A 144179-nucleotide genomic window follows, 5' to 3' on the forward strand; every position below is an offset into this window, starting at 1 on the left:
CGTAAGCAAAATCATCAGTTGGTGAAGTAACAAATATACAACTTTTTGTAACTTTATTTCGGTACCGGTTTTGCTAATTGACTTAAATTTAGCTACGCCCATTTGATCCTTTGATTGAAATAATTAAATTCGAACGCTGTATGCAATATAAAATAAGACGTCAGCAAAAACTAAAAAATAACCTCTTTGACGTATTCATTCAGGTTTTTTGCGACCATAAGTCAACAAGAAAATAAAAAGAGCATTGCAAACAGCATCTTTAAATTCATTTTTAGTCACAGAAGCAAATATTGAGAAAATTTCCATAAAAGTATAATTTGGATACGACTGTTAATAAACATACCCGTCTTTATATCTTCATAAACTTAACTATATTTTCAAACTTTATTATGTTTATATTTAAATAATGCGGTAGTTATTTACCAATTATATAAAATTATATTATATTAATTGTATAAAATATATCTCAGTAAATATATAGTTTTTCGAAAATTTCTATCAGACAATCAGAGATCACCGAGTTCAATCTATTGTATGTATGTTTGAAATATGTTTTACATCAATCAATAAATATATAACTACTTATATTTAGTCGATAATGTAATAACTATATATACTTATACTATAAATGTGAAAATTACTCTGTCTGTTTGTCTATCACGTTTTCACAGCCAAACCGCTGAACAGAATTTGATGAATTATGCTATTAAGCTAGCGATGACCCAAGAAAGGACATAAACAACCCCTAAAACTCGAGCGAAGCCGCGGGCGACAACTAGTCTCTTATATTTAAACATATTTTTGATATAAAAGCCACATGTATCTTATTCTAAAAAAGAGAACTAATATTGTTAACAGCTTCAAGTACTTAATAAATACTATACCTATTAAAACATTCTAAGGAAACAAGTTCAAGACATCTAGGCTAAGTTCGTAATATTATACTTTAGCGATAATTTGATATCCAGAAGCCTATTAAAAGACCTGTAGAATATTATATTCCACGGGTCGATTTGCAATATCTAAATTTAATAAAGATTTTTTTATTATTTGGAACGGGAATGTATAGGAACAAACAACTTCGTGGTAGAGTTTTGTGCAAGCCCGTCTGGGTACCCTGCACTAATCAGATATTCTAACGCTGAACTGCAATACTTAGTATCGTTGTGTTCCGGTTTGTAGGGTGAATGAGTCAGTGTAAAGGGACGGGGATGAGGGACATAACTTCTTAGCTCCCATAGTTGGTATCGTATAGGTGTGAAGTAAGCAATTGTTATTATTTCTTACAGCCCCAATGTCTATGGGCGGTGGTGACCACTTACCATCAGGTTTCCATTTGCCCGTCCATAAATTCGTCCGGGTATTACATTAAAAAAAACTTAGTTTATATAATATAAAAAATTTAAAACACATTTGTAATAGTCAATTTAGTATAACCGAGGACTTATATGACGAGAGTTCTTGTACTTGGCATAATAATTATTTTAGACATCATTGCTATATATTAGGTTCAACATATATACAAAAGTATTTATTTCTACTATTGAGGGTATGGTTTTCTTAATTTGTTTCGTTTATAAAACACGTGATAAATATCATTAAAGACTCCAATCCTTAGTTCGTGATATTCAAATTTATGTTCAAAATCTACATTTATTAATTTATTTCCTGTATGTTCAATTTTTGTTCAGAATCTAATTCAAATAAAAAAAGATACCTACTTAATTACTTAGAGCAAACGAATATTGCTACTTTTTAAACTAAATTTTTTTAAGCCAAATTGCTTAAGTGAATTTTTTTAATAACTTATAAGGACCTTATGGAAAATACTGACAATAGCGTATGATAGAAATACTAGAAACCTTCCTTCTAGTCATTTTAGACTTCCTGTATCTAATTACTTCAACGAAAATATCTGCAACACGAGATAAACAATACAGCCTGCTGGAACAGGTCAGAACCTTGGCATCATGCTACGAGTCAAGTGTCGTATGAATACGTCACACGGAAAAATTATTAAGTTATGACTAAGTTAAGTCTAACTACCTACTTAGTTTTTGTGCGTTCCATATATACTAGTATATAAAGCCGTATGGACGGAGACTGCTAATCAGTAACGAACTTTAAATCGGTGATCACACATCTTACGCAGGTATGCGATACTTTAATCTATTGTAGAATAATATAGTCATGTAATTAATATAAATGGATATTATTGGTATTAGTGTATCATGTGTAAAATATATTATTTATTTTAAAATTATTACACTTGGCGTGGGGGCTGTGAGCATGTTATTGGAATATTTTTGCATCTGGCTTTAAATTTTTGTAATTTGTATATGTTGAATTTTTGTAGATTTTGTTATGAATTTGTTAAATGAAATAATTGCCATATGTCAGATCATTTGTATGTGTCATTTGGTTTGAATCTTCTGATAAATTCAGACCTGTTCTGTTGTTATCTCCCGAACAACATAATAAATCAAATCGGTCTTGGTTTTTTTTTTTCAGAAAATTACAATGAAGGTCATAGTCTGCCTTTTCGCCTTAATCGCGATCGCTCTCGCTCGTCCGGATGAGAAGTACACTAACCGTTACGACAATGTCGATCTGGATGAAATTCTCGGCAACAAACGTATTCTAGGCAACTACTACAAATGTATCATGGACCAAGGAAAGTGCTCTCCCGATGGCACTGAACTCAAATGTAAGTGATGTGATGAATAATTTGTTATTATGTTTTTCACAAACCAACAATTATTCGAAAATAAACAATTATAATAATAAAATAATTATGCAATTACAAATTCAAAGTACGACTATAAGTCCGATTATCTAGTCGAAAGTTCAACCAACCTGTAAAAAGTTGTTACCAACGGATGCTTATCGCGAATAGTCCTTAGTGATCAAATGTATCTCTTTATTACTTTTTCAATAAAATTAAATGCAATACATTTAAATGAAATTAAAAATTAATCAAACTTATATGAATTTAAAAATTGTTTACCTAAATATTGACCTGTGTTTCGAGTCTGTTACAACTTAATTCATTTTATAAACTACGAATTGAAGTATGAATTATATCGCTATCAAAAAAATTATGGCTTGATAAGGGTTATTGATATAAGATCTTTCAGCCTAACCAAAATAGTCCAACATCTATAACTTTTATTTTCGTCAATCAGGATAAAAACATTGAACAGATATATGTCGCTTGTGCCGTTTTAGCACGAACATATCATGTGAATCATTGCAAATTAAAAATTGGGACAATTGTTCTCTTCAATTTCAGCACACATGCAAGAAGCCCTCGAAAACGAATGCGCCAAGTGCACAGACGCGCAGAAGAATGGCACAGAGAAGGTGATCGGTCATCTCATTAACAAAGAGCCGGAACTTTGGGACCAACTCACCGCCAAGTTCGATCCTGAAAACAAGTATAGGGTAAAATACGAGGAGCGTTTGAAAACTTTATCTCACTGATTAAAATAATGAGTCCTTTGAAATATGAACTTATTTTTTTGTTAATCATTGCTATCTTTTACGGATGAATAAAGAAATTATTTAAATTTATGATGTGGTATTATTTGGTTTATATAAGGACATGTTTTAGAAATATAGAAAATAATTTATTTAATTTGGGAAATGAATTCTTAAGACTTTAACATGAAATTTGCTCATATATCAGTAAAATTTTCACTTATAACTAAAAACATAGAAAGAGCAGAATAAATGAATTATGAATATGTTGACATAGTAATAACCAAAAAAACAAAAATCTCTTTTGAACACAAAGAAAAGTACAATACAAATAAACTCCTTCGAGTGGAGTGTACACTCTACTCTCAAATGTATGTTTTACTTTAATATTGAAATATAACCTTTTGTTCAGAAGCGATCCTATACATTTTTTTAAATTTTAAGTTCCTCTTTGTTTCTTGGACTAATGTTTGTAACATTTCACATCACTTTTTGTATCACAGTTTCAGTAAAGAAGTACATCAGCGTTTACATTTTTCACATTTGGTGTGCTCAATTTTCCGAATGTAAAAATCAGAGATAGCGTTGTTTATATTGTCATCTTGTATATCTTTTATTTTAAATAATAATGAGGTACCATCAGCCACCAATACCATATCATGTTTTCTTCCTACAAGAGAGGGTAAGTCATTTTATGAATATGAGGAATGGAAAAGGTCCAAGATTTGATCCTTGAGGGAACCCCATACCAATTAAGACCTCAGGAGAGGTTTTCCCTTAACGATAGCTCTCTGAATTATGTAGTTAAGATAAGAGGAAGAATTATTTGTTGAACTAATTCCGACAATAATAGTTCTATTCATATATCTATAATTGACAGAGAAACATACGAAAGGGGCTATTCATCTATTACGTAAGACGATTTAGGGGGGGCAAACCATGTATTATGTTTTCTTACAAGGGGGTGGGAAGGAGTCTCGATAGTTCTTACGTAAGATAAAAAAATGCGCAAAGTTAAAATTATTTGAAAAAGGTTCGAATGTCGAGGTTCGACAACGGGCGAGCCAAAAAATAAAGATTATCAGTACCTTTGAAATTACGAACAAAATTTCAAAAAAATATTTCTTTGAAACATAAACATTAAAATAAACCAAACGTGTATTCCTTTTTTCCTTTACATTCTTACGTAATAAATATTAAACAAGGGGGAGGGTGTCGGTCTATATTAAAATATAAAAATATATTAAACATATTACTGTGAGGTAGCCATTAATTGTTTAAGATTTCCCTTGGTATATGTTTATCGATCTCATAATAATTGTATAATGTTACCTATTTGATTTTATGTATGTTAATCTTTTTTTTTTAATTTTAATAACTGTGTAATTAGTATAAGTGGAAACTTAGCTGATGTATGTAATATTGTATATTTTTATGCCATAAGTGTCAGTCATATCATTGTTTGTTTCCCTAAAAAATAAAATTAAAAAAAAAATGACGTCCGGACCAATCGACTTTAGCTACGAGGGCCAATTGCAAAGGAAACACTAACTTACTGATAAAATCATAAACTTTTTTTATTTTTTAAATATTTGTTCGTATAAACATTTTGGATTAACATGGACATGTAATTCAATTTAAAAAAAATGTAATTCCTAAATAAATACTAATAATGTGACATTCCTGCCCGAGTAGTTTCTCTTTCCTCCTCAGAAACAAAAGGATTCCTGGAGTATCTCTTCCTGGAGATAGTTTTACACCATAAAAAGATCCTGCTGGGGGTATTATACTGTCCAAATGATAAAATTAACTATTTTGACATATTAGAAGGTGTTCTGGAAAATCTCGTCCCTGTGTATGACCATGTCATATGTATGGGCGACTTAAACACTTGTATATTAAAGAATAATTCTAGAGCACAAAAGTTAAAAACGCTAACGTCATCACTTAATTTAAACATTCTCCCCATGTCCTCTGCGACACACTATTTTCCCGACAGTAGACCAACCCTAATTGATGTAATTGTCGTCTCTAACCCTAATTTTGTTTCCTCCCACGGTCAAATGACTGCTCCATTCTCGTACCACGATTTGATTTTTCTCACTTACAAAGTGCGTCCTACAAAGGTTAGAGGCAAAATTTATCATCTGCGCGATTTTAAGCATATGGACTTGGATCGTTTGAGAGAGGATGTGAAATGTATGGACTGGTCGTCACTATTCTCAGCTAATGATATTAATGCCATGGTTGAATCACTAACTACTGAGCTGATTAGAATATTTGATAAACATGCACCCGCTCGACCAGTACGGATGAAACATGCACCTGCTCCCTGGTTAACGCCAGTGATCAGAAGAACTATGGCTAAACGTGACAGAGCAAAAGCTCGACATAAAAAACTACCATCAAAGGAAAATCTTGACGAATACCAAAAACTTCGTAACATCTGCAACAGAATGTGTAGGGATGCTAAACGCCGCTATATTCATAGTAGACTTCAGAATACTTCCCAAGCGCAAGTTTGGGGATTCTTACGGTCATTAGGTGTGGGCAAAACCAGGGATAGCTTTCAAACTACCGTGGACCTCAATGAACTAAATCAGCACTTCAGCACGCCACCTATAACATTAGATCCTGACACTAAGTCTGCTACTCTTTCGTATCTATCTAATCTTGTTCCACCAGACCTGCCCCCTTTCACTTTTGAACCAGTCTCGGAGGAAACTGTTAAGAGGAATGTCCGATCTATCTCCACAAAAGCCATCAGTAGCGATAATCTAAGCCTGGATATGATACTTCCTGTGCTGGAGGATATTGCACCTGTGATCACTCACATTATTAATTTCTCACTTTCGTGCAATATCTTCCCAACACTTTGGAAGAACGCCTACGTTATTCCGCTACCGAAGACCACCAATCCTTCCTCTTGTTCTCAATACCGTCCCATATCTATACTGCCAATCCTATCAAAAGTCCTAGAATCTATAGTTCACAAACAACTGTACTCCTACTTTACCATCAACAACCTCATGTGTCCTTTCCAATCCGGTTTCCGTCCATCTCACAGCACTGTTGGAGCACTGCTGAATATAACTGAGGACATTCGGTATGCTATGGATAACACCAAGCTTACTGTAATTGTTCTGTTAGACTTCAGCAGTGCTTTTAACTCTGTAGATTTTGACATTCTTCTTGGTACCCTCCGAGCGGTTAATATTTCTTCCTCTACCATTGATTGGTTTCACTCTTATCTTTTCGGGCGCCGGCAGTGCGTGAAAACAGAAAATTCATCGTCTGATTGGTCTAACTTATCTGCCGGTGTTCCTCAAGGCGGCATACTCTCTCCACTTCTCTTTTCTGTTTTCATTAATAACATTTCACGTGTCATCTCTTCTCCCTTTCATCTGTATGCAGATGACTTACAGCTGTATCGTCATTGTCAGTTGAGTGAGTTGTCTGAGACTGTTGACTGCCTAAACGAAGACCTTTTGGCTGTTCAGTTATGGGCCAAATCTTATGGCTTACTGGTTAACCCTGCCAAATCACAAGCAATGATCATTGGTAGCAGTAGGCTAAGAAGTAAAATTGATTGGCCATCTGTGCCCTGTATCAAGTATGCTGGGGTTCCAATAGCCTATCATGAAAACGTAAAAAACTTGGGCCTGATCATTGACTGCAACATGTCTTGGACGTCTCATCTCAACGATATTAGTAAACGTATGCATTTCACGTTTCACTCTCTCAAACGTCTCCAATATTTTCTCCCTTTCAACACCAAAATTATGCTCGCTCAATCTCTTCTTCTCCCTATTCTCGACTACGCTGATGTTTGCTTTCTGGATGTGACAGAGGAACAGCTTAATAAGTTAGAGCGCTTACAAAATCTTGCTTCGCATTCGCTTTATTTTCGGGCTACGTAAGTACGACCATGTGTCTCTTTTCCGCGCTCAACTTAAATGGCTGCCTATCCGATTTCGCCGTGATATGCACATCCTTTCGGTCCTTTTCAATATTCTCACAAACCCTAATATTCCTGAATACCTCAGCTCCCGCCTCAACCTGCTTCCTCCTTCAACCCGCTCCAGGCGTTCTTGCATCACTACGATGCTCGATGTGCCTCGGAGTAACAGCAAATTTCGACTTCAGTCGTTCACAGTACGAGCTCCGCTACTATGGAACAAACTTCCTAAATACATACAGGACAGTACTACTATTGATATATTTAAAAAACGATTAAGACAGCATTTCCTGACACAAGTTTACCCTTCATCATAAACTTTGATATTAATATGTGTGTATCTATGTATATTATATATATATATATATATATATATATGTGTGTATTGGTGTATATATTTATATATATATGTGTATGAATGTGTATTTATATAAATATTTTTTTTTTATAAGCAATGATGCACTACATTGCCCGCTGATTGACTCTTATCACTCACCTCCATAGGTTGACTGGAAGAGATCTCTTTTAGAGATAAGTCCGCCTTTGCTTATGTTTTCTCTATTTTGTTATTTTCTGTAATGTCTTTTTAAGTGCAATAAAGAATATATATATAATCTAAGTACTATTGATAATACATATAATATTGTAGTTTATGTTTGTAATAATTTAACCCTTTTAAGTTAACTTAGTTTGTAAGTCTTGTGTTGCATAAAATTGTTACACAGTATTTTATCCGAAAATGACGATTTGCGTCAGACGGCTGGCAGGAGCTGGATGCGAGTTGCCGAAGAAAGACCACAGTGGCGTGCATTTGAAGATTCCTATGTCCAGCAGTGGACAAATGCGGGCTGATGTGTGTATCCGAAAAAGTGTTTTGTTATGATGACATGACTAACATTAAAATCTATGAGATACATTAAATCAATGTATTAGAACGTCAGAAAAATAACTGGACACTCCGCGACAGCATGTTTTCCTTTAATGTAAAAAATTACATATTTTTTTATTACATATAAGTAAAAAAGATTAGGATGTTTGTGAAGCCATTTTCTCCACTTAATTGATAATCTTTATTCGGGGCGGTTCGGATGTTTTTAAAACATAAATATATTAAAAGCTACAGAAATTACATAAATTAATCTAAGTTTATTTTATGGTATGTATATAAAGACAATTGGTATGTGGAGCCGTCGGGCACTGGTTTGTATTATAAAGATCTCAAAACGATTTATTCCTGTAGATATAGATCCTGTATTATGTAGATATTTGGCAGAGGAGTCAACTCACAGCAGTTTTCGGATACTTATCATTACAAAGGACAAAATAGGGAACAATTTTGGATATCATATGAAGAATCGTGTAGATTTATCTAAAATCGCGTAGAATATCCCTAAATGTATCGTAAATGAAATAATTATAACAAAAAATATTTGCATGTATTTGTACCTTTAAAATTATTCAGGGCACGGTTTTCTTAACTTGTTATGCTTATAAAACTCGTGATAAATAAGGATTATAAATCACTTTAGTCTAGTTAACGCTATTCAAATTTGAATTTCAAACCACATTCAGATAAAGGTTAGTTTTGCTTAGGTGGATGTACTTAGTACATTTATTGATTTACTAAACTATTTTCTGATAATCAAATTTTTGGTTAGAATTAAATTCAAACAAAAAAGTAATTAATAGAATATACAAAAGGTATCGACCTAAGTACAGGACAAACATAATAAACGAATACTCTTATATTAAAAAATATACAAAAAAATATATGTCACATTGCGGTTGGCACATTGCTTAGGTGCTATTTTTAAATACGTAATAACGACCATGGTAAATACGAACGATATCATACGATTAAGAAGTTATATTGCACATTTTAGATCTATCTATCATCTAGAAAATCTAAAAATCTACCTAAAAGACTTCCTGTGTTATTTTTCTTAAACGACAAAATCTGCAACACGAGATAAATAATATAGCCCGCTGGAACAGGCTAGAACCTTGGCGTCATGCTACGAGTCAAGTGTCGTATGAATACGTCACACGGAAAAATTATAAATTATGACTAAGTTAAGTTTAACTATCTTCTAAGTTTTTGTGCGTTCCTTATATACTAGTATATAAAGCCGTATGGACGGAGACTGTTAATCAGTAAGGAACTTTAAATCGGTGATCACACATCTTACGCAGGTATGCGATACTTTAATCTATTGTAGAATAATATAGTCATGTAATTAATATAAATAGATATTATTGGTATTAGTGTATCAAGTGTAAAATATATTATTTATTTTAAAATTATTACACTTGGCATGGGGGCTGTGAGCATGTTATTGGAATATTTTTGCATCTGGCTTTAATTTTTTGTAATTTGTATATGTTGAATTTTTGTATATTTTGTTATGAATTTGTTTAATGAAATAATTGCCATATGTTAGATCATTGTATGTGTCATTTGGTTTGAATCTTCCGATAAATTCAGACCTGTTCTGTTGTTATCTCCCGAACAACATAATAAATCAAATCGGTCTTGGTTTTTTTTTTCAGAAAATTACAATGAAGGTCATAGTCTGCCTGTTCGCCTTAATCGCGATCGCTCTCGCTCGTCCGGATGAGAAGTACACTGACCGTTACGACAATGTCGATCTGGATGAAATTCTCGGCAACAAACGTATTCTAGGCAACTACTTCAAATGTATCATGGACCAAGGAAAGTGCTCTCCCGATGGCACTGAACTCAAATGTAAGTGATGTGAAGTTCAACTAACCTGTAAAAAGTTGTTACCAACGGATGCTTATCGCGAATAGTCCTTAGTGATCAAATGTATCTCTTTATTACTTTTTTAATAAAATTAAATACAATACACTTAAATGTAATTAAAAATTAATCAAACTTATATGAATTTAAAAAATTGTTTACCTAAATATTGACCTGTATTTCGTGTCTGTTATAACTATCATTTTATAAACTACGAATTGAAGAATTAATTATATCGCTATCAAAAAAATTATGGCTTGATAAGGGTTATTGATACAAGATCTTTCAGCCTAACCAAAATAGTCCAACATCGATAACTTTTTTTTTCGTCAATCAGGATAAAAACAGTAAACAGATATATGTCGCTTGTGCCGTTTTAGCACGAACATATCATGTGAATTATTGCAAATTAAAAATTGAGACAATTGCCCTCTTCAATTTCAGCACACATGCAAGAAGCCCTCGAAAACGAATGCGCCAAGTGCACAGACGCGCAGAAGAACGGCACAGAGAAGGTGATCGGTCATCTCATTAACAAAGAGCCGGAACTTTGGGACCAACTCACCGCCAAGTTCGATCCTGAAAACAAGTATAGGGTAAAATACGAGGAGCGTTTGAAAACTTTATCTCACTGATCAAAATAATGAGTCCTTTGAAATATGAAGTTATTTTTTTGTTAATCATTGCTATCTTTTACGGATGAATAAATAAATATTTAAATTTATGATGTGGTATTATTTGTTTAATATAAGGAGACGTTTTCGAAATATAGAAAATAATTTATATAATTTGGTAAATAAACATGTTTTTTTTTAATTATTAAAACTCTAAAATATTAAATTTTTATTTTATATTTAATTTTAAAAACTATAACATAAAATTAGCATATATAGTAAAGTTTCCACTTATAACTAAAAACATAATAAGAGCAGAACAAATGAATTATAAATATCATAACATAGTAATAACCAAATAAAAATCATAATCTCTTTTGAACACAAAGAAAAGTGCAATACAAATAAACTTTTTCGAGTGGAGTGTACACTCTACTCAATTTATATAAGCTTGTTGAAGCCGAAAGAAAAAACAAAAACGATGTTTTACCATAATATTAAAACAACCTTTTGCCCACAAGCGATCCTTTACATTTTTTTAAACTTGGCTACAGAAAAATTTTGAACGCATTTTAGTATTTTGTTCTAAAATCATAAACATTAAGAGTTGCCGACTCTATACAGTCGAGTAGCAGGAGTAATTGTTTCATATTTCAGTATTTCATATTTCAGTATTTGTAACATTTCGCATCATTTTTTCGTAACATCGTTTCTCACAAAATCATTATTATTTTTTCCATTCATACATAACATTACAGAATATATATTGAGAAGCAACACTCCATAATATCTTGATTTTCTTAAATTTATGCCTCAATGATTCTTTATCTCCTGGGTTATAAATTGCGCGAATTAAAGAAATTCGCGAAAAATTGAATCAGCCCTCTTTTCATCAGAGGAGGCAATCTAATATCCTTTTACTGAAGGTTTTTGCACTATTACTCTAAGACACCAGGGACCAAGTGTTTCAACTGCAAATGAGACAGACATCATTAGACATAAGAGTCGAATATTCGGATATTAATTAATTATTATTACTAACAAGGGTAAATTTTGATCGGACTTTTTCTCCCTCTGTTGTATTATGTGCTAGTGACGTCGGCGATACGTAATTGATCAAATCATGCGCGATAAATATTTAAAACGACGGAAGATCACATACAACTCAAGTTGTTTTTCTTGTGAATCATTACAAATGATAAATAGATTTATTTATTTCGAGCTGTCAAAGCAGTACCACAACTCTACTAAGTTTTTTATTATAATCAACTCGTAATGAGCGTTGAAGCAAAACATCGTGAGCCAGCGGTGGTGTAATTGGCTCAAAGCCTTGAGTCTCTCCCTAATCCCAAATACCAGTCAAGCATTTACAGGCTATAATTATTCAGTGTATGATTATTAAAAACAATTAATCACTTTAATTTCAGCATACATCAAGAAGCCCACGGAAATGAATGCGCCAAGTGCACAGACGCTCAGATGAATGGCACAGAGAAGGTGATCGGTCATCTTATTAACAAAGAGCCGGAACTTTGGAACGAGCTCACCGCCAAGTTCGATCCTGATAACAAACTGAGGGTAAAATACGAGGCGCTTGAAAACTTTATCTAATTGATTAAAATAATGAGTCCTTTGAAATAATAACTTACTTTTTATAAATCGTTGCTTACGGATAAATAAAGAAATTATTTAAATTTATTATGTGTTATTATTTGTTTTATAGACAGGTTTTAGAAAATAGAAATAAAGGAAATAATATCTTTTAAAGACAAAAAAATAAATGTACATACAATAAACTTCGTCACGTAGAGTGTAGCCAAGACTTATACTACTATTGTACTTAATATATATACTATTGTAAAATAAGTTAAAAGGTTGACAAACATTATCTAATTCCATTGTGAATAAGTTTCCTGACCAGAATCTCATGTGGAACACAATTAAATGTTTTGGATAAGTGACAGACAATCTCTAAGGTATCCCAGTTACTCTTCGCAGCCTTCATAGATATTCTTAATAAGCTCTTAACCCTCTTACCTGCGTCGGTTGTCTAGCGACCCCTAAGTTGTTTGTAGTAAACCCAAATTAACTTTTATGTAGCGGATTGCGTCAGTGTGTTTATAAATGATTTAAGATTCGTTTTTAAATATTTTGGTGAGGGTTGGAAGTATTGAGATTGACCTTTAGTTGTTCGGGTCTGAGGTATGGTAGTACTACCAGACTTTAAATTCACCCTGTAGCACTCGAAGAATCTGTCAGGATAGTGACTGACAGTTTTATAATTGCTGTGTAGTTTAATGCAGCTTAAAATATTTACGGATCTTCTTCTTGTAAACTGATTAGAGGAAGTATAACGAATAAAATTATTTGAATAAGTTAAAAAAATAGTTTTTTTCACATATTAAATAATTGAAAATAAACATACATCACGAGTATCAGCGAAAGTAATCTAAAAATATATTATTATGAGGTTGTAACCGACTTCAGCTATGGCAGCCGATCTCAAAGGAGACGAGCCAACTACGCAGGATATTTTAGTGCACAATTGTGTGCGCAAACACAGATCTTTTCCCTGGCTCTCATAATACGATGGGACGGCAAATTCTATACGACCTAAAAGAGTTCGGGAGCAGGATCAACGTCTTTACGTGCTTTCCGAATTATGGAATTCCAGGTTCCAGGAATTTATTGAGATTTTTTCGACAGAATAACCTATAATACTTTTTTAACGGCCGATAACTCTGTATCGGCCTGAAACCAGAATCTCGGGACAATCTAACAAGTCAGTCATGTTCATATAAATATAGTTCATGATAACCCATTAACTGAAACAGACAATTATTCAATTTATAATATCGTTAATACAGGTAGTATCCCATTCTAAAATAGAGCACTAATGTTGTTTGCAGCTTCAAGTATTCAACATATTTATACTTATTAAAATATTCTTAGTGAGGAAACAAGTTCAAGAAATCTAGGCTAAGTTCGTAATAGTTTGCTATACCGATAATTTTATATTTAGAGGCCGTTTAAAATATCTCTAGATTTTAGAATATTTGACTAATTTATCAAATATATTTTATTATTTTTTGTAGCAGAAATGTGTAGGATTAAATAGGTTATCTAATAGTTTCTTACATATAAATCTACTATTGACAATTTGAAGAAAGTATATAAATAAACATAAACTGGATTACACTTATCTATCGGTATGTAGGGATTAAGAATCCACCCAATGGTTGGGGTATTTATTTATGAATAATATCAATTATGTTGTAGCCTAGTTGGCGTACATAGTTTTGACGTATCGGAACTTGGAGACATCAACAAATCATCTTTATGAAAATCCTACATCGTTTTCGATATCATCGATATATATATATTTGTATTCCTAACTAGTTTTGCTTATTAAAACTGGTGAAAAATAATGATTACAAATCACTCCAGTCCTTACTATTTAAATTTTAATCTAAAACCATAATTAGATAATAATAATAATAATCTTTATTTTGAAAAATATAAGCATTACAGTAATTACACCAAGTCGCTTATATCTACACTAATTACTTAACAATTTTTTTTCTTTTTTTTAAATATTCATACTAATTTGACTAAAACATACTAAAATTTAGTAAAAATAAAAATATAATTTATAAAAAAAGTAAACAAAAATAAGCTTAAATCTATTTAGGAACTACAAAACATCTTTAAAATTCTGGAATATATAGAATTGTTTGAATATATTAAAAAAGGGATCACAAAATATGTCTACATCTCGACAACAAAGTAGGAAGTTATTTAAAAGTTTAACCGCCCTAGCAGTGGGGCTGTTGCTAGCTTGGGGAGAATGCCACATAGGTGGGTAACAAAATAATCTATGTTGCCGTCTTCCAACACCACGCATATATTGGTCGGGAACATAGTCGGGATAGAGGTGAGGTAGGTAATAGTAAGTTACCTCTACTTAGGTAGACATACTTAGTCCATTTATTTATTTACTAAACTATTTCTGATATTCAAATCGTTGTTCAGAATGTACTTCAAATAAAAAAGTAGTAAAGACAATTTATAAAAAACCGAAGGTATCAACTAAATTACAGGATACACATAATAAACGAATACACTTATGTATATTGTTACTATTAAAATTAAAAAATATATATCTCATTGCCAATTTACCTAAGAAAATACGGACGTTAGCGTACGATAAAGAAGTTTTATTGCACATTTTAGATCTATGCCTAAAATGACTTCCCGTGTTTAAATTCTTAAACGAAGAAATCTGCAATATGAGATAAACAATACAGCGTGCTGGAACAGGTCAGAGCCTTGGCATCATATTACGAGTCCAGTGTCGTATGAATACGTCACACGGAAAAATTATAAGTTATGACTAAGTTAAGTCTAACTACCTACTTAGTTTTTGTGCGTTCCATTTATACTAGTATATAAAGCCGTATGGACGGAGACTGCTAATCAGTAGCGAACTTTAAATCAGTGATCACGCATCTTACGCAGGTATGCGATACTTTAATCTATTGTAGAATAATAAAGTCTCGTAATTAATATAAATGGATACTAGTGATAATTAAATTAAACAGTTACTGAAATTATACTTAGCACGGGGCTATGGGAATGTTACTAATTTATTTTTGTTTCTGGATGTCAATTCCCACATCTCGTATAGTCCATGTTGTCATAAGTTTAGGATAAATTCTCATTCCCGTTCAATAATAATTTTTTGTAAACAGAAATTAAACTACTAAGAAATTTACGAGTGTTTTTGGACAAATTTCTAGAATGATTATCAAAGTTATCGAGTCATATCTTCTTTACCTTCTCAATAACTCTGAAGGTTTTTTCGACAATAAATTTCTGTTTCGTACAATTCCTTATAAATCATAGATAAATATTCATATTCGAAGTGCATTTGTTTTGTCTTTAATTTACAATAAGACAATGAATAACACGATGTTCATATATCGCTGTAGTACTTAAGGAATAAAGGTACTTTTATTGTCTTCATAATCCTTTAATCGTCTATAAATATTTAATAAATTCATAGTATTTTAATTCTTTTATTCCATGAATTGCGTCTCTCGGACTAATTTATAAGTTTATTAGCTAATGATAGACGTCATGATATATTCCTTGTCGATTTACTGTGATCTATTGTTTTCATAAATATATTTAATTACATAGATACTATTTTGTTTTACATCTAATATACCTTGCTTTTGGTATATTTATGTAAGCCATTTGTTTTAAATCTTCCGATATATTCAGACCCGTTCGATTGATTACTTCCGAAATCAGAACAAACTTGTCGGACAACCTAATACAACAAATCTGTCTTCTACTTTTTTTCAGAAAATTACAATGAAGGTCATAGTTTGCCTGTTCGCCTTAATCGCGATAGCTCTCGCTCGTCCGGATGAGAAGTACACTGACCGTTACGACAATGTCGATCTGGATGAAATTCTTGGCAACAAACGTATTCTAGGCAACTACTTCAAATGTATCATGGACCAAGGAAAGTGCTCTCCCGATGGCACTGAACTCAAATGTAAGTGATGTGAATATAAATATTATAATGCATCTCGTAAACCGAAGATTAACTCAAATGAATTATGCAATTACAAATCGTACGACAATAAGTCCGATTCTCTAGTCAAAACATCAACCAAACTATAAAAAGTTGTTACCAACGGATGCTTATCACCAACAGTTCAAATCACGAAGTGTTCAAATGTATATAATAAAACTCAATATAGGTTTAAATGATCTTTAAAATTAATCAAAATGATATTAATTTAAAAAATCGTTCTCCTAAATCATGACCTGCATTTCGTGTCTGTTCGTAATACGCGTAAAAAAAACTAATTTATTTTAATTTAAATATTTTTGTTATAATACCTATATGTATATAATTATATACAATTTATAATTAATAATGACGAAAACCGCATTTTCCTTTTCCGTTATTAAGGTACGGGCAACAATAAAATAAATATTTCATGCTACGGTTGACGTAATAATAACAAAACATTAAAATTTAATTGAAATGAATTATAAAAACTTTAGGAAGAATACTTGTTGGGTTAATTTATAGTTATAATTTTTATTTGGGTAACATTTTGGCGGCAAACATAATGAATCAGGCTCAGTCTTTACTGAGCTATTATATATTTACCTTTTACCTTTGTAAAAGGTAAATATCGAGTAATCTCGAGTTTTTATTTATTTGTTTGTTTGTTAAGGTAAATGTCGTGCGGACTTTTTCTCCCTCTTTTGTTTTATGAGCTAGTGACGTCGGAGATGCTTAGAAAAAATTAATGTAGATGCTAATGATTGAATTATGCGCGATAAATATTTACAACAACGGAAGTACATTTGGTTTCTTGTAAATCATTGCAAATTATAAAAAGATTTATTTTTTACGAGCCGTCAAAGCATTAGCGAAATGCTAAATTCTCATTTCGTATCGTACACTCTATACCAAATATGACATATCGGACTTTTTTATATTTTTTTAATAAAAGCATTGGCAAATTGTTTCTATTATTTTACATACATATGTTTAAATTAATTTAGTATGTTTACAACTCACAATAATAAACCATTTGAGGAAGTATGATGATTACAGGATGTATCAGTAATAATTGGAAGTAGATTCTCAGTGGCAAGGGCTTAACCGTATAGCCCTGACCAATTTATAAAGGTCATTGTTTACCTGCGACTTCCAGCATATTAAATATTAATAATATTAAATGGCTTGCTTTGTTAAACGCTTTGTCTAACACTCATATATTTTCTTTATTTGAGCTGTTCATTATATTTGTCAACTAAAACCATTACGATATATCACGGGCTTAAATATGCACATCTGACCTTTGCTCTATAATTCTGAAGTGGTCAAGGGAAACATCGTAAGCAAACAGCGGTAGGTTAATGAACTCACTCCTTGAGTCTCTGCCCAAAGTCCAGTTCCAGTGAGGCACTAGAAGGCTATAATTTTTCAGTGTATGATTATTAAAAATCAATTATTCTCTTTAATTTCAGCACACATGCAAGAAGCCCTCGAAAACGAATGCGCCAAGTGCACAGACGCGCAGAAGAATGGCACAGAGAAGGTGATCGGTCATCTCATTAACAAAGAGCCGGAACTTTGGAACCAACTCACCGCCAAGTTCGATCCTGAAAACAAGTATAGGGTAAAATACGAGGAGCGTTTGAAAACTTTATCTCACTGATTAAAATAATGAGTCATTTGAAATATGAACTTATTTTTTGTAAATCATTGCTATTTTTGCGGATAAATAAAGAAATTATTTAAATTTATGATGTGGTATTATTTGTTTAATATCTATAAGGATAGGTTTTGTAATTAAAGAAAATAATCTCCTATGAATATAAAAAAAATGTACAATACAAATAAACTTCTTCGAGACTTGTTGTTGGAAGTCGAAATTGAAATAATTTATATTTTACCAAGACATTGACATACAAATACGTATAGCACGTAACAAATATTGTTACAAAATAATTAAATTATTAAAAAAAATTGATCTTTTTACCTGGTTGGCACAACTAAAAATTAAACTATAGACTCAGTTTGCTCGCCGTAATGTAGTACTGGTTTTCTACATAATGTGAACACAGTTAAGGTACTCTGTGTGCATTGAGTGAATAACTCCAGTGTAATCGCCGAAAATATCGATAGGAATGTTAACGCTTCTACCATATTCAGCAAAAACGATCAGATTCACGAAAAACTACCGATCAATTTTGAGACATGTGTCAGGTAATATACTGAAATTCTGATTAAGAATTAAGATTATGACTTCAGAGAGATATTCCGGCTGGTTGCGGTCAGTCTCAATCGAAATGATTAATACTGTAATATGTAGTATTTTTTCTGACGTACTACGGAGCTAAAAGTGTTTTATCATTTATTTAGTTGTAACAATAAATTTTTAAATTAACTCAATTAACAAATAGTTTCACGGAATCATTATATAAAAAGTCTGTTCATAAAAGAGGTCAACATAGGGTTTCCATTATAGGTTCGAAAAAAACATACTGCTAAGATTAATAAAGGAAGGAGAATTTTTTTTTAAAGAAATTCTTTTATTAAATAGTTTGGCGGACGGATAAATAGACTACCCGATCGTTAGTGACCACTAACGACCATAGAAATTAGCACCGAAAGAAATATTTATCATTCCTCACAGGGACCACCGAGACCACCAATCTTGGGCACTACGTTGTTATGTCGCTTGTGGCTATAGTTACACTTGCTAACTCACCCTTCGAACGAATACAACAATACTAACTATTACTGATGAGTAGATGGTACCTGCCAAGAGGGACTTGCACAAATGTATCGCTCGTTGAAATTAGGAATCACAAAGCAACCATGTGCAAGTCGGGCTACAACGATGGTATCGAAAGATTAACTAAATGTCGCTCTTAAATTCAACAACTACATGACTATTTTCTATAAACTCACTTCATTTCTCGCTCGGGAAATCTCTCAGATAATATGTCATTTTATTCACATAATACATAACATACATAAGCAGCCCGTAAATGTCCCACTGCTGGGATAAAGGCCTCCTCTCCCTTTGAGGAGAAGGTTTGGAGCATATTCCACCACGCTGCTCCAATGCGGGTTGGCGGAATACACATGTGGCTGAATTTCGTTGAAATTAGACACATGCAGGTTTCCTCACGATGTTTTCCTTCACCGCCGAGCACGAGATGAATTATAAACACAAATTAAGCACATGAAATTTCAGTGGTGCCTGCCTGGGTTTGAACCCGAAATCATCGGTTAAGATGCACGCGTTCTAACCACTGGGCCATCTCGGCTCTTATCACATAATAAGTCTTAGATAAATCATTGTACACTATCTCTATATTATACAAATCCGTTCAGCCGTATTTGCATTATTGCGTAACTAATATCCAAACATAAACTTTTACAATTATAATATTTTACAAGGATTAATATCCTGAATAAAATGAATTTCATTAGGATATTAATCCTAGTAAAATATTATAAATGTAATGTATACGTAATATTATAATGTAAATAATATAATTATTATTTACTATTCTAAGTCTTTGAAATATCTGTTCAATCAATTTAAATAATAATCGTTTCACTAATATTTGAATTAGAATAGAGTCCATAATCTATGCGTATATGAACGGAAGACGTTTTGGCTGAATGTCATACAGTAAGCTGATTGAACGGAGCCGCTTAGTAAAGCAGAGCATTGTAGGCATCACAAAAAAACATCTATGTAGTTTAAATGCTAGGAGCTTAAGAAAAATTCGTTTGTGGTTCAAAAGCCGTCGCATTTATCCATGATATTCACATTTTTTATAGAATTATGTGAAAACATTTAACGAATTCTGAAATAGTTATTATTTCACATTACTAAATATATATATAATAACAATATTCGCAGTATCACTGCAAAGGGTAGCATACAAATTAATAAATTTACGACACATTTTAAACGACGGAAGTCGAAGAGTACAATGAACTCAAAAAAATACTTTTATTATAATGACAATTTTAACAAATCAAGGAAAAACTGAAACACGTTTTATTTACTTTCAATCACAACTAGGAACTAAGTTATAAATGTGTATAAAAACTTCTACCCTATAAGTAAAATTATCAGTCAATACTCGTGAGTGAGAATAGTCGTATACGATAAATTTTGCTTTTGATAAAATTAAGGATATTTTACAAGTGAATAATCTTAAAGGTAATTTTTTTTTGTTCTATGTTAACATATGCTTGACACTGTGCCAGCTTATCTATTTACCACGCACTTATAACATATTAACAGCAATACGCAGTATTGTTGTGTTCCCGTTTGAAGGGTGAGTGAGCCAGTGTACTGTGTAACTACAGGTGTGAGGGACATAACATCTTAGTTTCTAATGTTGGTGACGCATTGGCAATGTAAATAATACTTAATATTTCTTACACATGCCCAAGTCATCATCATCACCATCATCATATCAACATCACTTCTTCACATTAGGGTCTTAATTTATATACCTGCTCAAAAAAATACATACTGTATAAAATATGATCGGCAAGAATGGTATCAGCATTTTACCGTTCAAACACAATTCCGATCCCCCCAGGTTTAAAATGAACCAGCTATCCTATCACCTGTAGAGTCAATCACATGAAGTGTTATAATTTCAAAAAAGGTTTTGCATTATTGTTCCAAGGTTCAAATTTTTCAACTGTAAATGGAACAATGATACCATTTGTAAATATTTGCATAGTTTGACCACTTCAGATTTCACAGCGGCTCAGTCCAATAAAAATGTTCTCCTGACATGCGACGGTTTCAACGCATGTAGAGTCCCACACTGAAGCCCATTCTCGTTCTCAAGAAACCACTGTATTATTTATGTAATATAATATTTGTAATATTACAAACAATAACATAAGTGAATGTTAAAACAAAACGCAACCTTCATTTTGATGTAAAGTATTGTCGTCCTTATTGTCGTACTCATGTAAGGCGATTCGTATATCGGAAACGGCATGACTATGCAGTTTTATTCGTTTTACTCCAAATATATTTATTGACTTTTTTCAAAAATGTTGATACTTAAATCATAATTATTCTGTTCTCATAAAGTTGAGGAAGCTATAAAGTACTGTATGTACATTACATTAAAATTAAAAGTATACTGTAATAAAATCAACGTCGAAATACGTTTAATTCAAGTAGGTTCTTAAAAATACTTTTGTATTCCCAGGTTACAGGATTAAACTGAATATAAAGCTACATCCTGTTTAAAATGTAGATTCATAAAAACCGAAAAAAACTTATCAAATTAAAAAAATATTAAAATGTTCAAATATTTGTTTTTTTTTTTTCAGAATGAAGACTGTGATCATAGCCTGCGTTTTGTTCTTAGTCACTATGGTTCATTCGAAACCTGCAGACACGTACACAGACAAATTTGATACTATAAATATCAATGAGATCCTTGAAAATCGGCGACTACTGATTCCTTTTATTAAATGTTTGTTGGATCAAAGTAAATGTTCAGCGGAAGGGAAAGAGTTGAAATGTGAGTCTTTGTATATTATTGACTACAGCAGGATATTTTTATAGTAACTGTCTTGTTCGTATTATAAAGCTCATCCGGGTTATAATCTGGGGTAGTATCCATCAAAGTTACATTTTAAGATACTAAATAAATGAATATGAATCTTATTAATATTAATTAAAATAATCCAAACCAACCAACCCACACAAATTTATACTACATCAGCTGTTTGTAGCCGAAACCGTCTTCCATGAACTGGCCCAGGTCGTTCCACGATTTCCTTACAAACACTTAGTAATATAATCCTCTTTAATTACTTATTTTATTTTGTTAATGAAAAATTGTGTTTTGTTTTTATAGCTCACATCCAGGAAGCTTTGGAGAACAACTGTGCTAAATGTACTGATGCACAAAAGAAATGGACCCGTGTGGTGATAAGTCACTTTATCAACAACGAACCCGAACACTGGAAGGAACTCTCTGCCAAATACGACCCGCAGAGCAAGTACGTCAAGAAATATGAGGCGGAGCTAAAATCTATTAAGGCTTAATTTTACTAGCGCCGTAAAATATGATTTCTTCTGTCCTTTGATTATATTTTATTTATACAAATAAAAGCTTGTATTATATTTTTGAATATATTTTATTTGTTCTAAACTTTGATCATTATTAATATTCTATCAAAAATGTTATAAGAAAAATTAAAATTTTAAAGCTGTCTCTATTTTAGTAGTTAGAACTATGCATGTTAATTATTATGCTACTTAAACATTCGAATTAAGAAAACCTTCGTATATTTCCTTGTATTTGTTGTCCGGATCGTATTTTTTCTTCAGTTCTTCCCAAAACGTGTTCTCGTGTTCACGAATATGGGCAACGACTATGCGTGCTTTGGTTTTTTGCGTTGCAGTACATTTCTCGCATCCAGTCTGCATGGCGTCTTTAATGTGCACTGAGAAAAGGAAAGAAAAGCAAAATTATTGAAAAAGACACTTACTCTATTATTAAATTTAAATCAACGGATATAGTTTTTTCTACGTCTAATTGTCCGTAGTTAAAAAAAATCTATTTGAACCACAAGAGGACAAAAGCCGAGTCAAAAACATTTGACATTGAATTAACGCGTTACCATTGGTCGAGAAGTCATTATGGATTTCTGAAAAAATGGCGTTTCGAACGTTCACGAATCTGTTACCGGAAATTTAAATCTAGAATTGTCGGTAGTGCAAAATATAGCTGAACTATAGCGAATGTGCGTAAAAAAATTAAATAAGTTTGTTTATCTTCACTCCTTCTTCGATTAGAATAGGTTCGATGGCTGCGCATAACTTGGATAACATAATTAATTAATTCGAGTATAATAGCCGACAAATCAGATTAATCGAATAAAGGAACACCTGTGTTTAAATAAGCACCAAGACACTTCTCAAAATTTAATAAGTAATTAGTGGGCTTAAATGAGAACGAACGTACTTAGTGTGATGAACGCAATGATCGCTGATCGGGGAGATTTAAATAAGACTTCCTAAATATAATAGGAATAACAATGGCATTTTTTTCAATCACAATCAGTTATAAAGTGATTTTAGAAAGCATATACAGACAAAGTGACTTGACTTTAAAGATATATATATATAAGCATGAAAATAAAATGACAAAATTAATCTATTGCAGTTTTCCGATTCAAACTGTGGATAATTTGTAGATAACAAGAACAAACGGCAAGTAACTTAGGCGTTAATATTTTTTACTCTATCCATTGCATTTACTTGCAAATTTGAAACTTTTGCCATCATAAACAAAAACAAAAAAAAATGTAGTTGTTGCTAAGTATGTATTGGAAGAACTTATATCTAAAATATATGACAGCTAATATACTGACGTTTGCCTAGAGCATTGTTTAGATTACGCAACTAACTTTGGGAGCGAAGATATTATATCCCTAGTGCTTGTAGTTATGTTGGATCAGTCACCTTCCAAACCTGAGCGATAATACTATGTTTTGATGTTTCTCAGTTTTGGTATCACTGCTTTATTTTGATAAATTATTTTTAATCTGTTACATTATAGTAATCTGCGATCTAGTACGTTGCGATTATATACTCAAACCACAAATGTTTGCTCATAAATACATGATCAAATATAGTCTAGATATTGACATAATGGCTGGATGACTTCAGAAACATCACATGCTGTTAGGTGAAATAAAAAAAAGTAAATGTCTAAGAAACTAACTTTACCTATGTGATAATTTTAACTTTAGGTATAATTATAGTTTAGTTTACATTAAACATCCTCACATCCCCGTTACAAAGTAGTTAACCTTGGCTGTAAAATCCATTACTGTGCCACCTGTTTTCTTTATGTATATTAACTACAAGTTTATGAACAATCAAGCTTAAGTTAGGTTTATATGAAATTAAACGATCTACTTACATTTTAGTTCCTTTCCTTCAGGAGTGCAGCGACCCTGATCCAAAACGCATTTTAAGTACGACGACAACAACCTTCTGTTTGATGTAACTTCTTTTATATCAAAATCGTCGTATCTATCCGTGTATTGGTCAGCAAATGACAAACTCAAAAGCATGAAACCGAAGAGAAATATGAGCATCTTCATAATGCTGATCCTGTTCTCTTGCCGATATTAAAACGATTTCTGCAAATGTCAGTTCGTTTGTAATAAAAATCAATCCATTTCCATTTATTAAATAGGTATAAACTTTGCATTGTGGTAAATTACACAATACGCTAGGACTCGGTTTCTATTGTTGTTTATTTATACAATTAACTTTTAATTACATCAGACGCAGAAACAGTCAAGATAGTATCATTTTGAATATAGTGAGTTTTAATAAGATTTATTTTTCCACGATTATAATTAAGATTTCTTATGACATTATACTTTAAGATAATACTAATAAGCAATTATTATTAATAATCATTATTATTATTGTAAAATTTTCGTAAATCTATACTCTTGGAGGTCGTCAGAGAGTTTCTATTAAAATATATTTCGGTATGTATTTTTTTCTTTGTATTAGAAAAGCAGATGGACAAATAGTCCAATAGGCCGACAACGCACCTTCAAGCCCCCTAGTGTTGCACATGTACATGGGTGGTGGTAGTCACTTTCCTTTAGGGAAGCCTCCTCGTTTGCCACTTATTTCATTATAAAGAAAATTATGATAAGAGATGGTAAGAACCCATTGAAATAATTACAAACTATAATATTAAAATTAAATACCCCTTATACCGTCAATACTCCACCAGTCATGCGATATAAGGTTAAAATTCTCTAACCCGATCAGTCCATCAATCTATCTGACTGGAGGGCGCCCTACGTTGTATATGCCTATCCGCACACTCCACTATTAGGAGGATCCTTCGTCATACGTGACCAGCCAAGTGATCCTTCAGCCTGTTATTAATGCATGCTGTATCGGGGCTCAGTTCTTCAAGCCGTTACAAAGTAATACAAAGAAATTCGGTAGAAATACCTCTAAGTATTACCGAGTAAAACTGTGTCAAATTAAGGCGGGCAATATCGCAAGATCAACCGCGCAGGAACACGCGGACAGTTATTATAATCTGTATTAATGCAAAAAAATATTATTAATTTGAATTGGCTGTATGATGTAGGAGTTTGTCTCTCTCAAAGGATGAAATTAGAAAAAAGTTTTACTCGTACATAATACGTATACATAATCTCCGAGTTATGGGAAATTACTCTATCTATATATATTTATTGTAGCGCTGTAATATTATCTAAATTATTGTACGTGAGGTTTTTTTATAGAGCACAAGGATCTTTAATTCAACGTGTAGCGATAATCCTGTAATTAATTACAGCTATTGTCTGATTGTAATTATTGATCCTGGTAGTGTTATTATGTACTATTCATACGTTTGATGTCTCATGGATAACTGTTGTATTTTGTTTACATTTTCTTACTCAAATGCATAATTTAATTATATAAGTAGTATTTTCCGTTTGTGGCATCTGTCCGTATGTAAGGCCGGAGGGGAGGGGCATTGATAGGTTCCGTGTGTTTTTTTTGGACAAATTTTATGATGACGATGATTGTAAAGATACTACGGAACCTTTTTACTTTTTTATAAATATCTAACCTTAATGTTATTCATAGTCGCTAAATACAAAATATTTTTTATTAAAGTCAAAATCTATATTTAATATAGAAGTACACTTACATAGGTATTAGTTGTCAAAAATCAACCGCCATTCTGAGAAAGAAAATGAGGTGATTTTTTTTTAATACACAATTATGCTCGTTCGTTGATTTTATTAAAGTTTAGTAAAGTTTATTAGTATGACACAAATTAATATTGTCTTAGTATGTTTCTTTACGTGATTGCTGTTTATAGGCCATTCTGTTCTTTGGTGAATATTTTGGAGCATATCCCACCAAGCTATTCAAGTGAAACACTTACCATCATGTGGCCATTGTTCTGCCCGCCTAACTGTATCATAAAAAAATCTCAAACATTCAGGTATAATTAGAATTCTTCTTTGTCTAACACGCGATGAAGCACAAAGACCTTAGTATAAATGTTTGCTCAGACATTAAATTGCTCCCTGAGGTTAAGATTCAATCCTTTGCACTGGACCGAACTTATGCGACTCAAACAGGAACGTATTTTTACGAAGAGCGATCCAGGTTCTTCAGACATTTTGTCGATAGCAAATTGGTAATATTTATCGGATATATCAATCAAAAATATTAAGCCTATAAATGAATAAGATCGGACTAAATCGTAATATAAATGTATAATTTTACCGTATATGTACATTCTTAAGTACATAATCCTTAACAAGTTGAGCTTGACATTGAAAAATAGAATTTTTATTTTATATATTTATATAAAATTGTAATGTTTCTAATGTATAAAATAATATATAAATATTTACCTTGAATATCTTTATTATAATAAAAAGCTTTAACAAAAACAATGCCTCGGTTTTTTATAACGATTACTCACGCAAAAGAAGAAGGACGGTCATTAAAATAATACATGCGTTTAAATCTTTATTAAAAATAAATTACAAAATATTGTAAAAAAATCCATAACCTTTGTTACATTTTCCTTAGTGGGGTATGATGATGCCTTTTTCTTTTGCTTGTTCTTCGTATTTCTTCCTCCATACTCCTTCGGGATCGTACTTGGCACATAGTTCATCCCAGAACTCCTTCTCGTGTGAGATGAGCCGTTCAATAATAGTCGTAGCTCCCTCCTTTTGTTTTTCGGTACATTTTTCACAGCCCGTTTCGAGGGCGTCTTGAATATGGTCTGTAAAATGATTACAATTATGAATGAATAACTTCACTTTTAGTTTTTTAATTAACGTGGAAATAACAGTTTATCTTTAAGAAGCATTGTCCGTTGTAAACGATGTCCTTTTTAGCTGTAATTATTATACTCGGGCAGCCAAAATACGTGAAATAGTAACTCTAATTGTTGTTAATTTTCGGATATACCTGCCTCTGATTATTGGGCGGTGGCTAATTTGACTTTGGCTTATAATGGAAAAGTAATTCCAGTATTTTTAAAAGTAAATGTCCTTTTTGGTTGCTGAATGTTCTTTATTATAATGTCAGTTTTTATAATAACACTAATTATTTTTGATTAAACTTATATATTATCGTAAAATTGTAAATACTGTTAGATTATAATATTGCGAGATTGTAAACTGTCGAAACATTGAGAAAATTCGTCATTCAATTGTTTATCGGTTAAGTTAGTGATTTTACAATTTAATTGAAATTAATTTCGATAAATTATAATTATTCTAAGGAAAACAACGATACAATCAAAATAGTACGTTACTAGTGTGTTAACTTCATTTAATTAGACTATACTAATATATATACTAATTTCAAACTTTTTTTCATGGTTTTGTTTGTTCATTGATTCATTAACAACAACAACAACAATTCATTAACAATTTCATCTCAAGACGCATTTATATCTTACCGAGGAGAGCTAGACACCCGAGCCGATATATATGAGCCGAGACGGCCCAGTGTTTAGAACGCGTGCATCTTAACCGATGATTTCGGGTTCAAACCCAGTCAAGCACCTCAAAGGGAGAGGAGGCCTTAGCCTATCAGTGGGAAATCTACAGGCTTAATGTAATGCAATGTAATACACAACAACTATTACTAATAATAATAAAGAGGCAAAATATGTTTGTTTGTATGTAGGTCTAAAATCAAAAACGAATGATCAAATTGTAAAATTTTTTCACTGATGAAAGCTACATTATCCCTAAGTGATGTCAGGTATAAAGTATTTTTATATCATTTTCTTTGTTGATAAATTGCACCACTGTGAAACCGGGAGCGTCGCTAGTCTTAAATATAATGAAAGTAAAATTGTCATTTCGTACAAGTTATTACTCGATATTGTGGAGGATTCAAAGCTGAAGTCAGTCAGTTCAGAGTCTGAATATAGTTCTATAATAAACAAGGAAAGAGAAAACAATATCGAAGTTTCTTCTGTTTTTTTTTGTATGGAAATTTTACTAATGGGCGTAAATAAATTAAAAGTAGGAATAATGTCCGAAACATTATACATACTTCAAAATTTTAGTAACGTTTATGATCGAATTTAAACCGATTTGCGAACACTAGTAATATGAAACAAAATGAATTTACGACTCTCAGAATATCGCTTTAGTTTTTTAGTCTTACAAATAAACTTAAATGAATAAAATGTCTAGCACTTATCAGGGTATGGGGATGAGTGTTTTATTTTTTATATTAGTTTATTTTTTTCTTTTATTAAGCGTTAATTTAACAAGTAGATATAAAAATAGCAGATAATGTCTTGTTTTAAGTTTGTTGTATGTCACAGCCATAGCCATTGCAGGGCTGCTACGTTATTATCTCCTTTACGCTATTGCAAAAGGATTTATTGCACGCGGTAGTTAACCGCAATCAGTCGTGGTTGGGATTAAAGAAATTAGGTCAGGTGAGATAGTGCTGCAACTTTGAACACAAAATTAAGACAAATAACTAAACCAACCAACATACCCAGCCATTAAGATTATTATTAAAAGTATTACTAAGAAAAAAATAACTTTCTAATTGTATTATTATTTAATAATACAATTTTAATAAATAATATAAATGCCTGAATGTAAGAAATTACTAAAATACCTCATTTTACCTGCTATTTTTTACCTTGTGTTATTAATGGGGGCAATAAGAGTGTATTATCATGATCGAATCGAGGTTTTTCAGAAAGATCGAGGGTACTTGTGAAAACAAGACAACCGAAATGAAATAGACAACTTACCCTTCAACTCCTTGCCCTCGGGGCTGCATTTGCCTTTATCCAGCATACAGTTGACATAAGCTGTCAACAATCTCTTATTCTCCAAAATCTCGTGAATGTTGATGTTGTCATATTTGTCAGTGTACTTCTCCTCCGCGAGCACTGCCACTGCCAGGCAGCAGATCACAACGAAAGGTTTGGTAAGCATCTGGAAGTAAAAGGAAAAATTCGCATACATTTTTATATTATTAAATAGAATCCATGTTACTTTATAAATGTTATAAATTGTACGGTTATAATATTAAAACTAACCGTTACAGAATATAACGATTGTGATTCTACAAGGCGATGGTGACTTATGAGCAATCACATACAGCTCATGTATTTATAGTAGATACATTCAAGCTTAAAACGTCTAATTTACTCTTCGTCAGATCATTGTTTCATTTTTCCCGGTGCATAAAAAGACACTATACAGGCTGTTTTGTTTGAACTACATTAGTAAATGCTGAATTGTAAATAAATGACGTTAGTCGTATTTTATTCGGTTTTTCTTCATATTCTTAATTTGAAATTCAATTTTCAAATATTATGCTAACAATTATTTTTTTATTAAACTGAAATAATAAGACTACGTGTTTTTACGAACGAGTTATTGCTGGTAGCACTCTAACTACCATTAAAATATTAACTTTGTAAAATATGTATTAAGTACTTGATTTAAATATTTTTATATGATAATTTAATGATATAATAAAATATATGAAATAACAAAAAAACTGTCATTATGTATAAAAAAAAATATTCTTATTGATTTTCTTTAACACAAAAAGTATCCAATGTAAGGTAATATTCATTTATGAGATTATAATGATTAAAAAGTGCATAAGCGCTAGGAAAAAAATAGTTTAAAAAACTAAAAAACACGCTTTTAACATGCACTAAAAATTATAAAAGCCAACCCTTTCATTTAATATCCATATCATGAGGGTGCACTTTAAATAACCAATCCGCCATCTTGGATGTCCGCCATATTGGATTTAAATCACGTGACTATTTTTTTCGTATTGTTGACAGCAAACCCCAAGCAAACCCTTTCATTTGATACCCATATCATGGGGGTGCTTTACAAATAGCCAGTCCGCCATCTTGGGGAAGCCGCCATATTGGAATTGTAATGAGGTTTCTTAGCTAGTCATGTATTGTCACCAGAACTCAGAGCGTGTGCATCCCTATCGAAGACCGGGAAGTGGATCAAATTAAGATTCCAAGATTTTCTTACATACATAGTTACATGTGAAGCTAATATAAGCGTGTTAAAAAAAGAATTAAAAAAAATGAAAAAGTTTCAACAATAACCTGTCAGATTATATCAGGACGCTATGGAATACGATCTGATTTTGTATATTATTTCTGATGTAGTTAATATTAATAAGATATTATATTCAACACTAACTGCGAAAGGAATTTTAATGACATATTTGACAGTGAGCAATTCTGGCTCTGTAAGTGGATCACTTATGGATCAGTACTTGGTAGAGCTTTGGTTGTTGGTGTTCAAGGTTGCTTAGTGTAGTATTCACGCAAAATCTTATATTCTACTACCAATCAGTAATAATTAGTATCTATTATTATGTTCCAGTTGAAAGGGTGAGTGAGCCAGTTTAAATACAGGCTCTGAAGAGAAGTGAAAGTATTTATACAGCTAGATTATCCAATTATATAAAACAATAAAATATATTCAGCTGCATCTCCTCTGTATGAAATTAATGAGACATGCTTTTACGTTTTGAGTAGGTAATACATTTTTTTTTTTAACTATAAAAATGCTCAATAACATACACATAAGTAAGGCGCTTGCCTTCTTATCTCAGAAGCTGCTGGGCCCAATATTTTGAAAAGAATACGTAATAAATCATAATAAACACGTAGTAGAAAAATAAACCTAACCACAAGGTCTTTATGAGATTTCACACGCAATTAAAAAGAACAGAACCCTTCCACGCGAATCAAAAATTTTAGGATACCGTTCCGGATTTTATTATATGGTCACATTGTATAAGCGGAATTAAAATAATAAAAACTATTATTTTTCTATACAAACTACCATATACCTGAGAGAATAAGATTATATACCGCTACTTGCAGATACACTTGTTTCCTAACCATTTAAACTGGGACACGACAATTACTCAGATAAACTTGCAAAAAGCATTACTACCTAGAATAAATATCTTAAAAAAGCTATAATACATATGGTATATTTGTTATTTGATGTTTTTCAAGTTCACTTGTTTAATTTTTAATGAAAAGTGTACAGTCTGTATAATAGTAACAAATTCAACAATTGAGGGAAAAATGCATACACCCGTTCTCTAAAATTTTTATCTGTCACCTTGAATATTATATATTATTAACACTTGAAAAATATAATATAATGATGTTTATCCTTTGGTCAGTAATTATGTAATCTTTTTAACTTCATGATATGCGTTCAATTGTTTTTAAATTCAAAAGACACACTGGAAAATTACCATAATTAATGCCCCCGTACGCGTTATATATAATTTATAGGACTTGATCACGACTTCTTATATAGAAAATAATGTATTGTGTCTTTTATTGTTCGTAGAAAAAAAATAAACGAGTATTCTATTTATTAATTTCAACAATACATATACCTTGACAATATTTAATAGAGAAAAAACATGCAAATGCATTAGGTTATATGATCTATTTTTAAAACAGACAACTAAAGTTCAATAGAGCTATTCTCTAAGAATTAGAAAAACGGGTAATTAATTCGAAACATATATACAATAATATAATAATATTCGAAATTATACTCTAGTTAAACAAACGCCTTACATATTAACGATATAATATCAATTAATAAGAGCATTCAGCAAAAACCAACAAAACTAAATTCGTAGTAATAAAATCGCTTTACTCGGTTTAATTGACATACGTTCACACCGTTTCCTCTATATGAAATATTTTTTTGTTGCTAGTCGTTAGTTTTTTTTTTTTTGCTTCGACAAAAACGTAAACAAAAGGAGATGTCAAAAGATATAAATAAGCTTTTATTCGATGTGATGCGTCATAAATAGTAATTCTCGTTTCAGTAATGTTCTATTCAAAACTATTTAAAAAAAAAATATATCCTAATAGACTGATCACGCCTCACATTTGTATTCGGGAATATAAAAAAGTTTAAGCACGTTTAAAAAACATAATTCAAATGACAGCCGTGTTTGAGTAATAAATGGCATTTTTTTATCATTTGATTTGACGTTCAAATAGTAAACAAAGAAGAAAAGATGTTGAGTTAATTTATTATTATGATCATTTGTTAGGTATTTATAGGATACTGTAGTATATTCCGTAAAGATAAACAAACCTTACATATTCAATGCGATTTGCTAATAAATCTGCTATTTTATACACTTCAAACAGTTATAGGTAATTCTATTCCACTTAACTACTCATATCCACATAATTTCTTTGACATCGATATAATTTGACAAAGTGTCATTTTTTCATGAAATCATAATGATATAATAATCCAAGGTCAAAGTTGTTTATTTGAAAAGACAAACAGACAAACTCGTCTGTTCCATCGAAATCAGCCAATCCCTGCCTTAAGACGCGCCTTATGCGTCATAATTTTTTTCACTGTAATTTTTAATATGTCCTTTTATAGGTACTATAAGGTTGTATTTTATTTATATTTCATAACAATCGACTTATCAGCTCAGTCGATATACGGCAATACAAAACCTTACAGAGTTACTTTCGAAATAATAATATTAATAGGGATTAACGAATACTATAAAAATATAAACTAATTTTGTTTTTGTAAAACAGCAAGTCTCAAACCTTCTTTATATCCAATGACATTCCAGTTCATTGGATTGCATATAATTAAGTTAAGATCATAAGAAAATTGCTCAGGAAACCGGTCTATATATTAAACTTTATGAACAATTCTATAATGTACAGGCGTCCAAGTTAACTTTTTCAAAACAGTAGAGTTTTTCTTCATATAAAAATTTAAACCAAAAAATATTTTAGCGATTGTCATTTATCAAAAACCATTTATTGGAAGGAGAAGATTTTCAAAGCAAAAAATAAGTTATTGATAAATAACATTAAGTTGAAATAGCCAACAAGCCCTCTAATTTTATGAAAGTAACATAAGGAATCTCCAAGGCGACCTGAAATTTCTACATTTCAAATAGTCACATTTCCAGCTAAAATCAAAAGTCATAACCAAATATTTGACAGGCACGGGAATTTATTTAGTAGAGTTAATGTTACAGCTAAATCTGTTCAAAATTATATATATATATATATATATATATATATATATATAATAAACAATCCCCACTTTAATAAAAAAAGGAAATTATTCATTTTAATCAACACATAGAAAAAGAGCTAAGTAATTAAAACAGAAAATATTTAAACATTAACAACAGATACAAACAAAAAACACTTACACTGAAATTTAACAAAATATTTATAAAAAAAGCTCATGATCAAAAGAAATTATTATGGTATTAAAAAGGACGAAGAATTTAAAGAAATTTAGAATGAGGAAACATTGATTAATGTTCTAAAAATATTTTTAATAAAGATTATAAAAACTATCTTAACGAATTTCAAGCTTCTAAGCTTTGTTCGAGTTTGTTGTAAAAAATATGGTGTCCTTATTATACCGAAATGTTAAAACCATACGATTACATACAAAAATATCTCTTATAGTGTTGCAGAGTTCCCACGGTAATCTGAGCATCTTCAAACTTATACTTATATTACTTATACAAATATATATATATATATATGTATGAATTTCCGGATAAAAAAGTAGAAAATACGTAAGTTTTAATATTTTAAATTTATGATATTGTTAACTGTATATTAATAACAGGAAAAATGAATGCGTATGCAGGAATGAATTATGCGTCAAATTAAACATAATAGAGCATTTATCATATATTTATTTTTTTATAATAAAATCACAATTATGGTTCGATTGAATTTAATATTTTATAAGAAATCGGTAGTACTCCAAATCTCTGGTACACTTCAATGAAACGTTAAAATAAATGGTTGGAAAATCCTAAGTAGGTAACAATTAACTTTGTTACGTATTAAGCTATTATCAATTGAATACTGAATGCTTGACGTTGACACCTATAGACAAGATAATGGATGCACTTAGCCTTCAATTGTGTACTAGATCAAGTACAAAACCTATTGCTCGAGAAGAGATAAAATCTCAATAAAAGACAAAGATTCTCATTAAAAGAAATATTACGGAAGAATAAGTTAAAAACAGCTGAGGGAATATACTTAATGACATGCAATTAAATGTGGCAATAATGAAAATTTATTTGTATTTCGTTTTTAAACTTTCATTTTAAATACAATTCAAAGTATTTAATATTAACATTATGTCACTAGAAATTCAATAAATACAAAATTTTCACGTAAAAACTAAACCCTGTCTGTCAATGCAATTATCGAATGCTCTTGAGCACAACTACTAATACTTATAAGAGAATTTACATATATTCAAGAAACCGGACGAATTGATACTGATTCCCTGGGAACGACGATGGGCCCTAGAGTGGGACGCTACATGCGTTGATACGCTGGCCTCTTCTCATAAAGATGGAACGAATAACAAATTATTCCAAATAATGGCTTTGAGTCATTTGCATTTAAAACATTTGGACCTTAGAGTAGCAGTGCAACACCTTCATGACAAATATAACACCACGCCTTGTTACATACACTGGTTTTTAGCATTGTAAAAAATTAATCAGCCTTACTGGAAGACTTCCTGTAAGGCTGGTTTATATTTCACTCAAAGGATCGGAATTGTATTTTTTAAAAGAAAATAAATTATTAGATATCGTGTTTTAAATTTTAGCCAGGTTGAGTTCAAATGTGTTTATTCTACAAAAAATAATTGATTATTTTAGATACTATATCGGATATTGGATGGTTGGATGATTGGATTTGATTTGTCATTTCAGTTTCACTAACTTTGATTAATTAATAATTGATACTTTATTGTAATTGGCAGCTTTCGATATATCCTCAAAACTGAGTATCTAATGAAATTTTAAAATTGTTTTGAATATAAACACCATTGTTGTTTTGAGTCTTTGAATCTTTACAGTATTTATTAAGTTTCAGGTTTTTTTTTACAACATACTAGTTTTCCGCATTATATATAAACATAAACCTTGCTGGTAATATTTCCAAAGATGTTCCTAAACTCTAAAATCAGATATATCAGAAAGCTGACAAGAAATTGATCGTTCAATATATCAAAAAACTTTAAAGAAATAATACGAAAATTTCAAATTCAGTTTAATATTTTGAAGTGACGATTTCTCTACACTTTTATCTGCAAAGTCCTAATGAAGACAATACAACTGTCGATTTATTCTGTAAAATGCTACTGTCGATTTATTCTGTAAGAACAAAATCGGAATGAAATGCAGAACACCTTCGTGAAATACAAGAAAGTGATATGCGACACTGACTAACGGATATAATTAATAAACAAAAATACATTAAAATGATGAGGATCATATTTTATTAATAATAATAATATAAAAATAACGTAAACATTTCATAAGTGCGGTACGAAGTGATTTCTTATATATCGTTTTAAACGAGCGTATATACATATACGACATTCATTTCTTTTTTTTTGCCATACTTTTCCTTACATAAAGCTGATTGAATTATGTAAAATAATGGGCATAATGAGAGTGCATAGGTTTTTTTCATTATTATTGCTTGGGTATTCAAATATATAAAATCGTGAGTGCAGTCTTATACCGTGGTAAAACGATGCTCTATTTAACACCTGACAAGGCCAACACTCATGCGCACCAGTGCAGTCCTAATACCATTATAAGCAGCCCAAGGTTGCATATTTTACTTGATAGCTGGTTTATTTGGAATTGTTCATTGGTAAATAATCAAATAATATAATATAATGAATACGTGGATGTCAATCGAAGCCTACTTTTTAAACTCGCCTTCTGTGGGAACGGGAAGCGAAAATAGGTCGTCTTCAATGTATTTGGATAAAAAGTTCTTACTTACTTGGTTGGCGCCAGGTTTTAGGACATTCTAAATTTTGTAATGATTTCGTCTATATATATTTCTTGCTTAAGAAATCACTCTCGCAATCACAAAGCCTTGTTAATTGGTTTGCATTTATGTAGGTCCTGTGAGCTGGATGACCATGTTTGGAATTATTATTCACGATTTTAGTGATAACTATCTATCTTTAAAATCCTTAGAAATATTTTATATCATTTCATAATCATCACCATCGTTTTCATTAAAATCATCATCAAAATTGTAACGACAATAACGACATGAAACATCTTTTAAGTAAAGCGCATACTATTTTATTTCGCTTTTTATTTTAACTCTGAGCTGTAAAGATTTATTAGACCACAAGCACCTTTTTGCTTTCTTAAAGTTGATTCGTATATCAATATTAAGCTTATAATTGTTTAAATGCAAATATATAAAAAAAATAAAATAAAATAAATATTTATATAGGTATATTTTGGCAACAAACATTAGTTACCTAAGTTTTAACTAGTTTGTAAATATTTTCAGTGTGTAAATTTAACTCACAAGGTCACAATGAAAACTTGCTTATCAATGACATCTCGCTGGTATTATATTTAATTGGGCAATATTAAATTGTACGTCAAAACAGTGACGCTCGCGTTATTTATAGTTTAAACTATACGGATAGCACCAATTATACGAGTATGATATACAGTTCTGACGAATAAGCGCGGTGATTAAATAAAACCTCGACTTTTTGGACCATTTTGGTGCGGTTGGATCTAAGGCTTTAAATACTTTAGTGTTCCATTTGGAAGACATGACAATATATATTTTAATTCCTATACTAATCCATTTTATAGTCGATGCTATGCGTTCAGCTATCAATTGTTTTTTTCTCATGTTGCAGCTCGGCGCATTATACATATGTATATGTATAATGTATAAAGTATTCCTGTCTTTTCTTCTGGTGTATTTGATTGAACAATACCAAGTTTGTATTATTGCGTTTTTACATTATAGCAAAAACACAAACATGCACTAAAATTATAAACTTATTCAGCAACTCTAATATTATAAGGTTGTCATTGTAATTTAAAAATAGTGGAGATTTTATTCAATCGACGGATTAAATAAGTAGTTACAACAAAATTGAAAATAGACTTTATTAAAAAAAAATCATTTCAAAATTGTTAACTGTATAAATTAAAGGAAATTTGCTCAAAAAGCTAAAAGATATCGTTTATTCAAGTAGGCTTTTACAAGCACTTTTGAATCGTCATTTAACAAACTATATTAAGTGAAGCTACCACCAGTTCGGAATGTAGATTCTACCGAGTAAAACTGGCAAGAAACTCAATAGTTACTCTTTTTCAATATTTAAAAATACAGTCATGTTAGTTAAATACAATTATATATGTATGTAATATATCCTGCCTGGAAGTGAACAAGTATTAACTCCACGCTTTTTGATCATCTGTAAAATCTTGTATTGAATAATATGACTTATTTACCAATGTATTTTTTACTTAGTTATTCTAAGGCTTGAGCCTTATCTTAGAATAAGTCTACAAGTATTCATCTATATTTACAGTTCAGTACAGTGTGAGGTACCGCCCTGATTGGTTAGAAAATAAATTAATGAATTCTTAATTAACTTAATCTATATGTGCAATTATTTAATTCAAGTCATGCTTGATATAATGTTGATACGTTTTTGTATAACGTTTTTAATGTAATTACAGTCATTATTAGTTCTTCTCTGTTGTAAACTATTATTTTTTATCACAGCAAGTTTTAATTTTATTTGTTTAAGCTTTATTTTCAGAAAAAAATATGGTATAAAAAATTTAGTCGTCTCTATCAGACCTAACAGTTATGCATGATGACGATAAAAATTAGATAAAACCGAAGGTAGTCCAGTAGCTGGAACACGTGTATCTTAACCGAAAATTTCGAGTTAAGCCGGGACAGGCACCACGGAGTTTTGATACGATTGTTTTGTGTCCATAGGTAAAGGCAAACATCATGAAGAAAAATAAATGTGTCAGATGAAAATCTGCCATGTGTGTTAGTGAGGAGCAGCGTGGGGGAATAACCTGTTAACCTTCTGTTCAAAAATAGTTAGAGGCCTTAACCTTTGCTAGGACATGAAGGCTTTAACAAAATATTCATAAAATACACTCCATTTACTACCACCAACCGTGTTTATACCACGTAAATAGTTACACTGCCTTTAAACCGGAATGTTTGAATTAAGCCAGTGAAACTACAGACAAGGGACATTTCAGTTCCTAATGTGGGTTACATAATGATAATTCAAGGGGTATTTATTATTTCTTACAGTACCTATAATTAAATATGATTTAGATTATATAATAAATAAACGCTACTAACGAGAACAAAAACAAAAGATCAATCAATATAGTTAATTAAATACATGTATGCACTTATTATACACTAGGTTATTTAAAAATCAACTTTATTAAACAGAATTTTCCATTAACTATCAAATGCAATGAGGAAAATAACAAAGAAAAAATATTCGAATGAAAATAGAATCGACACAGTAGGATTATTGTTCTAGAAATCGTAGACTTATGATATTGCTTTTATAATAATACAGGCGCTTCTAAATTATTGGCTCCTAAATTAAAATAAAAACAATTATACAATAAAGTTTTTATATTAAAAAAATATATATTTAAGTTTATATCAAAATATTTTAAGTTTTAGTAGTTCTTATTAATTATATATACTTATAAATATATAGTCAGTTTATGTACTATAAAAATATATATGATGCTATAATCTTTTGTAAAGTTAAGGCATTTTTGATCAAACAAAACTCAGCCTTCTTAAAGACTCTGACCCTGGCTGTGTAACAAGTTTAAGCCAGTTCTGATAATAGGATCCGATGTTAAATCCCTTTTCTTACAAAATACACTTTCTATTTCAACATTCAAAGTGGAACACAACCATACATAGTACTTTAGAAAATAAGATAAGCAGCGGTACCAAGTGTGCTTGGTCATTATAGGAGCCTTCAAGAAAAGAGCGTATTCATTCCTTAAAGGCCGACAACGCACCTGCAAGCCCCGGTGTTGCAGATATCCATTGGAGGTTGTAATCACTTTCCATCAGGACAGCCTCATGCTCGTTTGCCCCCTATAATATAAAAATTAAAAAAATATATGAGGTAAATATGAACCAATAACAGCAGAATGATGGACTGTCTTGAAATAATAAACTTATATACATGACATAAGGTAGGAAATTATAAGGTGGGTTGTATAGAGTTGCAGAAAACAACAGTGTTAGTAGGCGAACGTCATTTGTATCCTGATGACATTTTTAAATATTCGTCGCTTATTCGAAATTATATTTTTGTTCCATTCACAGTTGAAACACTTGGATCATGCAGTAGTAGAAAATCTTCATCAAAGTATAAGACCTCGCCTTATTACCTCCACTGGTAACTGGGCTGGTTCATTTTTGCGCAGAGTTTTTGAACTGGCAATTCAACAGGAAAATACTGCTAGCATTCTTGCCACTAATCCATTCTTACTTACAAATCGTTAAGATTTTAATGTCAATAATTCGTATGTATTTTGCTAATGACATTTTAAAATATTGTTCTAATGAAATTCGCCAAAAACTTTTCGAAAAAAGCGACGAATCTTGATTATCTTTTCTGTGTCTGTTAATTGTATATCAATTGGTACATATATTGATTAATGTTTACCGTATTTTAATTACAAATATCTCTCAATATACCAATTTATTAAAGTATTTTATATAAGATTATTTGGATCTTAGATTTATTAAAGCTAGGATTTATAGATTTTTATTTAGAAATGTACCGGAGATGTTTCAAGCCTAAATTTTGACTTGATCCATTTGAAACATGCGCCCCTTTACATTATTGGTGCATATTTAGAAATACTAGCGTCCGCACGTGCACTTCTGGTTATCTCTATTCCAAATTTCATCTAAACCACGCATATTTTTTGCTGATTGAGTAACAAACATACAGAGATTTAAATTTTTGCACACACTACAAAATATAATACAGTGAAAAGTAGCTAGCTTAATGCTAAAAAAACATTCTCTACGTCAGAAAATAATGTATCTAAGTGTGCAAAAACATTTATATGCGCACATCACTTTATGTATAAATACATAAAACTGTCTTAGTCATAATAACTATAATTAACTATAGTAACAGCTAAATTAAAAATAAATTATTCATTTGGTATAAGAATCTTCGTTCTCCGCCCGAATTGAGGTAGGTCAACAGTAATGTGTATGTCTGAATCAATGAATTTTAATTTGTAATAAGAGAAATATTATACAAAGATGATTCATAAACGAATGGTCTACAAGTTTCCTAGGTCGCTACCATACCTTCCTATTATTATAATTATCATATTGCAAAACAATCTGCGTGTTTAAAAGGATTAGAATTAATATTCAGAGAATAATAAAGCAATAGATGTTCGTTTTAATTGTATCTGGATATTACAAGGGTTTCAATCTTATACAATGTTTTCAAGAGTAATTATGTTAATCTACCAGTTAGTAAAACATTTTTATGATGTAAATCAAATGAAACCAATTTGATTTCATATTAAGATATAATACCTATAATAAAATAGTATATTTAATTAACATTCGCTTGTAATTAATGGTAAGGCTTTGCCCGTAGGGCCCGTCTAATTTACCGCAGAGCAGAAATACTGACTATTGTTTACTGAAGTTTGCCGGTGTATCAGGCTCAAGGGACATAAAATCTCTGTTGCCACCACCATTGGAGGCGCATTGACGATGTAAATCTTACGGCGCCAATGTCTATGAGCAGGGATGACCTCTTACCCTCAGGTGGTCGTATTATCCGCCTTCCTATGCAATAAATTAATATTGAAATATATATATAAATTAACTTGTTTGAAAATTTTTACTACTGAGTAACTTGTTGGTTTTTATCGGTAGAATCTACATTCCGAACCGATGTTACTAAATTTAAGAACCTACTTGAATAAATATTTTAATTTAATTTACTTTGGGATAAGTCATGGTGCATTGAAAAAAATACTTTAATCTTAAGCATTCTTTTGTATGGAAAACGCATAAGAATTCAATTGGGATTTCGAATTACATACATTTTAAGCATTTATTTCGGTGATCATATTCTAAATTTCTATCAAAAGAGTACGACATCTTCTCGTTTATTTGTAAAGTACGTTTGTTTAGAGATAATCGATTTGATAAATTCGATGATTCTTTATCAATGATTAAGAGGTTAAAATCTTGGCATCACTGAATTTTTGGATGTTTAAATTATGTTTCAATCGATCTTGTAATTGGCAACGAAAACATCTAATTGACCTCGTATTACTAAAAGAAGTTCTGGCAAACCAAAAGGCAGGAGCAGTTTAATTTATCTATTGTTTTTTAGTTTTTACATTACAAACTTTCGCCTTAAGAGAAGAGAAGATATGTTTATTCAAAGTCTTTTTGAATATAATGAACCTTCTAGTACCGAAGTGATATTATTATGACATACCTATATATAATGTCTGCCTGTGGTCTAACATACCACCAAATAATAAAAAAAAAAAAATTAAAAATGTATTTTTTTTTTGGTTAGTAATTTTTATTTTAGGTTTTACACGAATTTTACTTTAATTTTTTTTTTTTTTTGGACTTTGTACGACTAAAAATGAACACGAAGCATTAACTAGCTAGTTGACGAATACTTACAGCATTTTTTACTCGTGATTGATGACCTATAGATTTTCTTCCGCGGGAAACTATTGTCTTATCAATTAATACCCAGTGATTCATAGAACCCTTCAATTGTTATGGTGTCAATAACGCAACGTTTAATAATACTTGAATCTGAATGGTATAAATATCCTTACCCAAGCGTTAAGTCTTCACAGTTGAATAAGATTCGATCAGTGAATCAACAAACAGGATCGAATTAAAGGTAGGAAAGCTTATCGATATTTTTTCTATTACATTTTTCTAAGTCATTAATAATTAGAATAATATGTTCAATAATTGCTTTTGGTTATTTAAGTAATAGTTTTTATCAATGATCTGTGTCATTGTAAGTATATTCTCGTTTGAAATAAGTATATTCTCCTTCAAAAATTTAAAAACTAACTCGGCACCAGCTTGCCGGAATATAGCATCGAACTGTCTGACAGCTTACTTTTATAGTCTGTAAGATGCCTGTATGAATGTAATAAGTGAGTAAGCCAAGTGAAATATTAGTACTCCTTAAATTTTAAAAGTGTCGTTTGCTCTTCGACCCCGGATAACAATAGCGCTATTATTCTTCTAACAATAAAACAATAGGCAATCATAGTAATTAAATTATTAGTACTCAGTTCTTTATAGTTAAAATATCATGAGTCGTTGTATACATTGGTTATATATATGGTGGAAAATTTAAATTCATTCATTAATAATTCAAAGTATTTTATAAAATATTCCACGTTTGTATGTAAACATGGAATAATGTGATATTTTATGCGAACTATTTGATTATATTGCGAAGTGATTGCAATATCCATATATATTTGTTATTTATTTCAGGTTAAATATGAAGGTCATTATTATTTTCGCATTGGCATCTTGCGTGGCAGTAGCTTGGGCTAAGCCACAGGGTACTTACACTGACAAATGGGACCAAATCAACATCGATGAAATTTTAGAATCTCAGCGCCTGTTAAAAGGTTATGTCGACTGCTTAGTTGACAGAGGCCGTTGTACATCTGACGCTAAAGCCCTTAAAGAAACTCTCCCTGATGCACTGGAACATGATTGTAAGAAATGTACCGAAAAGCAAAAGACTGGTGCCGACAAAGTTATTAGACATCTGGTAAACAGACGTCCCGATTTATGGAAAGAACTATCAGCCAAATATGATCCCAAGAACATCTATCAACAAAGATACAAGGACAAAATCGATTCCGTAAAGCAAGCTTAATGCGTTTCGGCTTACTCTGAAAATTCGTAAATGTACAGTTTTAATGTTATGTGTTATTTTGTAAAAATTTAAATATTTGTCAACATATACTTTGTACATTTGTGTAATTTAAATGTAAAATGAAGCTACTGTCATGGTTAATAAATCTCTATCAAAATTAAAAATCTTGGTACATTTATTTGTAATCATGAATTTGCAAATATAGTGAATTTAAACATACGTATAAATTGAATGTGAACATTTATAAAAAAAGTAAATGGCAAATTTACATAATAAATCATTTTAATCATTTCCTTCTATAAATATTTTGAAGTTCTCTCTATATTTCTTATTTTTGTCATACTTTTCAACAAGTTCCTCCCAAGCTTCAGGGTGCTTATCCATTATAGCTCTTATCACTGTTCGAATTAAACTTTTTTGTTTCGGAGTACATTTGCCACATGTCGTTTCAACCGCTTCTGGTATTGCTTCTGTAAAAACAAGTATGATACTGATAGCATATTTAATACCTTTATTAATTATTATATTTTAGTAGGATCGTGAGAAGTCGAGATAAATTATTTTAATAAAAATATGCTTGCAATCTATCCTAATATTTTTGAGTTGAAGGATTTGTTTGTTTGAATGTTCTATTTTGTGCGCTCAGAGCAGTTCATTTTAATACCACTTTGAAAAATCTTTCGATAAGCACTCCTTTTAATAAGGGACCATAATCAATATTATATCAATTCTAATCATTGTAAAATTTCCATTAAGAAAAACCAAGAACATTTTACATAACTATAACTAAGTCAATATTTGTAACCATTTAAATTCAATCGCTTACTTTTAAAGTCTTTTGCCTCCGGGGTGCAAGGTCCTTGATCGAGGAAGCACTTGGTGTAACCTATCAGTACCCTGTCGTTCTCTAATAGTGGCTGAATATCAAAATCATCATATCTCGAACTGTAGAAATCCGCTAAGACCAATGTGAGGATTGCGAAGTAACTAATGAGCTTGGTTAGCATTATTCACTACAATAAGAATATCACATAGTTATTAAAGTCTGAATAAACTAAATTAACCTTTTAATTCTTTTGGATTTGTTATTTTAATTTTTTTTTATTTATAGAGCACAGTTACGAAAAAAGTAGCTCTAAAGAAGGACTCTTACTACTTTAGCTCTTCGAAATATGAATTGACGGAAATGTCATATCCATTTTCACTACGACCTGATACTGAACTGCTCTCTATCCGAATTAAAATCAGTTGTGGAAATTGTAACAATTAAACACCACTACGAATCTTTGTATGGATTTCTGTATATATTACCTGAATTTCACGTATCGGCTTAAAATATTAGAATGACTAAAGAAAACATTGCAATCCGTCAAGTATTTATAAAGATGAAGGGACTATTATTAGATAAGTATACATCACATTCAACCGGCAATCTTTGAAATCATGCAAGCGTTTAGAGGTTGCACAACACACAAAAACAAATTATACGAAGAGCGTATGTAAATAATGTAGTAGATTGTAACTTTTGACTTATAAAGAGAAATGTATAATAACATTTTTGTGTGGATTTTTTGGAGTTATATGTTCCAATATGTAACCTTCTCTTTCTTAAAATCGGCTAAATAGTCTTTTTTTAATATATATATAAATACTTAAATTATTTTTTAAACCTACTGAAAGTTGAATAAATTGACTCTTTTACGAATTTTTAAATCCGTAAAAGAGTTTTAATTAATTTTACTAACAAGAAAAATAAAAAAATATTAAGAAATTTGACAAAATATGTCAAATCAATTTTTGGTAATATATTTGTTATTTATATTTTAGGTTTTTTTTTAGACTTTTTCGCTATGCCAATAGATTGCCGCAAGTCTACTTCTGGGGGAAAGGGTAATGTGGGTATGTACATTGAAAGAGATCGTAATATTTGTGCTGCTGGAATACCAACAGCTCAACCAAATGACTTCGTCGCAGACTGTTTACAACACTATTTATTGAAAGATGAGGCTGACGCTCTTATTAGCGATGCTATTATTCCCCCTAAGAAACCAAGACCAGCACCGCCATTACGATATCCAATACCACTCGATAAACGTTTTGCTGGACCATTTGGACAAGTTGCAGATCTAATAAATCCACCAATAAAAACAAAATTTCAAACTTTAGTAGATGATTTTAAAGATACTCCATATTCTTCTTATTGGAAAAAACCTCTTGGAAAAGTCAGCGATCCAGTGCCAATGTTACCAGAAGGATTTGATACATTAAATACAACGTTTGGTAAGAAAACTGAATTTCACGGCCGTTTGTATGATGTTATAATGCCTAAGGAGCCTATACATAGTGATAATATGCACAAATCAAAGGAATGTGGTGTTCAATCGACCCGTAATTATTGTGTTCCTGCCTATAACCCAGACTTGACATTTGGTCATAGAACCTTTGTCGATAAACGTGGTACATACGCAAGGTGTTGCGTTACTGATGACAGAATCTTACTCGGAAATAGCGGGAAAACGATTGTAAATACATTACAATCTAATTTTCAAGATATGACTCAACCGAGAATCGGCACAGTGTTAGCTCCTAATAATAATATTAGCAATTTGCCAAATGGTCATACGTTTGGAAAATTAAAAGCTCCTGACAACCTTATAGAGTGCTTGACGTTTTGCAAAATAAGTCCGGATGTACATTTCTACCGAAAATGCTTAGGTCATCTTAATTCTCTCCGAAAATACTTATCCAAACGCTTCCTTCCTACATTTTTTCGGGGATTTTATTTAAATCTAAAATACTTTGATACTTTAAAATGTGATTGGCTTGATAAGGAGGTTGTATATAATGCATGCGCTTTCAGATTAATTAGGTTTGATACGTCTTTAATCGAACCTTTGCTTTTTGTGTGGAAAGCATTTGACGGCTCTAAGATAAAATATAAGACATTTGTTCATGTGATTAATTATAAACAACCTTTACCTGACATTCCGAAAATGTCAGACATACCATTAGAATGTCTCGATTTTAACACTACGTATACTGATATGGTTAAACCTGGACAAGAGAAGGATGATAAATTAATGGCGGGTATACCATCAGGTCGTTATTTCGATTTGGATTATCCGATAACACCAGAAAATTGCTGTAGAGCTGATCGAACATGTTTGCCTCATGAATCAGATATGAAAGCTTGTCTAAATCCTAGTATTTTAACTTTATTCCATGTTAATCATAGAGATATGTATGCGAAACGTGAGCCAAATGATATTAGAAAAGTTTTCGAAGCTGCTGGTGAATCTTTACCAGAAGAAAAGTTCAATGCTGTTTGGGAAGACGCTAAAACTTACCACTCGCAGGGATGGGTTTGCTATGAAACGTTTCGACGAGCATTGGAAAACTATTCCATAAGTAATAATAACACGAATAAAAACAAACAAGATTGAGTATGAATAAGAAAATTATATTTATTGAAATATTTATTGGAAGTTAAATATTTTAGAAAATAAATGTTTTTGTATAAAATTATTCATAATTTTTATTGATTTGTCTTTTAAGTTTACGATTTAAGGAATTCTGCGAATGCTTCTTTATATTTCCCTTGTGGATCGTAATGAGCGACAAGCTCCTTCCAGATTTCAGGATGTTTGGTTTTCACTTCGTTAACCAACTGCCTTCCCATTTGCTTCTGCTTATCGGTACATTTTGCACAACGTGTTTCCAAAGCTTCTGGCAGTTTATCTGAGAACAATACATATAACAATCATTATTATGTTTAAAGTATGTACAACGTAAAATAAAAATAAATCTACGTTTTTTTCCCTAATGCATTAAACATAACATCACGCATACATTCCTTATACATTTATATGTATTAATGATTCTCTACAAGGAGATGGCAAGTTGTCAGCTTCGTGCATAGATACTACACCAAATGGAATATACTTTTCACTGTCGATACGTAGCCAATTGCAGAATTTAGATTGTTATATCTTTTTTGCTTGTAATTCCACATGTTTACTTAAAATTCAAACCTACACGCATAAATGTATAAGGAATGTAGTGAAGAGTTGGTAATATTCATCTAGACGGGACTGCATAAAATCTTATCACAAGTTAGACACTTGGTGGTAGGGCTTTGTGCAAGCCCGTCTGGGTAGGTACCACCCACTCATCAGATATTCTACCGCCAAATAACAGTACTCTGTATTGTTGTGTTCCGGTTGGAAGGGTGAGTGGGCCAGTGTAATCACTGGCACAAGGGACATAACGTCTTAATGCCCAAGGTTGGTGGCGCATAGGTGATGTAAGGAATGGTTAATATTTCTTACAGCGCCATTGTATATGGGCGGTGTTGACCACTTAACATCAGGTGGCCCATATGCTCGTCCACCAACCAATGCCATAAAAAAAAAAAAAACCATAAAAAAGTGGTTAGTAAAGATTAATGAAACACTAATAGTACATAAAAATCAAAATGGTTCCATGGTGAGAACACGCGAACATGGTGATTCCATTAACTCTCAATAGAGCTGCGCGGTGGAATAAGCTTCAAACTTTCGCGTCAGAGGGAGATTCTTAGTTGAGCCTTTACTTTACCTAGATGCCCATATGTACTGATTAAGTGTATTGTGTTTGTATTGATTATGTGTGCAACAAAATATTTGCCGTGGCGATATTTAAATTCAACAAGTAAACATATTATACACAGGTTTATACACACAATCACTTGCAAATCAATTAACTTATATTTTTGTCGCGATTCTATTGAAAATTAATGATAGTTATACAATAGTAATTAATAATAGTAATTAATGTAGTTTCTATTTATATCTTAGAAGTTGATCAACAACAATATCATGTTGATGCTGACAGTGCATTTTTGATACATCTTTAATTCTCTCAAAATTGACAATAGTATGAAATGTATTGTGTAATATGTACACAGTATGTATCTACTGAAATATTATCTGAAATTAAAACAGGCCTTAATGATCACGACAGTTTATTTGGGGTTATTTGTCCTATTTTTAAAACAAACGACGACCTTGACGACCTCCGTGGTCGAGTAGTGTGTACACCGGTTTTCGTGGGTACGCTTCCGAGGTCCCGGGTTCGATTCCCGACCGAATCGATGGAAAAAGTTCATTATTTTGCTATGTTGGGTGTTTGTGGTACCGTCGTTACTTCTGATTTCCATAACACAAGTGCTTTAGCTACTAACATTGGGATCAGAGTAATGTATGTGATGTTGTCCAATATTTATTTATATAATATAGTTATGGTATCATTTACATATACATATATTAATTTTAATTTGTGTCTTACAATTATTATTAATACCAGTGATTGATATGACCGGTAATTTTCTTCTGTAGACATAATTGGTTTCCGTCGACAGTATTAAATTATATCTTATACCTAACATATTATGTATTTATATCCTAAAGTATATAGGACGATATTATACCTAAACTAAGGCTGCAATTATATTATTATAGTACGGCCAGAGTGTTGGCCAGTCGTCAGGAGTTATACGTTTGATTTTTTATAAGGGCAAAGGGAAGTCACTTTAGTTATTTTAGATTTTAAAGGTTAACTTATATCGCTTAAGCTATCTGATACTTAACTAGTAATCCAATTTTCGAGATTATACTTTATATTCATAATATATATAATAGATCTCATTTTATTAAACTGTTTAAAAAAACACATAACGTATTAAAAAAACAATACATCAAAAGTAAGTGAAAATAAACCTGACGTTTATAGTTTTTTGTGCTAATTATATTTTGTTAAACACAAAAAAGTGTAAAAACGTTTGCATATTCTTTATACAGCAAAATGGCTTCAGCAATTGCTAGTAAGAGTAGTGGCGGTAAAGGTAATTTAGGAATGTTTATTGAACGCGATACTAAGATTTGTGCCGCAGGTTTGCCAGCGCCATTAGACCAAAGTGTCGAAGATAATTTAAAAAGTTATACTTTACAAGATACGGTTGACGCACTTATAGGAGACGCCATAATACCTTTACCTACATTTGTACATAAGTCACCGACAAGAAAGTGCAAAATACAAGATATGAGAAACGCCGGTATATTTAGCGAAGGAGCAAAACTTATTAATCCACCGGTTAAAACGAAATTTCAAACTTTAGAAGAAGATTTCAAAAATACAGCTTATAATTCCTATTGGAATAAACAAGTTGGTAAGATACGAGACCCCGTACCTTTCCTCCCCAAAGGATTTAAAATATATGAGACAACACTTGGTAAAAAAACTCAGTTTTCACACAATTTATATGAAGTTATTGCGCCAGTGGATGCAGTACCGGATAGTACAACAGTTTCTAAAAAACCTGGTTATCAAACTACTCGTAACTATTGCTCGTTCAACCCTAATGCAACTTTTGGAAAAAAAACTGTTTCAGATATTTCAGTAAAACACTGTCTAGCTTATAATAATTTGATCTTAGGAAATGGTTTAAAAACACCGATCAGCGAAAAACAAGCTTACTTTCAAGATACTACAATTCCTAAACTTGGAGTCGCACTAACACCAAATAAAAATATTGATTGCGTACCAGAAGGATTTGCTTTTGGAAAAGTTGAATCTTATTTAAATGATCTACCTGAATTTTTAAGAACTTGTGAAATGAACTCTTATAAAGAATTATTATTGAAGTGTCTGGGGTACTTAAACAGTTTACGTAATAGTTTATCTAAGCGCTTCGATGGGCCATTTTTTAAAACTTTTTACCTTAATTTAAAATATTTAGACGAATCCAAAAATGGTTGGATGGAAAAACAAGTAATTTACGATCAATGTAAAATTAGATACATAAGATGTAATCCCTCTTTGATTGAGCCACTTTTACAAATTTGGAATGGATTTGATGGAACTCGAATTGAATATAAAATATTCATTCAAGTTATTAACTTTAGGGAACCACTCCCTGGCCTCCCGAAGATACATGATTCATCGGAAAGGCTTATTGATTTTACCACAACTTATAGTGAACTAGGAAAATATGATAAAGCAATGCCCGAAAAACAATACAGGGCTGGAGTTCCATCAGGAAGATACTTTGACAAGGATTATCCGATAACACCAGCTGGTTTTTGTAAAGCCGATAGATTTTATCTTCCAGAAGAATCAGATATGAAGGCTTGTTTAATTCCAAGTATTTTTACATTATTAGGAATTAGTCATCGTGACATGTATGCTAAACGGGATTCTACTTCAGTAAGAAAAATACTAGAAAATGCTGGCGAAAAATTTGATGATGAAAATTTTAATGAAATTTGGAAAATGGCACAAAAACGTCATTCTCAAGGATGGGTTTGTTTGGAAACATTTCGTCAATCGTTAAAGGAATATGAAAAAAAAATCAAGAATATAAAATAAGTTATACTTAAGTTTAATTGGTAAAAATACACGTGTCCTTATATAATTTAGTTATGGTCTATAAATAACTTAAAGATATTTCGTAAATAAAATGTTCTATATATTCTTACCTTTAAGTTTTTTGACTTCCGGAGTACATGGTCCTTTATTTACTAGACACTTAGAATATGAAGTTATAAGTCTGTCATTGCCCAAAACTTCAGTGAGGTCAATTTCATCGTTAGGGTATTTATCTTCCGCTAAGACATAGGCGGTAAAGCATAAAAGCAAAATTATAAACTTCATATTTGCATAAAGGTAACACTGTTCCTTACGCATGCGTTACAATCAATACGATTAGAACTAGATCGATCCTGCTTATATATTACTGTAATTTATAGTAATTCTCGGAAAGGCAAGCAGAATGCATATATGTGTTAATTATTGGTCCTGCCAATATGTCCTTGTCACTACGGCATAGCATTACAACAATAAAATTACTATTCAAGATTATATTGATCAATTATCCTCAAGCTCTAGGAATATTACATTTGTTTTTGCTTTTATACAAGATTATTTTTGGATCGAAACTTAAAAATGAATACAATTATTGAGCATATAATGCAAAAACAGTTAGATGAACATGTATTAGGCTATAGCAAACTGTTCTTTAAAGGCGCTCTCTGGCCTATTTTTGATTTTAAATGCAATTATTTGAAACTTCCAAATACTTTCTTAATATACAATAGTTAAATTATTTATTTCTAATTTCCCGTTACTAAAAAACCATAAAGCGCCTCCCTATTTGCTTGAGTAGGATCATATTTGTCGAGAAGTTCAAGGAATCGGGGTTCACTCTTAGCTCTAATTCCGAGGAGCATCTTGCGAACGACCGCCTTTTGTTGGGGAGAACAACGGCCGCATGCTGTTGTCAATGTTTCTGGTAATACTCCTGAAAATATAAAAAACAAGGAGGATAATTTAATTTGAATAGGTTAAAAATAATATAGAAAGGTGATTGATAAAATTAAAGAATAGATTTAACAAAAAGACGTGTTGCCTTCTTTCAATATCGTACTTCATCTTATCAAACATAGCGGACAGTGTAATTTCTTTGAGCACACATTGACAAAAAATAAGTGAGGAGTTTTTTTTTTTCGTAATGGCCAACTGCAAAAACTACTAGACCAATATACGTGTATACGTAAATATTGGACAACATCACATACATTACTCTGATCCCAATGTAAGTAGCTAAAGCACTTGTGTTATGGAAAATCAGAAGTAACGACGGTACCACAAATACCCAGACCCAAGACAACATAGAAAATTAATGGAATTTTTCTACATCGACTCGGCCGGGAATCGAACCCGGGACCTCAGAGTAGCGTACCCATGAAAACCGGTGTACACACTACTCGACCACGGAGGTCGTCAAAAAATACCACATCACCAATAATACTATTGGTGATGTGGTATTTCGGAGAAAGTTTAAGTAAAACATTTTAGTTTTACCCTTTTTATATCGTGACAAGCGTGAATATCACGTGCTTGTCTCACTTTTAATATTAATTTAGTCGTATTAAATGCAATACTTTTTGGATTTAAGGGTAACTTTCTTATTGAAAATGGAGTATATATATTACGTATTAGGTGTCAAAAGTTTTGACTATGGCTTACAGAAATACTGAAGGCGAATGGCTGATTTCCTACAAAATTTGTTGTAGACAGCTTGAAAATAGACCTTCGTGTACCTAGTTATACAGAACCTACAGGATATCATTTACGTTCCAACATGAACTAACTTTATAACTATAATAATCGCTTGTTTCGTATTAAATTCGCCCACTTTTAGTTCTATTCACATGCTTAAGAATTTGATCAATTAAAGTTTTATTTGTTAGCTTAGATTATTGCCTTTTTTAACAGCGGATTTAAGTTAGTTTTATTGAATATTTAATATTGCCAGTTGAATAAAATGTTCGCACAGATATTTCAACGTCGCTCGGGTATTGTTATATGAAACATACAGTCATTATTTAATTTTATTTACGTCCGGTTAATAATCAATTTACATTTTATTTTGTGCGTAGTAATAAGGGCATAATCGCGACGGATAGATCTATTATCTAAATCTATTATATTTTCTCTTTTGTTTTTGAACAAGTAAAGGCGTATATTTTTTAAATGTCGATCTTAATGTTAGACATAAGAACTTTTTGTAAAACATTTATACAACGCGTCGAAGTTTTTTAAATGTTAGTAAACAGTAATAGCTGTAGTTTATTATATTTAAGTATATATTATACATTGTACAAAATATTTTTATATTTAATATTTTGTACTCAATTAATACAACGTTTGAAACTATAAACTAACTTCATTATATAATCCTATTATACACTTTACGTCTTTTACTTGTTTTTATATATATTATATACTAAAATTACTTTAATAATTAAAATTTATTGATTGTTTTTGGCACTACTCTACTGTCCGTATTGAAAATGGTTTGCTTTCAAAAAACGATTTATTTTTTATTATAACTTAGCCAGTCATCATTAGCATTCCATTTTTAATATTTGTAAATATAAACAGAAAACTTTAAGTTATACGGCTATAAGTAATAAAAACTAAATTATTTATAAATGACAACAATTTACGATGCAAAACGCAGAGATCCAAACCGATAAATAAGGAAAAATGTATACCTACTCCGGATGTATTGATACTAACGTTTGAAGTTCTTGCCATCCTTGGTACAAGGACCTTTTTCCATTACGCACTTGTAATAAGCGAGCAGGATTCTCTCGTTTTGTATGATGGAGTCAGCATTAAAGTTGTCGTAACGATTCACGAACTGTTGGTATTGCTGTGCCATGCAGGATGCCACCACCGTTAGCGCACATAAACAAAGCAGCCAGTACTTCATGTTTCCCTGGTACAAAGAACTGTTATTTAACATTTTTTTTATATTATTTTTACTTTAAGAGTAGAGAGTAGTACCTATCTACTAATCAATAAAAAAAATACCTTTAATGTTTGTAATAATTTTTATATCGATGATTATTAATATAAGCTATATTATTATATAATGATTTGTATTAAATTAATAAGAAATATTAAAAATAGATCAATTAAAACGTTTTAACGATTATAAATTATTAATAAAAAACAAGTTATTATTACAATTATACCAACTAATAATTTTATACAAGATATGTTTAAAAAAAACGATATCTATATTGTAAAACATCCAGGAACAATTAAAATTGTTAAGACATACCAAAGGGTAATAAATACGCAACAATAAAAAAAATCTTGATAGAACTACATCGTTATACATGACACAACAAATTACAATAACATAAGCAACGGTATGTGATTAAAATACAGTTTTAGATGGAACGTTTTAAATACAAAGAACATCACAATAATGACCCGGTTAATGTTCAGCGCTTTCGTATTGGCGAAATACTTTCTAAGTAAAAATAGTCAAATCAAATTGTAGTACTCACTGTTCGATGAAAGTAAGAAAGTTGGTAAGTCCTTCGGTTGCGGCGGCCAGAGTCGGTGTGGCTCGTGACGAGTGGGGTGCTAACATTTCTCCAAACCAGTCCCAGGCCGAGGAAGAGGTCGATGTAACGGAACGCATACAAAATATACATTGCCCGGAATCGAAGAAAGTAACGAGCGGAAGGGCGAAACGTTAAACTGAATCAACAAAAAGTAGTGTTATTCGTTGCGCTCGCGACTACTTTATCCTTGTATTTTGGTGTTTTATTATATATAATTCCAGTCGTTGGTTTGTAAAACGTTGCAATTGTTTTTTGAAGCTAATTCCATCAAACCGACTGTGAAGATGTTTTAACTCTTTTATTACTGGTAACAATAAAATCTCTCGTATACTAAACATATTTTTTTGTTCAAAATAATTATTAAAAAGTAATGTTTAAAGTATAACTCTTTAGGTATTTCTTTTTGGTAGCAATTTTAATTATTCTTCTATGTAGGTTAAGTCTTGTATCTACGAATAGATAAAGAAGAGATGTCCTTGTAACATACATTTTGAAGTTGCTCTGCTATAAGATATATATCCGATGTTAAACTGGTTTTCAATGTCATTACCCCCAAAATAAAATTCAACGTTTTGTAGTTATACCTTTTTTAAAACAAATATCAAGATGGTGGAAGTTTATAACAGTATACGTTTTTTTTTTTGCGTTACTTTGTCTTATTTGATCTTTAGAATTGTCAGTAACAAATGAATCTTATTTTATCTTCGCTTTAACTGAATTAAAAATCTGCATGTTTAATCGTCTCTTTTAATGGATATATCGTTATATTCTTTTCATCGTTTTGTTTTCGCAATCAAACTTTTATTTTAAATATTTTTATATTGGTTTCACGTAAGGTCTGGGTTTGTCACGAGTGTTTGAAGCGTATAAGTAAACAATTTATTTAAATATTTCCTGCGCTTGAGTCAAGCAAGAAGATCTGATCCGTTCTAAGAAAATATGTTAATGGTAAAATTCTTGAAACCTTGCAATTGCTCTGTAAACGTGAAAGGAAGTAAAAAAAAAATTATAACCTTTTTTCGAAAAATAATAACAAACTTCGTACACTTCATAAAGCCTTTGAAAGAAAATGAAACTAGGTTGAATGGAATTGTTTCGAATAATTATAAAGTATAAACAATACAAATAGTTATATAAATTTATTTATTCTCAAAGAAGACATGACAAATTACTTCTATGTAAATAATGCAAGAACGTAAATATACAAAATATATGAATGATTACGATTATGTAATCGTACGCCAGTCAACACAAAATGCAAGTAGCTGTCATTCTAACGCATTAATTTAAATAAATATTTCTGTCTTCAGATTTGAAATAATTTAAAACTTGCTCAGAAGTTTAGTTTGAAATAAGTTAAAAGAGCAAGCGCTTTTATTTTCAAATGGTATTTTTTAAAAAACTGCGCCCTTTCGTTGATGTTCTGCTGCCATAATTTAGTCAACGTAAAAGGATTGTACTTGATTTTCTACAATAGTAGTTCTTTAATACTGCGTTGTTGTCAAGAGGAAAGACAGGTTTGTTTAATAATTTATTTGTTCCCATTATGTATTAACTTTACTTAGCCAATTAGCACAAACTTTCACATAGACTTATAGTTTCTAGATTGCTACTTAGTAGCCGCGAACATTTGTATCTTGTTGCATGTTTGTATTGTCCATGCTTGTTTTATATTTTATATGATACGAGCTGTTGCCGTGGCTTTGCTTTCGTGGGAATTGATTATATTACAGGCAAATCTAAAATGTTACGTTAATTTAAGACCTCTTTGTATACCTCTATTTGTGTACCGCTTAGTGGGTGTCTACTCAATATAACGATCCTACTCACCAAATCTCATAGCCCTAACTTTAGCAGTTTTTGCTCGGCGATGATGAATCAGTCAGTCAGGACATGTTATTTTTTATATATAAATTGTTAAGTTACACACAAACTATGAAAAGACAAAAATAAAACTCTAAAAACTTTCCTTTCCCTTTTAAGCTATGTTACCCAACCGTTTTGAAATGAATCTTCTTTAGAATCGTTTTTATGTAAAATTTGATTAAACGAAAATGCGAGACGATAAAGCGAAAGAGTTATAAGTTTAACTTCTACTATATGTGTGATATAATCTAGTATATTTGCATTTTTTTCAAAAAAAAATTTATCACTATCAATATATGATTTCATGAATATGTCACATAAATGATATACTTTCTTGAGGACTGTAATATGAAAACATATATATAATACGACCAAATATAATTGTGTTTATCTACGGCTTCGTTAGCAAAGCTTTTTGTTTAACGGAGTATTCATTCCAAATTAAGAAGATTTATAAAAGATATTTTACATTATCATCAACCATAACATAAAAAATATTGTTTGGTTATATACCACGAAAACATCAATATTTCCTTATTCTTTGTTATCAATTTTACCCTACAATTCTGCCCTACCACCATGTTAAGCAAATGTATCAACGAATCTCTCTGCAGCGCTATCATACTTTTGCAAAAACTTTTAAGACACTATTTATCTATCTATCCACTAATCCACTATTGCACCCAATTCATCCAAGCCTTACTTAATCCATTCGTCTCCTCTATCAATACCGTCATTCATATTTTACAAAAAAGGTTATGTTAAGAATTATTCATTATTAACACGGCCTTTTGTACATTTTACAAATACAAATACATCTGTTATATCCACCCAACAATTATCTATCCATCTATTCACTCGTTTGTATGAATTTTATACCCAGTGACCCGACCACTTGACAACCCAATTACCTAAAAGTGCTTTGGCATATCTTTAATTGATTATTTTGTAATATTTTGTACAAAATTGCTTAATATATAAACAATTTATCATTGATGTAAATATATATATAAATGTAATAATTAAAGAGACCAAGACAAAGAGATGAGCCACATGTTAATAATGGACTATCCATTACCTTATTTGTAATTGATGTGTTTCATTTGTTTCATGTGATTTTTAGTCAGATTCTAGTATGACTTTGTAAATTATATAAATAGTAATTTAAAAAGCCTTTCAGTATTACGAGAGCAAATCATTCAATGTGTGTAATTTTAAACAAAATACTATAAGTCGACGTAGCTGATTAATATAATATAAATATTTATTATATAAAAAAATATACAAAATAACAAAACATAATATTGGTTAACTTTATTTTTTTTCTAACACTTGGCACTTTCATGAAAACATTGTTACAGGTTCAATCGATTCTAAATTATATATTATAATTATTTTAAACAGAATACAAATCGAATACTTAATATAATATTTTGTACATTAAGGTGAATTTACAATTATTATTTTTCATGACCATCAAGGGAAAATATATTTCTGTTATATGGTATGAACCAACATCAATAACCCTTACTTTGGTAATTAGAATAGAAACAATGAACACATGTTGGTTGTTTTATATAACAAATGCATTATGCCGAATATCTTTGATTTTTATAGTATTTAAATGAATTCCTAAATGATTATCACCTGAAAAGGTGGCAGTATTTTCCGGCCAAATTCAAAAATAGTATTAGTAATCTGAAGACGTTCTAAGACAAGTATATATATTTAATTCATTTTGAAAATGGTAAACTGTGATTTAAGTTTTACATAAAAATGTACTCTTCCCCTTTAACAACCTTTAAGAATTATAGAACCGTTTTAGACTACTCAAATTATTTCGCCGACGACGAATATTTTAACGCTAAAGCGTTGAAGTATTCTGGATGTTTTTCACTGAGAACTTTTGATATGTGATCATACTTCTGCTTCTGTTTTGGAGTACACTGACCACATTTAGTTTTTATCAAGTATGGTATAGTATCTGAAACAATACATAAAATTATAACAATAAAATAATTGGCATCGACGTTCCCGAAATTGATTTTAGCAATTTATTATTATTAAAAATTTATAACTAGTTTCTTATCAGGCGCAAGATAATAAAATCGTAATATGCAAAACAAAATGTAATCGATTTACAGATATTTAAATGATCATATATATAATAATCGAGATAATATATAATCCAGAAACGGTTTAAGACAACGCTGTCACCATAGCTCTTTCGCGTTTTAGGGGTTGGGCGTCAGGATTTAGACATAAAAAGCAAATTTCTTGATTCATACCAAATTTCATCAAATGCGATTCAGTGGTTTGACCGTAGAATATTAACAAACATCATATTAACATGGATCATTTTTATCCCGTATGTAAAAAGGTACCACTAGCAAAAGTCCCACTGCCGGCTAAATGTCTACTCTTTTCCGGCATCAGTCATTTTGCATTGAAATCGATTACAAGATGAATTCTAAATAAAAATAAAGCATATAAAAGATAAACTCTTCCCGATTTGAAATGCAATATTTTCAGTAGTAGATATAAATAGTTTTTTATTAGTACCTCTTAATCCCTGCATCTCTCCACAAGGCTTCTGGTCCATGAGGCATGCGAACGCTGCTTTACTCTTTTCCTCATTGCTCAATAACTTTTCTATATCCAAATCTTCAAAACTGATCTGGTTGCCGAGCGCAACTGCTAGCACCGTAAATAATAAAATAATCACACGCATCATGAACGTCTGTAAAAAACCGATAAAAAATAAATTAACCATCGCGTATAATACAATTTTATGAACATGATATTCAAAAGATAAAATTCAATCGCATTATTGAACGAAAATAATGAGACAATTAATCGTTAAATACTTCTCAAGTTTTAGTGAAAGATAAACTAGTATTTCAATAAACAAAGAACTAGAGACAGAATAAGATTAAAGTTATAAAAATATACATTAAAAGACTTTTAAATTTGCCGAAATTTGATAAAATAATATTAGAATTAGAATTAGTTATCTTGATATTTATATTCCATTGACAAAAATCATAGAACATTAAATAAAGAAATTAAAATGGTCTACTCGCCACGAATAAGAAGAGTGAATAACTTGGAAGGTTCAAGAGATGATCGCTTATAAATAGTAATTATGATATCAAACAGGAGATAATTATGGAAACTTTTAAACACTTCATTGTTTGCAGGCTTTAGTGTTTCCTTAAGTGTCGTAAGTAGTAAATTGAAAAATAATCAACTAATGCATGCAACAGTTGCTCTATCATCTATAATATCTGCAAATAATAAAAAGTAAAATCATTTTCTGTCTGTATTTCCGCTTATTTCTTTTAAACCACTTAACGTATTTTTAAACGATTTTCATGAATAGAGAGAACGCTAAACCAGGGATGTATATATATAATTTATAAGCATTTTATACAAAATGGCTGGACCATGATGGTGTTTTATAAAATAAAAAATGTTTTCTGCGTACCTTTACATGACTAACACTTGCTATGTATGTAGGCTGATATTAGTAAGTTGTGGGTCTTAAAAAAGCCTGCTGAAAGATCTGTACGGGTATGTGTCTGTCTCATAAGGGCTACTCATAATAGTTTTTTTTATTTTTATTACAAATCAGTAAAAAACTATATATATAATTTATTTGCGAGGCGACTTTCTCCAACTACTCATTCATCCTTCAGATAAATATGATGGGCATTTACGTTAGACTAAAATCATTAGAATGAATACTTTAGGAGATATTCGTTTTCAAATTGAGAAACGTATTCACTGTTAAACGGATCAGATAGCTGCCAGTAACGATAAAATTTTGACCTTGCCATTTATAATTATACAAATTATTATAAACCACGGACAAATTTTGCTCTCCATTTTGCAGTAAAATTAATATTCATATTTAGATTCATGACATATTTATATACATTACATAAATGATTTTCCCAGAAATTGTGACGTAAATTCTATTAACACTAGGAACAAGAATAAACTTGTTACTCCAAGTACCCGATTACACAGGGTTAGTAACTCTTTTTTGGGGCAATGTATACGTTTTTACAACAGGATCCCAGAAAATTTTCAAAATTATTCAATTATAAAATTCAAAAGAATCGTTAAAGAGCGTTTGTGTGCTAAAGGATATTACCAAACTAATAACTTTTTAGTTGACTGCACACCTTGGGAATGAAATGATCGCCTCCAGCCTGTTTCAAATAACTAAAATATAATTATTATTGAACATGCAAAATGGTAAAAAAAAATAAAAAATATATCCCGCTGAGCTTCTTTCGCCGGTTCTTCTCAGGTCCGAGGTGCTAAATTCCGAACCAGGGGTAGATTTTTGACTATCAATAAGCAAGTGTAAACACTTCTATATTGAATAAAGATTTTTGACTTTGACATTAATGAATAAATAATCGTTATTATACCTACTTCATATATTCTTGCTTAGCGCATTTGTCACTTCTTTATTAATAAATTGCGCCCCCGAATCCGGGGTGGGTCGCTTGTTAAACCAAAAAATTAGTCATGATTTTATGTATGTACAATAACAAACAAATGTTATCAACATTATCAATGTTATTTTTAAGAATTATTGAATCACCACAAGATAAAGCTTGTCAAGTAGAACTTCAAGTAGAATGATAATTAAAATTACCGTTACGGTTAAATGTAGTTTATATTTTTAATTCACAGTGAACGTCAATAGCCAGTACCTCTAGCTACAGCTACAGTCAGGACCGCTAGCTTTCTGTACGTCGAGTGATTGTAGATTTGCACGCATATCACGTTGCCTGATTTTAATGTCAGGCATTGTGTGGCCACATGAAGGTATTTTTGGTGGCAGCGTACTACAATTTTCGATCACAGAACTGTAGGCAAAGAACTCCGCCATAAGATCGGATATCTCCTGCGATAGGCTACTGATGCATTCGAGTTCCTGAGCGGTGGAAGCGAAGGTTGGCAGAAATTGTTTTGCACAGACTTGGTCAGACGCCAAAATCTACGGGAGCTCGTAGGATGCGATGCTGATGATTTCGAGATGCGTCATAAGAAATAGAAACACTCATCCATTATCTGATTATAACAAAGATAATATATACATACATACATCAATAAATCTCGATTGAGTTACACTATGTGGGCCAATACTGTTAAATAATATAAACTTTAAGTCTCTTATAAAATGAAGTTATTTCAAGAGTATTAGATACGTAAGTAGTCGAAAGTGTATCACATCCATGGTTGCTCAGATTTTAAATGTTAAGTAAACCGTAGCGATCAATCTCCTTCGTATCTCCTCCATCCTATGTGACAATAGCTAAATTATGAGTGCCAAATTAAACGTTAAGCTTGAAACGATTTTTTTTTCAATTCTAGTGATTATCTTTAGGTAATGATTCGTTGTTCATACTGATTACGTTATTCAAAAGTGCCTATAAAGTAAATCCCTTTAGTAAGTTTTGATTCACTAATTATAAGAACTGCGCATTCAATTAACGAAGAAATATAGGCTAGTTTTAACAGGGATAAGATAGTTTTAACTGGATTAAGGCGAGAGCAGCTGGGGTAACTGCCCAGGACAGTTTGGCCTCCATATGAGAGGGGTCCCCACAACAGAAATTTCGACGAGTTAAGAAATATCTAGATATAGTCAAATTATAATGTTACTAATTATTGTTTTTAAAATTACCGACACAAGTAAATAAATAATAACTTACTGACAGTAGTTAAAATATTCAAATGAATAAATAATATAATTTTTAAGTACTCCACGGCTCTGTTACTCCAGGGCCTCCAGACCTTTAAATCCGACTCTGGTTTTAATCATAGCAAGGTACGAAGTTATTATAGAGTGAGTGAGTCAGTTTCTTACTTTCTTTTTATAATATAGGTAGGCAGGCGAGCAAACAGGTCAACTAATGGTGAGAGGTCACCACCGCCCATAGACAATGGCGCTGTAAGAAATATTAACCATTCCTTACATCGCCAATACACAACCCACCTTATAACAACTGTTATTTCAGTTGTGCCAGTTGTTAAACTGACTCACTCAACCTTCCAACCGAAATGTAACAATACTGAGTACTGCTGTTTGGCGGTAGAATATCTGATGAGTGGGTGGTACCCAGACGGGCTTACACAAAGTCTTACCACTAAGTGACGTTCAAGTTTATCTAAAGATAGAATATACTTGCTATATGTAGAACATAGTTATGTATAAGTAAATTTTAATGATAGCATTTAAATGAAATAAAGGTAGGTATACTAAAAGCTGTGGCTGAAGTAATTGATTTGTATTTACATTTTGAGTTAGCTAATTAGATAGTGATGCGTTTGAATAAACATTATGGACTGGCCTAGTGTAAAAGGTGAACAGGCCTATTACTCAAATCGTTAGAGAAATATTATCTTCGGTTTAAAGGTTGAAATCGTATTGGCAATGACAATATCATATATAGATAAAGAATTTTATCTTTGAAGGAATATTAATTAAATGATACTCATGTCGTTATATAGAAAAATATAATTTATTTAAAAATGAAAGCAATATCGTGTAGTTACAACAAAAGGCAGACTTATTTGTCTGAAAACATTCGCCGCCAGTTAAAATTTAGATTTACCTTTAATCATAAATAAAAGGCATACTTCTATAACTATTAAAATAAATTGGATAAGTATAGTAATTGTTAACTATCAGACAAATCATTCAAAAAGGTTATTTGTCTCAAACAGAAACCTCAAATCAAATTCAAATAATGCAAAATCTTTACCAAGATCAAGGCTATGAATAGAAATAATGATGTATGAGAGTAAACAGTCCGCGAGGTGCGCAGCTCAGCGAATGATTATGATCACGATGATTAATGATTTTTGTCCATAATAGAATAGGGGTCAAGTTTATTTTTTATTTTAATAGATAAATAACTATAATGAAAATAATTTAAAATACATTTTGTACTGAACATAATTTAACAAAATTGGTCATATCCGCAAATTTTTGTATATAATGTCTATGCTGTGACATTTTCATATGGACATTTTGTTTGTCAGTGTTCGAATTCCGATTGAAGACTATATAAAAGTAATTTTAGTTCAATCTGTATTATCGCAAATATTTTATATTTTCAATGCACACAACATTAGTCATGTCTATTTAACTTATTTTATTTTATTAAATTAAAGTATAAAGCATTTTGAAAACTTTTTCGTATCGATCATTTTGAATTCATATACATTTATACGTTCCTTTTTGATATATTAGTATGTTCGTTATTTAAATTCCTAGTTAACGATTACAGATACGATTACTTAAAAGTAATTTAAATTTAGAACGCTAGTTCAAATTAACCACATAATTCGATTAATTAGAAACTATATAGACTCTCAATCAACTCAATCTTTTAATAATTATATAGTTACTGTACCTTTTACATTTCTATTATACTATCTTATTTTACAGATGTTGAAATTTGCGACTGTGGCATTATCGTTACTCGTGGTCTGTGTGAAAGGGTACGATGAAAAATTCGATAAAATCGATATCGATAAAGTGTTAAAAGATGACACATTGTTTACCGCTTATTTAAACTGTTTCCTCGATAAAGGACCATGTACTGAGGAGTATTCATCAGAATACAAAGGTTAGTACAATTTTATGTATCTACAAGCAAAAATATCAACAAAAGTTGTTCTGCTTGACCATGTTTTTAGACTAAAATATTGACCAAAACGCGTTGCATCTTCTGGCGCAAGTTTTATGTATATATTTCTAGTATTTTTTTTAATCAAGCGTCTCATTTATTTTAAATCTGATATGGACATATACTTTCGACCATCGTAACAATATTTATATTTTAAGCGAATTACTTGATTCAATATTTTCTCATAAAACCTATCCTAATGTTAGTCCCTATTCATGGCCCAAGCTACCTTTATGTCTTATTTAATTATGATCGACTATAAAATAACCAGACGTAATTGGAATTAACTAAAATTGTCTTTACCACGCTTGATGTCTTTGATACTTAGTTTATATTTTAAAGCAATAAAGGTATGAATATGAGTTTTTCCCACTTCTATGTGTGCGCATATGTTGTTTTCTCGAGAAACCTGTAATACAATAAAAACTAATAGTCCTTCGCGACTCCTTCCGCCTGTAACTTATCTATCTACCTTACCTTACCCCTGTATCCAATATCATTACATTCAATGACGCGGTACAAATATGTACAAAGTAGATAGAGTTATTTTCGGATTTTTAATTTTAATCTAATATTTGAAACACATCATTTGACTTTTGATTTTTTGTGTTGAGATTGTTAGTGTAGTGCATAGTTTAGTTGTGTAGAAGTTGCAGAATTACCATATTTATTTGATTTGTTGTCACAACAAATACAAGAAATACTAGACTGATCAGAAACTCATCCGTGTCTGCCTAGGATGCTATTATTTCTGCATTTTCCTCAACAATTACTTCTACTGAATAAATTATCTATTAGAATTAAGTGTATTACGTATTATCCCCTTTCGACTTCCTATTTAGATTTCAGTGCATACAGTTAAAGGCATTACGATGTGCAGAAAAATAACCGATATAAATCTAAGCTTTGGAAGTTACCTATGTAATTTCTAGATTAATTATATATTTGTATGACATCATAGTGTCAATGGTTTTAAACTGAATTGAGTCGAATACACAAATAAATTACGTAATAAATCATACAAAATAAATCTAGATGTTTTTGTTTTCTTTTTGTTCATTCTGTTTTTATTTTATTCCCAGAAATGTTACCGGAAGTAATGTCGGACGGCTGCGCGAAGTGCACTAAAATACAAAAAGAAAACTTTAAAAAAGTATTGAAAGAGGTATTTGAAAATAAAAAAGATGTATTAATGGAAATCAAGAAGAAATATGACCGTAACGATGAATACGACGATAACATCAGAAAAATATTATCAGAATAAGATCTCGTTATTAAATTCAATTGAAATGTTTTCATTGACTCCGAAATTGTAACGATTTGAAACTAATAAATTGTTAAGCAAACTATACAACTGATTATTTTTATTTTAAATTATAACCCATACATATTATACATAGGTATACATAAATATGTACGTACTCACCAATTACATTTTTATTATTATCATCATAATTCGCTTTCCCTTTATAATATACATAACTGAGGCTCATGAGGTTAATGCTTTTGGTTTGGTCTTGCATTAATATCTAGTGTTTTTAATCTCACAATCAGTTACTTTGTTCTTGCACATTTTAGCCATCATACATTTTAAACAAGTTTTTTATGTCTATCTAAACTACGGATACAAGGGATATAACATCTTAACACCCAGTGTTGGTGACGCATGGTGTGATGTAATAAATGGTTGATATTTCTTACGTAACCAATGACTATGGCTGTTGGTGAATACCATCAGGTAGGCCATTTACCAAACCCCCTTAAGATAATACAAAAAACATTATTATTATACCATTGTCCATAGCATGATATACATGTCCATAGCATGATAATCAGATTCTATACAAACATTTACGTAAGTAAAGGAGATTTATGTTAGTTTTAGAGATTATTTGAGCCGATACAAATGTCGCAAATAAGTATCCAAAACATTCAAAAGTCCTCACGCTGCTTTCCATCGCAGGCGAGCTCAAATTGAACACACGAAAATTCGTGGTGCTTGCAAGCAATCTGGACAAGTATACATTTTAACTATCATAAAAATATTATGACTGGTTTAAAAGATTTGCACTTAATTTCCCAGCAGGGATAAACATAGCCGTTATACAACTACACCGGTTACATCATCACACTGCAGCGCTGCGCAACTGACCCCACAACACACAAACACACATGCAGTTGCTTGCCTTCACTGCCTCTAATATTCTTGCCTAATCATTCAATGTTTGACCGAGTATATATACAAATCTAATCATAATATGTTATGTTTCATCAAACTTGTTAATATGTTTGTGGTTTCATGTATATTTTATTATGTAATAAATGGTCACGACCTCATACCATAAGCATTGGCGCTGTAAAAAAAATAATAACCATTCCTTACATCACACCAATGCACCACCAACCTTGGGAGCTAATATGGTATAAATATTAAACCTATTTAGATTTTAATGCTCTAGTAATTTTCAAAATAAAAAAGAAACAAAACTATATTTTATCTTTTATTACAATCAGTCAACACCAATACGAATAATAAATAAACATTTTCCACCATCTTCAAATGGTTTCCTCAATATGACGTAAACAATATCATATCACATTGAATCTCAACAAACGTTAAGAATCACGCATCTTCATTACCTCTATCACAAATCTCAATACCAATTTGTATTTTATTTGAAATATTGAAATTAAACCTTATTAATATATCACTTAAATGCTATTTTAATTTGGCTAAGCTAATGCTTTGAGCTGTTTAGCTACCCTGGATGAATTTCTCGAAGTTGGTACGGTGTTTTCCGGAAGGATCATTTTTCTTAACGAGTTCTTCCCATTGTTTCGGGAATTTCTGTTGAATAGCCTTAATGACTTTCCTTATGTTAACCTTTTGCTTCTCAGTACATTTACCGCACACTGTTTCGACGGCTTCGGGTAATGTTTCTGAAATAAAGTATTTAATTTTTGAGAAAATGTTCCTTATTTCTTGTATGTGGTTTGACTATACAGAGAAATATAAAACTATTCTTAATGCGCTGCCGTCAATATGCTTTATATCATAATACCATAATCATAAAGTGTTATGTCCGTTGTACCCTTAGTTTCACTGAGTAACTCATCCTTAAAATTGGGACACAGGAATACGAAGTATTGAAGATGGTAGCAGAATGACTGATGAGTGAGTGGTACCCACCCAGACGAAACTAAACAAAGTCCTACCAAAAATAAAGTGATCAAGACAAATACTTTTCTTCATATACTCATCAATTATTTACCTGAATGTGTTCTTTTTTTAATTAAAAAGTTATATTTTAAATTTAAAATGTTGCTTCATGGTATGTTTACTAAAGGCCTTGACCTCGACCTTTTTATGCAAGTAACACGCCATTTATCCTGAGCTCTTTGACATGTTGAATACATATATGTACAACGTACTTAGTAAGCATTACGCATACAACGTTGACCGAGAGTGTGTTCATATTGAAATAATGTTGAAAGGCTCATTGGTGTAGCGGCAAACAAAACATCTATATTTTTTTTTTTTAAATGCAAAGATATAAAGTGTCAAGCATATTAATTCCCTGATTATATTGGATTTGGAGAATTTTTTGATCACTTGATGAGAACTCTTCATCATTACACACTTTTTCTATTCAAGTACTTTGAATGAGATTAAAGTCCATATTAGGTATATCAAATAATTTACATTTATTTATTTTAAATCTCTTAAGTATCGATCAATAGACCATTTTGGTATATTTACCATTTATTTTAATATAATGATAACTGATTCCCAAGCCGACTTAACTTTGATGTACTTTTTAGTCATTTACAAAACTATATACCTATTACTTTTAACAACTCCTTTGATGGTGATATACATAAATAAAGTACACACATGACGCTCTTGCAATTTTACTAAAAAGTTTTTAATTTTTTAGTCTATTATCAATTTTAAGTAATAATATGAGGTCTTGTTTATCTAATCCATTAGATATTTTATTAAGATAAGGTTTATAAGAGTTTAATATAGATTAAATATTTAACTTACTTTTAAAGTCAGATCCTTCAGCTGTGCATCTACCTTTGTCCAGGAAGCAGTTGACGTACGATTTAAGGAGTCTCTCATTTGTAATTAACGTTTCCACGTCGAAGTTATCATATTTTGAGTTATACTTATCAGCAGCCAACACCGATAGAACCAGGCAAGCCAAAACAACTAAAGTCTTCATCGTTATTATTCTGGAAAATAAAGAAATATTCAAGATTTAACTTCACACATGAATTCGAACAACTATGAGTGAGAAAACGAATAGTTTTATGCGATTAAAAAGACAATGAAGCAAATATGCTACGCCAAGAATATTAAGCATCTGGTATATTTGATGACAATGCTTCTACAGGATCAGAATATCAATTAATACCAATGAGAATCACCGCAATAACAAAGGACGATGGTATAAATTAAATTGCGGGATCCATAGTGACTTGCTTAATATCTAAAAATATGTACTGTAACTTGTAATAAAACATTTAGTTAATCACGTAATAAAAGAGATTAGTAGCAAAAAATACGTCAATTCAATGATCCGTAAGTATCACACTGGGTTACGAGAATATTGCGACCATAATTGCGTAACACTATCACAATTCGATTGCCGGTGACACTGATTGCAGTATAATGTAGTTCGTTAACCCACCTTTTACTCTCTATAGGACCCAAAGAACTAGCCGCCGCAGAAAGCGACAGTGCTTTTATATCGACGACCATTAAACCACCTCTTTGCCGCCGCACAGACCAAATACAGCACCAAGCCCATACGCGATTCTAAACCTTTGGGTGACGTTGATAAGAGCTATTGTAAAATATTTTTTAGCATAAATTAAGCACCAACACGGTTGTTGAAATCCTTCATATAAAGATCGGTTGCTGAATATACCAGGAAACCAGATTGAGCAATTCAAAATTCCCAGCCCACGGTAAGTAAGGAAGATAATATATTGATTTCAATATTATGATCGATGGATATGAATCCTTTGAATATCGACATGAAGTTTACAAAATTACATCGAAATAAATGTAAATAACTTAAGACAAAAAAATCGAAAAGTTTGAAGTTTAAATTGTTACAAATTATACATTAACATATAAAAAGTATATTGTTAAGTACACATTCGATCTGTAAGAACTCACATCGTATCTCACTCGTGAAAAAACAACACAGTATACGCTATTTTGATCCGTGTATCCTTTAAATGTTATTATTATTAAAACCAATGTCACATATCAATCTCTGATATTTTCGAGTTTATACTTACAGAATAGCTCTACTGTTGAAGGAAAATGTTCGTGGTAACGTTGTCATCTATTTGATAATCACAATCAATTGCATCGAGGGTTCATGTCGTTTTTTTTTGTAATAGGTAGACGGACGTGCTAATGGGTCAACTGATGGTAATTGGTCACCAACACCCACACCAATGCGCCACCAATGTTGGGAGCTAAGATCTTTAATCATTTGTGCCTGCAGTTACACTGGCTCATTGATACTTCAAACCGGACACAACATTACTGAGTATTGATGTTTGACACTAGAATATCTGATGAGTGGGTACCTAGACGGACTTGTACAGAGGCCTACCACAAAAACAATCATTTGCCTCTCTTAAACATTTACCCAACTCTAATACTTTTAAAATACTACGTGGTTACATATCTTGTAGCTTCTAATTGTACATAATTAACGCAACTGGTAACTTTTTTAATTAAGATAAATAATTACAATATTTCACATTCGTTATTGCGTATTCTTTGTAACTAATTTATAAATAAGATTTTACGTATAAAGTTTAATTAAAAGTAAGTAGAATAAATGTATTCTTTATTTTGTATTTTTTTTATGGCATTGGTTGGCGAACGAGCATATGGGCCACCTGATAGTAAGTGGTCACCACCGCCAATAGACTAAGGCGCTGTAAGAAATATTAACCATTCCTTACATCACCTATGCGCAACCAACCTTGGGAACTAAGATGTTATGTCTCTTGTACCTGTGATGACACTGGCTCACTCACCCTTCTAACCGGAACACAACAATACGGAGTCTGTTGGATTGATTTTGTGAAAAGGAACGGAAGCGTGTAACAGTAAGCCGGGGATTCGCGCACTAATTGATTTGACTAATGAGCGAACGTCAGATGACTTTTTCTTAGAAGATATAACGTTAATGTTACTTGGATTAAAGTAAACTTGATTATTATTTTTTAAATCTATCCCATTTCTGAATAAATTCGAGAAATGGATTCTATATTCATTTATTCATTCGTAAACAAACGATGGCCATTAGTTGCACGTTATTCAATATGTCAAAGTATTCATATTTTATAGGCAGTATGATTTCGCAAGATGTTTTCAGTGTTATAGCACTTATACAATGAATCTTTAGTCTTCCTCGTGTATGCTTCAAAGTAAATGTTTTGACAAATACACAGTCATCCTTTCCTTAATATGATTTATTCTTAAACACATTTCTAACTAATAATCATATTTAATCAGTTGAACTGTGATTCTAAAACCTCATAATCGTTATATTGATAACTAATTGTTCCGCGAAGTTTCACAAGCGTAAAGCATTATTGCTCAGCAATAGTGGATCATAGCCTAATGTTTAGGACCGTATTATCTATTAGGGAGTGTAAACTAGGTAGGTAGGTAGTTACCTAGATGCCCTGAGCAGGAACATCGGCAAAGGGATAGGTTAGAAATTGGAAAATAAGATTATAGAAAATTAATTGTTAATCTTTTTCAATCTCTATTTAATGAATAGGACGATGGGATGTAGTAATTATGTATTCATTGTATATTAAAAAATATCGTAATTAAGAATAAAACTACATTGTTGAAAAAAAATTTTAGGTAGTTAAAATAGCGTAAAGTGGCCCCAAGACATGCATTGCCTAGGGGTAAGGACAGTTAATCCGGCCCTGATGATGTAATAGAACTTCAACCATTCTCAATAGATGGGCTATCTAACGCAAAAAGGTCAAATGAAACAATTAGTTCCTGAGATTAGCGTGTTCAAACAAACTCTTCTGTAATATTTGTTTACGTTTAGATAATGTAATTCAATGTTTTAATTTACTCTAATATTAAATTAAAAAAAAACCCAAACTTTTAGTACCATTTATCACTGAACGAGGATCGACCAAGTAAAGAAAGCCGACATAGTGTCCTATAAATGCATTTTAACGTTGTTAAGCTTGAGCCTATCTATTCTCTCAGGGAGATGTTTTTAGCTTATTCCAACACGCTGCTTTTTTTTTTTTTATTGCCCGGGAGGGCAAATGACTCTGCTCCACCTGATGGTAAGTGGTAGTAGAGTCCAAACGCGACGACGGCTAGTGCAGTTGGGAAAGGTGATCTGCTCTAGCCGCCCCCGCCTTGCCGGCCCGCAAGATGCCTCTTCACGCCTCGCTTGAAGGAACCCAGGTCATAAGAGGAGGGGAATACGTGCGCTGGTAAAGAATTCCATGTTTTGGAAGTGCGACAAAGAAAAGAGTTGCCAAATTTCTTTGTACGCGATGGAATTGATGTCACAGTTAGGCGGTGACATCGAGAACCAGCACGCGTGGACTTGTGAAGGAAAGGGGAAGCAGGAATAAGGGAGAATAGTTCCTCTGAGCATTCGCCGTGACACATTCGATAGAAATGCTTGAATGCGGGTTGATATATCAAAACACGCCAGAATTTCATCCGCCACATGTATGTTACCTCTTCACATTTTTACCGCCGAGCACGAGATGAATTCGTAATAACGTCCTACGTCATATCTTAAAAGATTCATCATAACGTTCTGATGGTTATATTAAGACAGATATAAATTATGGACATGATATAATTGTTGTAACCTGGTTGTAATTAATTTTAGTCTAACATTGGAATACAAAACTTTTTCTAAAATGGAATTTTACCTTACAATATTGGGAATTCAATATTTTAATACGTAACGCCATAGCTCAGCTTAGATATTCTATGTAGCCTAGTTTAGTGACCATTTACGTACACGTTTACCTTTTGATGATAGAAGGAGATTAAGTAGTTATATAGTAGTTTTTCGAAGGTCCATAAGTACTTAAGACCTCAGAGACGACTGATAGATAAGTCTTCCAACTACTTATTGATTTGTTTTTTTTCTTCGTATCTGGCGTGTATCTACACTAGTTACTGCTCAAAATATTCTGCCAATGTCACGTGTAAAAGAGATGATGCTATTTTGTTAATAAGCGATTTATCATTCTTATAAATATTACGTTATATATTACTAGTTTAGAAATTACGTAGTTTTACTTTGTTACGGGTGGACACTGTCATAATGATTTGAACCGAAATAAATTATTTATAAGGTTTCAAGTTGTTTAGCACGTGTAGTGTGTTATGTCAATTCCAATATACCAAATATTCTCAATTTCAATTACTATATCCTGCCTAATATTATAAACTAGAAATTGAGCGTGCATATTACGGTTTCACGTATATATTTAACTGAACTTCGTGAAGTTGAATAGCGTCAGAGGCAAGACGAAGAGATAGCACACAACACCCCCAACCCCACCCAGGAGATACCGCGGGCAAATGTACCGGATAATAAATGTTTATTTTTCGTAATATATCGATGTATATTTATCCATGTCACAAATGTTGTTCTTCCATGACGACATAAACCAATTGCGTTATATATTTAAAGAACGATTCAATTCCTTTTTATTACAAAGTTCATAACCAACAACAAAATCCGATATTATGTCTTCATACCGGTCATATCGTATTTTGTTCGTTACTTACCCTACATTTATGAACTATTACATAACTCAAGATCTTGATACGACCATTTCAAAGGTTGCGAAGTATTTGTTTTGTGGATCAAGTTTCCGTTTAAGCTCGTCGTGTTTTTCGGGTATATATATGTTTTGAAAGCCTCGAATGTTCTGCCAGCGAATCTCTTCTGCGATGACGAACATTTGGAACACGCTGTTCGAACGATTTCTGGTAGAACTGCTGAAATATAAATAACTTATTTTAAGCATGTTTCGCTGAGATGTATTTTTTCTGTGAAATATTGGATCACACACTTGTAACCACAATTTACTTAGTTAATGTGTTTGTTTAACATATGTAGTATATAAGTAAGCCTATAACAAGTATAGCGTAGTATATAACATTTTAGTTCAAGATCAACATTGTAAATAAAAGGCCGTCTAAGAAATGTAAAAAATAAATAGTTACTGTTAAGTCTGTTCATCAATTTATCATAGAACTCTTGATATCTTTTTAATATATTCTGTATATATTTTACATATTTTTTGATATAATATCCTATCGAACTTTAGTCACACCGTCAATCATTACTACTTTAGTTCAAAAGGCGTTAAAGATGATATGGTATAGTAAGAAGACAGAGGAATCGAAAGTGGAAGTCGTTATAATATGTTCATTTGTGAAAACAATTTGTGTAGTACGTAGTGGGTTGCCTAGTAGATATATAATGTTAAGTAATAACCTGCACATATCCCAAGACTGAACTAGGACCTCCTCTGAAGAAAGTCAAATCAACACAAATCAAAATACTCTTTATTGTACACCAGTAAACATAAAGTTGAATTACATTTAAGAAAGATGCACAAGAGACGGCCTTATCGCTAAACAGCGATCTCTTCCAGGCGACCTTAGGGTAGAGGAAAGAAACAGATATAGAAAGAGGTAGGGGTGTACAAGGCAAGGCAAGGCAAGACGCATCCTATGACGCATTAAGATCAGCCTTCGGAGAGACACGAAATCTTTTTAATTGTTCAGACATTATATCACCTAATTGCTTTTGTTAGGGATAAAGACTTGTATTATGTTATTTCTAGGCGATACGAATCAAAATATTCTTTATTCAAATAGACTGAAGCAGTTTTAATATTATTTTTATTTCCGCCAAAAAATGCCCATAAACTCAGTAGTTACACTTGTTCTCAAATAAAATACATTGTCATCGGGTATTGTAACACAAAACCACAACGCTGAGTAATGAGGATAAGCGAGTCAGATTAAATAGTTATATTTCGATTAAATAGCATTTGATTTATTTAATTGCATATATTTTAATCGCATTGAAACAACTAACTCAGAAAAATCAGGATAATGGAAAATATTATTTAGTATTTTTATATAATAAATTTTTATGACAAAAAAACTCATGTTTTTGTTCTCTTTTAAAAAGTATATAATAAAACAATAACTTTAAATATATATTAAAATAATTAAGAAGAAAAAAAAAGGTAAACATCCAAAATACATACCTTTGAATACTCTTCCCACGGGAGTACACGGGCCTTGGTCTAAAAAACACTCCAAATATTTATTCAACAGCCTAAGATTCTGCACAAAATGATCAACATCATAGTGATCATATCGCTTATCGTAGTATATGTCTTCAGCAAATGCGGAACAAGTTAACAAAAACAAAAAAACTATTTTAACCATATTAACCTGAAATTAAAATAAACAAATACAATAAGAATATAAATTATGATAAAAACGTTTTAATGTTGAATGTATTTGAATGAACTAAATAAAATGATGTGGATTTAACGATGCCATCTATTTAAAACATCAGACAATTTGACCATTAGCCTTCAAATAAAAATCAAGAGGCTACACAAAAAGCATTGAGGCAACCCGACATTACTTACGAGTGCATAAATATACATGACTTCAAACATGTAAATCTCATTATATATGGACAAGCTGTCCTTATCAGAGAGTTCAAGTTATTTATACCTAATATACCAAAGATTTATGAGAGCGTAAGTCTTTAAAAACATATTACGCTCGCTATTTTGCAAATAGGAAAGTAAGTTTAATCCCATTTATTTTATATGAAAAACATTTTGGTTAATAAGTTATGTTACGTTAGTTAGATTTTATAAAATTCCTTGCATGACGTTGCTTACATTTAATTTTAATTTAGTCCCATTGAACTTTCAGAGAGAAAGAGTGATCCTGTGCTTGCTCACACTTGAGCACTATAATAACTCCTGCGCTGCTCCGTGACTCTCTTATAAATAGTATAATTTCTCTTCATCTCATTTGAGTACGCCAATTTCAGTGAAATTACTCTAACAGATAGATGCATGAATAAAGATAAATTCACTCAATGGTCTAGAACTAAGTTAACAGATCGAGGAATAATTGTAATATATACCAGATTGAACGAAGGTGTTGTTTGAATTGTGAACAGTTTAAAAAATTAATAGTGTTTGAGAGTATGCTAGCAGCCTACCGAATTCATTTTTTTAATTCTGGTTTATTTCTAAATTAATTTTACCTACAGGCTTTAACTGAAATCAGCGGACAAAATATTTAGCGATTACTTCATGTATAGGGATAGTAAATGATTAAATAAAATCCGAAAATTATTATATATTCATGTATTTAAATCAAAATCAATATAATCGTTCAAAGTATTAAGAATTTCTTAAGCATTTGCAATAGCTGTTTCCAATGTGGTAAAATATTTGTCTTGAGCGTCGTACTTTTGTTTGAATGATTGGTAGCCTTCTGGATTTTTCACCTTGAGTACTTCTAGGAAACGTTTGAAGATATGCTTTTGAGCAGCAGTACATTTGGCACAACCTTCGACAACAGCTTCTGGTATGTCTTCTGCAAATTAATTAAAAAACAAAAATAATTTAATTTTGTAGTATTTATCACGAGCTAGGAACTATGTTATTTTATTACAGTACCGGTATTAGTAATTCATACGATAGATAGATTAATTTGTATTTGAATGCCCTCATAATATATAAAAACTTTTTGGTTACAAAGCAAAAAAGGAAGATAAATTGTGTGTAATTTTGGTGATTATTAAAATGTAACCATGAAGTTTTACGATACACTTAAATATAAATATAAAAAAATTGCTTAAATGCTCGCCCGGCACTTGCGACACGAACGTTGTTTTAAATCGAGGTAAATTGTGGTTTCTGCAATATTCCGTTACCAATTTATTTCCTGGCTACGTTAAAGAATGTTTACTTAAAATAAAGTAACAGCCCATTGATGACCCATTGCTGGGCTAAGTGGTTTGAAACTTAATCCACAACACACCTCCAATGCCTTTTGGAGGCGTATTACAGATTTTCATCGCACAAGGGCAAGTTTCATCACGATGTTTAACTTTACCATGAAGGTGAAATATAAACAAATTGTAATAAGTAATTATTATTGGTTTGCTTGGGTCTTATGCGTGATCTTTGGTGAAAAATTGCGTGTTCTAAGTAGCCTCTCAAGTGGTCTAGTGGCCAACTATCATGTTTACCATATTTTTCAAAGCTATCTTATAAACTAATCGTATAGAATGTCTTTACCACTAAGTAATTACTAAAAGATATGATACCTACATATAACATAACTAGTTTCATTGAAACGCATAAAGTGGTCTTACAAAATGCGCGCTCTTAGACAGGGAATAACGTTTTCCAAAATGGTCTATCACGAACATTGTTTCATAAATCATTCAAGAAAAATCCTGAAATAACCTGTATGAAAACCGCGCTGTGCTGAATTTACATTTTGATTCGTAGGAATATGTTAATAAAGTTTTACAATTCTTATTTTAAATATATAAATATTATTAATTATTTGCCGTACTGGCTGAAATGAATACGTAATAAAATAAATATATAACTATGTCTCATAAACTTTTTATATTATAGTAACAAAAGTTAGCAACAAACGCTATAAATAATAAATGTATTTAAATCTTCTCTACGAAACTATTTCTGGTCTCAACTTGAAATCACGTTTTGTTTTTTGCGGCGATTAATAGTACAGTCAGAATAACGTGAAAAAAATACTAAGCATATATGTAAAAATAATATGAATATATTATAATTATATGTACAGGAATATTAATGAGATGCTATCTTACATTTATCATGTCAGACTGCGACCATTATAACCTTATTTCTCATTTAAATTAATAAGATGCATTAATAAAATACATGTAACTTTTTATTAACTTATATTATATCTAAGAAAAAAATTATAACACCTTGTACAATTACATGAAAACCAGGATAGCCCTGTCTCCTTATCTTTGCTTAGAAAGGGTTTTACACGGCAGTGTGGAAAAAACTTATCTTAAAAAAAAACGACCTTCGTTAGTCGGTTGTAGTATAAATACCATTTCGCCCCAATGTAAACGCAACTTGTGTGATTATCATATAAAGTTGTTGATAATAAAAAATAATATGAACTGTACTCACTCTTAAAGTCGGCTGTTTGTTCGTTACAAGTCCCTTTATCAATGAAGCAATCGAGGAACACTTTCAGGGTATCAGGATCACCAACTACCGCTTCAATATCCAAATCGTCATTTTCACTGCTGTATAATTCAGCAGCAGTGACGAACAACAATGCGGACAGCACAATTAAACACTTCATGTTTCTGCGAATGATATTATAAAAATGAGAATTAATTACTAATTATAAATAAAATATACATTAAACAACGCATCAAAGATAGATACAAATCTTTCGTTGTGTTCTTTCAAGGTTAACAAAAATAATTAGTTTGAAAGACGCCTAAGTATTGTTATTAGTGTTTATATCTCGCATATACTTTGTATGTCTCAACAGATTATGAGTGAGAGAGTTAAACGATTTTGTATTTGCACGTACACCAATCGCCAAAGCAGATTAACCATATTGGGCCCCTAGGCAATGCACATCACGGGGCCTAAAATAACTAACAAAAAACTTCCTAAAATAACACAAAGATATATTTACAGATGCAATCACCTAGTCAGTTGCCAACACTGCCTAGTAGGTAATCCGACCATGATTAAATGTGCCCTATAATAATCCTATTTCTTTTGGGTAAAACTACTGACCGCCATGGTCGTTAACATGAACATCGTCATAAATAGTACGTTTAAATAAATATTATTTTCAGCAAACAACATAATTTATTTTTATTCATCTTTATGATTTTTTTATATGAAAATTGTATATTTCATAGTATATTGTATAAAATATTTTTGGATATTACCACATAATAAATACAATACATTTATCGAGACCAAAACAACAGGCAAAACCTAACGTAAATAAATAGAATATAATATTTAATGAATAATGTAAACGCAGGTATATGAAAATACGAAATAAGAGTGCCGTTTTTTACATGGCTCTTGTATTTTTACTTGAACGCGATAAAAAAATATATTGACAAAAACCGGATTTATGTTTACCAATAAATTACAACAGTTGCCTCTCAAAATTGCATCATAAACGAACCAAATAAAAATAACAACGTTACATAACAAACAAATGTTATCAGTGATATAAATTATAATATCTTACCTTTATGATATTTCGAGTCCTAGTTCACGGGAAATACACAGACGAGTGTTTCTTAAGTTTAAGATCACCCTTTATATACATGTTCCTGTGATCCGACAAGGCTATTTGCATATTAAAGAAAAATGTTGTCGATGAAGATTTTACAAGTGTAATCATGTGTGATTCCGATGTTGCTACGCTTTTTTTTACTATAAAACGTGCATAGAATTTGTTTTAGAAACAATAGCATGAATTTTATAAATAAACACTTCCAACTTGACAAGATATCTCCTGCATAACAGAATTCGATTTACATAATCTCGTGACATTCAAAGAAATACGATATATTTTTATTTATAACGATTCTCTGTGGTTTTATCGCTACTTGAATTATTGTTATTATTTACAAAGGGTAATTAGGAGCACAGTTGCAACAAACGCACACAAGGTTTCGTTAAATAAAGTCGAATCGAACCGAAGTAATGAGGTGAACCGGTTTTGAGTTCAGAATTTTTTTTGACTTAACTCAGTTCAATTTGACTTTATTAAGACTTTATTTCTCAAATTATATCCAATGTATCTATTTAGTCTTATAATAAACAAATATAAAAAAAATGTTTCTTAACTTCTCATTTGGTCATAGTAATGAATCGGTTATAAATTAAAAGTATTTTATTTGAAGTAAGGGGAAGTAGGAAAAAAATTAAATTATCCACTTCAAAAATTACATATAATTAATTGCAATATTTTTTTTAAAATATTACATAACTGTACTAAAGTTGATTGTTAGATATAGTTTCTTATAAGCGAATCAAATCAAATCAAAATATATTATGTATAAATAAATGTATTATTTAATCTAGTAGGCACTTTTATAGTACAATCGGTAGGAAATTTTAACACAGTTTTTTACATTTCCTGTCGGGTCTTCTCAGTAGAATCTATTTTAATCCTATGAATGATGATAATTTAATCCTGTAAAATGACGATAATGCTTATACTCTTATAAAGCAGGTTTTTATTATTTTAATTCAATAGCATTTATGAACAAAAGGTAAAAATCCAACCTGATAACATTTGGCAATATGAGTTATCACCCTTCGGGATTTCTCATACAAAGTGGGTATAATTACAGTATGTTTACTTCAATGTTATTTATCTACACAATGATTTAGATATTTTTGAAAGAAACGGTGACTATCATTGGATAGATACGAGGAGGAAAGCTTATAGTAGGGGGAGGGGAAGAGGGGATTTTTGCTGGAGGCTTTTGAGGCTCGAGCGTGTCAGATAAACATATAGGAAAAATCCTTGCACCCTTTAATATAGTTTTATAAAGTATGAACTCTTAGTATGGGGGTATGTGTTGAGGAGAACCCGTCAGATTAGTAAAAAAAAATCGAGCCTCTGAAAAACGAGATCGCATCAGATTAAGTAACGACAGATTAATTACATTAATAAAAGAGTATACTTCAATAACCTGACGATTTGGGCGTGGCGTTAAGAAATCAGCGAGCTCTGAAGTTGCAAAAAAAAAATGTCAGGCAAAAAACTCAGTAGTTTTTTGCCTGGTGTCGGTAGTACTATATGTTAATAAAATTCAAAAACAATACTTTAAGGACTGAATACATATGTCCCTGACCATATATGTTCAGAAGGTTCATAAGCAATACTTGAGTTACGGTAACGCTATACCTTAATAAAAGTCGATCAACTTCAGCATTAGGTAAAGTTACTCCATTTATAATATTATGCCTAACCGCATAGCATCGGTTTAAGACGTGGAAGTGACAGTTGATGTAATTTACCGCCATTTCGTAAACTTGTTTAGTCTTTATAATAAGAGAATAGAATATACCAAACAAAAGACAGTAATAAATAAATTATCAATACGTCTAAAGTAGAATTTGCTTTAATTATTCATCAGGCGATTACATATTTCATCTTAAATAAGTCATAATAACTAATAAATTATTAATGGTAATTGAATGTGTTAAAATGATACAATTACTACAATACAATTACATTTGTGTTTTTTTGCAATAAATAAAAAGAGATACAGAAAAATAATATGCAATACAAGGATTTATTTATTATTATATTATTTATTTTAGTATTTTCGCTCACCTACTATGAGTCTATATCTATTATAACGACTTCCTCAAACCTTCAAGCCTTAGGGTGTATATTTAAAAATTGAAAAAGTTTAAGTTTCATTAATAAAAGTTTAGTATTTTGATAATTCTTTTTCCAATGCATCAAAATATTTGTTTTCGGGATCATATTTTTGTCTGAACTCATTATACTCCTTAGGCAAAACTTTTTTGACTCCTTCAAGGAATTGTGCAAACATGTGTTTCTGAGATGGATTACATCTCTTGCAAGCCTGCGCGACAGCTTCGGGGATGTTTTCTGGAATAAATTGAAAAATTCATTAATAAAATACTTCTAATTTGGCAATTATGTTGTAAATTTAAAAAGAAACAGATATATTACTAGAGCATGCAAACTGAAAACTCAAAAACGTCCCTATTGAGTGTTAGGACCTCTTGCTATACGTTATTCGTCGCCTTGCGTCAAGTAAAGACAACAAAAAAGGATTGTGTTACTAAAAATATTGCGATAAAATAAATAAAAAAATAAGTCATCTCATTAGGAAATAATAAAGACGCAAAATTATTTGTGTATTTCTATTTAAACGTGGATTTTTTGGTGTACGTATACATACATAATTAGATCTTCAAGTTTAGATGCGACAACAGATAAAAAGAGGGAATGAATACAAACTACATGTATTTAAATCTTAAGCGATGACGAAGATATGGAAATATTATTCTTTGACTAATTCAACAATGAACAAACACACCTACAAAAAAATTGGACCCGATTCACTCGTTGTTCAGGTCACTGTGTATTCCATCGGAAAATAATCATTTATATGTAATTTATAATTTTAGATATTGTGTTATATTGGGATTTGGTAGGCTTAGAAAAGCTTAACTTGAAATTGTCGACCAAGATTTCTTATGAACTGTCTCCGCCATCTTGGAAAATGGTAATAAAAAAAACAGTTATTTACGATAATACATTGCAGTTATTTGCTTCACTAGCTTGATAAGTTTAACTTTTATCTCTAAAATTTATCAAAATAAAGCGTGAAAGGCAATTTTAAGTTTTAAAATTTCATTCAAATACTAGTTTTTCGTGAATTGAAATAAAACCTTTTTAAGATATTTTAACACGAGGTATACATAAGCATATATTTTAAATAAAACATAAGACATACTTTTATAGCTAGCAGTCAGTTCAGTGCACGGGGCTTTGTCTTGAAAGCAATCCATAAATGCTTGCAGCTTAGTTACATTAGCAATCAGTGCATTAATATCGTAATTATCGTTGCCCGTCTTGTAGAACTCGATGTCAGCGGCCACAACAGTCAAAACGACTAGAAATGCAACTGTCTTCATCTTGAGAGTTATTCTAAAAAATAAAGTTAATTTTATTTATTTATTATATATTTAACACTTTTTTGTACACCACAAGCACAATCACAAACGATTACAAAATATACAAACTAATAAACTAATGGTGAAACAAAAGGCGGCCTTATGGCTTATTAGCCATTTCTTCCAGACTACCTTAGGTTAGAGGATTGTGTTTGGAAGACAGTATAGGGTGGTGCAATTTTAAATTTGTAAATATATTTTTTTATTTTATATTCAATACTTTTAAGTGCATTGTGCTCTATTTATTTATTATATTATATTTTCAATGAACAAGTTAAATTAAACTGCAATAGAAAACCTACTGTATTCTTTGTTTTTACTACCGATAATAAATGGTAAAATTATTGTTTTAATTTTATGTTATCAATATTGTTTGTCGTGTTGTGTGTTGTTGTTTGTAGTGAATAGATCACTTGACTTCTAAAACCATATTAAAGTCTGTAAACTATTGAATGGTCCTTCAATAATAAACCCTCTAAACCAAAGTATTTAAATCACTGGACAAAATTTTGTGTAAATTATATTTTTAATTCTAGAAACAATTGATATTTGTTTTAAAACTTTGAGTGTATACGAGACACAATAGCTAAGTTATTAAAATGAAAAAATAAAATAAAAATATATATAGATATACATCTAACTGTCTTCGGACAATTTCACGTTCAATAGTTTTCACGAATTAAATTATTTAAAAAAAAAAAAAAATTAAATTATGAATTATTTTTTTCCATTAATACCTCCTCCTTTTTCATTTCATCAGCGAAACGGTCATTTGGAAATATATAGACAAAATCAAACGTGGCCTTATATATATACGAGGTTTGTTCAAAAGAAAAGGTGAATTTTGAATTTTCTCGGGCAGTGTACACTCGATCATCGTTTTTTTCTTTTTATTATGTTGGTACACATATGTTTCTTATATGTTGACATTATCAGCCATTTTGGATTAGTGGTTTGTTTTTGACAACTGAAAAGTTTAGTAGTGTTTTTGTGTGTTCTTCGATTTCTTAATTTTGAAAAAAAAATGGATCAAAGAATCTGTATTAAATTTTGCGTTAAAAACGGAATAAAGTGCTCCAACGCACTTAAAATGTTGACTGTGGCATTTGGCGAGTCTACTTTGTCACAAAAAAGTGTTTATAAGTGGTACAACCGCTTTACAGAAGGCCGAGAAGATGCTGAAGACGATGAGCGTCCGGGAGTTGCAACCACGTCAATAAATGAAGAAACCATCGAAACAGTGAAGAAAATGGTTTTGGAAACAGGTTGTACGGTTAATAAGGAGTACTACAAGGAAGTTATGCAACGTTTACGTGAAGCAATTCGGCTCAAACGATCGGAATTATGGAAAAAGAAATCATGGATTCTGCATCACGATAATGCACCAGCTCACACTTCATTGCTTGTTCGTGATTATTTGGCCAAAAACAATACCATAATCATGCCTCAACCACCTTATTCACCAGATTTGGCTCCCTGCAACTTTTTTCTATTCCCAAAACTGAAGAGAACAATTAAATGAAAGCGTTTTGCTACTATTGATGAGACAAAGTCGGAATCGAAGAACGACCTAATGGCCATACCGAAAAACGCATTTCAGAAGTGCTTCGAGGATTGGAAGAAGCGCTGGCATAAGTGCTGTATATCTGAGAGGGATTACTTTGAAGGTGACAAAATGGATAATGATGAATAGATAAATACTTTTCAAAAAAAATCAAAATTCACCTTTCCTTTTGAACAAACCTCGTATATATATGATATATTACAACAAACTTCTTACCAGACGGCAGTCAGATAATAATATGTTTTTAAAATAGGAGTTGATATTTATACTGTTCCTAATTGTTATACAATTTAAAATAATCTTCGAACAATTAAGAACTATATTTAATATGACTGACTAGTGTCTACACGCAGCTTGCTTTTTATAATACTACGTTGGTAATGAAAATGCGCTTACCTTGAGAATGAGACGTTTTGAACGTTATGCAAAAAAATATTGGTAAAAATATTGGTAAAAAATATTGTTAATATATGTAATACCAAAAGACTATGTTATCATACTAAAGATTCACACAGATTTTCTATTAAAAACCATAAATTATATGATTTTAATTAATGTAAAAATCCTAAGGCAGCTTAAAGAGAAAATATAAATCACGATATAAGAACTCTGCAAATTTTGTTCTCTATCTTGTGCAGATGTAAAACCAAGTGCCTTTTTGTAGGTATTCTTCAGACAAAAGTCAAAGCGTGGTAGCCACTTACAATTGGCACGATGAGAAACATAAACGATGCCTTACTTCGCCAATACGCCATCAACTTTGGCAACTAAAATGTCACTTTTGACTATAGTTAACATATACTGCAGTAGGTACGTTGAATACATTCATAACATTTGATTGATTAAAAAAATAACATTTATACTATTCTACGTCATGTTAGGTGTATATTTTACATACTGATATACATGTCGCCGCGAATATTATTTAGCTGATAGGTAAGGGTGATTTAATTATACTCTAAATAAAATTATTGTTAATCTTAGAAATGATTGTGTGATTAAAAATGGACAGTACTGATTTATCATATTGTGATGAATCAGTGCCGATACTTAGAAGATTTGTTTAATCGTGTCAATGAATTTTTGTAATTAATTATTTAGACACTAATTAGATAATACTACTGCAATTCAGTTTAAATTATTTTTAATTATTTTTATTCAATTTTAATACAGTGATTTTACCACATCCGTTTGTTTAATCATTAAGTGTTTTTGTGGTTGACGTCCGCCTCTAGAGGGACGGGCGATTTAATAAAAGAGGGTTTATTTGAGCGCAAGATGCTTCGAGGCGGATGCCTCGGATGCGAGGAGTAAAGATTTATTAATTTAATAAGTAAAATCTATGTTAGTTAAATAAAATTACTTCTAACTAACCTAACCTTCTTTATATTTCAACAAATACCGTCAATATCTTAAAGTTGCTTTTAAGTATAAAAATAAAATTATTATAACTATAGCAGAGGCGATGACCAAAACAAGGCCAGCGGTTCTGCGTATTTTCAAAAAATAACTTCCTATCTTAAATTCGATACATATGTATAGAAAAAACTACAACATATGACATTAAAATACACGGACAGCTTATGCACGCAAATAAATATCTTAATATTTTTCTTGAGGAAAAAACATCGCACAACATAAACTATTACTATTTTTTTTTCTTTTAGAGACTACAACAACGTTATTGTTATTATTTATATATGTTTGGATAAGCTAGTTGCCCGGAGCAGTTAGCTGTTAGAGTCAAGAGAACATGAACGTAAGACCGCGGATAAATTTATTAAAATTGTTAACGGTGCAAAGTCAAATGGCGCTCTGGCGCAAATGGGTGTACCACAGGGTTCAATTTTAGTACCTCTCCTGTTCTTAACATATATAAATGATTTACCTTATTTTGTAAATAAGACTTGCGACATTGTACTGTTTGCAGGTGATACATCCCTTATTTTTAAACTCGACAGAAAAATAAACAACTATGACGTTGTAAGCAGTGCTCTGTCGCGGGTTCTTGGTTGGTTTGACATAAATAATTTGGTACTAAATGCTAAAAAGACTAAATATATTTTGTTTTCTCTGCCAAATGTCAAATCAAAATCTTCTGCCGTCATTTTGAACAATGAAAGGCTTAAGTTTATTGTGTCGACGGCTTTTCCTCCAACGACTCCAAACTTCAGTGGGGCACCCATTTGTATGCCCTAGCAGGGAAACTAAGTAGTGCCATTTATGCAATAAAAACAATAAGAAAACTCACGAACATAAGTACTGCTAGACTAGTTTAATTTAGTAATTTTCACAGTCTTATGTCATATGGAATGTTGTTATGGGGTAATGCAGCAGATATTGAAATAGTATTTATTCTGCAGAAAAGAGCTATCCGAACTATTTATAATATTAGCTCTCGGACATCATTACGCGAAAAATTTAAAGAAATAGGTGTATTAACGGCTGCTTCACAATATATTTATGATAATAAAATGTTTATACAGAAGAATATACAAAAGTATTCCATAAATGCTGATATACATACTATTAATACAAGAAATAAGAATAAACTTGTAACCCCTACTTTCCGTTTGCATACAGTACAGAGAACGATTTTAGGCAATGGTATACGCATATATAATAAGATACCGGGAAATGTAACCAATTTACCATTTACGAAATTTAAAAAGATTATTAAGACTAAATTAATAAATAAGTCTTATTATTCATTAAATGAGTACTTTTTAGAAAAAAAACGCCTGGATTTAGGCTCGGGTTCCATCACAGGACACAATTTTTTGTAATAAAACAGCATTGTAAATCTGTTTATTTGAAAAGAGCAAATATGCAAGTTTTTTGCCGTTTCTTCTCGCTGGAGGCTGCGTTCCGAAACGGTGGTAGTTTTTTAATATCGACGATTTAAAAACGCTTCGGTGTGAAGTATACTTGAATAAAATTGATTTGATTTGAAAAACAAGTGCAAGTGACATAACAAATTGACAGACACCAGGAAAAGTTAAGAGATGACAAAAAAAGTATTTAAGCCATTAGGCGTTGTTTAACTTCTTCCAACAGCTTCTGTATTGGACAAATTAATTGACTTTGTTAGTAGGAAGGAACCTTGCTTTGGCTGGCTGGAAACCTATATATATATATAAAAAAAATCAATATTCATTTTATATTAAAATTAAAAAACATTATGACAAGCCATGTAAAAAAAATTCAAAACCAATAAGGATATATTTTATTATTTAATCTATTACTTTTTAAAGAGTTGAAAATTTCATAATATTTGGTAATCTAAACGAATAATTACAATCTAAACAAAACTTTATATCAAAAATATTAGTATAGCATCATGATAATCGTCTTTTAAGGAAAAATCAAAGAAGTGAGTTTTGTAGAAAAAATAATAAACGAATATTTGGTTACGATTTAACTATAATGTTTAGAATACAAATAACAAAATGATTTCATTGTTGTTGCTACCTTAGATTTAGGAAATACATCGAGAATAGTAATGGGTGAATAATACAATTATCAATGTGAGGCGTTATTACCATAAACAGCGTCAGCGACGAATATAAATTACAAGATTATTTGAACTGTGTTTGGCTGTGTACAAGCCCGCCTGTGAAGGTATCACCCATATCCATTTCTAAATGTGATGGGAAGCACATACCTTCAGGTGGCCCATTTGCCCGTCCTACCTATTTTATAATAAAATTAAATATTTTTTATATATATATATATATATATATACTATATAGCCTACTAATATTCAACATCACGTACATTACTCTGATTCCAATATAAGTAGCTAAGCACTTGTTTTATTTACAAACACCCAAAACTAATGAACCTTTTCTACATCGACTCGGCCGGGAATCCAGCCCGGACGAGGTTCCGGGTTGGACTCCCGAGTGGCGTACCCATGAAAACCTGTGTACACACTACTCGACCACGGAGGTCGTCATGTCATATTTTTAATTTAATTGGATTAAAAGATTTTATTTTTAATTCAAGTTAATAATACTTTTTATTTATTTATTTATTTTTATTTATTTAAAAACTTTATTGACCAACAACAAAAGTTGGAACAAAAGGCGGACTTAATGCCTGAAGGCATTCTCTACCAGTCAACCTTTAGGCCAAACAGAAAGTCATGAAGGCGGTAACAATAAATTTTACAATAAATACTATAATAATAATAATAATAATGAAACAGAAACATAGATAAAATATTATATATATGCATGAGAATACACATTTATAATTAACAGAGACATAATAGAAATTTTAAAAACAGAGCGTAGTGAGAGAAAGAAGGAGAAACTTAAGAGAGGTTTTTAATAAGATGATCCTGTAAACGACGCTTGAACAATGCCTTAGTAGAAGCCTTTCTAATTTCTACCGGAAGTTTTTACTTGTCGCATTAGTAATACTAAGCAGTCCTTGCTAATTTTTTGTTCTGTTATATCTATTTTTATTATATTTTATGTATTTATTTATGTAAATATATATTTAAATTATATATATTTATTGTTATCTGTGTATTGTGTACTATTATATTATGTTTTTGTACTATACTGTACCCTTCCCATATATGTAAATATTATGATCCTCTGCCCAAAGGTTGCCTGGAAGAGATCGCTGCTGAGCGATAATGCCGCCTGTTGCACCTCATGCAACTTTGTGTAGTAATATTGTAATTTTTAGTTTTAAGTTTGGGTGCAATAAAGAATTAATAGATAAATAAATAATATTCTATTTTTAAAAACATATTATTCATAGAGAACTTTGGCAAATTTTAAATCAATACTTAAAATAAACCTTTATGCTATAAACCTTAATCAATTACAGCAGACATGACCTATAAAAATACACGGACATATTATTAATTAATATAAAAGGCCATAATTTATACCGGTTAAAGTTGAGGTCAATCTTCGGGATGATTTCGGCCACGGTTGCCCTCAAGGGAGACCAGCCAATTTCGCAGAACATATTTATAGTGTACAATCGTGTGCGTAAACACAGATGTACTCTTATAATCCGATAGGATGGCAAATTCAACACAACTAGACAGCCGTCAAGCGCAGGACCGAGAGATTTACGTTTACAAGGCATGGAAGCGCACGAAGTTCCAGCCACAGGGCGGTTACTGTTTATTTTTCGACAAAAAACTGTTAATTTTATGATATCGGTAGGCGGACGAGCAAATGAGCCACCAGATGTTAAGTGGTCACTACCACCCATAGACAATGGAGCTGTAATATTAACCATTACTTACGTCACGAATGCGCCACCAACCTAGGGAACTAAGATGTTATGCCCCTTGTGCCTCTAGTCTTCACTGGCTCACTCACTAACTAAGCCGGAACACAACAATACTGCTGTTTGGCGGTAGAATATCTCATGAGTGGGTGGTATCTAACAAGATTGGCTTGCTCAAAGCCCTACTACCAAGTAAATCCTATATATAATACATACTGCTGCTGCTTTAAAATGTATAACTTCACCATCTCAGTCATTTACAGCTCACATCGTCCAACTACTGGCCCAATCACAGTCATCTATTATAGTCTGCCAATCAAAAGCAGCTATTATTTTTTCGATGTCTTTAGATCAACAAACGGGTTGTCGGCACACTAGGCAGGTCGCCTCTCTCACTCACTATATTTGTTTAACATACGCCTTGCCCTCAGGACAAGTGTCTCAAACCCATTAACCAACAGCATACAGGTAACAATGGTGATTTATGGCAAAATGAACGCTGTAATGATGAATGATGATGATGTGAAAATAGCTTTCGCGCAGTGGACTAGTCGCATTAACTATGCTAAAGCCAAAATCAATCTGGCGGACCAGATTGCGGAGCCACGGTGATGGTATGTCATAAAATTGGAATAATATTACCATTATGTATGAGGTGAAGTTATCATAAGCCGATAAAAATATTCATATGCAATTTGTTTTATTATGCAATGAAATCCAACAAAAAACCAAGAGTTTATCGCCACTAAAGCTTTAAATTTATTTTAATGTTATTATTCTCTCTTATTAGAAATAATATTATATATTATAAATATTCCAAAAATAAAACAAAAGAATCAAAACCATTTACCAACTTAATCTTTAACAGGGCCTATCCGGAATTGGGAGCAGTGTGGTAGTGATTTATTACCACTATAAAATAAATTCAACTGTTTCACAATGTTTTTAGATTCTAACAAGAAAATGACAAGTCGTACTTAATTCCATAAATTATTTTATTAATTAACATAACTTCACTTTTGTATAAAAACTGCAATCATTTTATAAATAAATATTGCTATTTATAATTTAAAGGCACTTTATAATATTTTAGCCGAGCAAAAGCGGTTATGATCTCCTATCCACACTATCCAATGGCTCACCGGACTTCCTAAAATAAATAATTAAAAATTAATATAAAACTCACGTAATGACATCACATTTTTTTTAATGATAAGATTAGATAGTATTATGTTAGATTTCATTGCAAACAATACTTGCCTAATAATCTTCAAGATGCAAAATTTTTTTTAGTTAATTTCGTTTAAATTACATAAATAAATAAAATTTTTACCGATCAAACATTTAGAACGTGAGTTTATACATTCTAGTCTTTACTTCAAAAAAATAAGACGCTTTTCAAGTTTCATGTCCATAAAAAACTATACCCGATAGATTTTTTTTAAGATCTAACATACATAATTCTGTTATAAAACATTATCATTTTCAAGTGTACGTCTATTATTAGAATCTTCATAATAGATAGCATTGTAGTCAATAAAGTGACGACCTATTGAGAATAAGTATAATTTAATCCCATCAAAACATAAATGTGAAATGAGAGCCAAGTTTAATATTATGATATCGGCCTTGGTTGTTGACTTCAACGACAAAAGAAGTGAGATCTAAATGGGTGCCAAGTTCAATGGTCAGTCCTAAAATGTATTTATAACTACATAAAATATAATATCTTCTCATATCTTAGGAGAATATATTGTAGTCTAAGGTCTGACTTGGCAGTTGTCATATGCGATATCATTACTGTTTGTACATAAATTATTAGTAAGTACTTATTTATAACAACATTAATACCAAATGGTTTTTGTTAAAATATTGTATTTTCCTACGTTTACGGGGTATAATTGTCTTTTTTGTGTTCCAAACTTGCCAACATTGCAGTATTATATCGGTTACATATATTTTGAGTGGGAAATAAACATTCTGCATTATCGTACAGCAGTCTAAAATAAGATATGATTTCTTTAAGCCTGTCCTTTTTATTTTTAGTCGTTAATTTGAGGAGTCGATTAGATAAAGTACAACTGTCTTGACTTGTTACTTTACCGATTCCTAAACGATTCAACATTTTGCTCCACCCCGCTGCTCTGGCGTCGCACCGAAATGCCTATTATTTAATCATTTATTATAATAATGATCTTACTCTAATGATGTGCGTTAAAAATTGAAGCAATAATTAATACTAAATCCCAGTTAATAACGTATTAAATACGAAAGTCGAATTTACTCTTCATTATAAAGTACTAAATCGAAAATATTTGGATAAAAAAAATTAAAGGTAATATTCAAAACATTATATATTCACGTGAAGACCTTACCGCTACCGCGTGTCTAGATAAATTTTAGATAGATTAAAACTTTGACTTGTTTGAATTTGACTTTGACTCCTCTACTGTTTAGTTAATTTATGTCATCTGCAGTAGTAAAGTGATTTCAATTTCCTAAAATTGATATTGCTTTTATAAATATTTTATTCCATTACCACAGACTAAGCGTCCATGCCCATAACTTTTAATTTAATTTCATATTGTACCTCAGTCAATGATATACATTTTAATTAAATTTTACCCATGTTGAACATTACTGCTACAAAGGTGTTTAAATGTAGAAAGTTTGTAGGTATCTAATATATCAGCAACAGCAGCTGTAACTATCCCCATGTATTATTAAATGGGGCAAAAATAATAATAAATCCAGTTTAGTTTAATAGTCACAAAGTTACAATTTAAATTAAATAATTTTTGCTTAATAAACAATAGCATAGAGTCCAAAAATTCTTAAGAGACAAAATATAATAGCAAGATCTAGCAGTACCTAATAGGTATGATAGGGTTTTAATTTTATTCATAAATTAGATGATTGCGATTATTTTATCTTATTATTAATTCTATTCATATTTAATTTGAGAAATGAAATTACTATACAATGGAGAATTGTTAGTGCTAAGCATTTTGTACCTACCGACATTGTAAACTACAATCTGAAAAAAATAAATGAAAAATTGAAATAAATCTGCAACAAGTATATAGTCTGAAGTTTCTATATATGATATGCGTGTTTTAATTTCAGAAACAATACCAGAGAAATCCTGCAATCGTAAAGTACACCAGTTGTAGAACTTATCATAGCGGTGGAAATAAAAAAGATAAAAGTTTAAAAAATAGTTTTTATTACATGTTAATAAATACTTACATAAAATAATATTAAGTACTAAAATTATGTGATGTTTTATAGTTCTTTTTTTATTTGTTTCAAATCAATACTTTTTTTTAAAATAAATTTCCAAAGTGTCAATTCTAATGACCAGTTTATAATTTAGTTAAACCGGCATATTAACAGTATATTTTATTTTTGAGATTCACTAAGAAACTGTTTAAAAGGTTCGACGTATTCGCCTGTTGGGTCTTCCTTCTTGATAAGCTCATCCCATTGACTAGGCAGCTTAGTTTGGATACCATGAACGACAACGCGAATCAGCTGGCGTTGTTTTGGCGTGCATTTGGCGCATTTAGTGCGAAGCGCTTCAGGAATTACCCCTGTAATAAATATTATTATATTAAAAAAACGTCATCATAAATAATAATAACAAAACCGAATAAAAGTCTAGATTATATTTTATTACATTAAAAGTATTTAATTTGCAAGTTATATTTTGTAATGTACGTGATGAACAGACTGTATAGGAGCAATACACACACACACACACACACATACGAGCTCAGATATCCTTTAAACCCAGACGAGCACCTCTGAATTTTGACATGTTTAATTTGTATGTATAGTTATTCTCATGGTATACGGCGAATGAATATTTTTCCACAAACATTAATTTAGAGCTCCGATCTCCTCAAAAACAATAGGAGACTTTAGATCGATAGTGGGACATTTGTAGTAGTAAGTAAAGGAACAGACTGTTACTTTACTTACTACTACAGTCAATGCTATTCCCTTTTATAGTCCGATGACACGACAAGCCCGTAGACAGTCAGGCAGAGGACCAATGTATTTTAAATGCTTTCCGAGGTATGGAAATGTAAACACACATAACATACATATATAATTACATTTAACTAACATGACTGTATTTTTAGATATTGAAGAAGAATAACTACTGAGTTTCTTGTCGGTTCTTCTCGGTAGAATCTACATTCCGAACCGGTGGTGGCTTTACTTTAAATAGTTTGTTGAACGACGATTCAAACTTGAGCCTACTTGAATAAAGTATATTTTCATTTTGATTTTGAAACACTGTCAACTTCCAAACTGCTACTAAAGAATTTCTTAGAAATAGCCAAAACACAGTCTTACTTTTGAAGTCAGATCCCTCTGACGTGCAAGGTCCTTTTCCCAGGAAGCATTTTACGTAACTCTTAAGTAGGCGATCGTTATCTACCAGTTCCTGAGCGTTGAAGTTATCGTAACGTGGGTTGTATGTGTCGGCAGGAAGAGCGAGTGCTGCCGCAAAAATGGTTGCTAATACCACGACTGTCTTCATGCTGTTGAACAGAGTATATTATCAGATTACGTTAAAAATGCGCTAAGTAAAAGCAACGTTAATAATGCTTACAAAGCTAAATGAATCTAAATATGGCCGTAAGTAAATTTCGTTTAGTATGTTTTTTTTCTCTTTGTCTAACGTGTATACTTATTATAAAAGATATTACAATGAAACTTAAGTCAACCGGAAGTTATTGTAAAATGGATAAATTGACCACACACACATGAACAAATATAGGTTATGATGGTTAACACAACTAGAGATAAATCAAGTAGAAAACGACACCGCTTCAAATACTGAATGCATTTAACATTACCGATCCCGAAATACGCGATACATCTGCAGTATTTCTTAGCAAAAATACCTAATATTTCTTATCAGCACAACATTACCACAATTATGGGAACAACGAGACGGTCACTGGTATGTTGCTGATTAGAAACAAAAAGGCTATTTGATGGTAAGTGGTAAAGACTATAAATGTTAGAATTGTAAGAATCGTCAAGTCAAAGTCTTTTTTCAATAAAGTATCATTACATTTGGTTAATTGTTGACAGTAAATACTAAAATATATTTTGCAAAGAAATATATCAAATCTTAGAAAATATGTAAAAAGAAAAAGCGATATTTTTTGCTGTGTATGTTAACATTTTTATTTAATAATATTTTGAAAGCGGAGGCGATCGTTTAATGGCCAAGGTAAAAGTCGTTAGTTTTGAAGTAACCTTTAGCACACAAATGTTCTTTAATCGAACATTGCCTGTTATATATTCTAGTCATTTTTTATGTATTTACAAACCTACTATTATAGTATCAACCTATAGATAATCATTATTTTTATTTCTTAACATCTTAATAAAACTTTAGGGTTGTTATGAATTGCACGAATAACTGTCATTTGCCATAGATCGTACAGCATATCAGCAACATTTGTATGTGAGCTTATGGCACCACCTACACAGACTATATTTAAAAAAAAAACTCTTAGCTTGGGTTGTCTGGAGAGATGGCTAATTAGCCATAAATACGCCCCTTTGTACAAAACATTAAATCTTTTTATATATTTTTGTTTTATTTTTAGTATTATTTCTTTTATAGTCCTGATATTTCTGTACATTATATTAATGGTGTATAATAAAGTATATTATATACATTAATATTACCTATAAGAGTTATCTTTTGTAATTATAAGTTGATGTGAGGGTTAACCCTTACAACGTACCGTCAGGTTAAATATTCCTGTAGCACCAAAATACTATAATTACCATTATTATTAAAATACTATAAATACAAAAAAACCGCATTTAATTCGAAATTGAATGATTGTCACCGAAATAATGCAAATGCGTGATGTAATGAATTTGATTTATTGCAACCCCAGATTTGTAAGTTTAATAATAATAATAAGAATATTCCATATACTATATATACTTTATAATAGCTTAGTATATACTTTATTTAAATTATTTTATAAGTATGATCTCAAATTTGTGAAATTTTACATAACAATAACTAAGAAAGTGTAGAAATAAGTTTTTGTTGTGTTGAATAAAATTGCCATTTTTGTTTTAAGTTAAAGTATTAAAATATAATTTAACTGAACGATATCTTAATAGTGTCTCTTGTCTAAAAATATTGTTAAAGATCAATTATTTACCATGATGTTGACCGTATGTAATTAATAATTAAATCGTCACGGCGTTATCAAAGACGTTTAGTTCAAGTAAGTCTGTAGAGCTATTCTGTAAGATCAAACTCGAAACTCACAGCAGAACACATGACTATAATAACTGTATACGATACTCTTATCAAAAAGTTGTATATCGTAAGTCGGTTGTCAACGTTTCACAAGTGAGATACGAAATGAATTTTTACAGAATCTCAGAATCAGAAAATAAAGGTGATGCCACAATAATTCAAAAGTTAACTCAAAACTAATTAATTAAGAAAAAAAAAAGAAATATTTAAAAATGCATTATAAGAATGTATGACAAGTAAGTATGAACTTAATTTAATGTGGAAGGGTATAAATAAAAAAAAATAACTCACATTTCGAGTGTGTTGTGTCTAGTCTGTGCTAATACTGTTTGAATTATCGCCAAACAATCTTATATATGCAACTTATAGCAGGAAAACACGTCCATTAGATTTGGTCAGCAAATTCAATGATTTCGTGAAGAGTAAACATCTACAAGAGCCTTAGAATCTACTGACGCAGATAACCAGTTCGAGTGACGTTGATATATGAAACCTATTAAAAAAAAATTGTCTGTTCATTAAAAACTTGGGGAGATTCCGTAAAAAAAAAATTGATTGGCAACGTCGAAATAACGAATTCGATTATAATATCAATAAATATACAATTACATTACATTAAATCGTAATCATCAAATCAATCAAATACAATAAAAAACAACAAACATGTTTTGACATATATTTGAATCATTCGTGTGATGAATATAAACACAACATAGCATTAAAGCTAAAATGAGACATGGAAACGACAAATACGAGCACAGTCAAATGACATTCCGCAGGGTTAGCTGGAACGTGATAATAGCCATTTTCAACAATGAATGTTGTTTAATTTATTTTACAGTATTAACGTCGTTTATCATTTGCAGTTACCTCATCGTTTGTCAAATATGAACATGTTTTATTTGTCACTTCCTATTTTGACTTTTTGCAATGGTTACATTTTTTATTTTTTATTATAATAAAAATCCACGGTTTGAGACTGAATTCGTCTCTATATTGTAGTTGTTACAATTTCTGTAATGTTTAATATGACAAGTGTTTATAATTCGAAATATTAATAAGTTAACAATCGGCAGACGCATAAATCTGCTTACAATACACAAGATAAAAAGTATATAACGGTTTGACAAATTAAAAACAGGTAAGACACAGGACGAAATTTCGACATAAATTAAATATTGAATAAAAAACAAACATACAAGCATTTTTTTTTTATTTAACTCACACAAGGGCTCACAGTTACCCGTGCCTTTTTTACATTTTATTTTTATAAATTGTGGCGTTATTTTATATTTTTACTAAACATCAGCAGATCTTCGCTGGACTTCGAGCTTGTCGTCTTCTTGGAAGACGTGGCCAACACTGACATTTTTTTTTCAGTTTAAAATAATATATAAATAATATATGGTAATATATAATATATAAAAATACTGTATATAGTAGTTTTTTTTATCCTAATTACTGCAATCCAGCGGGCCCTGCTCCGTGCTCGATCAGAGAGAGCACAGCCTCGGCGACTCTGATGTCGCGTTTATGTATAGATTTCTTAAGACTGTGCTCTAGGATGGTCTTTTCTGAAACACCCGCCGCTTGGCCGATGAATCTGCCAATATCGTCGCTACCATAGTCCGTGTAATAGACACAGGTGTTAGTGTGTCTAGTGTTTGCCACAACTGCGTGAGGAACACTTTCGTGTATACGGAGCCTCACATTCTTCGACTGGACTATGATAACGTCGCCGTAGGTCTGTCCCTGAGATTCGTGGATGGTCATGACGATTGACCCTTCACCTTTTCCGTATCCCTGGTCCATCAGGAGTTTCTTTTCCTCCTGCGTATGGGCCAGATATAGGGTTTTGGTTTGGTCGGATGATATGTTGGCGTCAGTGAATCTCTCCATTTTGAGGGAGTGGACGATGGGGCTTGCAGAGTAGATGTTACCACTTCTTTGTCTTCATCGAAATTCCTGACAATGACAATCCACGATATCTGTGGCAGTTCCCAACCCACCCACCCCCACCCCCGGACCTTCTGAGATGGACTTTACCATTGTGAGTATCCTGTCATCTAGCATCACTCTCGTGCATCTGGTCACTACCACCACTGGGTCTCCTGTTGGTGTGAAGAACCTAGGGAGTGCGTCTTTTCGCCCCTCATCTTCAACCAGGCCCACGAATCCTTCTGCAGCGCTGTAAGCAGCCATGTACCGCCCCGACATTTTCCCTTTGGGATGTGTCGTTGTTGTATATGGCCGCCTCGGCTTCTTCAAGCTCCACCTCCAGCAGCTTTTCGTTACCGCGTCGGTAGGTCTGCATGATCTTTTTGCAGGTGGCTAAGTGGACCTCACGGGTGGCCGTCACAATAGCCCGGAACTCTAGGAAAGCATTCACTGCATGGTCTCGAGGGTTTGACGCTGGTCTTAGCTTTGGTGGTATTACTTGACACTTATCGGCACTTGTTAGATGGGCGCGTGTTGTTTTGGGCTTTCCCGGGTCGTTGACCATCAGGAATTCTCTCATTGACTGCGCCTGTCAGAGTCTGATTGGGGTGAGTGCGACATCTTGTTCTTCGGAGATACCAGATCGCGGATTAAACACGTCACCGCCGTCACATCAGGTCCAGGGCTCGGCCGTCTGTCTCGACGGCACTCCGGGGTCTGGGCCGTTCTCTGCGCCGCTATTTTCAACTGCAATCGCTCAGATCCGCTTAATTGGGTGGCCGGCTTTGCAGTGGAGAATGTTGTTGGGACCTCGGGTTTCAGGAAACCTAGGTCTTCCCCCCTGTCTTCATATGCGAACATACAAGCATTAGAAATTATGAGAAAGATAAAACTTAAGGAATTTGAAAAAAAAATCTGTTTAAAATATCATTCTAAGAAACTTCACAGAGTAAGATTTATCATTTATCAAACACATCGAAATTACTTAATTATTAGAACATCAGTAACTTAGCTTAAAAATTGTTTTTTTATGTCTAGATAGAGTTTCGCACTTTGTAGTGCAGAGGAACTAAAACAATTAACAAAGAAGCCAACTTTATTATGTTGGTGTTGATGACAGCTACGCTTTACACTCGCCAAACGTCATACTACTTTTACAACTAATTAACTAGTCGTGTACTTAGTGGTCAATTATAGTGGTCAGCTTTGAGAACTTTTCTATACATATAAATAATCAAAGTTTCGTAACTCAAGTGATTCTTAGTAGTCAATTTTAGTAGTCAGCTTTGACAGCTTTTCTAGACATATAAATAATCAAAGTTTCGGAACTCAATTTACGTGTTACGTGTGTTATTTATTTACAAAAGCCAATTGAGTCAGACCGTATTTTGTTTTTATGAAAAATATATGTTTGTGGAATTATTTCAAATGTAAATAATCTAAGTTTATGAATCGCTGCAAAACTCAGCTTGAAATTGTTTTAACAATTTCAAGTTTGTTTGTAAAAAAGTATATCCAAATATGTCTATACTTTTTTAAAAGTATATACATATTTGGATGAGGAAAACGCTTGCAGCTGTATTCTTATTTAAACCAACAAAAATTCAAAAAATTCCAGCGCTTAGGTCTGAAGCGATTTATACACTCTCAATGCTGGAGTCTTAGCACGAAGGCTAGATGGCCCATTTGCACGTCAGCCTTTATTTCAATGCATTAAAAAAATATTTCCGGGTTTTTTATTTCAATGGCTTTTCGTATGTTTGAAACATTTTAAGTATTTTCTTTATATTAATCAATTTCAACAAGAATAAACAAAGTAAATAAAGATTGGGCTTCTACATATATTTTTTTTAATTTATTGTAATGTTTATATAAAATACCCATATTTATTACTTATATTAAAAATAACTTTAATTAATTTTCAGGATTACCGTGAATAAAAAAAAACATAGGCATAGTATATTTGTTTGAAGTAAAGAGGATAATAAAAAGTTGTCAAAGATTTTTGGTCCGATTGGTTTTTACCTCCTAATCAAAATTTCGTCCGGCAGTCACTCTCTTAGGGTATACTATAAATATAAATGTGCACGAATGTGTTCGTAAAAACAGATGCACTCTATTCTCACACTTTCGTAATGACGATGATCTGATAAGAACGGATATCGCGTATTAAATGCGCTTCCCAAATACGAGAGTGTATGAATCCGTCAGAAAATTATTGAAATACGCAATTACGTAATTTAAATATCTACAAAGTATCGTTTTTGGGACGTGGAACTTACAGCAGGGTTTTTTTGCACAGAATACAAAACATTTTAGATCATGCCGCGGTTTAAAGAATAGTATTTCTTTTAACGGATAATAAATATGGGTATGACTATTTTTTATATTCATAGCATAAGCGGTGGTGATCTCTTACTTACTTATAGTCTAGTAGCTTATTAAGCCACCTGACCTCATCTAACGAATAAAAAGTACACACATATACTCGTATAATTTAAACATACTACTTAACCGGCTATTGATGACTAACTACTAACTACTGACGACTTAAGCAAATGATAAAACATTCCTCCTTTTTTGCAATTTATACAAATAATAATAGCCATCCTGTTTTTAGAAAATTACAAAGACGACTGTTTTCCTCAACAATTAAGGATCCTATATACTTTCAAATCGCTTGGTCCGAACTCAATTGTATAGCTAAATTAATCTATTGAGCCTTACCACTTTAAAATAATATACAATCACTCCTAACTCCACACAGCTAAAATGACAGAACAAAAACAGGACATTTTATCAATTAACAATTACTTATATATTGAACGCTATTAACATAGTGCAAGCTGCATTATGTTTAACGGTAGCCTTCCATTCTCTTCTATAAGGTTCTGTTTTCCTGTTATATATAAATAATGAAAATAAGACTAATATACCAGCAATTGTCGTGGCTTAGTCCGTATTAGGAGGGTGGTCGCGGTCGTCATTTCTACGTATAAAAAGGATCTTGTTTCCTTGATCTTACTTTATACCAATTTTCATCAAATTCGGAAATAGACAGTCGGAGTTACTTTCGCATTTATAATATTAGTATAGATGAAATAATAAATTAAATGTCACATTAATAGACATACATGTACCAATGATTGCTGCCTGTGACTCATAGTTTTCGTCTCGTTTATAGTTTCACGAATAAGTTTATGACATGTTTGTGTTACTATAAAAACATTTGTATATATTTATATTTTAAGCCGATTTTACATCGAGGAAGTAAACAATTCGGTTGTATAAACACTGTAATTACTATTATTAGTATTATTTTTGACCCGATTTTAATAATAAATTATTATTTTCTTATTGAATTAGTAACTATCGAAGGCCGAATAAAAAAATATATTATATTATAACCTTTTTTAACCGATTATAGATAAATGTTTATGTACTGATCTCATATAAAATGAAGGATAATTTCACCCGTAACTGACCCCACCGACTACGTTCTGAGCCGAGGTACGATCTCATAGGAGACACTCTACGACGACACTCTCGAGCTCAAAAGGGCCCAAATTTCAAGGCTGAGTCTAGTACTCGCCCCAACGCCCGGTGACGCTGTAACTACAAACACGATACAAAAAAAACCCCGAAACTGTAAATCGAGACCGAAAATTAGGGGATTCGTCACTTACTCACTCACTCACTATTACTTGATATCATCGTCGATTGTAAATTGCTTCAATGATTCTATTTTTAATGAATAAATTAAACTTTTAAGGTGGTCTTATGTGGTTTAAACAACGAGAAAAATTCCACTACTAATGATGGAAAACTACATTTTTATAAGCGTATCATTTGGTTATCTCGTTTGTACAGCGATTTTGTAAATATTTATTAATTTATTGGAAAAGTTACACCATCAAGCACTTAAAATTAACAATTTATATTGATAGTATTGGTTTACTTGATTTTAATTTATTTATTTGCACAAATTAACACTTAAGTGGACTAATTATACTATTTTCCAGTCAACCCTAAGTTGAACAGATTCTACGCAATTTACTTCTCTTTTTTACCAACTTCAAAAATAGATACAGATTTCCAATTCTGTTGTATTTTTTTGGTTACCTCTGTATACTCCGTGATTTCGATTCTGATAATCTCTTTTTTTGTTTGGGAAGGTATACTAACAATGTGGTCTGATAATGGTACTGAAATTTTATTTACACTTTTTTTTAGTTTTATTTAAAGTTGTTTATTTTTGTTAAAATTGTATATTATTAGAAGTTGTTATGTTACTGACATTGTTTACTTGTTAGTTTGTTAATTTCAAATCTTGGAAGCTGAATAGGAACAAATTCTTATCCTACGCAGTTCAAATTGTGTACGTTGGTTCATTTATATGGTTTGCATGGTCTGATTCTATGCCCAGGTTTGGCTTCAATGAAAAGAAATCCTCAACGGTCAACAACATTATATACTTGTGATTTTGTATTTAAATGCATAAGTTTATAAACGCATTAAAAATTTCTTATTTTTGTTTCTATATACTTAATTTTACTTACTTTTATATTATTATATATTTGGTAAATTTATCATGTGTTAAATAAAAAAAAAATTATCTTCGTCAAAAGCATTGTTATACAAATGAAACAATGAAAATGAAATAAAAATACTGATTTTAATATTTTTGGTTGCATATATTTTCAAAACTACCTACCGTACTTAAACTAACTTAACTTAAAAAAAACTTGTATCGTATAAAATATATATTAAAATGTAACCAAGCTTTTATATAGTGAACAAATTCCAATATTGAATACTAAATTGTAATCTCACTTAAGAGCTGAGAAAATTTTCAGTTTGATGGTTTGAGCGGAAGTGATTTTAATATCAACACTTTACCATACCATACTTATAGCTAAACGAGCAAATTTTTTGGAACAAACATTTAAAAAAGATACTATTTTGATTGTAGACATTTTTCCTTACGTATTATAAGAAAGATATTCTTTATTTATCACTATTTTTTCTTTTTTCTTTCAACATCCCAACAATAATAATTATACATTATCCATTTTAACGTATGGTTGATTTGTATAATCAACAATAGGTAAAATGTATATGACCTTAATTAGGTATAGAGCGTATTAAATGCCACAATAAAGTCTGTAATCCCAATTATCGAACCATGACGGAGAATCGAGTTGTCGTTAAAAAATTTAATCCCTCATTTAAGATGACGGGGAAGGTCACAAAAAATTAAGGTCGACAATTTCTCGTTAAACTTTCATAAGCTAATACACAATATCTAAATCTCAGCATCCTTGATTCATTTGTATTTTGAAATGTTTTAATGGTTTATCTGCGTGTTATATATTACACAAGCTTATGCTCAAACACAAGCACTCTTACTCCTAACTTTCGTAATTTACGAGACAAACTTTTTTAACTCATAAAACAATTTAACTGAAATACAATAAAATACATAGCAAAGCCGAACACATCCTAAACATTCTCTTAAGATAATTAAGAAATACCAAACTTTAACGTTTTATCATTTTTTTTCTTTAATACTCGGAATAAAATTAAGGTTATCGTGTATCGTATGTCAAGATCAAGAGGTCATCAATATTTAAGCAATTATCACACTACCGACAATGTTACTGTCATTATTTCTACACGACGTTCGAAAGAAAACTGAAAAAAATGTCTAAGCTAACGGTATGTAAAAAAGTTAATTGAAAACAAGAAACTTATATTTTATATAAAAATTTATAAAAACAATAGTTTTCTATTCTTAGTCTAATAGCCTTTGTTGAAAAGGTGGAAAAGAGTACCACCTAGTTTCCTGTCCCTAGTTTCCTGTTGCAGCAGGAAACTAGTTACTAGATATGTCCAACTAGTGCCTAGTTTCCTGCTGCGCTCTGTAGACTCTACTACCGAACCAATGGTAGCTTTGTATAATATTTATTGTAATATGATGATTAAAAAGTGCTTGTATAAACCTACTTGAATATTATATTTTTATTTAGTTTTTTTTTGTAATAATTCATTTTAAATATTTTTAGGTTTATATTAAACGAAATAAATGACATTTGCATAAAAGGCGAGTCATTTCTTCAATGTTTATTTTAAAATAATGTTCGATAAATGCAAATTAGTAAAAGTGGCGCATAAGTTGATCAGTGTTTTTAATTTTAGCGTAAATGACGTCATCTTCTGTCAACAATAGTACCCTTAAACCCTCTATATTGTTATATTTTATTCCATATTACATAAACTATTATGTACATTTGTGCTAATGTCGGTTTTTTCTTTTCAGTACATTCTCGTCCTCATGGCTGTACTAGCCATTGTTGCAGCTCGTCCCCAAGAAGGTAAAATTAAAAAATATTGTCCTATTAATTATTTGACACATTTAACCGAATCTAATGACCGACCTTATGATGAACCGTTCTATAAACTTTTGTTTCATAATATTAAATTAAATTCCACTATTATTTAATTAATTTTAATTATTATTCGACCTATTGAAAAATTATAATACACATATTATATGGTTCTTTCTTTATGTGTTTTTCTGTCAATAAAATGTCTTTTTTTTTGTTTTAGAGTCCAGCGCCGATGACGGTAGTCAAGGTAATATTTTGAAGTCCCTACAGTAGTAATAAAAAAGTATTGGTTGATCGATGATGTGTAGATATTTTTTATCTTAGTTAAAAAAACAAACAACTTACAAGTAAGCTGTTTCATCAATGTTTTTTTGTTATATACAAAAGAATGTATCTTAAAATTTTTTTAAGCCACCAGGAACATAACATCATAGTTCAAGGTTAAAGGTATATTGACGATTGAGATGGTCTATTTTTTCTAACAGTAAAAAATGTCGGGGGGGGGGCATCTTACCATACTTTAAATTATATCTTACGTGGCAAATATGCCATACTTTAAATTATAAAAACAGTATTATCTCGTATTTATAAAATAATTAATTGTAACTTCTTTAAATTAAATATTTATAAATGCTATATTTATGAACTGTTATATACTTATATCACAATTAAAATAATAAGTCCACAAACACATATACAATGATAATATTTTAATAAGTCTTTTGTTTTTATTATATATATTTATTAGTATAAATAACAATTAATAATTTATTTGTTTTAGTGTCTGTCGTCAATGGAGAAAACCAAGGTATTAAGTTCTATTCTTTTTACATAATCATTCAGTACTGTGTATTTATCCAAATCCAAAACAAGTTTTCTGGATAACCTTTTTGCATATTAATGTTCGCATCAAAGCGTATAAATTCAAGTAAATAATCGATATTATTACGACACAATTTAATTTGTGAGTGATTTCAAAATACTCGGCATTGGAAATATCGAATAAATATTGTTTACTTGTATAAAAAATATTTCGAGTTGCCAAACTTTCCATAACTAATAAAAAATATCAATGTTTGATGTTCATAGACACTATATACATTTTATAAAATGTTTAATATTTTTTTTTATTTCAGTGAACGTTGTTGACGGAGATAGCCAAGGTAATATATATTTTTTTTTAAATAAATATAATTAAAAAATTGCTTTTGACGCATTTGAAGTTCAAATTTTAGTATAGTACCTGACATAGTTTACTTATTTAAAGCAATTTATTAAATTTAGTTGCTTGTGTTATTTGTTTATTAGTATGAATTATTTTACCGCCAAATCTCAATGTTTGTATTACTGAGATGCACTCTGAAGCTAAGGCTGTGTGGAAGAAATATAGCATAATAGGTCTCATGATTGACATATCATAAGTGACGTTTGCATTTCTTTAGAAATCTATAAATTTACTAACTTACAATCGCACGTGACATTGGCGAAATAATCTGTGCCTTTTCGGCATATATAAAAGCAAAAAAAAAAAAGAAAAGAAAAACAACAAATTATGTCAATACCACCATCATGCAGCCTATCACGCATTTCCTTACGATTATTTATTATAATAGTATGCTTTTTTTTCTTTTTCAGTTCATGTAGTGGATGGAGAAGATGGTAAGTATTGACAGAAGTTCTATCACGTTAAGAAAAGGCAATTTTTTTAAAGTCTATCATCATAGTTCGCCAGTAGGGCACAGATATTTTTTCTAAAGCCACATAACAAAAAATATATTTTGGATCGCATATTGAATTACAGTTGAAAAATAATTCATTTGCTAAGAAATAAATTTCACTTGCAATCTTAAGAGAGATGTGGCTTATAAAAATGTAGCGAACCGTTAAATTAACTATTTTCCAATAATTGTTCGTTTTTCTTATACAAAATATAAAATCTATCAATTAATTATAATTTTTTTCAGATGGATCACAATTTTTACGGAGCTGAAAATAATAACCCATTAAGATTTTTTAATAACTCCTAAAGAACTATACTTCGTGTTAATTAAACGTCATTTCATTTGAATATGCTAAAATTATTTTTTAAATATAATAACAATTTATATTCACGTCTTTTATTGCTTCTTTGATAATAATAAAAGTGACCTCCGATTAGGCAAAGGGGTCAAGTCCGCTACATCCGGTGGGATGCTTGATTGATCTACATAAAGACCGCATTGTCGCATTATGTAATGCGTTAACAATGATTGACAGTATATTTTTTATCATAAATATAATCTGATTTTGACTTATATGCCATGCCTTATATACATATATGTATGTAACTAACGAATGTATAATATAATATAACTGTAAATAATATTCTTTAAAATTTTCTCTATAATAAACGATACATCTTATGAGTTTGTAATATCATTTTTAAAGTTTTATATAATTGTAGTAAATTAAATAACCAAGTAAGATATTATAATGGCAGCAAATTTTGATTAATCTATACACATCAATTATTACTCCAAAATCAGATTATGTATAAAAATCGATTAGATTTCTTTTGTTTGGTTGTTTTGAACTAAAACTAAAGATATCAAAGATACTCAGTATTTAGGTATTATTGAGTATTTTTAAATGCAAACTTTCGTCGAAAATTGTAATAAAATCTCTAAATTCTTAGATAACAGCTAACTCACATCTTATGACACGTATATTTCTTATTATTATTTAAGTAAATATTCTGTTTCAATTGGAATCAAAATAACCCAAATTATTATAGAACTCGTAACCTTAACAACACTAAACCATTGAAGCAGTTTATAATTGTCACTAATAATTGTTTCAATAAACTTTTTATTCAACATCTAAATCCATTTTTGTCAATAAATCTTGGAAGAATTTGCTGATTTTCGGACTTAAAAATATATATAATCCCTCATTTCAATGTCCAATGTATTTGGAGATTTTCAAATTCGATGTTTCAATAAATAAAATAACTATGTCACACAAAGCTGATCACCTTAGCTTGCTTGTATCAATCGTGATTATTATTCTTTATTGTAATGCTACGGTCACAACTGCGTCCTCGCGTTAATCATTTAAATAAACGGATGTAGCCATATTTTAAGAGGTTAAATTTAAAACGACACTACTAATGATAATATAAATTATACATTAAATTGGTTGGTTTCATTTCCACATCAAGGTGATTTAGAGTATTAATGGGTCATTCTTCATCAATTAAAGTTATTAATTGTTTTACGTTAACGAAGAAATCTCGTACTGTCGACGTCGGAGGACATACGGGTCAGTTCGTGACCACAAGTGTTACTGTTATAACTGGCAAGATAATAAGATAAAGGTATGATATCTGTTAAAATCTGAACATAATATTTAAATTTATAAATAATAACGAAGAAGCTTAACGATAATACTCATACAGTTTAATGATAATTGTCTCGGTGTTGCTTTGGTGTAACTATATAATTTCTGTTAGTGTGAATAAAGTACTAATAATTAATAAATATTCGAATAATTTAAAAGACCCATTTGAGGCAGAATAAATTGTCGATTAACTGAGCCGAAGATTATCTTGAACCGAGGACAAATTATCAGCGAGGCAGTTTATGTTTTGTACACTATATAAACATACTATAAGAACTATATACTTTCATTTGACAGTAATATCATAGTACTATTAAAAATGTATATGCAATTTTTTCTTGGACGTAAGAAAAACAAATAATTAACTATTACTGTTTATGTTTTGATCATGATTTATTTCATTATTATTGATGTTTAAATAGTAATAATGTATAGTATTATTTATTTTAAGTAATATTTTCATATTTAAAATAATATTTTCAGTAATATTTAAATGCTTCAAATTATATTAATATAACAAATAAGTACTATATTCCATTGAAATGAAGTGAGTACGCCTTTTATTATTATATTGCAAAATTGTTGTACATTAACTAATTAATAAAAAAATAGCAGGAGAATAGTAAGTCGTATTTTTGTATACATAACTACAGTGTTTTAATACTATACAATAAGCAGTTATACTTATGATAAGAAGGATATATTCTTAAAATCTTTGAAAGTGCTTCTTCGAAGCGTTGGAGAAACTGTCTGCATGGAGCTGTTAGTATATGCATATATCAGATATAATTTTGCCACAGGTGAACCAAACACACCACTGAAACAACGTGACTTTTTTCTTAGGCTCGAGTGGTATTTTCTCAATAGTGAAAGATTATCTGGCTATTAGTACATTTCGTCACCATCACTACAGCTAGTCTTCTAAAATCACTGTAATCATGACTTAAAAATCAGCTAATATCACCAAAATAAAATTACCAACTCTATTTTAGGCAAGCGTCAAAAAATAGCGAATTTCAATAAGTAAAAGAGCTATGTCAAAAAAATAAATTAAACTTGGAGTTAATTATAAAAAATAATGTTGAAAAAAAATCACTGGTAGTCTATTTCTATGGACTACCATTCTGACACATGAGCATTTATATGACCATATATGAATTATTCATAATAACGTTATTCGAGAATGGCTAACTGAGTAAGTAACAAACACTGTTAATATTTAACCGATTAATATGAAAAAAACTGAATTTTAATTAAAGATACGAAAACGTAACGTAAAAGAATAACAATAAACATGACAAAAATCTGCCCAATATTACGAACAACTTAAGATAAATATTATTTTTTATGAATAGCTCTACAAATCTGTTAAAAGTAACGACGTCTGTTGAACGTACTTAGTAGAAACTAGGTCTTGTGTATTATAATATATATTCTAGCCGGTCGTAACGCATTGCTCATTGCCTTCTAGACTCGTTCGACGTCAATTGAATCATGTGACCGACTGGTACTTTTAATACACAGATTATTGAATTGTATGTAAAAGTAATTATAAAAAAATACTTATTTATAACGTCTAAATTAGAAACAAAAGAAAACACACACCATGAGAACAGACACGGTTAGCATACAAATGAAATTAATGTAAGCCACTTTTATTATTTATCGTATATTCTTATCGTGACATTTTATAAATTTTTTTATCAATTTTTATTTATTAAATATCACGTCGAGTAAAGTTACAGAACAACTGATTTCATTGAAGATTACACCATGCGAACAATATAAAGCGTTAACAATGTCATGTCACTACGAACACTATATACAATATGTTTTAATAAGATGCATAAAACATAGTATTAATGATCACCAATGACGAGGAAGCAAACATATGTAAGACAGTAAACATATTAACTTGTAACGTGTACACTGTGAAATTGTTTGTGTTACTATTTAGAGTTACACTAATAATATTAAATTATCGTTTTGAATTAAGACATTGTTCCAAATAAAGATACTCCAATCATCCCAATGACATCACATATTAAAAGAGTTTACGACTGGCTTTAATTGAGTGAGACGACGCTGGACCGATCGCCAGCGACTGTTCCAATCTCGATTGCACCACTCGTGTCAGACTAGATACGTTGTAGATCAATATAACAATTAATATGTCGACTTACATCGCTGGATTCATATTCGCATTGATCCTGGTAAGAATTTAATCTATATATAAGAATTTAATAATATATTTCAAAGAAATGTCTTTGAAATATTATCGTGAACGGTCATGTGATATTATGTTTGTTACAGTCGGCGTTTTTAATCGCTTGGATAGCGTATTGTATGTTTTGTAAAGAACGTCATAAGTCGGAACATTATCAGTACAGCGTGTCTGATTTACGTCGTAAGAATTACGAGATAGCTCAAGAACAGCAGGAAAGTAACACCAAGGAAGTCACTGCTGGTATATTCATGGTGCCGTCTCGACATAAGCAGAAAGAAGACTACACTTACGATAAAAGACCTGATTATCCAGAGGGTACCGTCATGAATCTACAGCCTAGGACTGATAAACTGATAGAGATATTTAATGATACTCCACAGGATGTAGAGATGAGAAAATGTGTTGAGTTCGATATCGACTCAAACGTTCGATACCATAGTGATGTATAAATGTATTACGCAACAACTTGTTCGATTACAATGTACCGTTTTTATTATGTTTTATTGTATTAGGTTTCACTGTATGTTATTCTAAGGTAACTTATTGAAATAAAACTGTTTTTTTTTATTAAAATATTAATTTTAATGTAAATTTAAAATACAGATAAATAATTGTTTTTATATAAACTATTTTAATTTACATTTCGATAAATATAATTAAAAGATACTTAACTATAGCTATTAAATACACATCAAGCTAACATAATTAAAATTATTAAAATAATGGAAACTAATAGACTATGTAATCAATTCCGTTTTATATTCTGCCTTTTGTAAACTAAATGTTTTAACAAATATATTAAAAATGACCAAAAAAATAACAATAAAAAATACGTAAAAGTATTACGCACGTGGTATGCCAACTATATTTTAAGCTAAATTTATTTGACATTGACGTTCGTTTAATCCATCACAAATAAATTATTTTTTTAAAGAAATTAATCTTATTGTTTACCTGTATGTATTAAGTATCCTAAATACGATGTAGCGGTTATCAGTGTATATCGCAATACTTTCAAACTGGTTACTGAGTAAGGCTCTTGACCCCGTCCGCCATTTTGTCAATGACACTTTTCTCGGTAGGCTTGAACACATTTACTACTGCATCGCCCGCGTTTGTTAGAGTTTTAACAACATCATTCCAGGCACTTTTCATTGATTCCACGACATCTCGCTTTGAACGGGCGTCAGATTCCAACGACAAAGCTGATACATATAGCGCAAAACACTGTAAACAAAGAAATATATTTAATAAATTACAGTGGACACGTGTGTGCGTAAACAAAAATCTCTATATCCTCAATCTCAATCCATCAATCAATCAATCATATTCCGATGGGATGGCTAATCCGACCGGAAAGGTTTTAGGCGCAAGAGCAACGGATTTACATGTTCTCCGAGACCCAGAACAGTACACTATCTAGTTTCATATCACAGCTGTTACTGTTAACGCAATTAACATTGGTCTGACCTGGCGTTTGAACCTGAGACCTTGCCATCTTCGGCCTTATAAGCTAACTCCCACACCAATAAGGAAGTCAGTGGAAACTATGCCAATTTCGTCATTATCCAGTTTTTCAATGCCAATTTCGTCGTTATCAGTCTTATCTCTATAAGAATTCGTTAAGTATAGAAATTTATTTATGTATTATAAGTTCTTTTTTAAAATTAAAATTATAACACCTCGCCTCATTGCCTTCTTTCGTGACGGGAGGGCCGGTTCATTTATTGCCCAAAAAATCGTGTGATTATTAATGCAATGCATATCCATTTCTGACATTACACGTTGTAATCTGCGGTGAGTGTCAAGTTTGGTGTTAGATAATGGCTCTAGAGATTTGTTTTATTATTTTTTTATATAATAGATACGCAGCTGCATCCCGCGGCTAAGTACTTACATTTACGTGAGTACTATAGAATACAAGTAGAGCTTATTTTAAATGAGTAGCCTTTATTTCTGCAATAAACGGCCAATATTTCTGTTTTCCGACTGTACTTAACTTTATAACATTCGATATTTTTTTTGTAAGCATGCTTTTTTTTATTGCATCTTTTCATCTCTGTAATTAAATACACCACACGATATTTTCAGTAATTTGAACCAAAATTTTAATAATGTTAGGTGTGTTGGTACCGGATAAGTTATAAGTTTTAATTATGCCATTGCTATGCAAAGATGTCTCGTTGTTTTCAAGGATGACAGTACCTAATAAATTTAAATAATAGAGGTACTTCATTTAAGCCATATCATCTCATCATAGCCATATCATATTAGCCATAGGTGTATCCTGAAATGATACGATATGATATTTATGATACTGAAATTATATGATATATTTTTTTTCAAATTTAATGTTTACAAATCCCGACACATTATGGTAATATTTCTAATTTTAATTTTATTGGAGTAATTATCAAATTTATTATTATTCTATAAGCAACAAAAAATATATATTATATTATTAATCATACTCTATAATATGCGACAGGAATAGCGAAATAAATGAAACGATGCAAATTATTTTTTGGTCTCATTCAGGTACATATTTCAAAGGTAATCGAAATAATGAATATTTAGACTTCATTTGTAACAAAAAATCTAAAGTAAAAGTAATTTTAAATAGATGTTGCAGTCGATTAGCTTAATTAGCCTTTCAATTAACAGCCTAGCCTTTTTATTAAGCGGTGCAGTTCAATCAGCGGCCTTAAATGGACAGTCGCCCAAGTCGAATTTATTTTACATTACATATATGCTGTACCTTAACCTAACCAATTATAAATATTTATAGGTCAAACAAATTACTCCATTCTAAGAATAAAATGTGTATAGCCTGCAGCGCTGTTAGAATTTAATAAAATATCTAGGCTTTTTATTGAAAGGCCAATTAAAGTATTGGACTAAGCTGGTACATGTATACCGAATAAAACGCAATCTGATTTATTTAAAACGAGAATTCGTCCCAATTTCTGATCATTTGTGGGAGTGAGTGGGCGCAGCGGAAGTTACGTGAGTATTCATTTGTTCAAATTAATGGTACGCTGGTGTATAAAGCCACTCCATTGTCAAAGATTCAAGGTAATTTAATAAATATTTTTGAAATAATCACACATACTCAGTAAATAAATAAATAAATAAATCATATATATATTACTACATGTATTACTTGCCTAAAAAAATCCTTGTCAGTTACAACACTAAAATACTCTGCAAGGTGACGGCAGGTAAACATCTTTATTTCATTTAAAACATATCATATGTAGTCAATATTTATGGTGAAGAATTATTCATTTGTTGAGCCGTAAATATTTGCAAATTCACTACAAGAAACCCTTTAACTGGTAGTGACATCTTCGACTATAAATATTGAGATGTATTAGCCAATTCATTTTCTAGGACAAATAATTTCATATTTTTGCATAACGTTATTAAAAATGCAAATAATAAACTAATTATATCCATATAAAAATTAAATAGCCAAATAAAATCAGGCAAAGCCAGGACGCGTAAAATCCACATAATGGGAGTATAAGCAAAGCAAGCAAATGAAATATTTCATTTTAGTAGCACAACAAAACAATCTGTTGATTTTTCTATCGTCCTTACTTAATCGGAAATATCGGTATTCCTGTACAGAGTATTTCTTCAATTTAGAGATGTTTTAATTTAAAAATATATATCACCATATTTGAGAGGATAGCGATTTTTGGGATGTTTTTAGTACCATATCATTCTAATATCATAATATCATTCTTATTTAATAAAGTCACAGCATAGGCAGGGTGAACTTGCGAGACGTGATAACTGTTTTTGGAACTGAAATTTAGCACAGAGCTTCGATTTGATGTTTAAAACTGCAAAGGATTTTAGGCGCTTTGAATATTTTTCGATAATATCTTTTTGTTTTGAAATCTTAATAAATAATTAGATAATGTACTGTGTCATGTGTCATAATATTTTTTCGTGTTATTTTATAATTAAAATGAATCTCACAAACCTCTGAACTCAGAAGCCGGGGCCGATTGCTAGTATATATAATAAATTGAATATATTTGTATTGTTTTATTATAACTGGCAAACCAAATCTAATCAGCGAACCTCATTACTACATTAACTTGAATCTTGAATAGAGAAGACACATCAAAATATAAATTATTTCCTTAATCAATACTCCCAAAATGAAGATATAATTAAAAATAGTGATTAAATAGTTTTAAATGCATATTATACGAAAGATCTCAGTAATTCTAAGTTAAATTAGTGTTTAATTTATGAAACTTATATATATAATACTTACGAGGTATATAAATATCACAAGTCGATAATCCATCGTTGATTTCGGACCTGATTTCTTACAATTGCTTTAGTGGTCTGAATGATATAAAACCTGAGGTCCTACTGATTTCAGGGGAACAACAGGAAAGTCTGATTTACTTCGGTCACGCACGTGTGTCAGAAATAAGCGTGAGGACTGGGGACAATACGACGCACAAGGGCTGCGAGACGAAATATTAACATTTTTAATATTACATTTAAACTAAGACTATTCAGTTAACTTAATAAAAAATGTAATCAACATCTTCAATTAATCGACATGTTTATTCTACGTCTATGCTAAATCTATACATCATAGAAATAAGCCGAAACAATCGCAATTATTCGCACAGTAATGAGAAATGTTGACCTAAATTAGTTACGCGTGATTAGTTTTATCGCTTTTAATATTTGAATAAATAGTTCTACTCGTACCAACCAATTTAATAACTTTGGAATTCCTTACTGAATTATTCACGCTGAAAGACAATCATAATTAGATTATATTATGGAATCTTATTTTCATGAGCATTTTTATTCTTCGCGTTATTTTTTTGCAAATATTTTAATAATAACTTCAAATGACTTGTAATTGAGTAATAAAAACTAATTGAGCAATCTTTTCATCCGAATATGTTTTTTATCTATAACAATGTTTTTTTTTTATAAAGTTTCACAATTTTGTAACTATCGCGTTGTGCTCTAGACTATCGGATGCTTTTCGTTAAAGGAGATACATTACACAGTTCACAACACTTTCACCTTAAATAGAAAGCATTTTTTCTTAACTATATAACAATAGCATGTACCTATAATCTAAGCTACGTGACTGAAACTTCGATGAACAGCTAGTATAATAAAAAGCAAAATGGTATTTGGAAATTAAAGTATACTTAATTCATCATTGATATAATTTTTTTATGAATGAATTCCTAAGAATATATATTTATATAATATATAAAAACATTGTATAAATACCAGGTTGTGATGACCACTCTACTTAAATTGGGTAACCACCGGAGATGACGAGCCTGTTAACTCGTGTGACAATAAAATCGTCCAAACACTTCATACAATGACGTTCATAACACAAAGGATAAATAAATTATACAAAAACCAAATCCAATTCAAATAAAACAAATATACCCTTTGTTAATATATAGTAATTATTTTATTTTATATAAGACAAATTAATGTAGAATACTTATTTCACGTTATTGATAGGACTGATTCTGGTTAGTAAGTCAATAATTCAAGATACTTTGTTGTGTTTGCAATAAATAATTCCGTAATATGGTCTATTAGTCCCTTTGGAATACTATTTGAACGATCAAATAATATCCCAAAAGGTCAAGGTTCATCAAAAGAAGAATTAAATAAAATAGTGAATGATGCAGATACTCTCTTGTGTTTTGGTTGTAAGATTTTGTGCAAGCCCATATGGGTTACCGCCAAATTATTATATAGTATATTCTACCGCCATGCCACAATACTTATTATTGTTTTCCGCTTTGAGTGAGCCAGTGTAACAACAGGTATAAGGGACATAACAGCTCCCAAGGTTAGTGGCGCATTGGCGATGTAAGATATAATTAATATTTCTTACAATATTAATGCAGTGGTAGTGGATAGTGGTGACCGCTTTCTATCAAGTGGCTCTTTTACTCTTCCGCCAAACTATATAATATATAACCAGAAGAAGATCTTATGTGCTCGTAGGAAACTTGAATGTTGCCAGTTGAATTCTACCACATGGTGTATAACTCGTTTTGGAGCAGCTTGGTCCAAATCTGTTGATCAAGACTTACTTCACTTATTTTATGATATATGGGTCAGATAAATAAATAACCGGTAGTTTTTTATTTTTCTAAATTTAATATTTTCAAATCACGGCATAATATTACGTTTATAATTTAAAGAAATTCTTAAAGACGTTTACGAACTCCTTTGGTTTAATTTCCTCCATGACTCTACCAAAACTACTTATAATAGTATCATCAGGCAATTGATCCTTGATTTCTGAGAGGGGACTTTTCCGTTCCTCTGTAGGGGTTATATTCTCGCCCTCTGTTTTCTTGGTCTCCACGGCAGCTTTCTCTGAATCTTCTTCTGCTTCTCTCTTAATCCTGGTGCAATGACTCTGAATAATGCATACGAGCATTATTAAGCTGAAAACTGTTATCTGAAAAATAAATAGATAAGAGGATTCAATTACTTTTAGGATAAAGTAAAATTAAAATTATAGTGTATAGATATTTTTTCCTCAATCTTTGTGATTGGAAATTTAATTTAACACTTTAACCGTAAATGCAATAAAGTCACGCTACATAAGATTTAATTATTCATTGTTTTTAATCAATTTTGATTTCGATTCTATATTTTCACCATATGAAACATAATAACGTAAATATTCCTTGATGAAGATGTCCTTAACGAGACCACGGCGAACAATTTGACGGGAGACTATATGGAGTTAAAATAGTACTGATAATTTAGCGTGTGAGCGTAAATAAAATTTATCACTCTATTCCCTCATATAGACTAGGACTAGGACCAATGGCAAGACGTGTTTTCGTTGCAATACCGGCAACTTCCATGCTCGTTAGTGTTACTAGATAATAATATCGTAACAAAAATAACTACAATCAAATAAAAAAAAAGTTTGAATAGCCCAACTCGGGATGAGAACCCTCGAAATTCTCATGACCTGCAGCCTAAAAATATACGACGACCCCTCTCTTTTAAGCTTTCAGTATTGGATTTTCTTATATGTTAGGTAATAAGAAAAACAAATCAACAACAATATCTCAATATTTATATAATAAGGAATAAAAAATATCAATATAGAAATTAACATGTTGACATTCTTAATATTAAGGCTGACCTAACGAAACTCCTGTAATTAAGTCAGTTACGATTTTGTTGAGCAATTTAATAAATAAATGGCAAATACATTATTTGTGGTCTTTTTATATTAAAATATTGCTATGTACTTGTTTTTCTTATAGGAAAAAACTGATTTAAGGATGCATTTTTAGCAAAAAAATTGTATTATTATTTTCACGAACCTACCTTACATGCCATGATGACTGAAGTACTCGAACTATGTTTTTGTTATGCCTTACCGTTATATATACAAGTGGCTAGTTTATGCAATACACAGTAAACGTCTAATGTATTAGTTAATATTTTTTTTTGATTTGAAATAGAATACGCATTGAAAATGGTTGTTCTTACGAAACGTTTTATAGATTATTTAGTAAGTATGTTTTTATTGTTTCAAAGTCTCAAAAATATGCGTAATGAAGAGTTGGAGTATGGAGTTAAAATTGTGAAACCTGAGGATGCCAGGTCATTCAGACACGCCTAAAATAATAAAGATTAATGCGACACGAATTTATAGCTATTGTACATATCGAAAAATGTACAATTTATTTTTCAAACATGTTTTTAAACCGATTTCTTGAAAGCGATTATCGAAATTAATTTGAAATGGTTCATTTCATTGAGATTGTACGTTTACGATACGATAAGGTGTTAATGTTTTATAGTCAAAGTGATCGTTGTTAGAATTTAACTGTTGTTGGTATATTTAAGTAATTTATACCTAAACATTCCGAAATAAAGTCCATGAAGATAAAGTAAGAAAATATGTAATTTCAAAGAACATGATTTAATTTTTTTTTTTTTGTCAAAACATACGTTTAAAATGTAAAAATGTGTCATAGTGTTGTGTCAAATATATCATAGTCAGAAATTATATTATAAAACAATTAAGTTGTGTTGTTTTTTTTATTTCAGAATTAAACAAATAATACGAACAATTACAAAATTTTCGTTAGCAAAACAACTTTCATACTGGAAGCAATTTAAATAATTAAGAGATATATTTTAGAATAAGTTCTTACAAAGTTCTTGCATTGGTTACACTATAATACTGTGACAGTTTTAGTCACAAAAAAAAGATTTTTTTTGTATTAACGTTATCAACATTTAAAAGTTATATATTACGATTTTGGTTTGAGGACTACCATGAAGATCTTTATGATTTCTTTTGGACCCATTCCTCCCGTATATTTATCAATACTATTCATATTAGTCAAACCAGATATTTTATCTGTGATTTCTTCAAAAGGATTTATGCGTTCCTCGATCGTTTCATTATTCTCAATCTCTGGTTTCTTGGAATCATCGACAGGTTTCGTTGATTCTTCTTCTACATCTCTACTTATTCTTCTACAGTGACTCTGAACAATGCATGCGATCATAATGACGCTAAAAACTGTTGTCTGTAAAATAAAATTAAAATAAATTTTCGAATTCGAAAAATTTCGAGTGTAAATTTCAATTAAATTGACTTCTATATAAAAATATCTTATTCATAAAAATTGATATTGTCATTTGTATTTATGATTAATAGTATTTTTTTTAACTTTTATGGTTATAAAACTAAGCATAATATTAATTTTATAAATATATAATTTAATTTCTTAAAACTTGCTTTTGATAGCGGCGTAGTACAAAAACTTTTATACCGTTCAACTAATCTTCATGACAGTTAATGTATATTAGTCATTTCATTCCGTACTTAATTAGTAATGTATGTTTCTGATATAATCAGTAGTAACAAATTTACAATTAATTCTATCACTTCACTGAATAAAAGATGTACATATTATTTTACATGAATAAGACTTTATTATTTCACACAGAATGAACAGAAAGGCATTTCCAAGAGTGAATTATCTATACTAATATTATAAATGCGAAAATAACTCCGTCAGTCTGTCTGCTACGCTTACACGGCTACACTACTAAACTGAATTTGATGAAATTTATGAAGCAAGCTTGAACCCCGATGACATTTATAATATATATATATCTTATATATTAATAGCGTAAGCCGATTCTTGTCCCAGTGATTATGGGACGATAGCTGCACATAATCGGCTATGGTCTCATTTTGAAGAGCTTCAGCCGTAGATGCGCATAAAATTAAAGAAGATTCTTGATTGCAATTAATTTATTACTATTTAACAAATAATTAATTTAAGAGAGCAGAAAAAAGTCACTAGCTTGTTAGAGAACGGTACTACGGCTGTTTAAGCTCTTAATCTAATTTAACTAATGTATACTATTTGATTTGAAAATTTCATTTAAAAGAGGTTTTATCATTTTGTGTGCCAAATGTTAATGTGATTTGCAGTTTACAATGAAATCAAATCAAAACAAAACCTGTCAAAAGTATCGAAATTCTTAAAAAAGATTTTGAATAAACGCTAAATTTCCCACTATTTTATATAAATAATATATAAGTACACAATTCCGCATAGGTAGGGGAGTATAGGAGGCTTATCCATCAATCAACTATATTAATATTTCCAAGATCTTACCTTAAACCCCATGGCTGAAAAACTAAGAGAACTAATTTTCTGGTAAAGCTAAAGATATGCTATATATACTTTTTGCTTGTCAAAGTAATAGCACGAAATTGCACTTTTAGTAAGGGACATCCTGAATTACATTGACTGTTTGGTATTCACAAAAGAATAAATTTAAATACAGGTATTTTATCTTCGAACGACGTTTCGAACAAACATAAAATACCAGTTTTAAAATTTAATTTACTTACTAACAAAACCTAACTAACAAACTATCTTACTAACAAAAGTAATTTGTCTGAGTTCTCATTTTGTTTCGAAGGTCATGCAGAGTTTAATAGCTTTCACTTCGTCTGATACGACATCTTCAGAGGAACTAGAACAGACGGTATGCGGACATTTTCAAGCTTAAAAGATACATACTAACATAACAGTCTGCGGTTTTCAATCTATAAGGCTATTTTATTATATTCGATATTTAAACGGACTTAAAGATTGAGAATAACCAAAATATATCAATGAACCGCTCCATTACTTGCCTAGTTTTTCTGATCGCATATACAACTGGTTTACTGAGCTAATTATTCCTAGTAGGAACGAAATATGAAAATTCCAGAAACGTCACTAGTTTAAAGTGACTCCTAAAATAAACTAGTATCCGTTTAATTAAAACCTCTTAATGTTTCATCAATTTCAATGGTCATCTGATATCTGGTAAAACCATATTGCTATGCTATGAAACATCATTCTTAAACGATAATCTGCCTATTTTTTTATTTAATGACGTCCTGAGATCTCCTCTCTTTTCAGTTATAAAAAATATTCACATTTCAGTCAATGCGGAAATGAAAAACCAGAAAATGGACACGTCAAACTCCTGCATACTTAAAACTACATTTGAAGCAATATCGTATAGATGCTATGTATGAATGTAACCGAAATTTTATTTGCTAGCTGGATTAGAGTGCTTATCATTTATGTATAAAAAGAACGCAGATCTGGAAATTCTGAATTGATATACTGGGTCAAACCAAGAATGCGTTAAATTCTTAATAAATTATCGGTAGCAACCCGGAGTCTAAAAGTTGCTATTTACATTTCCTTGGTTTTCATGACCTCTTATTGATATTGTTACATTTTACATATACCAACCAATAAATAAATTTAAAACTCATAATATATATATTTACATATAATATATAAGCTAATTATACTGTAGAAAATACAGTAGCATTAAAATAGGTTCCTAAAACATATAATTCCCTCAATTTAATCCCTTAAAAAAATATAAAACTGTAACGATCGACGGACCCAACTTCGTATAGCGGTCTTTCTAAAACTCATACAAATATTTACAGTATCAATATTCAAACATATAACTGTATGGTACGATCACTCTAAATCCAGGTGACAATCTATATGTTAATTTATTTGTACAATGTACTCGCAAAATGATCTTATGAAGTGCTATTACTTTACTTAATGTTATTCAGTAAAATGTTAATAAATATACTCTCGCGGATACTTGATGACTTGACACGTGGACTGAAGCTATGTGGCTTGATCACAGGCGCTGCATTAGTGTTCCATGTGGCGATGTCGTTTTGAATTTACTTAGGTGACGAAGTTGCAGGGTTCTAGGTTACCGATGGAGCTGCCTTAGCGAAATGGCTTCGGGTTTGAGGTTTCTGTATAGCGTATACGATTCGTAGTTTTATGGTAATTTCCCTCGCTCTATATTGGGTGTACATATATGTGGTACTGAACTATGGCTGATTAACGTTAAGATCTCGTTAACGATGTCTCTCAAAAATCGGTAGTACCAGAATTACGACCGAATGTTTTAAGACGTTGCGGAGGCTGTAATAATGGTTAATTCTGGCTGGCTTGGCGTACGAATTATTTTAGGGACGGCGTCTCAAGTTAGTGTCAGGGATATCATAATTGACATTGTAGCATGTCATAGTAGTAGAGCACCCATGTATGTACCCAGTAATGTTTTGTTAAATGCGACAACATGCTAGCAATAGAAAGTGCAGCCTGTGTATATTCTGTTTAACTGGTTTATCACATGCTAATAATGATCTGGGTATTGAACTGATTTAGGTAATCGACCAACAGGAGCGTGCCTGTTGAACGTTAGCGTTAAGTTTTATATCCACTGTGGAGATATAGATTTATATTTTAGTATACTTAAAAGGTACCACGACGATGCGACGAATCGCCTTTATTTTTCATAATTTCTATATTGTCTTATTGTAATTTCTAAAGAAAATAATAAACAAATGACTTATCCTGACAGAAATGCCAGCCTTTATAAGCAAATAAATAAAACGTCCGATTTAGTTATAAAAATAGTACTGCGTTTACATATTATGAATGAAACTTTATAAATAGTATTTCATTGAACAAGTGATAATACGGTAGAAAATATAACATATTATGTTAAATCCACTAAAATGATTCCTACGCGGTAATCAATGCATTTGATGCAATTTTAAACTATGTTTAGAATTATTACATATAATCGTAACGCACTCCATGCCAGTGGATATAAACAAAAAAGGGTTTTCCTTACATTAGGCCACTTAGCGATTGTGCACTTGAACTGGTATGATAACCAGTGATTTCACGCTATGGTAACCCAGGGTTTGACCATTTGGCTTCAGTTTTCATCAGCTTTGACTAATTGTCTTTTGGAACTGACTCTGATCCTTATTTTTTTATTTATTATTGTGGCTTTGGCTAAACATTACATTATAAACTGTGCTATCCACTGCGCTACGGTCTATTTTATGGATAAAACTTTTAGCTTTTCATTTACCTCAACTACGGCTGTAATACCTGCTGGAAGTTAGATCAGAGAAATATGAAATTCTTTTGACAGTTGGGTTTTTTTTTGATAAATATTTAATGTAGTCATGTATTATAGAAAGATGAAACTTCTGTTTAAAATTTCATCCCTTATTTCACCATTATGGGTAATTAATTATTAAATTAGCTGAAGCAGCTATCTTTAACCATAAAAATGAGTTTAAACAGCGATTTCCATTAAATACGATTTGAATACGAAAGAAAATATTAGATAGAATTCTGCAGATGGTCATTATTATTTCACAAGTAATAGATTATGGTTTTATACACCATTTTTATTAATTACTACTCGAGCGCCTGCCTTTATTTAAGAACATTTAGGCTAAAGATAACTAATGCAGATTAGATCAGTTAAGTAACAATACTTGCTAGTATTGAAAATAAAATATAATTTGGATAATTTAGAAAAAAAAAAACAAACAAAACAAACGCTCTAAACTGAATAATAACATATTTAATGGATTAATCGTTAATCTGCTTAGTTTAAAAAAAATAGTCTAGCTAAGCCGAAGTAAAAAGTTACTTCACTTTATAAATAAAATGAAAACGAAATATAAATAATATAACATAAATATAAATGCTACATGATAATGAATTTCCAAATATAATTAAAGAATCAAACTTATTGCGAATTGTTCAAAAAATATAAATAAATATAAATATTATACATTGACAGGTTTCAAAATGATACAAATTTATAATTATTTTAGTTTAATATTTCGAATACTAATAGTTGTGACAAAATTTAAAGCAAACCATACCATTTTACACGTTATGTTTTTATAAATTGCTTGAAGATGTTCATGAATTCTTTTGGACCAACTTCCTTCATCATATTACCAATACTGTTCATAAAGCTCGAATCAGGTAATTTTACGCCGGATAATTTATCTGTAAATCCTCCTAGAGGATTTTTGTTTCCCTCTGCAGGTTTTGTATTCTCCTGCTCGGGTTTTTTAGTCTCTTCTTCTACGTCTCTCTTATTCTTGCAGCAGTGACTCTGAATAATGCATACTAGCATGATTACGCTGAAAATTGTTATCTGTAAAAAAAATATATATATATAAGAGAAAAGAAAGAAAAGTTGGAATATAAATTTTGATGTATATTTATTTCTAAAATATAAATGATAACTATTTAATGATAAAATTAGGTTTAATCACTAACATTTACTATTACTATTACTAAGCACGAAAAATTAGAGGGAATATATTTACTACACGAATTGCAACTTCTTTATAACTATATAGAACAAGCGGACCAATCCTAAGTGACAAGTTACAATAACTATTTGTGAAAATAACAAATATTTCTTTAAACGTTACCTTAGACGCCATGATATCTCAAAAAGTCTGACTAATTGTTGGTAAACCTTACGCGATATAGAGGTATATATAGTTCGCTTGTCTACATCGTAACCATAAAAAACCGTCGTAATTAACGGATTTCCTGAAAATTATTGACTAATTGAAATAACAATCAAAATGCGCTCTGGAATTGGTATATTATCAATAGTTGAAAATACTATGTAATAGTAACCAAGATTATTTTTTTAGAACTATAGTTACAAAGTAACGTAAGTTCGCGATCCATACAGACGATAGGAAGCGCTCAGCACCGCTATCTCTCGACGCAATCGAAGATTAGATGGTGTTTATGACCTTTACGTCACCAATAATGTTGCCCGGATTTTGTTGTAACAGATCCAACGCCTCCATTAAATACTGCCATTGCCATATCAGCGGAATCATCCCAAAAGCGCAAGGAATATTCAACGTAAAAAATATACTAACAGTATTTAAAATATATATATATTATTAACTGTTGATAATAATAATTATATTACTAAATATAAGGAACAAATAATAAAATTAGCATGATGATTATGGCATGTTATAATAAGAATATAAAATATAACATAATAAAGATTAACTTAAAATGTTACTTTTTAATTTTAACACACGTTCCTATTATGTAAATTAAACAAGCAAAATTGAAACAAGCCATTTATTTGATAAAATATAAATCACACATAACGTTTCAAATTTACAATTTTGTGTAACAAAGTAACTTTCATAATAAAAAGGAGGAAATTTACTCAAAATATATACTTTCTTTAAAGCTTTTTATATTATATTTGTAATTTTTATATTTCATCTGTAAAATAAAATTCGAATTATAGGAATTTTGACAAAAACCAGTTGTAAATTTTTGAGATTGTTGATTTCATCGTCCCCCTAAAACAGATCTCGAGCGATCTGTATAGTTTCCAAGCGCGTTTTTAAAAGGTATGATTAGTTTGTAAATCTTGTAAAATTCTTGATTTTCATTCTGATTTTCTTCAGTTGCTTTGTCATCATCAGTGTCTGCTGCGGTATCTCTTTTGAAGCGGGCACAGAAGCAAGGTTGAAGCAAACTCACAAGCAGCGTGATACTGATTAATGTTATTATTACCTTAAACAAAACAAACCAAGGAAAATATGAGAAAATATAAGAGATAGTTTAAATATCTTTACAATATCTTTATAATTAACATTTATCAATTAAAGTTAAATTACATATAGATTAATAGTAGAACTACTAAAGGAATATACTTACTTTTGATGCCATTTTGTTTATGATGTTTTTTTTTATTGTATGAAGGCGGTACTCAAGTTATATACCCTTTTCATATCTTTAATTATTAAAAAAACATAAGGTATGAATGCGATAAGAGATACTTTTTCGTGTTTTTCTTTTAATTGGTTGTAATTTTATGCTGGTTATCTCCATGTGTAGTACGATATACTTTATTACGCACGCCTGTACATTGATATCTCTGTCAAATACTGTTATATAACAATGATGTAAACTACCTTGTCTTCAAACATATTTATTCATAGCTGAATATATGCACTGTCGAAGATGGTCCAGCGTCTATAACATGAATGTTAATCGAAGATTATGGAATCAAATTTTTTTTCTCGCTATAAAATATTAAGTGAAGGGTCGCCGGTACCCAGGACGCCTAGCAGGCCTTAGTAAACCGGAATACCCAATTAAATACCAGCGTGATGGAGAATGCTCCAAAGCTTCTTCTCAATGTCCCAAGGCTCAAGCCTTCCGCCTTAGCCAACCGTTTATTTGATTTTATTTTCTTATGTTTAAACTTTAAGTTAATGAATAATATTCATAGAATTGGAAACTGGCTTCAAATGTAACAAGATTATGAAAAAGGTGATCGTTATCATCTCATTATTTAGAGAATAAACAAGTTTAATCAAAAGTTTTAAAAGTTTCATAAGAACATTTAGTTCCAAAAATTCGTGAACAAAAATATATATTTGTCGAATGTAGAAGTCACAATAGTTGAGGTGAAAAAAAATATATTGTACTTTCAAACAAATATTTTATTTATTTCAGTCCAAAATAATACATAATAAAATTTGACATTGTTACCTAATATTGTTGAAACTAATATGGCCAAACGAATAAAATAAACACAAAGTTATGTGGACGACTTCGAACTTAACAGATAAGATATCTGTTAGGTTAAAACTTTAGCCATTCTTTAAAGACGGTCATAAAAACGGTTGGATTAAATTCCTTGGAAAATTGTCCAATGTTATTGGCAATAGAGTCAGGATTGGAACTAGACGAGCCAGAATCGGGTTCTGAAGTTTCCTCCGTGTCCCTTCGAACTCTTGTGCAGTCTAATGATTGGATGATGCACAAAAGCATGATAACGCTGAAGATGGTAACCTTAAAGAAAAAATATATTATCGTTATAAAAAACTTAAATTCAAATTTATTTCAGCCATTAAAGCTTGACCCTCAAGTGGCTTTATTTGAGATTAAGTAAAATCTTTACTGTAAGATTTGCGAAAAGATTTTTAACTATAAAACCCAATTGAGCAAGATCCACGACATATAAACAATTTGTGCTTTAAATAATTGATTTAATTAAATATCTTATATATCCTCTATCACTCATCGAAAGCACTACGAACAAATATCAACAATAATAATATACTCATAAAATAACATATTGACAAAACGAAAAGATCATCTTTACATAATACATTAACTTAATTATATAATAACTTATTTAATTAGAAATGTTTTCGTAATTTATACAATTTAACAAATATTTCTGCAAAACAAAAATATACTTTAACATAGAATTTGAACTAACCTTAGACGCCATTGTGAATTCCTGACTATTGTGATGTTTGGTTTGAAATTATTAAAGTCTTTGAATATATACTAGTTACTTATCTGATTATGTTTGCTTAATTATTATTTCCAATCAGAAATATTACTTTTGGAAAAGGATATCCTTTGATAAAGTTCCAATTTCTCAATATTAAAGCACTTTTTGAGTCGATCACATTGATAGTCCTTATACTTTTATACTAATGCATGTACATACATACACAGTTTCCTTTTGCTTGCTGAATTGTTTGCCAATAATATAAATTATTTATATACGGTATTCGTTCCAATTCAGCTAATTTAAAAAAAACCTTTATAAATTACACCTAAACCCTCATGAAAATCAAATAAAAATCCGTCCAGTAGTTTTAGAATTTATCGTGTATCCAGATATTGAACTTTGTTTTTCTAGGTTAGTACTACCTAGTCATCAATTATTCTACCGGCATTCAATATAGTATTGCGATTGCGTTCCTTTGACTGGTTAGCCAGTGTAACTACAGGCAGCAGTTGTGACATTGGTCTCAGATATCATGGTTGGCCCAGTGGTTAGAACGCGTGCATCTTAATCGATGATTTCGGGTTCAAACCCAGGCAGGCACCACTGAAATTTCATGTGCTTAATTTGTGTTTATAATTCATCTCGTGCTCGGCGGTGAAGGAAAACATCGTGAGGAAACCTGCATGTGTCTAATTTCAACGAAATTCAGCCTCATGTGTATTCCGCCAACCCGCATTGGAGCAGCGTGGTGGAATATGCTCCAAACCTTCTCCTCAAAGGGAGAGGAGGCCTTTATCCCAGCAGTGGGACATTTACGGGCTGCTTATGTTATGTTTCTGTATGTATCATGATTGGTAGCTAAGAGATAGTGTAAGAAACGGTTTTTGCCTCTAGTCCGGCTATCTATTTAATCTACGAGCTAATGTGACCATTTACTATTAGACGAACAATTCCCTAGTTTGTCTTTTAATTAAATTCAAAATAGAACTCTATTACCAATTATATTGTATCACAGAGGAATACAATGAAAATAGAACAATTATACTAGCAAAAAAATATTTACAACGTCAGAGCTTATTTGAAATTTAGTTAATTCGAAATATGTGATTTTAAATATCTCATTGGCGTTTTTAATTTTTAAATAAAATAAATGCTAATATATTTTTAGTTTTAAAGAAACGCCCAGTCGTCAAATTCCTATCATAATCATCATTGAAAAATTTAGGAAAATATCCTTTACATTTTTCGAATATTCTTGTTTCTACTCATATCTCTAAAATATTTGGTATAATCTAATAAACAGATAATAAAACGGCACTGAACTGTTTTGTCTTTGACCAAATGGTCAACCTACCTATTATCTACATTACATAATTTTAAATTACTTTTAATTATATTAAAAAATCCTAACTAAAATACACCGGTAAATTTAGAGTAAAGATAAAAAACCAGTTCCAGAGGATATTTTCTTTTTTTTCTACAAACAAGTCATTATGCGCAAGGAAATCCCTCAATAAAACGCATTTTATGTTCATGATATAGACAAGCATCCAATATATATATCGCGTAAGGCTAACCCAAAATAAGTTGTAAGAGTTCTTCAAACATCATGGCATCTAAGGTAAATTAACCCTATATTATTTTCAAAAACACTTATTGCAACTTGACACTTAAGTTCAGTTCACTTGTTCTCAGTCATTTTAATAAGTTATCTAGTAAATATTTATTCTCTAATTGTCCATTAAGCCAAATTATGGTAGCACCGATCCAGATCAAGTTCAATCAAGTCAAGTTCAATCAAGTCAAGCCTTAAGCAACGTAGTGTAAAATCCTATACAATAAAAATATTTGACATTATTTTATGCAAATTTTGGTCTTATCGCTGATATATTTTTGTTTTGCAGATTACTATTTTCTACGTGATTATGCTCGTATGCATTATTCAGAGTCACTGCAGCAGGATAAAGAGAGACGTAGAAGAAGAGGCCAAGAAACCTGAGGAAGAAAGTACAAAACCTGCAGAGGGAAACAAAAATCCTCTAGGAGGATTCACAGATAAATTATCCGGCGTAAAATTACCTGATTCGAGCTTTATGAACAGTATTGGTAATATGATGAAGGAAGTTGGTCCAAAAGAGTTCATGAACATTTTCAAGCAATTTATAAAAACATAATCTATAAATTGATAGGGTTTGCTTTAAATTTTGTAACGATTTTTGTTCTTGCAAATATTAAACATGGAGAATTATAAATTTGTATCAATTTGGAACCCAGTAGACTTGACATTTCCTAAACGAAGTTGATGGTTCATGATTATTTTTATTCTAAAATGACCCAGGCTTAATTTGATGAATCATTATAGTGAATCATTTATATTTACATAAAATTATACATTTTATGTAAGTATAAATGACAACTATTGTTTTATTTACTTAAGAACCCAGGGAACTTTCTTCTTTGGTTTATATCAATTTTTTTATAAAACAAAAATAATAAATGGTTTATTTCTGCAAAGATAACTAACAAATTAGAATATTTACGAATTAGGTTTAGAAACAAATAATTATGAAAAATATGTAACGTTTAGAAGGAAATGCTCCAAATGATATGCTCCAAATAATTTTCTAAACAAGAAATAAGGTCTAAACCCTCTCATCAAAAGGACAGGAGGCCTTAGCCGAGAAGTGGCAAATTTACCGGCAGTTTCTATCTGACATTGTAATAAGCAGCCTAATCTGCATAAATACATCACCTAAATGCTTTTTAATAAAGGCAGGCGCTTGAGTAGTAAATAATTTGTTTAATATCCAATATATAAGTGGCTTAATATAATATTTTATATTATATTACCTAGCACTTGTCCAAAAATAATCAACAGGCACCAAATTCGAAATTAATCTGTTAAGATAAGTGAACTTAATTCCTATTTTATGAAATACCAATAAAAATAAGATTTCATTGGTGTCTGAATGCTGATTGGTCGATGGCAACCGATGACATAATAGGTGACAATGAGCGTCCAGTATTTAGTCAGATTAGTTTATTGAACTTTGCTCGTCATTTCAGAAACAGTAGATTACAGAGTCGAGTAACCGTGTAAAGTGCAAATGAAATTAATTTAATTATTACGGAGAGTATGCCACCGTTGTGTCTTTATTTCATCAAAATCGGTTAAGTATACTAGCATAAGCGTATTAGCTGAATAAAAAATCATCCAATCAATTATAATTCCTATCACTTCGATAAAAATAATGTCATTGGTGTATACAGATCTTCTAGTGGATTTGAAAAATGTTTTTATTGAAATTATCTGATTGTGTTGACTATCGTAAATTTATTAGAAAACTGTTATTTATCTGAATACCGTTAACTTACTAAACCATATGATGGAATAATAAAATTTAAAATAAATAGGCAGAAAGTTTGAATGTCAATTTCGTTACATTGTGATTATGATGAGAGTCACAGACAGTTCTGCATACGATCTTAATTTAATTAAATAGAAACGAGGTTAAAAATAATTTAAAAATATTTATTTCCCCAAAAAAATGCACCTTGATTTATTAAAAGCATTTTTTACAATGTTCTTACTAGAGACCTAAATCTATCAGCAAGCTCCTCGAGATTTATAGGAAAGTTGAATTCTGTGACGTTTCCTGTTGGAGCAGTTGGACTATAATTATTATCTTCGGTGCCTTCATTTGTTGAACCATCTGATGAAGGCATTAGTTGTACTATATTGATGTAACATACTATAAGAATGAGTACAGCGAAACGAACCTGAAACAAATGTAATATAAATATAAAATATCTCATAAAATAATGACGTTAATTATTTCAAATATCAAAAATCATCAATTAAAAATATGAAAATTCTGAAATAGGAAAAATACTGGTGTTGCGTTAGTTTTAGCAGAGGTAGACGGAGTGGACAGATTTGTTGTAACTTACAAACATCAAAACAAAATCTCCTATTCGCTTACATGTCGCCGCTGTGAGACATCGTGCTCCTATAGTCACCGCCCATTTCCGCTTTGATGGTTGGTCAAAATCAAAGTCAAAATCAAAAATCTATTCAATATAGGAGCGTTAAACTTGCTTATTGGTAGCCAAAAATCTATCACCAGTTCGGAAATAAACACCGGAGAAGAATTTTATTTTTAAAGTCATATTTTACAATATTGATTTCATATAAAAACAAAAAATATATTTTCGTTAATTGAAACAACCTGGAGGTGATAATCTCATTCCCAAGCTGTACAATCAACTAAGAAGCCATTAGTTCTGTAATATTCTTTAACACAAAAACGCTCTTTAGCGATTATATTTATACTATTTTTACAATTGAATATTTTTGAACGTTTCCTAGGATCCTGTTGTAAAACGTATATACTGTCACACAAAAGAGTTCCTAACCCTGTGTTATCGAGTAATTGAAATAACAAGTTTATGTTTGTTCCTAGAATTAATAGTACGTCAACATTTCGGGTTTATTTATTTGCGTACGTACATAAATAACGCTATCAAAAACAAATTGAGAAGCGAGAATCATTATTTAAATTCCGTTAAAAATACACCTTGACAAATCTTTTGGGCGCAAGATATATTGCAAAGCCAAATTGCTTATAGTGTAGCAATTCTTTAATAAAATTTTTCAAAGATCTTGCTAAGAGTTGGCAGTACAGAGATAGGAATATAATAATCGGGGTCTGAAGTACTACCTGATTCAAATATTGTAACCACTTTATCATGTATCATGAGGTCAGAAAACAGTAAGCCACTAAGAACAACATTATTGAATATAAGTAACAAGGTAAGGTGCAATTACATTAATTATTGAAATGATTACACTCAAATATCGTGGATGATGTTCGACTGTTTTCTTATTATAATGATTTGAAATAACTTATTTCATCTTATTACAGTTCTTTAACATGGTGTTTTGTAATGATCCAGCGAAGGCAGAAGAGCCAATGAGCTTAGTAGTTGAAATGTAAGCAATTTTTTTTCAAAAACAGACGCAACATTCTGCTTCGAAGAAATTAGCTTATTAACAATACATAACTTATAAAGGAACATTTTCATAATATTTCGTGTAAGGCTTGACATGCTGCGCCGACCCCAAGTAAAATTGGGATAAGGGCAGGAGGATAATTATGGTGTAAGGCTTGTATTCGGTTAAATAACTCCAAATTCTATTATAATTATCAGAAATATATAGCATGGAAAATAGGAAAGGAAGAATATATTTCGCACTATAAATACCTTGAATGCCATTGTAGACTTTCTTCGAATAGAATGATAGTTTTTGGAGGATACAATTTTATTTATAGTATTATTGATATCAATTGCCTTGTAATTATGCTAACTGTAATTTGCAATTTAATATAAAAAAATATATAAATATTTTTATTATGTTAAGTTACGAATTAAAAGACGTTTTAAGCAGTTTTTTTAACTGAGTTTGTATTTACATATCAGACAGACAATGAATATACATATTTGAAACCCTATTTTTTCATGTATATAACCGACTTCAAAAGAATGAAATTAGGAATTAGGAATAAAGAAGTCAAACTAATATTAAGGTCTATGGTTATATAATAATTTTGTCTCATAAAATGTGAAATATATAAATATACTAAGTAGCCAAGTTATCCATCCCGAAATTATAAACTATTACTTCAAAGCAAGATACGATTCCTAATGGAAATTGTTTACCAGCAAGTTTTGTTTACGACTCGATCCCGTTCCAGGGTACAAATGCCCGTCATTGTCTTGCCGCCACGACTAATTCCAAAGTGCTCAATAGGATCAGTAAAGTTCATAGTGCCTAAACATATTTAGTAAAGAAACTAAGAGAGCTGTCGCGAAGCCTGCATTAAGCCTACATTGCTACTGGGGTCAAATGAACAGCTCACTAGAAGAAAAGTACCAAAGACTCGGTGACAGATGCAGAGTGGTTCGCTCTACGTTGAATCCGGCCAAATGGGAAAAACTGGTAATAGTCTGCTTAGAGGTATGAGCACTACTCCATGTAGGGTCAAAGTTTTAAGTGATAAACCGAAGTATTATACTCTCCGCCTTGCTTTTTAAATCCGAATTAATCAGTGGCAGCTAATTGCTCGTGGAACTGACTGATGCTCCAAATAGTGGCAAAAAGTATCCTGATGCTTGCTGTAGCAGCCACAATGCATAGACACGAAGATCTGTGAAGCCTTAGCAACTAACTTGTGTATTTTTGGGTCGGTGTAAATGTAAAGTTAATAAAACTATATAATCATAATTTTTGTATGAATGAAAATATCCTTGAATTAATGTAGTTATTTATATTAGGAAATGCAACATATATATATAGGATTAATTCTGGTATATTTGGTATTTATTCGTTGGGTGAATAAATGCATTGTTAATATTTTAATATAAAATTTACTCTAAATAATTCTTAGTAACCGATAAAGAACTTCCGTTATTACAATACACCATTGATAATTAAATAATATTTTTTGTATATAAAGGGGTTTATTAAAAGTAAATATATTCTCTTAGACTTAAATTTTTCCTTGTATTATAAACTTTATATTGCTGACATGGAGGGATCTAAGGTAAGCTTCATAAAATTAAAATGTAAATCGTTACTAAAATTTAGTTGCATTTGTTTAATCTGATTTTAGAATTAATGCTTGTTTCTGTTTTTTTCTATTCAATGCTCATGTATTCATATGCATTGATCATCCTCACTCATCCCTCTAACAACCACTCATTGAGTTGAATGTTTTTGCTGTTGTTTTAGCACCACGTAAACTAGCGTAAACAAGGAAATTATTGGGTACAAAAAATTGTACCCAATTATTTCCTTGTTTATTTGATTTTCAACCTCGCTTATCACCCGTCCCGCGTTCACCTTTATCAGCCATTCATTAAAATGAAAGTTTTAACTGACGTTGCAGTACCATCAGCGTACAATAGTTGGCGTGACAATATATATAGTTAATAAAAATGATATAGAACATCCGATAGCATGCTTTTTAACAATAGGCAAATATTAATAATAATTGGCACTGGTTTCTTGGGAACGGGGACGTGCCCTAGTGTGGAATGCTACATGTATTGACACACTGGCCCCGTCTTATATCGGGGAAACAGTGTTAAGAGCGGGAGCTTGTTCGCTTGAACAAACGATCCAAACATTCGTATTTAATTCCTAATGATGCCTTTGTCTCATTTGGTGATAAAACACTTAAATCTTATAGTAATACCCACCTCACATTATTTTCTCTACTAAACAGGAAAAGTGATTAATTTTTTGCCTTGATATATATATGTTCAAATATATCATGTGATTATAAAACAAAAGACAAGTGAATTGCTGGTAGTGCAGAAGTAGTCTTTTCGATAAAATGTCGAAATTATTTATTAATTATTATTTTTGTTGTTTCTGGCTACAATTATTATCTCTAAAGAGTATCGCCTAGTATCTGAGAATATATGTATATTTTTGTATGTTTGTCCTGTATGCTTTCCTAAACAATTCATCCAATTGCGATGAAATCGATGCATTATTATATTTTATAAAAACTAGATTATATTCTTTGTATGTTTATCTTTCAATGTAAAAAAAAAACTTTTTATATAGAACTTTATTTTAGCGGGAAGCGGGGACGTGTAGCTAGATAGATTAAAAACAATGTTATCACTAGCCTCACTTAACTTAAGTTTTTTATTTAAAAAATACGAGTTTGAAACTTTTAACCTAATAACTTATCGCATTTATATTTTTCTTACAGAATATAAATTAACGCAATTAACCAACCGATAAAGTATTTTCAATGTTTTCAGTTATTGTCGATTAATTTAATTAATACGTATGATAATTATGCATGATAATAATTTGGGTTAACTACGGAGATAGAACTAATAAATACCTTGAATTATTTTCACTTAACTCATACTGTTATTATTAGAATTAACAACATGAAGGGGTCTAAGGTGAGTGAAAAATAAATTATCAAACGAAAAATTTATTACGTACTGAACGAATTATTGAAAATAATGAATTTGTATTTGCAGTATTTTTCCTAATTTACTTTGACGATGTAAGGAATTGTTAATATTTCTTACGGAGCTAATGTCTATGAGCGGTACTACCACTTATCTACCAACACCAGGTGTCCCATTTGTCCATTCGCCTACCTATATCATAAAAACCCATTAATACACATATAATACTATAAAGCCACTCACATCAACATAAGTTCAGCACAATAACTTGCTTAAAACTGGTTTCAAAATTTGATCCATATTAAGAGTAGAATAGAATAGAAGAATACGAGCTTGATAAAATTCACTTCGACTTTGTCCTTGTAATTCAATTTGAATGTATATACACTATAAAGATTCTTCCTAGAAGAAATATCACATCTGTGTTTCAAGAAGAGAATTCTAATATATACCTTATTCCTAATAGTTGGCCGTAAAAACAGCCTTTAAAATGGCGGCTGAGTAAAACCTCCTCTTAGAATTCTTTTAACGATAAGGTGTGCTGCTAATTCAAACAAGCTGCTCTGATTGGACTTAATAAGTATCTGTATTATATATTGGTTTCACCATTGTGAAAGGTCCCAAAGGAATTTCAATAATTTAACGTGCATTGATTATAAAATTTCTAGTACACTTATATTAACTACAGTTACTAAGTTTTTAACCATAATTTTATTTATCATAGGATTTAATTATAACGCATTTTCGGTATTTTTTAATTTCTCAAAATAATAGACCGGGAGATGATGACACAAAATATTAGGTCATTTGTACCAGTATGGCGGTTCTTCAGGGGTCTAATAGTATAAAAAATAGTCGAAAAAAAAAGAAGTAGGCGGTAGCGTAATGCCATATTTCTCGGGTGTGACTTACAGCCCGCCATACCGACGCGAATACATTATTTTAGCGAGCGCTATGACCATCATTTGCCTTTTTGCCTTTACGTAATTAGACCCCTGAAGAACCGCCATACTGGTACAAATGACCTAGTATTTTGTGTCGTCATCTCCCGGTCTATAAATACTGTTGCTTTATAGAAATTAGTGACAACTGTTTTAACATTATAAATTTTATGTTTTTATAGTGTAATAATAACGTATTGATATTTTATTTTTCAGATCATGTTGGGGCTGTTGCTTGTTTGTTTGATTTCGTCTGTGCATTCCCTCACAATCTATAAAGTAATTTTCACCGCCAGCAAAGTGTTCGTCGATCATGAAGATGGTTCACCAGTCAACGAAAATTTCGTCGGCGATGGTTCTGGTGATAATAATATGGACCAAATGGGCAACGGCATCAGTTAGACGAATCATTTAAAGCATAAAGTTATACAAATTTATAACTATTTTTAAAACGTATCTAAAGTTAATACGTTTAAATTATTATTATTGAAACTTGCTATGTAATTGTCAAATTAAAATCATATATTTTCTTTTCAAAGGGATGTGTTAAATAATACATAAATGTTGAACTTTCTGTTGAACCTTTTGTCATTAAGATAATATCTTTTACAATAAATATATTTGTTTCCTTATTATATTTTTTAAATTGTTTTACTTTTTATGTGAATTACAGACATTGTAACTCTGTCGGTATAATATTTGATTGATTTAGTCGCTTGAAGTATTTAGTATTTGTTAAATGCAAACTCTGATAATAGTAAGAAAATTACTGTTTATGCAAATAATTCCTATGAAATGATCGTAACATTAATAAAGGAAGTAATAGGTCTACATCTTCCGTCATCTTTAACATTGCCTTGATGCAGGTATCTAAATCAAATCAATATTGCTTTCATTATAATCGCCTTCAAACCGATAAATGAGCTATATTTTCTATTCACACATGTCTATATTAACGATATATGTATATCAATAAATCTACAATATTATATTGTAGATTTATTGATATTGATATACTTTTGTCTGTTCTAAATAGATATAATAATTCCATATTAATTGGATGAGAAAAATACGAAAATTTAGTAAAAAAAACCTCCCTATTTATAATATTGGTTTGATGTTTGAAATATTAGTATTATTTATTAATAATATTTTATACTCATAGCTCGAAGATAATTTTAATATGTTACCTTACATAATAGACATAAAAAATAACTATTTCAAGGTACAGTACATAAGAAGAATGTGATATATTTACATTGTAACTAGATCAACACATTCTAAAATTAATTGTTATGTTATTATTGACAGTGAACATCAATACTTTATATGCGTTTATGCATTCCAGTTTCATTGTAATTATATATATATAATCTATTACTTAAGATATTTATAATATATATCACTTAAATTATTGATGTACCGAATATACTTAGTCGAATTAAGTGTGAAAAAACGAGAGCGGTGCATATCCACACAAACGATTCTCGTTATATTATATATAGATAAAATTATTCATCATTCATTATTCATGGACATCATATAGAAGCTATATTCACAATTGCAATTTCTTAACTTGTTTACCTTAACGCTACGTAACTAAACGACAAAGTGAAACATACACACATATTAAAATAAAAATCTTATCTACTTTTTAAATGTTGCTTCTTTAAAATTATATTGTTAAAACGAATAGTACATTTATGACACTATGAAAATAAGTATAGATACATAAATCATTAAAATAAATAACAATATAGGTGTATTTACATTTGGTGTATTATAAAATTTATCAAAAAATATATGAACTATATCACCAAATATCAAAACTGGCTATTGTTGTATTCCAGCATAAAGGATGAGTGAGCAAGTGTAATTACCGCTACAAGGGACATAACATCTTAGTTCCCAGGTGTTTTTTTAATTGCAATTAGGCCGCTGGCACAATTACAAAATCAATTATAGTTAATATTTCTTACAGAGCCAATATTTATGGAAGGTGATCTTTTACCATAAATAGCCATTTGCCAATCAGCCTAAATATTTTAAATTAAAAAAAATGTAAACTTAAATTGTATAATTAGAAAATATTACACTTACTGTGCAATCTGGAAAAACCATTCGTTCTAGAAAAGCAATTATTCTTTTTCATAGCTGACACAAGGACTTAGATAAAAAACCACTTTTGTCTATGGTAAATCCAATCTCTGATAATCGTAATTGAACTGAAAGAATACATAAATACGTTACAAAAATCACGTAAGTATTCAGTTAACCCGCAATACAGTAACATAACGTGTACAAATAATACAAAAATGATATCCATGTATTTACTGTTAACTTGTATATTTCTTTCGGTGTCATGTAGACCGTACGAAGACAGACTCGAGTTCAAGGACCGTGAAAAAGACGAAATCTGGCGACCCGTTTACGATGCATTTGAGGATCGTTTGAAACCAGTGAAAAACAAGGACAAATACGATGATAAGTTATTAATCGAAAGTGGGAGACCACATTTCCCTGGACTATTCACGTTCCCGTACTATTTTTGGCAATCTTATTATAGACCAACTTATCCATACCCAGAGGTGAACTACTTTATCAAAAAGGAAATCAAAGAAAAGCCGAACATCAAGAGGGAATAAATTGACATATTGCTATTTCAAATTTTGTTAGTTTGAACATTTTGTATGTGAAACAAAGTCATGTTATATTTAAATAAAGTTTTTAATGAACAACTCTTTTTTTGTTAATTATAAAAAGAAATAGCTATATTTTTAAACTCATTCAACAACACGTATTCACTTTTCTTGCTTAACTATAATGTTCTGTGCGCTCCATCTGATCTTGTCTGCTGGTTATTACAAAAAATAAACAAAGAAGGTTTTCATGCTCATTTTATTTTTAAAACATTTGAATAAGTATTGTTATCATACTAGGCTTAGTATCGGATTTGTATTCATTAGTTTATATAGTAAACCAGTAGTAATTACCATTAAAGGGCATCCGGATAGACCCCACCTAAGCCCAGGCATACTTTCAAATATTTTATCATAAATACGATTATATCAATTACATAGACGATTACTACGTTTATATCAACTGAGCACAATGCCTTTATGTTAAGGGATTACTAATTAAACACGATTGTAATACGACCCCGATATTTAGTAGAAACGAATTTATAACAGTTATGTTACGATTTCGAATCTATTCCGATCCAAGTTCTACTATTAATATTACTCACAGAAATAAACCTGAGCGGAATCGTTACTGAGGACAAATTCTACTAATCTAAAACGATTCTATTATAGCCCAACTTCGCCCAAATCACAACTGGATCGCTGTGGAAGTGTAATCGGAATGTAAGAATTTGTCAGACGAGTTGGGCCCCTTAACATCAATTAAAAATTAAAGCGGATATTGAAAGCAATAAATTATGTACAAGTTAATTATCCCTATGTAAAGTTATTTCAATTCAAATGCATTGACGTTACATGACCAATTACATACTATTTATATTGAGATAAGTAATCGGAAAGATTTTCTTACATGCGACACAGATATAGATTAAATGCAAGGTTGTATAAATTATTTAATCTATCGATGCATAGGTAGTTATGTTTGTTCGTTTATAGATATCTTATATTTTAAATATATAACAAATACCGGGTAATAAGTCTTTAGAATATAAATAAATATTCGATATTTCATTTATAGTAAATTTATATTCGAATATAGTTCAATCGGTTTCATGTTTTCAATCTAAATATAAAACTTATATCCATTATTCAAAAACAGGTATCAAGCAATTCGATGATTCGCCACCCATTGTAGACTGATTGTACTATAGTTGGTTCACTTATAGATAAGATTTTTAGCTGTCACAGGAGTCCCAGCAGATGCGAAATATTATATAATTTAAATAAATAAAAACATAGAGTTTCGTTTATAAAATAAGTATATTATTTCTCACCACGTACACACAAATAAGTAGAGATCAACGGCGGTGAGGGGTCACGAAGGTATTACAGAGCTTTATGCCGTTACCCCTCACGGAATATGAGTCGGTTTAACCAAAAGATGTTCCGCATCAATAGAAAATAGAGATATCATTGACGTTATTTGAACAAACTCTTCAGGTGCCACTGAATACATTTTATAGATAAATAAAGAATAATATATGAATCAAGTACCTTTTTTTACGCGAAGATGCTAAATTATAATGCCAGATGAATAATCGATGAATATTTACGACATACGACACAAAATATAACCGATTATTATAATAATACTAATAAAAATAATAGTATACAAGCTGCGTTAGAATATTAGTGCAAAAGACGACTATTATTATAGTTAAATAGGAAAAACGTCATAACTTAACAAAGTTATTCTCCTCGTGAGAATGTTTCAACTAATTAATGGAATACATTAATCCGCATCTATATAAATGATTTGAAATGCGACTCAGTTGTATATCTGACCCACAATGGCTCTAGTTAAGGTAGGTTAACTTCTACTTAAAATAATATTGTATATATTATTAATAATTATTAAAATTCATATTGAAAATATGCACATAAATAGAAATTAGATTCTGTGTTGCGGTGTCCTGTATAATATTTATTTATACAACAAAACTAATGAATAGTATAATAGTAAAAAGTGCAAATATTGTAAACCAAATATTTCGGCGGATTTTAGCAGTTAAATACGAATTTATTATGTGTATTAGACGATACGGTCGTCAAACAGCGAGACCAACAAAATATCCGTAATGTGTATTCCTAACAACTAAAAAAACAATAAATACTTCTTTAGTTTCGATGGAAAGTTTTTCTCACTAACCATAATCATAATATGACTGACGACGAATGATGGATGACTTTTTTTATTTAAAACAATAATTATTATTATCAATGCAAAATGCATATTTTTTTTATTATTTTTATGACTTGGTTAATCTAAAGTTGTTTAATTTCTGTAACTTGCAGACTTTACTTATTCTAACTGTGGCAACTGCCCTAATTGCTACAACTTTGGGTGAAAATCCTAAAGGCTATGGAAGTAGCTCTAGTAGCTTAGGCGGGCAGGCTGGCACACATGGCGACTCTTCTGGTGGAAGTAACGTGGCGTCTAGAAAACAAATAGGTACAGATGGTTCAAGTGGTAGCCACGACCATGGAAAACAGGACCAAAGTGCCTCTGAAGGACAAGCAGGATCCGGAAGTAGTCAAGGAGGTTCTGGAAGTACTCAAGGAGGTTCTGGAAGTAGTCAAGGAGGATTAGGGGGTAATAAAGGAGGATCAGAAAGTAGTCAAGGTGGATCTGGAAGTCATCAAGGGGGCCATGAAAGTCAAAGTGGAACCGGTGGTGTCAGCGGAAATCAAGGAACTAAAGGACAAAGTGGTTCAGAGGGACAGATTGGATCCGGAGGTGTAAGTGGATCGAGCGGTATTGGCTCCCACGGGCAAACTGGCGGAGGAAGTCAAGGAGGAAAAAATGCCGGTGGACACGAAAGTGGACACAGCGGTCAAGGTGCATCTGGAGGAAGTCAAGGCGGATCCAGCGGCGGCAGCCATGGAGCAAAATCTAGTGGCTATGGACGTTAACTGTGTGAATAATTTGAAATTTACGTATAAAACCATAAGTAAACATTTAATATACACGACTTTATCTTCTCCTGATTAAATATATTTTACGAATTGATTTTTTTTTTTTAGAAAATATTTCATTAATACATATACACCTAAAAAACTTAATGTTTTTCACACATATAATACAATATTTTTGCAATATATTTTTTAATCAAATTTAAATTCCAATATTTATTGAACACGACTCACATGTCACTGTGAATTTGTAAGAAAACCATAACAAACACAATATTTGATTCGTTTCCATTCGACTTTTACGATTTCAATTTGGTAAAAAAAAAAACAAATATTACGCAAATATCAACAATATTATGTCACGAAAAAAAAATGTAAATTTTGTATGATAAAATGCATGATGTTCAGTACCAATTTTTATCGTATAAAATTGATTATTATATTGAATCAAGCCGAGCTTACCAACCGTATATGTAGGTTTAAATAATAATTAACCACTATCGGTATTCAGTTTTGCTTTTATTTACACTTAAATACAGCAAACCTGAATATTATAAACATACATATACAAATTGTTATAAGTAATTAAGAAATTAAAAAAAAAAAACAAATATTATTAATAAATAAAAAAACTATTTTTAGCTGTTAGCAAAATCTGAATCTATTATTAAATGAGACAATTCAACAACGAACAAATCATATAGTTATTATCATTAAATAATACTGTAACAGTATTCTTCACAAAACATCACGAGGACAAGTCAAACACTGAAAAACCGCACATATAATAATTCACATTAAATTTATTTAATGAACTAGATGGAATCCCATCTACTTCATTTTTTTTCATCAGGTTCTCTTAGAAGTTCTAAGAGAACCTTGAGAGAGGACAACCAGTAGTGAGACACTTACTTTGCTACAATAATTTTATAAGATTTATATGAGGATTGATTTGATTGATTTCGCTAACTCTAAATCATCGTACAAAAAAAACTGAGATGTGAAACAACATTAAGTGTCGATCTGTTTGATTTTCACACCATTTTATTAATTTGTTATACACGTAACGGTGTCCTTATATAGATTTGTAAATGTTCGGATATTACTTAAGGATTGATATTTTGAGAAGTTTGTCACTATATATCAGCTGATGAGCAATCGCGTTACATATTATATAATTCAAGATGGCGTCTAAAGTAAGTTTGATAATATGCTATTATTCAATTATAAATAATTAAAATATAGATCTCTATAATATACAAAATTTTAATTTGTTTAAGCAAAATTATAATGTGAATTTATTTTTTGACGATTAGTTGCGAGAAAATTATCAAGGAATATTGTAATAATATTTTTTATTTATTTTAAACTAAATAAGGATTTTTTTATGTGATATTCATTTGTATGAATGTTTTTTATCACATTTTAGTGAACTAAAAAGTTAAAAAAATGATGTAGTTTATTCAATATTATATTCAAATAGTAGTGTTTTTTTTTATTTCAACTATATTTACAATAATTTTATCTTTGCCATTTGGTTGAAATTTTGATTAAAAAAAAAACAAATTGAATAAGTCTTAATTTTGTTCGCAACTAAAAAAATCATTATTTTTCCAGATTATCTTCGTAATAGCTGTAATATTTGCTTTAATATGCACCATCACCGCCTTTGATGGTGGTTTTGAAAGAGGAGGAAATGATGGTAGATTTGGTGGACAAGGTGGTTTTGGAAGCGGCGGAGGATTTGGCGGAAGGCAAGGTGGCTCCGGAGGATTTGGAAATAACTTTGGAGGCGGTGGATTTGGACAAAACAATGGACGTGGTGGTGGTGGATTTGGACAAAACAATGGACGTGGTGGTGGTGGTGGTGGATTTGGACAAAACAATGGACGTGGTGGCGGTGGACCAGGTGGATTCGGTGGGGGTAACGGGCAAGGTGGATTTGGTCGTAGATTTTAATGTTATTTATTAAAAAATCAAAGAAAGTTTTATCAATACTTAATATAATTGGTTTAATAAAGCTAATCAGTACAAAAGTTTATTACAATATCTTTTTTTATTGTATTTCTGGTAGTACTGCTGGTAAAGGTTGATTTAAATTAATTCGCCCATTCACAAGTTGAGATAGCATTTGAAGCATCATCGAACCAAAGTATAAAACAAATCTAGAACCTTTAACGAAAATATTTGGAGTTTCTTCTTTAACTACTGGTGGTTCTTTAACCGGTGGCGGCGGTGGTGGCGGAGGTGAAATTATAACTTCAGGAACGGGAAATGGTGACGGAGTAGGATATGATATGCCGCTCAATGGTATTTTTGATATATCCGTATGCAATATAGGTATAACAGGTATCTTGTTTAGTACCGGGCTTATAATGGGTACATTACTCAGTGGTGGCACTGTACTTTCTATAGGAGTACTTACCACCACATTTTGCACAACAGGCTGTTCGACTGGTGGTGGAACTTCTAAAGGCTTTGGTGTTATTTCAATAACCGGACTCGGTTGAGGAACAACTTCCACAGGTTTCGGTATTATTTCCTCAGTTATTAATACTTCACTAGAAGATTGTTTTATAATATCGCCACCTTTCTCAGCTGGTGTTATAACAACTTCTGATTCTTCTGGAAACGCTTTGCTATCTTCGACAGGTTTTATTATTGTAGTAATTATTACTTCAGGTGTCAAATTTTCTTCTTTTTTATCCAGTATTTCAATTGCTGGTGTTTTATTGATTTCCTCAATTGCTACATTAGCAACTGGTATTTCGTTAGATATTGGTGATATTTCAGAGTCTATAATCTGTCGTTTATGGATATCATGTTTCAATTCAAACTTCCCGAATGGGATTATTTTTTCCAAAACAAAACTAAATTGTTTAAGTGGTAATGGAATTATTTCAAAATGAAAACTTTTTTGTATTCCATGTTTGTATTGATAATGAGGTCTGCACACTATTTCACAGCACTGTATGGTTAAAATAACTATCGAAACCTAAAAAAAATATTATAACATTTAAATTCAAAATATAAATAAATATTAAAAGATGTTAAAACAATTCACTGAATACCTGTATCAAAAAATTCATTTTCAACTTATCGCTTGAACACTTCAAGAAATATGAAATATAAAATCATTAGCAATCCTTTAAATAAACTTTGTCTTATTGTATTCAATGTGCTATCATAACGCAAAAAGATCATTAGGACCTAAAACACGCTACCATTTCTTCTGAGTAAACTGGGACAAGGAAAAATCATTGCAAAACAACTGAGAATATCGCAGTTTTAACATTTAATACTGAATTTAAATGAGATATAAATTAAGTTACTAACCTCTGTTTGAGACGAAACATCGAATTTTATCAATTCGTTGAAAAATATTCATATATAAAATTATTATTGCGAACTCATCTGGGTTTTGTTTGCTGATTTGCTTTCGCAAAAAACTATACTGTTTAAAATTTATGTATAACCATTATAAGTCAACCTAAACTATTAAAATGTTTAATTGTCATATAAACCTCTATAACTTTTTCTCGCGTCTACCTTGGAATTTGACGTACTGAGGTCTACTGCAGTATGTTTGTATATTATTAAAGATCATAGTTTATAATGTCAATCGAGTCGGAGATATAATAGTCAGTTCGATCACTATAAAGATTACTTTAGTTCAATCATTTTTCTCGGGACCCGTTATATATGCCTACAACTCTTCCTTTAATAAGAAAAATAAATAACTTAAAAGCCACATCTGGTCAGATCTTCCATATTGAGAAGAAAGAGTTTTTTTTCCCATGCTGCTCGGTTGCTTGGTATCACACATCTGACAGAAACCATCCAAGGCCAGATTCCTCCCGAGCTTGTCCTTCATCGCAGAGCACTGCCGGATTTGAAATCGATAACTTCAGTTAATAAGTACATCGTTTAAAAGTAGACTATTGAAAGTAAACTCGTCTTAAAGTAGACGATTCTAATAAAACTTTAAGAAGGTTAACTACCTAAGTATAAATTTCAAATAGTGTACG

The 144179-nt window shown here is 30.9% G+C and overlaps 19 protein-coding genes and 1 long non-coding RNA gene across 23 annotated transcripts; 11 read left to right on the top strand and 9 right to left on the bottom strand.

Moving 5' to 3' along the window:
- Nucleotides 1-1990: 1990 nt before the first annotated feature.
- On the top strand, nt 1991-3573 carry LOC125070679 (allergen Tha p 1-like). The gene is made up of 3 exons (XM_047680635.1): nt 1991-2152; nt 2512-2707; nt 3293-3573. Exons 2-3 carry the CDS (start codon nt 2521-2523, stop codon nt 3481-3483), a joined length of 378 nt encoding a protein of 125 aa, XP_047536591.1. The 5' UTR covers nt 1991-2152; nt 2512-2520; the 3' UTR covers nt 3484-3573.
- Nucleotides 3574-9533: 5960 nt separating this feature from the next.
- LOC125070680 (allergen Tha p 1-like) lies at nt 9534-10923 on the top strand. Its single transcript, XM_047680636.1, has 3 exons — nt 9534-9631; nt 9989-10184; nt 10644-10923. The coding sequence occupies exons 2-3, from the start codon at nt 9998-10000 to the stop codon at nt 10832-10834; spliced, it is 378 nt and encodes a 125-aa protein (XP_047536592.1). The 5' UTR covers nt 9534-9631; nt 9989-9997; the 3' UTR covers nt 10835-10923.
- A 4340-nt stretch (nt 10924-15263) lies between these two features.
- LOC125070480 (allergen Tha p 1-like) lies at nt 15264-44872 on the top strand. 2 transcript variants are annotated; one of them, XM_047680371.1, is made up of 4 exons: nt 15264-15331; nt 16184-16379; nt 17876-18007; nt 44817-44872. In XM_047680371.1, the coding sequence occupies exons 2-4, from the start codon at nt 16193-16195 to the stop codon at nt 44855-44857; spliced, it is 360 nt and encodes a 119-aa protein (XP_047536327.1). In that variant the 5' UTR covers nt 15264-15331; nt 16184-16192; the 3' UTR covers nt 44858-44872. The 2 variants fall into 2 exon arrangements, with proteins under 2 accessions (XP_047536327.1, XP_047536326.1); XM_047680370.1 differs by lacking the exon at nt 44817-44872 and having other exon boundaries at nt 15265-15331; nt 17876-18154.
- On the top strand, nt 20469-40686 carry LOC125070479 (allergen Tha p 1-like). The gene is made up of 4 exons (XM_047680369.1): nt 20469-20598; nt 21741-21934; nt 22274-22534; nt 40673-40686. Exons 2-3 carry the CDS (start codon nt 21742-21744, stop codon nt 22462-22464), a joined length of 384 nt encoding a protein of 127 aa, XP_047536325.1. The 5' UTR covers nt 20469-20598; nt 21741; the 3' UTR covers nt 22465-22534; nt 40673-40686.
- LOC125070483 (allergen Tha p 1-like) lies at nt 22590-24629 on the bottom strand. Its single transcript, XM_047680373.1, has 2 exons — nt 24350-24629; nt 22590-22865 (listed from the first exon to the last, which is right to left on the bottom strand). Exons 1-2 carry the CDS (start codon nt 24531-24533, stop codon nt 22678-22680), a joined length of 372 nt encoding a protein of 123 aa, XP_047536329.1. The 5' UTR covers nt 24534-24629; the 3' UTR covers nt 22590-22677.
- Nucleotides 26949-29628, bottom strand: LOC125070477 (allergen Tha p 1-like). The gene is made up of 3 exons (XM_047680367.1): nt 29525-29628; nt 29234-29420; nt 26949-27223 (listed from the first exon to the last, which is right to left on the bottom strand). The coding sequence occupies exons 2-3, from the start codon at nt 29418-29420 to the stop codon at nt 27021-27023; spliced, it is 390 nt and encodes a 129-aa protein (XP_047536323.1). The 5' UTR covers nt 29525-29628; the 3' UTR covers nt 26949-27020.
- Nucleotides 42254-44399, top strand: LOC125070478 (allergen Tha p 1-like). The gene is made up of 2 exons (XM_047680368.1): nt 42254-42320; nt 42935-44399. The coding sequence occupies exon 2, from the start codon at nt 42942-42944 to the stop codon at nt 43326-43328; it is 387 nt and encodes a 128-aa protein (XP_047536324.1). The 5' UTR covers nt 42254-42320; nt 42935-42941; the 3' UTR covers nt 43329-44399.
- LOC125070484 (allergen Tha p 1-like) lies at nt 43611-44733 on the bottom strand. Of its 2 annotated transcripts, XM_047680374.1 has the most exons (3): nt 44640-44733; nt 44155-44341; nt 43611-43798 (listed from the first exon to the last, which is right to left on the bottom strand). In XM_047680374.1, exons 2-3 carry the CDS (start codon nt 44333-44335, stop codon nt 43611-43613), a joined length of 369 nt encoding a protein of 122 aa, XP_047536330.1. In that variant the 5' UTR covers nt 44336-44341; nt 44640-44733. The 2 variants fall into 2 exon arrangements, with proteins under 2 accessions (XP_047536330.1, XP_047536331.1); XM_047680375.1 differs by lacking the exon at nt 44640-44733 and having other exon boundaries at nt 44155-44551.
- A 278-nt stretch (nt 44873-45150) lies between the features above and the next one.
- On the top strand, nt 45151-46853 carry LOC125070474 (EF-hand domain-containing family member B-like). Its single transcript, XM_047680365.1, has one exon. The coding sequence runs from the start codon at nt 45179-45181 to the stop codon at nt 46769-46771; it is 1593 nt and encodes a 530-aa protein (XP_047536321.1). The 5' UTR covers nt 45151-45178; the 3' UTR covers nt 46772-46853.
- LOC125070649 lies at nt 46768-54394 on the bottom strand. Its single transcript, XM_047680597.1, has 5 exons — nt 54230-54394; nt 53448-53649; nt 51479-51663; nt 50843-51053; nt 46768-47066 (listed from the first exon to the last, which is right to left on the bottom strand). The coding sequence occupies exons 1-5, from the start codon at nt 54377-54379 to the stop codon at nt 46885-46887; spliced, it is 930 nt and encodes a 309-aa protein (XP_047536553.1). The 5' UTR covers nt 54380-54394; the 3' UTR covers nt 46768-46884.
- Nucleotides 54395-57444: 3050 nt separating this feature from the next.
- On the bottom strand, nt 57445-58929 carry LOC125070488 (allergen Tha p 1-like). The gene is made up of 2 exons (XM_047680381.1): nt 58718-58929; nt 57445-58139 (listed from the first exon to the last, which is right to left on the bottom strand). Exons 1-2 carry the CDS (start codon nt 58926-58928, stop codon nt 57991-57993), a joined length of 360 nt encoding a protein of 119 aa, XP_047536337.1. The 5' UTR covers nt 58929; the 3' UTR covers nt 57445-57990.
- Nucleotides 58930-60875: 1946 nt separating this feature from the next.
- Nucleotides 60876-65224, top strand: LOC125070487 (ejaculatory bulb-specific protein 3-like). 2 transcript variants are annotated; one of them, XM_047680379.1, is made up of 3 exons: nt 60876-61383; nt 63633-63813; nt 64956-65224. In XM_047680379.1, exons 2-3 carry the CDS (start codon nt 63633-63635, stop codon nt 65135-65137), a joined length of 363 nt encoding a protein of 120 aa, XP_047536335.1. In that variant the 5' UTR covers nt 60876-61383; the 3' UTR covers nt 65138-65224. The 2 variants fall into 2 exon arrangements, with proteins under 2 accessions (XP_047536335.1, XP_047536336.1); XM_047680380.1 differs by having other exon boundaries at nt 60876-61128.
- A 1146-nt stretch (nt 65225-66370) lies between these two features.
- Nucleotides 66371-68656, bottom strand: LOC125070476 (ejaculatory bulb-specific protein 3-like). The gene is made up of 3 exons (XM_047680366.1): nt 68571-68656; nt 67922-68112; nt 66371-66813 (listed from the first exon to the last, which is right to left on the bottom strand). Exons 1-3 carry the CDS (start codon nt 68639-68641, stop codon nt 66629-66631), a joined length of 447 nt encoding a protein of 148 aa, XP_047536322.1. The 5' UTR covers nt 68642-68656; the 3' UTR covers nt 66371-66628.
- Nucleotides 68657-75327: 6671 nt separating this feature from the next.
- LOC125070486 (allergen Tha p 1-like) lies at nt 75328-78419 on the bottom strand. The gene is made up of 3 exons (XM_047680378.1): nt 78281-78419; nt 77182-77363; nt 75328-75574 (listed from the first exon to the last, which is right to left on the bottom strand). The coding sequence occupies exons 2-3, from the start codon at nt 77357-77359 to the stop codon at nt 75390-75392; spliced, it is 363 nt and encodes a 120-aa protein (XP_047536334.1). The 5' UTR covers nt 77360-77363; nt 78281-78419; the 3' UTR covers nt 75328-75389.
- A 1742-nt stretch (nt 78420-80161) lies between these two features.
- Nucleotides 80162-82556, bottom strand: LOC125070485 (ejaculatory bulb-specific protein 3-like). Its single transcript, XM_047680377.1, has 3 exons — nt 82503-82556; nt 81546-81739; nt 80162-80671 (listed from the first exon to the last, which is right to left on the bottom strand). The coding sequence occupies exons 2-3, from the start codon at nt 81724-81726 to the stop codon at nt 80487-80489; spliced, it is 366 nt and encodes a 121-aa protein (XP_047536333.1). The 5' UTR covers nt 81727-81739; nt 82503-82556; the 3' UTR covers nt 80162-80486.
- A 9361-nt stretch (nt 82557-91917) lies between these two features.
- LOC125070481 (allergen Tha p 1-like) lies at nt 91918-95264 on the bottom strand. The gene is made up of 3 exons (XM_047680372.1): nt 95193-95264; nt 92954-93141; nt 91918-92181 (listed from the first exon to the last, which is right to left on the bottom strand). The coding sequence occupies exons 2-3, from the start codon at nt 93138-93140 to the stop codon at nt 91991-91993; spliced, it is 378 nt and encodes a 125-aa protein (XP_047536328.1). The 5' UTR covers nt 93141; nt 95193-95264; the 3' UTR covers nt 91918-91990.
- Nucleotides 95265-102460: 7196 nt separating this feature from the next.
- Nucleotides 102461-105558, top strand: LOC125070489. The gene is made up of 7 exons (XR_007119883.1): nt 102461-102557; nt 103159-103213; nt 103449-103475; nt 104010-104036; nt 104365-104391; nt 104864-104887; nt 105193-105558. It is a non-coding gene; the product is annotated as an uncharacterized LOC125070489 (long non-coding RNA).
- A 2744-nt stretch (nt 105559-108302) lies between these two features.
- Nucleotides 108303-109398, top strand: LOC125070322. The gene is made up of 2 exons (XM_047680134.1): nt 108303-108819; nt 108920-109398. Exons 1-2 carry the CDS (start codon nt 108778-108780, stop codon nt 109280-109282), a joined length of 405 nt encoding a protein of 134 aa, XP_047536090.1. The 5' UTR covers nt 108303-108777; the 3' UTR covers nt 109283-109398.
- A 29537-nt stretch (nt 109399-138935) lies between these two features.
- Nucleotides 138936-140244, top strand: LOC125070319 (glycine-rich cell wall structural protein 2-like). Its single transcript, XM_047680131.1, has 2 exons — nt 138936-139043; nt 139534-140244. Exons 1-2 carry the CDS (start codon nt 139029-139031, stop codon nt 140149-140151), a joined length of 633 nt encoding a protein of 210 aa, XP_047536087.1. The 5' UTR covers nt 138936-139028; the 3' UTR covers nt 140152-140244.
- A 1011-nt stretch (nt 140245-141255) lies between these two features.
- Nucleotides 141256-142110, top strand: LOC125070650 (probable H/ACA ribonucleoprotein complex subunit 1). Its single transcript, XM_047680598.1, has 2 exons — nt 141256-141347; nt 141769-142110. Exons 1-2 carry the CDS (start codon nt 141336-141338, stop codon nt 142108-142110), a joined length of 354 nt encoding a protein of 117 aa, XP_047536554.1. The 5' UTR covers nt 141256-141335.
- Nucleotides 142111-144179: the final 2069 nt, after the last annotated feature.

Source organism: Vanessa atalanta, chromosome 17 (assembly GCF_905147765.1).
Source record: "Vanessa atalanta chromosome 17, ilVanAtal1.2, whole genome shotgun sequence".
Lineage (NCBI taxonomy): Eukaryota > Metazoa > Arthropoda > Insecta > Lepidoptera > Nymphalidae > Vanessa > Vanessa atalanta.

Coding starts and splice junctions, on each gene's coding strand:
- LOC125070488 (XM_047680381.1), bottom strand. CDS start 58,928: ATGGTTAATTTATTTTTTATCGGTTTTTTACAGACGTTCATGATGCGT. Junction 58,140..58,717: donor AGAGATGCAGGGATTAAGAG/GTACTAATAAAA, acceptor GTATTGTTTCAG/ATACTATACCATACTTGATA.
- LOC125070483 (XM_047680373.1), bottom strand. CDS start 24,533: ATGAAGATGCTCATATTTCTCTTCGGTTTCATGCTTTTGAGTTTGTCA. Junction 22,866..24,349: donor TGAAGGAAAGGAACTAAAAT/GTAAGTAGATCG, acceptor TCCTTTTCTCAG/TGCACATTAAAGACGCCATG.
- LOC125070477 (XM_047680367.1), bottom strand. CDS start 29,420: ATGCTTACCAAACCTTTCGTTGTGATCTGCTGCCTGGCAGTGGCAGTG. Junction 27,224..29,233: donor CGAGGGCAAGGAGTTGAAGG/GTAAGTTGTCTA, acceptor ATCATTTTACAG/ACCATATTCAAGACGCCCTC.
- LOC125070476 (XM_047680366.1), bottom strand. CDS start 68,641: ATGGTCGTCGATATAAAAGCACTGTCGCTTTCTGCGGCGGCTAGTTCT. Junction 68,113..68,570: donor GGTCCTATAGAGAGTAAAAG/GTGGGTTAACGA, acceptor TTTATTTTCCAG/AATAATAACGATGAAGACTT. Junction 66,814..67,921: donor TGAAGGATCTGACTTTAAAA/GTAAGTTAAATA, acceptor ACTTTATTTCAG/AAACATTACCCGAAGCCGTC.
- LOC125070486 (XM_047680378.1), bottom strand. CDS start 77,359: ATGAAGTGTTTAATTGTGCTGTCCGCATTGTTGTTCGTCACTGCTGCT. Junction 75,575..77,181: donor ACAAACAGCCGACTTTAAGA/GTGAGTACAGTT, acceptor ATTAATTTGCAG/AAGACATACCAGAAGCTGTT.
- LOC125070484 (XM_047680374.1), bottom strand. CDS start 44,335: ATGCTAACCAAGCTCATTAGTTACTTCGCAATCCTCACATTGGTCTTA. Junction 43,799..44,154: donor GGAGGCAAAAGACTTTAAAA/GTAAGCGATTGA, acceptor TTGTTTTTACAG/AAGCAATACCAGAAGCGGTT.
- LOC125070478 (XM_047680368.1), top strand. CDS start 42,942: ATGAAGGTCATTATTATTTTCGCATTGGCATCTTGCGTGGCAGTAGCT.
- LOC125070649 (XM_047680597.1), bottom strand. CDS start 54,379: ATGTATATTTTGTATGCGTTCCGTTACATCGACCTCTTCCTCGGCCTG. Junction 53,650..54,229: donor TTTCTTACTTTCATCGAACA/GTGAGTACTACA, acceptor TCTTTGTACCAG/GGAAACATGAAGTACTGGCT. Junction 51,054..51,478: donor GTTTTTTAGTAACGGGAAAT/TAGAAATAAATA, acceptor TATTGATTGTAA/CGCATGCGTAAGGAACAGTG.
- LOC125070322 (XM_047680134.1), top strand. CDS start 108,778: ATGTCGACTTACATCGCTGGATTCATATTCGCATTGATCCTG. Junction 108,820..108,919: donor TCATATTCGCATTGATCCTG/GTAAGAATTTAA, acceptor TGTTTGTTACAG/TCGGCGTTTTTAATCGCTTG.
- LOC125070485 (XM_047680377.1), bottom strand. CDS start 81,726: ATGAAGACAGTTGCATTTCTAGTCGTTTTGACTGTTGTGGCCGCTGAC. Junction 80,672..81,545: donor ACTGACTGCTAGCTATAAAA/GTATGTCTTATG, acceptor AATTTATTCCAG/AAAACATCCCCGAAGCTGTC.
- LOC125070479 (XM_047680369.1), top strand. CDS start 21,742: ATGAAGACTGTGATCATAGCCTGCGTTTTGTTCTTAGTCACTATGGTT. Junction 21,935..22,273: donor GGAAGGGAAAGAGTTGAAAT/GTGAGTCTTTGT, acceptor TTGTTTTTATAG/CTCACATCCAGGAAGCTTTG.
- LOC125070480 (XM_047680370.1), top strand. CDS start 16,193: ATGAAGGTCATAGTTTGCCTGTTCGCCTTAATCGCGATAGCTCTCGCT. Junction 16,380..17,875: donor CGATGGCACTGAACTCAAAT/GTAAGTGATGTG, acceptor CTTTAATTTCAG/CACACATGCAAGAAGCCCTC.
- LOC125070481 (XM_047680372.1), bottom strand. CDS start 93,140: ATGAAGACAGTCGTGGTATTAGCAACCATTTTTGCGGCAGCACTCGCT. Junction 92,182..92,953: donor AGAGGGATCTGACTTCAAAA/GTAAGACTGTGT, acceptor TATTTATTACAG/GGGTAATTCCTGAAGCGCTT.
- LOC125070487 (XM_047680379.1), top strand. CDS start 63,633: ATGTTGAAATTTGCGACTGTGGCATTATCGTTACTCGTGGTCTGTGTG. Junction 63,814..64,955: donor GTATTCATCAGAATACAAAG/GTTAGTACAATT, acceptor TTTTATTCCCAG/AAATGTTACCGGAAGTAATG.
- LOC125070679 (XM_047680635.1), top strand. CDS start 2,521: ATGAAGGTCATAGTCTGCCTTTTCGCCTTAATCGCGATCGCTCTCGCT. Junction 2,708..3,292: donor CGATGGCACTGAACTCAAAT/GTAAGTGATGTG, acceptor CTTCAATTTCAG/CACACATGCAAGAAGCCCTC.
- LOC125070680 (XM_047680636.1), top strand. CDS start 9,998: ATGAAGGTCATAGTCTGCCTGTTCGCCTTAATCGCGATCGCTCTCGCT. Junction 10,185..10,643: donor CGATGGCACTGAACTCAAAT/GTAAGTGATGTG, acceptor CTTCAATTTCAG/CACACATGCAAGAAGCCCTC.
- LOC125070474 (XM_047680365.1), top strand. CDS start 45,179: ATGCCAATAGATTGCCGCAAGTCTACTTCTGGGGGAAAGGGTAATGTG.